At 36.5% G+C, this 144179-nt stretch overlaps 1 protein-coding gene across 3 annotated transcripts; it reads right to left on the minus strand.

Moving 5' to 3' along the window:
- Positions 1-2414: 2414 nt before the first annotated feature.
- Positions 2415-96814, minus strand: AHI1 (Abelson helper integration site 1). 3 transcript variants are annotated; one of them, XM_084283593.1, is made up of 26 exons: positions 96761-96814; positions 94043-94148; positions 93162-93233; positions 92213-92334; positions 85557-86167; positions 84872-85026; positions 83659-83872; positions 82658-82850; positions 81229-81324; positions 79504-79689; positions 78793-78948; positions 76818-76950; positions 75743-75866; positions 73346-73575; positions 71745-71848; positions 71047-71165; positions 67588-67718; positions 66507-66647; positions 63970-64172; positions 48034-48151; positions 27639-27697; positions 22358-22423; positions 19938-20100; positions 18422-18519; positions 7415-7494; positions 2415-3493 (listed from the first exon to the last, which is right to left on the minus strand). In XM_084283593.1, exons 3-26 carry the CDS (start codon positions 93169-93171, stop codon positions 3265-3267), a joined length of 3741 nt encoding a protein of 1246 aa, XP_084139719.1. In that variant the 5' UTR covers positions 93172-93233; positions 94043-94148; positions 96761-96814; the 3' UTR covers positions 2415-3264. The 3 variants fall into 3 exon arrangements, with proteins under 3 accessions (XP_084139719.1, XP_084139718.1, XP_084139720.1); XM_084283592.1 differs by having other exon boundaries at positions 18422-18522; XM_084283594.1 differs by lacking the exons at positions 18422-18519; positions 19938-20100.
- Positions 96815-144179: the final 47365 nt, after the last annotated feature.

A 144179-nucleotide genomic window follows, 5' to 3' on the forward strand; every position in this document is an offset into this window, starting at 1 on the left:
ATAGCTGTCTGCTTTCGCTTGTAATGGGCCATTGTTAACCCTAAATGATCCTGACATTCAATTCTCCGTCAGACAATTGGGTCCAGCCGGCAGATTTAGTTCACTAGTCAACAGAGACTTTCAGTTGTCATGTTCCTCTGTGTTCTCATTAGCCCTTGTTTGACTGCGATCCATCCCCTACTGCCTTCTGAATTAAGTGATGCTACAAATACAATTATTGTGTTTTATGATGTCTGTTCCTCAAATTACTTTAAGGAAAAAAATAAATGCAACCTGATGGCTATGGGGAAACACAGGAAAAATGTGCCATCCCTTCTTTCCCATTTTCCTAATTTATACATTCACTCTTCACAGTACCTCTGACAAATTACAAAAATGTAATAGGAGCTGTACGTAGTAACCACACACACATAAAATCTAAAAACGCCAGAACAATGAAAGACCTACTGTGCTGTTATCACCAGGCAGTTATAAATATCTAATATTTACCCTTTTTTAAACCAGTTTTTATCTGTGTTGTTCTAGCAATGAACTAGTATCACCCTGTAAAAATTCCTCAAACAGATGTTTATAATTCTGGTATTTCAAGTCACGGTTTAGGGAGCAATTTTGCAGGGCACTCATGTTTTAGGGTACTTAATGTAGTTATTAAGCTTAAAAAAAAAAAGAAAATTTTCAGGAGGTAATGTGAATCCTTCTTTAATTCTTTTCTTCTTCTAATTACTTGTACAGTTTTCAGCAAATGTACACAATGTTCATTTGAAGTGATTTGAAAAATATGTAGGTTGCATTGACATAGAAACAAGAAGCATTATATGAAGTTAAATTTCAAAACTTTTTCTAAACTATTATTCTAGTCTGAACTATGTTTCATTCTTTAAAAGAAAAAAAGAATGTTTTTAAAAAGAAAAACTTTAAAATGCCAACACCAACATCTGAAGAATGGTGAATCTCTCAAGAAAAACTGTTTTTACAATGAATATATTAGCCATATTTCTGAACAAAAGGTAAAAACTGTAATTTCTAGTGTGCCCTGTTAATAATTTGTTGAGAAGCAATAATAGTCTGAAGGTTCTAACTTAAATGCTGAAAGAACACTTCAACTTTTTTTAATTGCAGGTCCTTATTTTTGTTCATTTTCTGGTAAATGAATGCAGAAAGCTCTAATACCACAGTGATTTGGTATAAAGCAATAGAAAAATCCAGCCAACCATGTGGTAGGGAGGAAAAAAAATATAAAAACAAAACAAAAGATATTGCAATTACAAGAAAACATTATGAAAAGTTTATTTTCAACTCCCTGCATTTTCATGTTTGGCTCTTATCTGATTTCTTCTGCTTAATTGTTATTTGGAACTGTGCCTTGGAAGACACTACTGCTGCCTCTCCTCTCAATTTGGAAAGTGTGGCAGAGCAGCTCTATTCAGCTTCAGAGCAGTGAACATAATTGGAGCCCTAGTTCGCAAGCATGAAAGGAGGTGCTGTGCCTTTGATTAGAACTACCATCTCTCTGTGGTGTTTATCTGAAGTGTTATTTCTGTCTTCAGCATCCACAATGCCAAATTAACATTTTACAATGCCTTCCGATGAGCTCCCAGATCTTGGCTAATGCTCAGCTCTCCCTGACGTGGAGCCTGATGTCACACTCTGCCCTTCTTTTAAGTGCGACCCCGGACATTTTAAAGAAACCTAAGATGTTGAGATTTTTCTCTTTCCTAAAATGTTTAAATCCCGCATGTCACGCAGAATTGTGAATTTGAATATATTACAAAAGCAGAGGCATAAGAAACAAGGAGCCTTGCTGGAAGCAGGCAGTCCCTGGACTGAGATAATTTTACAGAACCTATGACTGGGAAAGAGATGTTCACAACGTTCCAGCACACGCACGCGTCCCATTTAGGAGAGAACTCCATACACATGCACTAGGCAAAGCAGAGCTGGGACTGCTAGCAAAGAACCATTACCAGTGGGGCCCAAAAGAACATTTGCTGCTCCTTTTTACTCAGAAGAAACAGGTTTACCGATTTGCCTGGTTTAACATGTGCAGGGAAGATATTAGAATATATAGCAACTAGTGCTCTGCATCTGGGTGCATTTCACACATCAGTGCCCAACATTGTTATTTTCACTTCTTTTTTTAATGGAATCAAGTGTCCTGTCTACTAAATAAGGGCTTTCTAATTTTATGTTATTTATTGCTTCAGAGGGGGAGGAGAAAGAATTTCCTAGCAGAGTAAAAATAAACTGGACATCACCAGCCAGAAAAAATACCAGCACTAACTGATAGAAAGTGTTTCATTTAATATAAAACATAAATTATTTAGAATTGTAGATAATTAGTGAAGTTATTAGTAAAAGTTCACAATATAATACTCAAGCAAAAACAAAAAAAAAAGATTAATGACATGTACAGCTGAATAAAGACTACAAGAAAAAGTATAACAAAATACACAGTTTGATAATGAAATATTTAATTCAGAAGAAAGAACACATATTTGGCAAGACTGCTGCCAAAGCAGCCAGGAACTCTGACAAAACTGCAATGCACCTTTATTATATGCATAAAAATCTCATTTGAAAATATAAGTGCCTGGAATTTGCAACACTTATTTGGATTGGAAAGCATGAACAGTCCCGCTGAAGTCTGACTAGTTGCATAGGTAGTTACTCAACAATTTGCTTAAGTGCTGCACAATGTTGTCCAAGTGAATATTTCACGTCAGAAAAAAAAAATAAACAGCTCATGTTTTCAGGTACATTGTAGTGTCAGCATTCCTTTGGAACTTCACCATTCTGAACACTGTTCTATTTTATATACAAATAAATAAAATGCTAATTCAAGAACTTTTGTTGTGGTTGGGGTTGTTTTGTTCTAGATCACACTTTTGGACTCAATTCTCTGCTCACTATAGACTGATCCACAGTCCACAGAAATGCCTGCTTAGCCTAACTTGGGATATAACCAGATGGTTAACATTGTATTTGTTAGTGGGATTCTCATGAAATATGAAAGTGCATTTCAGATTTTACCAGTCCACGGAGGAACTGGACATTCAAGATCTGTTAATTTCAAGGAACCCTGATCAAAATTATTTTGAACAGGCTTACACCACTGTTAAGTCACAACTGCCACCATTTTGTGTATTTTAGTTTTTTTATTGTTTTTTTCTTGTCAATCTTAGAAACAAGATTGAAGTTGCATCATTCAAATACATTTCTGTGTGTATATTGAATGCCACAATGGTATTTGAAATTAAATTATGACTACACGTCATAGCATTCAGGCTCAAAGGCAATATTTGTCTTTCCACTTGTGCTCAAGTTCGAGCCTCTCGCTGCCCTTTTCTTCTTCTTCAATTCCACCCCATGGTCTGTAGGTTCATTTTCAACACCATTAGCTGTAACTGATGATACAGGAGAATCGAGACCCATTAAGTTGGGCTGATTTTCTGTCTCGTTCTTCTGTATCCTTTTCTTCTTTTTCTTTACACCTCTAGGGGAAAGTGGATATAAAAAGAGTAAAAGAAACACAAAGTTAGCTCAAATTTAGAGCTTTTTCCACACACAGCTGATGCGTTAGAGCAATTGTCTGTCTGTCCCCCTTGAGCACAATGCTCAAACAGCTACAAAAACTACCATTCCACTGAAGAACAAAGACAGAAAAAACATGAGGACAAAATATGAGACCACTCTATTAGTCTGCTTTTCAACATGTCATAGCGTTGCTTTAAAAAGAATAAAAAGAACCGCTCATGATCTTAAAAATCAGCAAGTCTTGTTCAACAATCAACACATCATTAAACACACAAATTACCATTCTCCTCCAAGGATAAAATCCATTGCACTTTTCTAAGCTCAAACACCAAAATAATTGCAATTTAAGAGAAATTCATGTTTTATTTATTTAACCATTGTATGGGAGACAGGCAGGAAAAGAGCAAAAGATTATTTTTCCCATTTGAACTTACCTAAACTATGATATGTTCATAGAATTAGTGATTATGTCTATCCATGCTTCTCAGACTTCATACAATGACAAAAGAATTAAAGCAAGCTCCTGTGTTTATACTAGTTAGTGCCTCAAACAAGGGAACCAGGCTGGTCTTGCAGATGTTGCCAGGGACTACGCAGATGTTACACCACTTTTTCCATGCATCCCCATTCTTGACAGAAGCTGTAACTTTATATATACAATACTAATTTAAATGTAATCTATCAAGGGCAGGTACTGTCTTTGTTTAAAATTAGTATTACATGTAGCATAAACTGATCTTTGTTTGTGACCAGAACTATTAATCTTGGATGGTGCTGAAATATGTAAACAAGAAGAGGAATCAAGAATGCAATGAGATGGTGTAGTTTCCCAAAAAACATTGCTGTAAGACCATTACTAATGGTGATATTGTGCTAATGTAATAATTTTTACAGATTAAGATGTTTACATATTGACCTTCCTGATGGAATTAATACTACCTGCCCGTAAGTTTTATTTATTTCTTTTAAGCTAAACTGTTTATTCATGAAAATGTGAATTACTGCAGCTCTAATACCAGAACATCCTGAGGGAAAACGTTCAGGAAGTTAAGACCCTCTGCATTAGGATTCCTAGGACAAGCTGAAAAGTATTGCCACCTGAGGAAACCTGAGATCAGAATCATAATTAGCCAGTAAGCACAATTTTCTACCAAACTGAGTGTTCAGATGGGTTTGATGTGTAATCACTGTAAATTTATGGAGAGAGCACTACCTTGTGCAGATCAAAAAAACTGAAATGGGAATACATCTAGGGAGATAAAAGTCTGTGCTGAGAGATGGTATCTAATCTTTAATATTCAAGGAGTGAGGCTATCATGCATATTTTCGGAATACATCTAATCTGCTCAGATTTTGAGAAGAGGGTTTCATCTTTTTATTATTTGAACATCACATCAGATGCAGTAATGTAACTAACCTTTGAGATACTTCGATAAAAATTTTAGTTGTCTATTATACAGACATTTCTGTTTTTTCTAGAGTCTGCAGAAGACAGGTTAACTGCTTGGCTAAGATAAAAATCCGCTGCTATCCTGGATAAAATTTGTTTTCATGTTGCAAAATGGTATTTTAAATCTGGAAATTCTGAATGATAGATATTCCAGCGGAACTTGCCCTTCAGTTTCTTTTGCAGCAGGTACTGTAGTCATAATGAATAGTGTTCTCTATTAGGCAAAACATCAAACACCCACTTGGAAGCTCAAAGAAAGATATAGTGTGAATTGTGGAGGTCACTTTTCCATAGAGAAACTGCATACTTTGTAATCACAACTGAACTGATTGCTATGAAGTTTAGCTACTGATCAGTTCCTTTTATGTATTAGCATGTGACATGGATGTTAAGTATATTTTCACAGAAAACAGGAAGAAAATTGAAACTTTTAGATCAAATATTTAATTACAGATTGGATTGGATCTCAAGTCACATTGAAATCACTTTTAGATGCTACAATAGAAAACTTTTTCAGTTAGAATCTTAACTCCTGCCTGCGTGTCACCTTCTAGGTATTTCAACAAACCAGCTGCAGTGAACAAGAAAACTACAGTCCTGTCACAGCCTCTGTGGGTCATCGTTTCAGGTACAGAGAAGTGACAGTTTTAATGAAAAATATGCAGCCATGTTTCTGAGATGTTTGACTAACGTGTACTACATGGATAACCTCTAAACAGAAACATGGAGCTGTCTTTCAAAGTAGTGACAAAGAGAAGAATATCCTTTTCCAGCTATTAAAACAGGGCAAGAACTTATAGACTCTTTTGAAAAACAAAAAACAAAACCACATGGTGTTTGCAGTCACTGCTATAATAAAAGACAACTGAATCGCATTTCACTGTGTTCTAGTCCATGGAAAAGCTTGCAAAGTATGTATTTTCAAGGCAGCTAATATATAACAAAGCCTAGAATGCCTGGTCAAAGGGAAGCAAAATACAATACAGCACTGTAGTACTGAAACATCTGTTTTTCTCCTTTTCATATTAGCTCTCTCCTTATAAGGTACAGCATCAAACACTATCTCATGGCATCTTTCACTCTCCCCCACCATCAGTCAGGTATAAATGGCTCAGTGCCTTGAGAGTTTGTGAAAGAGGCTCTGAAACACTGCTCTTTGTCCAGATGAGAGAGCAATGACATGAAGCACAACTTCAGATTGCCATCTCTGTAACATTCCTACTCCAAAGGTTCAGGAGGAGGGAGTACATTCCAGCGACAAAGGCATGCGGGCAGCTTCCCTCAACTTTTTGAAATACAACTGAAGAAGTTTGGGGTCTATTTCTTTAACATGACACTTCAGTCTGACCTCTTCTCAGGGTAGACTTAGCTTCCATTAAAATGAGTATTTCACATTTGACATGACTTGAAATTATTGAATTTCGTTAAATAATTTGCGATTCCACATTTTAAATTGGTGGTCCCGCATTGGTCAGTGGTTGCCTGGGAAAAGGCAGTCAAACAAGTTTTTTGCTGAAGTACTACTAACACTGTTCAGTCATCAAATTTTTGATAATGGCTTCTGACAGATTGTATCAGCTGTCACAGTTGTACTTTTAAGTTGGTACTTTTAAGGCATTTCCTTCCTTAAGTCCTATCAGAATAGTCATGCTCAAAATTCAACCCTGAATTATACCAACTTATTACCAACTTATAGTTTTACCGTCCCTTTCTCATCAAACATGAGTGTTGAACTTTCCATTCACAATTTATATTCAAGTCTAGATACAGGTGGAGAGGTTAAAAAAAAAAAATCATTTAGGATTTACAGATGTTAAAATTACATATGTAACTGCATCTGCAATGTTGAGGGAGGGTTAGAGGACCAGTCTGGAAAATAATCAGTGAAATAACTTTGCTTAGATGACAGATACCTAAAGTGGTAGATAAAATACCTCAAGAAGCATTTTCAGATGTATTTTTCCAGGTACAAATGATTGCAGTAGCTAAATATATTGTAGCAGCTCCTGTTCAAAATGTTGAGATCTTATCTGCTTACAGCACACAACAAATGCACACAATTTTTAAGAAATGCAAGTGTCACAATCAAAGATGGTAGCTTGCACCTTCTCAGTATGTGACCTTTTCCAATTTGTACTACTTTTTAGAAGGTGTAAAAATATTTTTTAATTTGTATCAATAAAGTCTAATACATAATGAAGGAAAGCCACAGGACAATCCCGTGTCCCTTCATTTTTATTCTGATGTACATTATGGTATATATTTGTTTGTACATGCGTATAGAAGTTATTTCCTTCTCATTTTCAAGTGTGAAGCACTCTTTTTGAGTAAGTATCCTAACGTTACCTTCTTGATTTGCTTGCTAAGACAGTTTCCTAACAGTAGTTACAGATGTAACATTGCAAATCATTTCAAAAATTTCTTGCTTACTGTGTCGCAGGTGAGTCTCTATCTGTGTCATGCCCTGAGATACATTTCAGGTCCCCCGTCTTACTGATGACTGGTGACATCTGTAAAAGAAAAAAAAGCAGGAAGGTAAAAAGAAGAAAGACAATGGGGCCAACACATGTACATTGAAAACCCACCAGCTTCCTGAATAAGGAGAGAATATACCTTGTTTGAAAACTAATGTCTATCAGCCATAAAATGTTAACTCCTATGTGGTTACAAACAAGGAAACAGTAGCCTGTTTTTTTTTTTTTTTAAGTAAAAAAAAAACTACTTGCAAATAGAAGACAGTTCAGGTATGTGTAGAAACAAGAAGTTATGAATCTGCTAAGCTTAAAATACAAACAGTCTGTGAAGAGAGTAAGTTATTTCTGCTACTGGAGAATGCTAAAAAGCCATCTCATTGCATAGTTTTAACAAGAGATGTCTAGCCTTTTTTTTAAAAAAAAAAAAGTTTTTTAAAAAAATGTTAAAAAAAACAACAAGCAAACAAAAAAAAAAACCAACTCCAGGTTACTTTACTACTCAGGGCTCAAAAGAAAAAGAAAAAAAGAAAGATGGAACTAACCCTCTGTAAACACTCTTCTAATTCCATCAGGAAGACATCATGTCCTTGCTAGATTTTTTTCAGTTAGTATGAGACCTGAGTTTACCGTCTTCATTGACACCTTATTTTCTCTACTTCCTTCCACCCAGACCATTCACAAATGTCTTTATCTAAACCATACAACTTAATTTTCATGGAGGACAGAAGCCAACACAACTGACAGGCCTGACAGCTCACTCAAAATTTGCTTTTTTGGAACAGGGCATACAAACACATCCAGCCATGGACTACAGGCCTCTAGAGCACCACAACCAAGGAGAACTGTGGAAAGCAGCACAGCACACAATGCTATCAGTGAAAAACTGTTGTGGACTTCAGGTTGACAGGTTTGCTACATTCTGAAAGTGTCTGGTATGGTATGCATGAAAGAAAAACAGGAGTTGTATCCAGGCAGCTGTTGTGACAGTAGCAACCGGTCCCTACAAAGAACCTGGAGAAAAAGGGTCATGTAGTAGAGCCCTAGGCCAGAGAAAGGAGGGACAGATTAGATTTGGTACTTTCCAAAAAGTAATATTTTTCAGGGACTGAAGAGAAGAATGAGCTTGAAACTAACTTGGCCCATACTCATGATTTTTTAGTTCAGCTTCAGATTCATAGCCTGCCTAAAGCAAAACCTACCACATTGTTTCTGAATTTCTCAGATGGCCCTGGTGTTAAAAAGATCAGCCCATTCAATTCTGCCAAGCATAGATGTACTCATCTGCTTGTAAATAAGATGTTTAATGTTCTGGTATCAGCTTGAATTGCTTAAGGAAAGAGTTGGTTATTGATGTTACTGCTCTGGAAAGGCTAGGTAAAATAGGAGCAGTATTAGGAAGGGAGTGCCATTCAGCAACACTAGAGTGCCTGACAACAATACGGCATCTAAATAAGTAGCCACAAAGTCAACAAGATTTTTTGGAAGTAACAGAAAGGATAAAAGATAAAAAAAAGATAGTTCTTGACACTTCGGTCTGCCAACTGTTTATTTCATTTTGTATGACCTCATATGCAAGGTATCACTCTAGTGATAGCCACTCTACGTAGAATGGAAACAGAAAACAATGGGTTGCTTCACAACCTTTTTTCTTTTTCTTTTTTTTTCTTTTTTTTTTTTTTTAATAAATTAAGCATTTGTTTCAGTATGTTGAAACAGAGTGAAAATACCCTGTTTTCAAACACTAAATTTATCCATCACAGATTTCAAAGCCCTAATAAAAAACACTTAAAATTCCACTGTCAAGTGCTATTGTCCAATTTTAATTCTGGGTAAAGTGAGGCACAGATTAAAATTGTCTTGACACATAAATAAAGACTATACTAGAACCAGAGCTCATATTTCCCAAACCTCAGTTTTAGGTCTTGAAGAGTTTAATTACTTTCTTAAACTCAAAATGGAATTAATTAAAATAAAATAAAATCTAGTCAACGCAAGTAGTTTAATGAAATTTGAACTTTTTTGTCTTGGTCCTGATCCCTACTATTATTTTGTTAGTTTAATATTATTTTACTGGTGAGTTAGAAGAAACAGGATCAAGCTCCTATTGACTTACTGAAATCATATAAAGCACACTGCCCACAACAACCATGTGCAAACATTAGTCACTAGAAGTAGTCTGCTGAAATAAATTTGCTAGATTAATTTAGACAAAAATCAAGCTTATTAAAATGTAGGAGTGTAGCATTGGCTGAAGTAGGAAAAAAATCTTCTGTTTCACAGACAAAATTCTTGTTAATACAGAAATAAGCTTCAGATTAAGTCAATGGTAAAATCAAATACAAAAGGAAGAAATATAATGCCATTCATATGAAAATACAAGTGACTGATGTAAAGGGAATGACTCTCAAATAGCTAATACTTCCTACATCATTCATAACCTTGTAGCTCCTTGCCATACACAATAAGGCATTCCCTTTATTTGCAGTCAGAACTGATTTTTTTCCCTGAAAATCCTATGTGAACAATGCTGAACTATTTTTTTTTTTTTTTTAAACACTCCATTTTTAAGTGTATTGTACTAATACTATAATTAAGTGTGGATCTTTCCAAAGCCCATTCTGCTAGAATTCCCTTAAATGACACTACAGAAGACTGACATCTCTTACATTTTTAAATACTTTCAAATACCAAAACACAGAAAATTATACTTGTTTTACAATCAGGAGGTTAAAATACCCACTAAATTAAGCTTCTTAACTGAAAGTTCCTATGATCTGTTTTAAAAACTACTTGTTACATAGGCTTGTCAAGCACAGCATTTCAGCATAGGTACCAAAGAAAGAAAGCACACTATTAGACTACCTTGCAAAACCTGTGTTCAGCTGGCATGGTAATTAATGAGAATTCCTAGGGTACGTAGGGACAGACTCCCAATTCTCCAGAGTACTATTTGAATATGATAGCTTTCTTACCTCATTCCTACAAACTTTCAAGCACGTAATGAGGCAGGAACTGCACAGATACAAGATCTTTTTGAAGCAGATCTCACTGCCACTACCTTCTGTTCTTCCCTATCCCACTTATCTTTGCATCCTTCTTAGCCCAGTCCTCGACCTACATTTCCCATCCCAGCGATGTAAGCAAGCAGTAACAGTACTGAAGGAATAAGTGGGGTGGGGGCAGATGCAAGAAGGCAGCACATTAACTAGATGGTGCAGCAAGAGGATGAAAGCAGGAGGAGGAGCACAGTGAATAAGGCAGTGGAGGGTAGGGGGGCAGGCAGGAGGTATGCAGGTAATGAGGCCGTGGTAACACTTGTGTATGGAGAGTGCACCAGGGGCACGCTGATATAAGGAGCAGGCAACAGAAGTCTTAGAGTATGGAGGGCTGAGGAGACTGCTCATCTCCTTTCCCTATTTCTAAACCTCTCTGACCTCTTATTTTGCATGGGCAGACCTCATGGGATGCTCCAAACACCTCTCCACTGTTGTTAGCGTGTCTGTACTAAGATTCAGCAAACTGCATTGTAACAGATATGGTGTTAGTAAGTTCATCCACAGTGCAGAGCTTAAACATTCAAACCAAATTACTAGGGCTGTGTTTGTTCTAAACAAAAAATACAGTAAATGTGTCAGATAGTTAATATTCATATCTTGAACTTTTCTGTTCACAAGAACAAATACTGAACACAGTACAACATATGAGCTCCTTGTGCAGTGCCACCAGTGGTGTTCTGTTTTGTTGCCTTATTCTAATTCTCCACCCTTTGAAAAATACAGCACACCAGAAAGGCAGGAGACCATCAGAAGTCTCATCCTAACTAGATTTTTGCAGTACTTTCCTCTAGGCTGCGTAGAGTTGTTTCTATAACTGAGGTCTGGAGAGGTAATCTGACATGTTACGAGGCAGATGGACAGGACGGAGCAGTACAGGCAATCTGAATTTATTTTCTTCCTCTATTTAGGTGATGCAAGCCATAAAAGTAAAAGCTCTTGCTCTATAGCCTACTCTGTACAAGTAAACTTTCCCATAGAAGCTGTTTCTACAGAACGTCATCTAATTAAAGATTCATTGGATCACAGACAGCAAGAACAAACATGTCCATGTCATTTAAATTAGTCTTTAGGACATTAAACTCTTTTTGTATTAAGTCTATATTTTGTTTTCTATTGCAGTCCATGGATGAAATGATTTATACTAACATACTTTACCACCTGAGACCTATATTGAAGCCTCCTGTCAAAATTTTTCTAATGAGTCAAGTTTGGGAGAACTGATTGTGACACCACACCACACTCCTTATTCATTTATCCTGTTCTGTACCTCTCCAAAGATTTCCCCATTAAATCAATAATTGACAGGAAGTTTTGCTAGTGGAATTGCATAGATTTATTTTGCCCTGGCCTTCTTATTTAAAATGCAAAAATAGAGAACTTCATATATAAAGTTCTCTAATATTAAGTGCCTGCCTATCTAAATCCATATTGTCACCCCTATGTCTAAAATTATTACCACAGTTACAAGTATCTAGCAGAACTGCAGCTCTGTGTACATCAGACACATTGAAATGAATTTTTCTTTCCCTTGAAAAGCAGCTAGACCACTGAAGTGTTCAGGACTATGCTAACATTCACTAGCTTCCACATCTAGGAATGATAGAGCCACAGGCACAGAGGACTTTGCCTTGTCCAGTCTTTGATACGTGAAATCCTGTGCCTGCTCACGGCTAGGAGAGACCTACAGGAAATCTAGCGGATGAAAATCATAATTTTAAGTGTCACAACTGAATACTGACAAATACCATACCTCTGAAATCAAATCACTGGAAGACTGTTGGAGAGACAGCAAAATAAAAAGGAGGAAGAATGGAGACAAGGTGCTTCAGACTGAAGCACTATGGTTCAGAACAGGTGTTTTCAGCCTTGAAGTCTTGGCCTCTGGGAACTCAACTGTGGTTACAGCTTTGCATTAAAATTTGCATAAAAATAGTTCAATCCTCTTCAGAAAGAGGCTATGAGGACCCGAGGAGAAAACAATGGGGAAGAGAGAAGCTAGCTTGCTTTTGAGACCTATCTTAACAATATAAATGTCGCTCAATAGTATTTTTGGTTCTGCTTCGTCAGTTCAGTGTCTCAGCCTGATTCTTCCTGTCTTTAAATAGACCACAGTCACTTACAGCAAATTACTATGGATGTCATATCATCTTTGACTTTTTCCCAATAGATACTAGTTTGCTTATTAAACAAATAGCTTTTCTTTCAATAGCTCAAGTGACACTGTAGACACAGGCACAAACATTTGTGAGACAGAACTCATAGGAACCACAGAGGTGGTTTTGGACCTGAAAAGGAAAGTGCTACCAGCTGAAGTAGCAAAACACATGCTTAATACTATTCATTCTGAATAGCACAAACTCCATTTTAAAGGGAAAATAGAGTACCTAAAAATAAACTACAGAAATAAAAAGATGAAATATGTTAAGGTCAGATTTTGCTTGAGGAAAATAATCTATTCCTAGTCACAAATTTCTGTAAGAAAGATTTCTTCCAGAACAATCAAAACAGTTACCAGGATCTGCAAAGTTCTATCTATTTTACAATGTCTATTCAATGGCTGCTGAGATAGACCACACAGCAACTTTGCAGACTGATTCTAAAAATGCATGGTATCTTTCAGCCCAGAAGGTGTCAATGCCTTTAGAAGAAGAGATCTGTAATCACATTATGCAAGAATGAAGTCCAGAATTATCAGCTTCACCATTCTAATTCAATTGAATATCACATTTTAGTGGGTCTGCAACCTCTCTGTATCTTCAAAACACACATCTGATGTGTGAAAGTCTTCAGCTCTATTGATTAAAAAAAAATCTACCTTGCTAATTTTTATAAATGTTTCTCAGATTCTCAGCTCTTTCTAGTCCCTCCTTTTCCTAACAGTTGATCAGTCACTGAATTGTTTCCCACTAACCTGAAGAAAGGCACAATTAAACAAAACAGAATCAGAACTATAAAATTAACATTTTTGATGAAACTAGCAAAGTTTCTAGCTAGCATTTTTGGAGATATTGTTGAGTAAGTTTGCTACGCTTTTTAATTTTTAGTTATAATTAATAAATTGCGAGTCCACAAAAACAACCACATTGAAAGAGCTCAAGCCCAGAGAAAAAGCCTCAATAGCTTGGCAGGTTATTTTACAGATGCTAGGCTGTCTTATAACCTACTCTGGGGAAAGAAAGTGAGAACATGAATTATTTATGTGAACACAGGGATAATCTCAAAATTTGTTTAAATATACATAGAGTCAAATTTTGATGATCTCTAGTTAGATTATCCAAACCATGTAATAACAATGTAGTTCTAGGAAGTAAACAATTTCTTTTCATGCTTGTGATCATTATTTTATACCTTGACTTAATTTCTCAAAGATAAATATACTAGGAAGAATATTTTCTTATGATTTTAATGGATATTTTAAATTACTGCTTTGTTTTGTCCATCACTCCTTCTCACTATTCCCACATAACCCAACTGAAATACTTAACATTCAGAATCTTTTTAGAGGCATTTGAAATAAAAAGTGGTAGGCCACCCCAAATTATAAAGCCTAATCACAAAGCTTTTAGACAGCAGTACATTTCTGGGAAAAAAAAAAAAAAAAAAAAAAAAGAGGTACTACATTGAATTTGAAATGTCTCAGACTTGTGAAAATTTTACAAACCCCCAAATTCTAATTTCTAGCACAAAACTATCTGAATTCCTGTCTTTTCTGTATTCAGCTTAAGGCACCTGAAAACAGCAGATTTACTGGACCAGCCAGTTGATAGGTCTGCCCCCATTACTTGGAATTCTTCAACAGCATAGTGAGAGCTTCACTCCATGAAATTTCTATTGGCAGTTTAAATGTATGTTGTAATTAAACATGATTATGACCTAATTTTGTGGCTCGGGAGTTAAGTAACTCATAAGGCAGGAAAACGAGGTTTGCATAAAATTATTATGTTATGAATGCAAAGCTGATGGTAGAAATCATTTTGAAAGCTCTTTGAACTACAACAAAATGGCCTGTATTTGCAAAGATTAATATTGGACCCTAAGTATTACACACTCTTCAAATGTTAATGATTCCACTTAATTCACTCATCGTAATTTCTGATGCTTAGCTAGATAGTTAGGTACTTATAATACCTGCAGTTGGAAAACTGTTTTTAATAAGATTATACGGTATTGTCAGTGATACAAACTACCATATTATTCACCTGCATTTCAGGTGCCCTTTTCAGACTAGTATGGTAGCAAAATCTCATGAGTAGTTGCTATGATGATTTCCACAGTAATCACATTTTTGCAGTCTTAATTAAATATTTAAATATTCCCTAAAAATACACAAAGAACAAGAGATGTATCAAACCTGGATATAACTATTTGGGGAAGTACACTTGTGGGAGAAAAAAAGGCAAAAAAGGAGCATAACAACAAAAAGTATTGGTTATATTTTATAGTCTGTTTTAACAACTTAAGCAACAACTTATTTTTTTAATTCATTTTCTGGATTTTAAAAGAAAATGTGCTTCCTTTTCTGTCAAGATAAAAATAATAGGGTATTACAGAAAAATGATTTTTCATATTTCTTATGTAAAAGAAATCGGCATTTTCTTTCAGCTCTACTAATGAAAAAACCTGAAAGGAATAGGAAGAAAAGTTGCTGTGTCACTGCTGCAACACAGGAACTGCCATAACTGATCAGACCCCCAGTGGTCCTCTGAGCAGTTTTGTCTCAGAAGTATCTGGTATTGCCTAAAGTCAAAGCACTATAGAACTTTCCTTCACTATGACAAACAGCTCAGTGACATTTTTTTTCTTTTATGCAGTACTCAGCAGTTTTTGTAAAACCATTGCACTTGAAGGGATCTCATACTTTCCAGAGAGATTTAATTCATTTGCTGTAACTTCAACTTGGTATCTTTTTGGTGAATTATACAGTGTATATGTGAGTATGTGTAACCTAAAAAAAAAAAAAACAACAAACAAAAACAAAACAGCAGCCAGATTTGTGTTTCCTTCTTAGATGTTTTTGGAATCTCAGCCACTACATCATCCTTAAACTTTTTATTAAAAAAATTAATCCCTGTATGTCTAAATTTTAACAATGTCTTGTAGTAGCTAATTTACCAGATTAACTAAGCATGGCATAAACAAGAATTTCCATCTCTAAATACTAGATGTGTTCCATTTCAGCTTAGTGTTCCCTGTTCTTGTTTAACAACAGGAGAGGGCGAAAAAAGATTGCATCCAATTTACCTCTCTACACCATGTATTATGGTGTACTTTCTTCTTCATTGCTCATTCTTTGATAGTATTTAACTTGTAACCATTATACCAATCTCTTATACCATTTTTTTCCAGCACTTGAAAACATTTTATGACTTTTCTTGACCCCTGGTGATTTTGTGGTGTTGATCAATGCTACACAAGATGAAAAGCAACATATCTGCCTTCTTTCAGACTATTATTGTATACTTTATGCATTTTTATGCATTATGCCATTTGAATATCTGCATGGATTGTATGTGCTTTGCTACAAAATTCAAACTAACGATTAAAGACATGGCAAATTTAATTTGAAGTGCCAGCAGAATCATAATAAAGAAAATGTTGATGAAATATTACTAAAACTGTTACTGGAAGAGCTACTAGTAATATAAAAACAATTGTTAGAATAAAATGTCAACTACAGACACTTTGACAAAATCTAGGACTAATCAAAAATTACTTCTTATAAAGTTGAATAATAAGTATTGGTTGTAACTGACAAATGTAAGTTAGTTCACAAAAATAGTTTTGATCTAGTTAAACTAGATTTCTACTAAACTAAAACAAAAATTAAAAGGTAGGACAAAAATGATCAAGTCTTAATGACAGTAACTACCTCAGCTCTTCTCCTGTTTATAATCTGTGTATGTGTGAAACAGGATGAGTGTAGCAACATATTCCATTTGTGATACCTTTCTTGCCTCCAGCAACATAGATAACAGATAAAAGAAATCCTCCTGCTTTCTAGTAATGAAGTTATTTTTTCTGAATTTGTTCCACTCTGACTTTAGAAGAAAGCATGTATCTGAAAGTAATGTACCCTTTTCTTTCTGGGACAATTATATTTGGCTTTTAGTTTCTCAGCCACGTAGCGGTAACAGATACTTCAGATTAATTATTACTAATCTATGTGGTGATTAATTTCATTTTTAAAGTATAGTTAGAAACATAACACTCATAGCATTCAATTTACAGCAGCTGGCTTCAACAGGACTGCCAAGTGAGTAATCTGTACTAAATAATTTAATAAATGTTACCTCCCTATTCACATATATAAAAACAAAAGTTACACAATGTAGGTTAATAGAAGTGGATTTGAGTGTTTTACCTTTCAACATTACAATATATTACATAGCAAAGATACACCATCTGATAAAAGAAAAAAAGTAACCAAGCCACTCTGCGTACTTTGAGTCCTGTAAGTCAGACAAAGTATTAAATTCAATTTTAGAGAAATACATCGAAAAGTCAAATCACTTAAAAAGAATCTGAACAAAAATCCTGTTTAACTTAGTTATATTAGTAATATTTCACTAAATGAGTAGATGTTGAAAGCATACTTAAGAGGGCTACAAGCATTCCGGAATAAAACAATTCTTAAATTCTAACAGTTACTAAATTCATTTCTATTACTACTTTGCTGTTTTACAGTGTAAGACAATCATCATTATTTCACAGAAGGGGAACATGAGCTACACAGAAAGTTAGTAAGTTTCTGATTCTCTGTCTAGAGAAGTGAAAATTGTTTGGCCTGCTTTGAACAGGGCAGTATCTCAAAAGATCTAGAAAAAAATACCACCTCAATATTTTTTCCGTCACGTACCTTTTCTGTAACGTTACTAAAAACTGACTGCTATTCCTTTGCTGTTTTGTGCATTCCAACTTCTAACTAAAATCACAAACATAGGAATGTTTCTGCATGGAATACAATATGTGATGAATAAACAACAACAATGCTGCAACCCAAAAGCTGTATGCTATGGGAATGGAGAGACTTTATATCTGATCAAGACAAGAGCTTTAACAGTTGGTAAAAACTCTTATTTACTTACTTAAAATGTACTTAGGGATAAAAATAACTAACCAAGGAGACAACCCCTAAAAGCAGTAGTATCTTACATATTACAGCAGGAAATAATTATGCCTAGAATTAAGAAAAAGGGATGGAGTCAGAAAAACCAATATACTGTTCTGTGTAAGGTTTCTTGGTATTTCTTTCCTTTATTCCTCTAAACTATAAAGTCTCCTCCTGAGCAACCTACAGGATGAGAGCAGTCATTCATATCAGAGGATCATCATCAGCTTTTAAATAGAAAGATCCATTGACAAATAAGTAGGTTTGCATGCAGGATATTGCACGGTCTGGTAATGAGGCTTTATGATCATACTGGGTATCTTAATTAGGGAAGTACTACACGGACTGGAAAATGCTTCAGAAAAGATCATAGCTTTTGTTCTTTTAGCAACCTGATAGATATGGAAATCTGATAGCAGAAAATTTGAAGATTCTGTGGGCAGTACATATTCTAAGAATGACAATCAAGTGCCAGACAATATGTCAGCTTTTGACAAATCCATGTTGTTCCTTAAAAACTTACTTCTCTCAAGTAACTGTTAGACACTTCTATCAACCTTGGATTCAATAGCAGATTAGGCACTCATTATAATGGTTCAGGAATAGGTAGAATAATTAATTGACACAAGATATGAACATTAGCCATCTGCTGAAAAAAATAATCTGCTGTACTGGAATGAAGTCTATGCATCAGATTTTTATTTTTTTTTCCAAAAAGAAAGGAAAATGAATATAGTCCACCTGGCATACAATGGATGTACTCTACCACTACTTACAGAACTTTCTTCTCAGTTATTACCTCTTGTAGTGTTGGAGAAGCTTCTTGTGCTTCTGTGGGTCCTTCAGACAGAAGAGGAACAGAATCCGATACTAATCCTGAAGGTTGTTCTTCATATTCTTCTGAAAACAGGATTCATAATTCAGAAGATTCATGAGAGCCATGGAAGAATTATAGAAGCATCTATTTTATGTGAACAACTATGACATTATGATCTAACCAAAAATAGGATGTGTTACTCATGTATCACATTTGTGATACTAATCAAAAATGTTTGAAACTAAACTTGATTGATCAAAAGTTGCCCATTAACTTTATGCTTAGATTTAAATTGGTAGGTAATAAAATAAAAATAATCAAACATTTACATGACTAGGAACAACAGCTATAGCAACAGCAATGAAATTCGTATTTCTTTTGATCCATTATTAATATGGTCAACAACTGAAACAAATTATACACTTCCCTCTGCTCCCAAGTTGGCCAACTACCTCAAAATACATTTGTTAAAACTTTCTCAAGAGCAACAGGACATTATTGAAGACTCTCCATAGAGACTGCTCTCTGGCTTATTTTGCAAGGAAGAGAACAAGGAGAAAACGCAGAGGATGCGTGAGGGGAGGACAAAGGGGAAGGACAGCAGTTCAACTAATTTTAAGTCGCATCATCTAGTTAACACAGTAGTATGTCCAAGCTTTTCTAAGGAATGGGCAGAAACATTAGAGTTCACTTGGAAGACAGTGGGAGGAACTAGAAAACTGGGGGAAAACATCTTGAGAAATGTTTGGTTAAAAGATTTCTAAACACCAGTATAACTGATAGCTAGATAGTTTAGGAAAGCAAATGTATTTCCTGTAGCATGCGACCACACAATATATACATAAATTGAATACTAACAACTGGTAGAATACTGAGCATCTTTACATCAGTTGACTCAGTCAGATGCTTCCTATATTTTCAGTTACATTTAGTTTTTGCTGTATTAGTTGAGTCAAAACCATTTTAATGATGAGGGCCTGGTAGCAAATTCAATGCTCAGACAGGAGATTTAACCATCACCGCTCTTTTATAGCTTCATACTGAAATCCACCTACTTGAGAACAGAGCAATCTGCATTAGAGTTGAGGGGGGATTTTTTTTTTTTAATGGTAACCAGTTAGAGCTAAGTAATATCGCCTATAAAAGCCTCAGATGCCAGCAAAATGCTAAGATGTGACCTAAAACATTGTCAAGGCAGGGCATGAACCAGACGGCTATATGTAAGAAAGACTGAGGAATCAATCCAGTTAACTGATAATCAAGCCAGTACTACATAAGCTGGAACGTTTAAGTGTCAATACCTTTTAAAGTCAGGTTTTCATCTTGCTAAGTGGTTAGCTAACTTGATACAATTTCTGCATTACAGTAAGTCATCATTATGCCATCTGTGTACTACATAAATTCATATCTTCAGAATAATAAGCAGTACAGCATAGTAAAATCTTGGACCATCAGTTAAACCCACATTGGTATACCAGGAAGACAGCAGTAAACTTACTTTCACCAGCCACATAATTAGCTGGAAAATAGCCTTGCTGTCCATTTGCTAAGCTGCCAAACCACCAGTTATCATTATCTTTGTACAACACTTGGATAATGTCACTGCGATGGATGGTTAGCTCATCTGATCGATGCGCTGTGTAGTCATAAAGAGCCACTACCTAAAAGAGAGATAAGAGCACCACAGCTTTATCACAACCATGCCACAGAGAAAAAAGCGCAACATTCACTTCCTCTTGCAGAAAAGCAGCTGAAACCAAAGCTGCACTTTGGTAAAAGCTGAGGCTGTCTCAAGTTTTGCTAATGGGATCAGGGGTGGTGGGAAAGCAGCAGGAGAGGCAAGATAAAGGACTGTGGGATTGTAGAAATGGTTAAGAACATTCAATTCACTAAGATTAGCTTCAAAACAGCAGCTGTTAGTTTTATAAGCAATTTACTTGTGAAGCAAAAGGAAAAAAAACACTTCATACATTCACTTTCTCAGAATTGTTACACCACCTTCAGATCCCACTTTGTGCGCATGAAGCATATGTGTTCAAACAAATACTTCACCAGTGCTACAGTTTTACCAGAAGGAAAATTGTAGTGGAAAAATGTCATTGCAAAGTTTTGCTTTGATCAGTTCCCATTTTTTTTGCTTGTTTAGAAATAGGGATTTGCATATATGATCTTAAAAATATCTGCAAAAAATAGGTATATGTTCCATTCCATATAGGAAAGCCATTTGCCACTGAAAAACACAATACTTTTCAGGATAAAAGTGGTAACAGTGGTCAATACCATGCACACTACATATAATACATTACCTGAAGCCTGCTTTCTACTCTGAATGTGCAGATATCGAATATAATTTCTTATTTATTTCCCCTGTTCTATGAACAAAAATCTGTTCTGACAAATTCGAAGTCAGAGAAAAATGAAAAGAAGTGAACTGAAAGAATAAGGGAATTGCTCACTTCCCTCATCATAAGTGGAAACAAAAATTATGACTTATTTTACACACAGAACACTATTTCCCTACATATAATTCTTACCTCAGATCCCCCTATGAAATCACAAATAAACAGGTCAGAAACAGGGATTATTAGGGAGTGATAGAAAGCGTAGGGGATTAGACAGCAAAGTCATTATGAAAATAGGGATTTGGAGTAAACTTTCTTTTATTACCTACGAATGTGTTTAAATCCTAAAACTGCTGATCTGTACAGTGCTTTTCATATTTGTATTTCTATTTTCAGTATGGTCACCTACAAGTTCTAGGTGTAAAAACTTAACCAATGTCATTTGTATGACATTGTATGAAAATACTTGCATATCACTGATGAATCACTTATGAATGGGAAAAGATGAAAATGTTTCTACCATTGAAAGTTGAATTTGTGAGCTGGTCAGCATCAAAGCATTAATACCAGCTTAGCTGTCAGTGGACAGGAAATACATCTAAATGTGTGTACAGTAATCATGAGCTTACATAAAGGAGCTAAACAATGACCATCCTTTGTCATAATTCTCCTCCCTGCATTAACGAAGCTAATACAACTACAGGTGATGTTGACAGTATAGAAATATGAACTACAGAATAGAACAGAGCCAAATTAAATATGCTACACAGCACCATACGGAAGCAGTGCAGAACTGGAAGCTTAAATGATCATGTCCAGTAAGGGGTGCTATAACAGTGGCCACTTCAGCTCAATGGCGAATTCCTTAGCGATAATACTATGAAAGGTCACGTAAGGTAAAAGGAATTTAGCACTAATTACTTAGCAGAATGAAACCCAATGAAAAGCAGAGTAATAAATACTTTTTGCTGTGCCTTTTTGCAAGGCAGTTTTCGTGTAAATGTTTTGTTGTTTGGAAAAAATTACAAAAATTCAGTAACATGGAAACACTGCCAACAAACAGTTCAAACCAACCAAGCAAGCACCGCAATCTGTCTCCCAGAAATAAAAAATTAAAATACCAATGTGTCCTGTACCACAACTGGTTTAACAAGCCTGACAATTTAAAAGAAATGTGGAAATTGCTGTTATATTCTCTGGAGACAAATGATCAGAAAATGAGCATGAGGGAGAAATGCATCTCAGGACCAAAGAAGAATGTAAAAGCCTCACAATTATGCCCAAAGCAATGGAGTTTCTTCTGATGTGATATTCAGATATGTATTCAATGCTGTCTGGGTCCAAATCAAAAAGAAAAAGTTAAAATCTATATCCATCAACATTTTATGAAATGACTTTTCAGGAGTGATATAAGAACAACAGTAACATGGGTAGTGGTGGTTATGAACATGATGATAAGGATAACCTAGGGTGGAAAAAAAAAATCATTGGGATCATACTAGAAAAGAAGTTTTCAAAAGCACAGATGCTGTGCAACAGGTAATGGAGATAATGCAAAAAATTACATAATACTTACTGTCTCTTGCCTGAGCGGGCAACTGCTTCCTCCTCTTTCCCCCAGTGCAGCTAGGCAGTCGTCATTCTAGAAGAAGAAATGATTTGATAACTTTAACATGAAGTATTTTAATAAACTATAATTTTAAGTATTTTCCATATTTGTTACATCTGCTGCTGCAGCAAAAAAAAATACAATAAAAATACTTTTGTAAAAAAGAAAAAGCAGAAGTGATGTTGAGCAACCATGAGTAATATTGACTATATAGATGTTTAGAATATATTCACTAAGTTTTTCAAGTGTGTACACCCTGCTAAAGACAATATGTGGGAGGACAGGATTGATGATTACACAGTCTAAGCTTGTCTGCACTGAAAATAATACTGTAGATGTTTAAGAAATTGTTGCAGTTAACTTTACCTCTGAACTGGTATGCAAAAGATGTCACTTTCATTTAATGGAGAATTTCAGATTGGTCTTAATAACCAATACTTTCACATTCAGTTCTAATTGCTCCATCTTTGACACTTACTCTTCAGACTTCCAATGAAGTCAATGGAATACTATATATAAAATGTAATAATTAGGATGTGCAAGTAGCTACAAAATTTGATTTCTGTCAAAAAACAGAGCTTTTCATTTGCGAGACAGAAAACAGAAATACAGTGAAAATTAGCAGAAGAGAAATCAGAACAATGGAAGAGATTGAACTTCTTTGCTGGTTGCTTAAATTAACTTTTTCCAATGGCTTATTTTCACAATGTAGAAACCAGTTTCCCCTAGATTTTGCATGCATCAAAGGATACCAACTACATTGTGGAATAGAAATATTACATAGCAATTAAAATATTTTAGAAGAATCAGATGTGAATATTGTGGAGTAAACAACATTTCCAGCTATAACAGATTGTGCCATGTTATAAACATTGATATTTGAGAATTTCTAACATCGTTCTTTTTCATATTTTAGAGACCATTAAACTGTCTTTTGCATTAAGTTTTCTCTTTTTTTAAAAAAAGTACTTAAAACATATTGCTCCCTTTATTATCTATTTATGTTAGGATGATTCAAGAAACATCATTATTGCAATCTTCAGCAGAATAAATGGCATTCTGTAGGACAGAGATTCTTGCCCTTGCACATTGTTTTCTTAACTTAGCTATGCTTATCCCACACAGTAAAGAAATCCTTTACACTCCTGCAAACCAAGGTTTCATCTTGTCTCCAGATTGTTTAGGCAGCATCACAGTAGTTACATACACACACAATGCATACTGATGAATGCAGTACAAAAGTGAACAGTTGCACTCGGTTCTTATAATTTACCGGAACATCTAAGCCTACCACCTAGGGTTCTGAATAATTGTGGGTATACACAGAGGACAAAAACAAAACAAAACAAAAAAGACCCAGCAAAACAAAACAACAACAAAAAACCAAACCCGCCTGATTTGATAAGCAAATTTTGAACAAAGAATAGTGGAAGTGCAGTTCAGAGTAAGAGGCTTGATCAATGGTCTACCAGTAGCTAGCCGTGCCTTCCACGTTTCAGCCAATTCTCATTTTTCACTCTCAAGGTTAAGAGAACTGTGCAGGCAATGTGCTTAGCCTGTGGGATGGGAGTGCCTCCTGTTGCTCAAAAATGATTCATCAGAATTATTAGTAGTATTATTTAGGTATCTAGCTCAGGTACTCACATTGCCCCATTTATTGTGTCTCAATCTGACTTTTTTTTTTTTTTTAATAAAGTATTTATGTGATCTCAAACACTCAATGTAAGAAGATCTTGAAAGGAGCAAGTTGTTTGGAAATAACAAGCTAAAATCCATGAGTCATCCTGAGACTATGCCGAATGTTCTCAGATACTGCATTAAACTTTTAAGGCAACAACAATCCAGAGAATTTCTTCTTAAAGAGGTACACGAAACACAGCATAGGCTGCCCGTACATCCCCCTTCCAGTCCCTGTGGCAGCTGAAACACGAATTGGGGAATTGCCTGCGGCTGCTTACCACAAGTGTGCTAACCCTGAATAGTACCAGAGCCGGCTCTGCCACGCCATGTAATTTATCAAACATCCTAACTACCAGTTGCTCTGGTACCAACCCAGCAAAAACAAGTGGCTTTTCAGCCCAAAAACACTAGATTTTTTAATGTCATATCAAAAGATTAAGCCATATTTTCAGGATTACAAAAAAAAGCAACAGGTGTACTGAAGTGTATAAATACATTGTTCTTAATGTAATGTTACTGTCTTTTTTTAATGCAAGATGGAAGCCAGTTAATCCTTTTCTTACATCCAAACAGACATGGGGTCTATAGTTATGCTCCAAGGAGCTGGTCTTACTGTGAGGCAAACCATCTGTGAGAAAATGGAATAAAATGCTTGTTGAAAAAGCCCACCATGTCACATTGATTTGGCTCAGGCAAAACTGTGAGGAGCTTTTAGCATAAGGAACATCCTCAGATGAAGACAAATGGATCCAGCAGTTGATTCAGAGTTCCACACCATGGAGCATTTTATCGGTTATCCACAACAGGCCCACTTAAAGCTTCGGTTTTACTAACAAAAATGAACAAAAAATGTTTTAATAACTAAGAGAGCACTGCAGGTAAGAGTGACCTGGTAAGTAAGTTGCTGTATCAAGTGTCACTGATTCCTAGTAATAGCACTAATTAAAATATTTATGGCTTCTTCTTAACTGGGCAGTTTCAGTGATTGTGGTAACAGAGGTTTTGCTTTTATATTCAGGCAGATTCAGGTGGCCAACAAGATTTGGGCATCAGAGAACATTCATGACCTTAACAGAAGCAGCACTGAGTAAGAAATGATATGTCTTACCGCCTTTTCTGAAGAATGACAACAGTTCATTTCCAGCACTAAACAAATATACTCCAAGTACCACAAATATCTGCCCTTTTGCTGGCAGAGGGAGAGACTCAGTGACACAAAGGACAAACGTCTCTCTCCTTGATGCTGCACAGTGCCACAGCTTCTCTCCAGTTCCCTTTACCTCTTTCTGCCAGAGTGGAAGGGAAGAGAAACTGGGAGCATGACTTCTGCAGTCACTCCAGCCAGGACACAGGGAATGCATGTTACAGCTTCCCTTGTCTGCCCAACAGATCTGTGCCTCGGTGCTTAACAGCTGAGGTTCTGAGACTAAGGTTTGTTGTTGTTGTTGTTGTTGTTTTGTTTTTTTTTTGGTGGTGGTGGCTTTGCTTTTGCTTGTTTTTAAGGACAGAAAATTAGAAATGAACACACAACACTGGAGAAAAAACAACGTGACTTGCTTAAAATGTGATAATACTGAAAGCATTTTTAAAATTTATGGAATCTGAGCTTCTACAGTTTCTCTGTTGTTTTCATTTTTCCTTATTAAGCCAAGTGTTAGAAATTTACTTAATCCTCTCCTTCCCTGAGTATGTAATCTCTTTACTCCAGGAGCTGAAGTTTTAAATGAAACACAAAATAAGCTGAGAGTTAACATAAAGTAATGTAATATTGTTAGCACTGTCATATTTTTGTTCTTGCTCTCTGGTCCAATTAATTGTCAACACATGCTGAGCTCAGGACACTTAACTGCACAAATTTAGTCTACAGGAAACAGAAGTACAAGGACAGTATTAACAGCTAAATTAAAATGATTCTAAAAGCATTAGCTGCTAGGAATAATGTACTCTTCTTTCGTCTTAATTAATCTGTCTGCTATCATGAAACTAGTGTAAAGGTACTTCCTTAGGCTTCAGATGACTACAATCCTTATTTGATTACAGCCTTTCAATATTTAATGAGCATGGGAATCTATAATCTGCCTAGAGGAAATAAAACAAAAAACAAAAAAACAATAACCTGTGCCAGGCTGCACTTTATTGAAACCTACAATGTACAAACAGAAAACAGAAATGCAAACACAGCTGCTGCAGTAAAGCCCACAGGGATTAAAAAAAAAAAAAAAAAAGAAAGAAAAAAAAAACAGGAAGAAAAAAGAAAAAAAGGGAAAAAAAGATCAATTCAGATGTATGTGGAATACTCCAGCTCCTAAAATTATTCAAAACCTTTTCAACTGTTTTGTCATTTGTTACTATTTTCCTTTCTTGATATGAACAAATCAATTTACCTGCACTAGCAGCATATACATATTTCTGCATATTTATATACCAGAAAATGCAACTAAAAAATTCAAAACCTTAATCTAACCCTCAGGAAAAAATATTTAGTATTTACCAAAACAGCTGATCGTATAAATGCTTATAAAGCTTTCTGTGACAGAGAACACTGACATACTTGTTGAATAATTTATCATTTTTTCTAAAAATTAGACAGTGATGGTTTATAAGTGAAAAATGCGTAAACGAGAACCAATTAGACAAAAAATAAATTTCCATTGCTTTTCCATAGCAATGGAAAACTGAACTTTCAAAATTTTTGGTGAATCCTATGCACCTTACAAGCCTACTGTTAAGAGATTCTGTTAGCAGATAAATGATGCAAGTCCAAAAAAAAAATCCCAAACCTAAAACTGTAAAACAGTTATAAATACTCCATGTTAATTTATGTCATTTTCTAACATTTCTCTGAGAAGTTTCAATTACTATACAATTAACACAGAATGTTAAATGCTGATATTCTGTACATGGGGGCAGGGAGGACTAACATCTGCTGTACAACAGGCCCAGCCTTCTAGAGCTCCCTACACTTTCAATGTCCACTCGCTCTTCCATCATCTGATGAGTCCCTCCATGCTTAATCCAGGTTTATCAAGTGTGTAGTTGGAATTAATGGCATTTACAGATCCTGCTGGATTTTTATTACAGTGATCAGGAAACAAGAAATATAATAAAGGAAAAAATAACATTACTGTATGCTTCCAATCAATACTTACATATAGGCAATTAAATTAACAGAGGATAACTGTGATGTCACTTGTTACAAAAAGATGAAATATAAGTAAACAGTAAAAACAGGATTAAATTTCAAGATACTGTCCCATTTTTCTCCCCCTATCAATGCCTACATTCTTAATAAGAATCAATAATACTGGACTGATTCTGGCTTACTTATTTCTAGACAACAAAATGTAAAACTTGAAAAAAATAAAGCTTTAATTTGCAGATATCTGATCTCTCTACCAGCTAGCAGTGGCAGAACCTTATTTGCCCTTGCAGACAATTTGCTTGAAGATACTTCTTTTGTGAATAAAGACAGGATAAAAAAAACCCTCTCTACAATAAGAACTTGTGAATAATGACATTTTATAGTTAAACATCAATTTTAAAAAAATGCAAAGATAGAATTCCTTACCGTCTGTATTCTACCCAATAGTGTTCCGCTAAGAGGATTTCCTACTGGGCTGAAACACCCTGTGAAAAGAAAAGGCTGTGAATTTTTTGCTTGTTATCCTTTTCCACCGAATAAACCATTTTATTTTAAAATCATTATGTTAGCAGGATATGTTTGACAAAATTCTAATGAAAAGCAGCAGCATCTTTCAGTCGCAACTATGCATCCTTCAGTCAGGAACAGTTGGAGGGTTTATTTAACTAACAGACCTGACACAAGGTTAACTAATCCAATATTTCCATTCAAATGATTTGGAGAAATAGCTCAAGCTATGTCCACATGCCACCTCGTGCTCAGAGCTGACACTATTATCTAGCCTGTATTGCTTTTCTCTTCATTGAATTTCCAAGTAATGCATACAAAGTTTTCCAACAGAAACGATCACAAAAACTCTCAAAGGAATTACTTCCTTATTTTATCTGAAAGAATAACTATGCCTATTCAGTAGTTCCCTTTGATCATCCGAGTTCCTATCACAACACATCTTGCTGTTTATTTTATTCATTCTCAACATAGCGCATTTGAACAAGTACTTGTAAATTCTTTTCTTTCCAAACTATTATGTTAACTACTAAGCCAAGGAAAATCCTTTCATCACTTATGGATTTATCTTTTTGTTACTGGTCTCCTCAGCTGTATACTTAAGAAAGCATCTTAAAAAGATACAAAAATCTGAAAATTGTTGAACACGACAATGAAAAATGCTACTGCTTCGCTGGAGAATGGTTTATTTTTTCTTAAGTATAGTGATGCCAGACAACACAGAGTTAAGCTCACTGGATTTTCTCTGTGAGACACTAGATTTGAAACAAGCTTTGTTTTCGAACACGAGTGAGTTCTGAAAACTCATTTTCATTTACCACTCCAAAAGCCTACTCTTAAGGAGCCCAGTATATGAATAAAGAGGATTTCTGAGATTCAGATTCCCATGTACTGGCACAACTCCATAGGGAAGCTTGCACAATTCCACCTACAGTATACTTTCTAAAGCGTAGTGGTTTAGACTTTCACAGGAGATTTACTCATAAATGTTTAATCATTAAGATACTTAGATATTTCTAAATATAATAAAAGATGCAAGATCAAGCAATCGTAATTAAGCCATGCTCCTGCAGATCATTCGTATGTCAATGTGTTTTTTTTTCTTTTGAGAAATCCTAGATAAGCACAATAATTAATTTTTAAATCTAGTATATGAACTAAAAAAATGTGATTTTAATCATTTCAAAAATGTTTGTATAAATTCTGAAATTCTTCATTTTGAAAAACTTACTTTGATTTTTATTTCATTAATTAATTTCCACTCTGTGGAAGAGGAAAAGAGATGAGAATAGAAACTGCGTTCTGAATTCAACTGACACTCCAAGATGGTAGATCTGAAGCTTACATTTCTTCAAGTATGTTATTTGCCAAAATACATATGGATATACTATTGCATACAGGTGTCATATCAACAATTTGATTAAAAGCAATTCAAACTCAAGACCAATAAAATATCTGCATGACAAAAAAATATTTTTCCCTTTAGATAACTATAGTGTCTGTGCCAGTTCACATAAATCCATTCTAAGGTAAAAGTTGTAAAACACATATCATGAAATCAATTGCTTATTTGAAAAAATATCTTCCTAATAAAAAAAAAGCATTTTTAATTAAAATCAGTAACACTAATTATTTTCCTGTTCTCCTGTGGAAAAAAGATTTATTACCACTAAGTACTTCAGGACTGTATTTATGTACATGTATGTGAGTACTCCTGTGGGTCTCTATGTGCAGCTGCTTGTCAAGTGAAGACTTAATTGAGGGAATATCAGTCTAACCATAAAACCTGAATAAAGGCAGTGCAGACCTCTTCTGCTGCAAGCACAGAAAAGAGACAGATTTGTAACTCAAAGACGTAAGGAGTACTGTACTGAATTCTACCATCTAGCACTGGTTGTGACTTAGCATTTCCTGTTAGCAGAGCCTTCTTTCAAAGCAAGCAGGGAATTCCTATTACTTTGCTTGGGATGTAAATGCTGACCAGAGCACAGCACACTCGGTTTCAAGTGTTCTGTGCTCCACACAGCCAATGCTATTTGTTCATATTGATTGTGATCTGGTTACATCCGACTGTTCTCTAGTGTTATCTATAGTTGTTTTCAGCTATCAAGCATTGCCTTATTAGCCTTCACATTGATGACACTGACATTTAAAAACCACAGTTGAAACCTCCCTCATTCACAAAACAAGGTCCATTCAGCAAGCAAGGGAATCCATCCCTTCTTTCTCAAAGGATGCAGTAGATTTTTAAAGCAATGCTACACAGTTATTGGCTTGACTTGGTTCCACGCTTGATGAAGCATGTAAGTGACACCAAGCAGGTGTGACTAACAGCCTCAGCAGTGCTTGCTTCCATTCTCTCTGACCTAGGCTGGGCAAACATTTCAACTACTGTATTGAGGTATTGAAACTGAGGTCAGGATTGCAGAAGGACATTTCATCCAAAAATGATGTTTACAGAACACCATGACTTGTGGGGGCTTTTACTTAGCCTGATAAAGGTAATAAAATCTCCTGTAGGGTCAAACCTGAAAAAAAAAACATTCCCCTAGGTCATTTTGGACTGCCTTATCTTAATGATGCTTCAGAATCACTACTGGGGAAGCGCTTCTATTGACTCAGAGGATTTATTTGAACTTTCCAACAATCATCTCTGTTAACAGCTTCTGATGTCACCTTCAACGTCCTGTACATCTCGAGAAGCTAATCTGTGAAAGTAATACTGTGAAAGTATTAACATTTGAATTACTGTATTTCCTATTACTCTTCACTGATTCTTCAGAGGTCTCATTCATAAGGAATTTTATATGAGAAGAATAAATCACTTCTAGGAAAACCTACTGCTAATGTCCAAATGTGATGTTAAATGTCTCAAAACAATAGGTGGTATTGCTTTTTCTCATATGACCAGAATTTCCCCGTTGACACAATTTAACAGCAGGACAGCTCTTATTATTTAGTGAGTCCAAGCATGCACTGAGTTTATGAAAATGACAATCAAACTGATAACTTCTGAGAAACAGTATAGCTGGCTTCCTTGATGTGGAGTCTCAAATTGTATTAGTTTCCTGTACAACTTGAAAAGTGGACTGCAAGTGCATCCTTTGTCCCCTGGCCATTTCTGGCAATATACACGTATACTCTCCCAGTATAAGGATAACTAAAGAGAAAAGATAACCAGGTATGTGTCCTCCTACCCAAAAAAGCATGTCCGCATTACCAGATTCCCAGTTTTATTGTGTGCTTTCACTGGAAGAAAAATATTACCCCCTGCTCTAGATAAGCACGTTGCGTGAAGTGATCAAATTCCAAATAGTTGGGCTGAAATACACAGGAAGCAGACGAGTTCAGTTCCACACAGATTAGATTTATACAGAAATTTAAATGAGGAAGTAGCTTCTATTTCACAACAATGATAACAACAGTGCCCCCAAAATAGCACTAGCAATTAATTGAGAACACTTCCTATTAAACAGCAGCATCTTTAGTTATTGCATTTGTTCTAAAGTAATAGCAAGAGAGCCAGGACAGGGACAAAATGTCCTTCTAGGTAGTGACATGATTACACTATTATCATTTTGGGTCACCTATGACAGCCTAATATGAAATGTTTATGTGAAAACATCCTCTTAACAGAGGCTGAGACAGAATTCACTTTTTTTTTTTTTTTATTAACTTTTCAAAAGAATAGTTTTTCTCCCTTCATGAAATTCTTGATAAACTAATTCTGTAAATCAATAAGTGTATTTCTGCATCATAAATCTCCAGTAATTCTAATTTCATGGAATCTACAGTTAGTGAAATCATCCAAAGGTTTAGCATGGAAAGTCCTCAGAAAATCAATGAACAATACCACTGAACAAATAACTAGAAAACAGAAAGAAGGTAATATTCCAGCTCATTTCTGTGATGAACTCCTCTAAAGCATGCAGAGAAAAAAAGAAATCTTTATTCCAGTTTCACATTATTAATACTGTTTTTAAAAAGAAGAAAAAAATAATCCCTGAAAGACATGAAAAAAACTATGCTTCTAAGAAATCATATTTCTTATTGCAGACATACATCTTGTAATTTATATTGTGGCCTCTAGCAACATAGCTTGGTTATAAAATATACCCAAATATACAACAGACACCTCAAAAAAAAAAAAAAAAAAGGCATCTGAAATATAGGATGAATAAGTGTGTATCAGCTCATCCCCTTTTCCAATCATCTTTTGTGGCTTTACAACTATTTTTAGCAAACAATTATGTTTTCAGCAGAGTCACCTAATCAAAAGTATGGATTTTGCGACAAGATCTTGAAGTATGCAGTGTAATCTTTAATTCAGGTTTCAAGACAAAGGTTTTTATTTGTTTTTAAAATAAAAGTTTCCAGAGCAGTATAACTCAGTTCTTTCTGGGACTTTATTTTCCAAGCTAGTTATTGTATACGAGAAAGAAGACCATTTTGTAATGATATAAATACATATTAAACTTCCCTCAAAGGCTTTATCCTCACAACAATTATGCTTTAACAGATCAAACAGAATTCATTAAATAAAAGAATTGTTTATATATTGGATAAGAAACTGTTTTCCTTTACTTAAGCACAAGATCACAAATACTTTCAAAACCTACCACAAACATTTTCAGATGCACTTCACATAAAGCTAAAGGAAAGGATGCACTCATTGAACACACATGTACCTTTTCATTTTACCAGCAAAACAGATGTTATTACTAACATCCAACACTGTAGGGGAGCACTCACATAAAAACTGTTACATATTACTTTGTCTAGCTCCTATGGTTCTCAATGTGTTCTAGACTGAATGGAAAATAGCTAGCACCAAAATGTTTTGAAATTCGTTTAAGTAGAGTTTAATCTGTATCGTAGCTTTTAAAACTAAAACTTTGAAACACATTCAGCTGAAGCTGTGAAGCGTTAAAACATCCTTCAAAAGCTGTTCCTTTTCTTACTCTGAATTGACTATTTTTATCAGTCTTTCTAAGATATTGTTTTATTCTTAACTAGTCTAAGGCCAAAGGAAGTGGTTAATTCTCTTCAGAGCCTGTATCTTCCATACCACTTAAAATGTATATTCTCAAAGCAGACTGTTCTGACATACTATATATTTAAGTGTACATGCAGAGTGCTGTGATGGCATCACTACTGAATGCAGCCTTCTGCAAACACCCACATGGCTCTTGCAAAGCATTCTTCAGACTCACAGAATTCTACCCAATGACAGGTAAACCCACGCTGTTACTAGCCTCATCTTTTCCCTCCTCATCTTTTCCCCACTTGTCTTCTTTCAGAACAATCGATCCATCACCTCAGTTCCGGGATCATTTTCTAAATGGGGTTCCAATTTGTTACCTACATGTATATCTAAAGCACAAAGGACAAATAAAGCACACTTTAAAGCACAAAGGACAAATAAAATCCTTGTTTATTGTCTTATTTTCTACAATATATATATAACTTCATTGATTTTACCTGTTAGATATGAGAACTATTTTCATTTTATATACTTAAAAAATGAGAGAGAGGAAGAGAGAAACTCCAGCTTTACAGCTGCCAGATGTCACTGCTCCAGTTAGACTCATCTAGGTGGCAGTGACAAAAAAAAATCAAGAGCTGTGCTGACGGGCAGGGAAAGGCATAACATTTTTTGTTTCCTTTCCCCATTCCCATTAGTACTATGAGAACTCACAAACCAACAGAAGACACAAAACTTAGAAACATGTCAATAGATCAGACTGTGAATGACGCTCAAAATACTACACTATACAGAAAAATCTGCACAAGAAGATATAAGCTTTCCATCAGAAAGTATGCGGTATTTATCTTTTTACCAACTGTTTACTAAATGCTGGTCTTAAAAACAGTTACCCAGAAAAATAACTTGAGATTTACACAATTCAGTACATTGCAGTTCCAGATACTGCTGCTGCTTCTTCCACACCACCAAGTGATTTTCTGGCAGGTGTGCCAACTCCAGGTATTAGGAGAAAGTTGGCTTCTCACACCAAGAGTTGGTCATGTTCTTCCTCAACCGAGCAAGACAAATGGTCTAATGTGCTTAAACACAGTAACTTTCCTATCCAGGACTGATACCATATCCAAGGACTGGTCTATGGCTACTGCATCTGGTTGCCTCTGATTTCCCAGCCCAAATGACCAAGTACACCCTTGCAGCAGAGCTAAGTGAATGCTACCAGTGGAATGGAGCAAGGCTTGAATTCACACCTGTAGATCCACAAAGAGATATCTTCACTGCAACACCAGCTAATTCCAATCCTCATATAAGAGATCTCAGAATCAGACAGCACCAACATGAAAAACACTGCGCTTCTGGCAGTGCCACATCCCACAATATAATTACACCTACCATCAGCCAAAGGAATGCACAGAGATACTCATGCAAGGTTAGCCATCATTTTAACTCCTGGTTCAAGATGTACATGGATACAAACATGAATGTGTTCTGTATCTTAAAATAATCCTCCAGAAGGAACTACAGGAGACAGTCTGTCACTGGCTTTGAGGAGAAGAGTGTTTCCATATACATACATTCATCCTGTACTTTGGCATAATGAACAGGCAGAATTTGGCCCCTATTTACAAAAGATATAATGAAGTAAAAGCTATTGCATCACAAAAACAATAAAAAAATCTAACTTTTTAATTAGAGATTAAAATCAAATACATTTAGCAGCCTACACACCCACCTAATTATTTCTGAGTAATCTTATCAAATCATCATCTCACATTTTTCTTGCAAATGTTAAGTTTCTACAGTACCATATATAAACAATGCAAGTAGTAGCACGTGTCCCGAGCATTCTTTTGAAGTAAAGAACATATATTGAATCCATGCTAATCAGGAACGTGCTAATTTATAACAACCTTACATCATAATGGCATTAGATACAATTGAAAAATGAACAGGGGTTATAGTACCCAGTTGTTTCTTTCTACAGTGTAGAGAACGGAAAGTGACTGTACAGCAAACATCAATAAGCCTCTATAGATAACATCAGCATTCTGAAATCAGATTGGCAATATTATTTACAAGTTCTAGATAGCAGATAAAAAAGATGCAAGGAAAATGCAGACTGTGACACATACTTTGTATTAATAAGAGTTATTTTTCTTCTAGTGCTGCAGATAGCCTGAGAAAGTAATTACTATTTTTGCTAAGCTCATCAGAACTACTTAAAAGGAAAAAAACAAACAAAACTAAATTCAGTTTGAAAAAGAAACTTGTTTTGTATTATATTAAATAAAGCTTGCAATGTTACCCTGTGGAAAAGCACATCTAAGGAACAGAGCAACTGCAGCACCTACACTTGTGGATGCACATCATTGAAAAAAACCCTTTGCTTTTGTATTTGTAGTATTTTTGCTTCTGTTGGGCTGTATTAATTTACTCTCCTGGAATGAGAGAAAATAGCAGGATATACACCTATCTTTTTCCTAAAACATGTTATGATAGTCACAATCCAGCCACATCTGACTGAAGATAAAATTATTCTTTAATGAAAATTAAGCAAGCAAGAAAAATAAAAGTTATTTACTTTGCGTGGTTCCTCTCACAACTGAAATTCAGCAATGACCGGCTGAATATATCATTCTTTTTTTCTAATATCAGTTAAAATAACTTCTGACTATGGTTTGTACTGCATCTCCAGTAATTCCAAATCTATACAAAAACAGTAACTACTAAGTTTTCATATTCATCAGTAAGAGAAATGACATTATTGAGGTCTGGATATTCAAGGACAGGAAATTCTTCTCCATACCTTACTATGAAAGCATCCCATTTTTATATCTTATGCACTGTGAAAGATACCTGGGTTTCTTTAAAACTGACTTAGCACTGCTAACTAATACACAAACATTTGTTCCTTTGGAAGGACCAAACCACCATAGAAAACACAGAAAACTGTCTACTAGTATTCTAAAAGTTTGGAACTTTGAAAGCATATACCTTAAGATTTTTCACATAAAAGAACAGCTGTTAGATCATCCTAGATGATTTTTGCACATTTGCACATGCCAAGTTATCAGCTCAAGCACTGGTGATACAGACAACTCCAGACACACCTTGTTCTCTTTGCAGAATACTTGGAACTTACCCTGAAAAGGATTTGTTTTGGTATGAAGAAAAGCTGATTTACAGAAAGATCCTTAATTCAAACCACAGTTTCAATCACTGAAGTTCCTTTATGTATATGAGTAAATGAAAATGATAGAACTGTCCCGTATGATTCTCAGCACAAGAAAAACAACTTTCTGATAAAGTACTGCTGTCAAGGTACACATGATGTGGTATATTATAGGCATGCATTATAGGTATGCAATGCACTTCAGATTCTCCAAGAGCTCCACAAATGCATCTTCTCCTGTTCTGTTTTTTTACACAAAAGCAGTAAAATCTGAATCAACAACAGTTAGGCTGTAAAATCTTTTAAGACTGAGTGGATAAACACAGAAGTAGTGGATAAACACAGAAGTGAGAAGCTACCACAAATTGATCTATCTGTAGCTTAAAACAGGCTCTGAATTGATTTCTAGAATGAAAAATTCCAAGAACTTGGTGTGACTTGGAGTCCTTATGAGATAAAAGTTAAGTTGTTTTTAGCTTGAACCTGGTTCGCAATAGGATTTCTTCCAATAGCAACCTGCATCATCAAAAAGTCAGCATTGGTGGTTCAGTGGTAGAATTCTCGCCTGCCACGCGGGAGGCCCGGGTTCGATTCCCGGCCAATGCAATGTTCTTTTGCCCAGGGAGGTGGTGGAGTCACCATCCCTGGAGGTGTTCAAGGAAAAGTTGCACCTGGTGCTTAGAGACATGGTTTAGTGGGTGACACTGGTAGTAGGGGGATGGATGGACCAGATGATCTTGAAGGTCTTTTCCAACCTTAATGATTCCATCATTCTATGGATAGATTCTCCTGAATAAATAGACATGACAGGCCTCACTGCTCAAGACATCCTTAAAAAAAAACTTCAAAGGCAAGACCATAGTATTTTTATTATTATTATGGTGAACTCTTCTTAAATGTGCTTATCCAAAATGAGAATTCAAAGATGCAAAGAGCAGGGAAACACAGCCTATTTACTCTCTTCACCTGCAAAATAATGGAAAACATTACACCTGACAAAGTGAACCTAAGCAGTTACAGTCCTTGCCAGAAAAAAATAAAAGAAAATAGGGGAATTGCTTCTTATGCTCTACTGGTGGATAGGGACAAACAGAAGCTTGGTAAAAGAATTCTCAACACATCTGCTGGTAGGCAATTTATCACAGCAAAAGATATTCAATATACATTAAGTAATCTACAATTTCATGTTTTATTCTTTGGCATATTAGCCGCAGCAGTCTGTTTCCTGTGGCTAGTAAGGCTCTACATGGATTCTGGAAAGACCTGTATCAATATATGTACAACTGCAACAGACCTCAACAACTCTAGAAAAAATAAAAAGCAATGCTAGTAGAGTCAGTTCAAGTAGAGACAGTGTCCCTCTTTTCAAAACAGGAGATATGGACAGGATAGGGAATGGGGATGCCATATGCTACAACCAGCCTCCAGATGAGATATGCTATGTTTTAAATACAGCCTGTTACACAACCTGAATATGAGTCTTCTGCAGAAGGACTGCCTTGCATGTCAGAGCTGGGCCTGAGGTCTACTCAGGAAACACTAAATTGTTTGTTTGAGGAAAAAGGTAAGAAAGGAACCTGTGCAATACGTTCCTTCACTTGAGTGTGCCTTAAGACCGCAAAAAAACTTCCAAATGAAGGAGTGATATGCAGAGTTTTAAGAGTTTCTACCACCTCATTTGAGTCAACAAGCAGATGAGTCACTGTTCCTTAAAACTTCCAGTGAGCAAGAGAGCAAGCTTACAGCGAGGAGGCAGGCTCTACTGAAACTCTGGGTCAAAGCGGCATGTTGAGACCAGCTCTCTAAGTATTACCAGTCACAAAGCTGTGTGACAACACCAATGGGCAATGCATAAGTTATGCACCCATAGACACTTTCAATTATCTGTACATTTTCTTAATGCTTTCCCAGCCAACATCCCCTATCATCAGTTTCTATAGGACCAACATAATCAGTACTAACCTACCATGAGCTACATTGATACCACAGTCGATGAATAAATTGCAAACTGCAGTATAGTCCACAGATTCCCAAAGTTAATTCAAAAGTAATTACTTAAAAAATAAATAAATAAATAAAAATAAAAAACAATTGTGAGGGAAGATGGCTCTCACTGAACCACTGAACTTGGTGCTTCAACAATAAGAATAAAAGAAGTTACACCCAAAGCCATAAAACTTCATTTCTTTCACGCAAATAAAAATACAACTACAAAACTAGCAAAGCAGATTTAGAAAAGTTGAAGAAGTATGTATGCAAAGGATCAAAAATGTATCTTAAAAATAAGGCGATTTTTAAGTGTACTTGTTTTTTGCTCGCTTGCCAAAACACAGATGAAACCAAAGGATCTTGGCGCCCTTGGGGAGGAAAGGGAGATGCCTCCCTCCTGTACACCATGGCTGCCACAGGATCCTTTGCATAGTCCTTGCAGCTGCTCTGGAAATGACTGGAGCAGAAGGACTAGAGCAATACATGTAAGGACGAATTTACTCACCTTATTCCTGCATGCTTATTGCTACACAGAAAGCATCCTTGCTGACCTGAACTTTCTTCTGGACAGAGAGTTGACGTTTTGCTGCACAGCCCTTTGACATAAGAAGTGTTTCCACCTCTAAAAACATCTAGAATTTCATTTAAGCATGCACTTTGTCAATATTTGCTGTCTTGCATTTCCATAGCTCAAAAAAACTACAGACAAGCTCAGACTGAAAACAGTTAACACGAGCTCTCTACTTAGGAATTAATTAGATTTGGTTGGTTTAAGATCCACATAATTGAGAAAGTAAGGGCACACTCAGGCCAAATCACTTTTGGCAGAGTCTCTCCACAGTACTACGTCACACCCTGATTTTGCAATCTATACCCACTGCTGCCAAACAGAGAGTAATGCTTCATTTAATCCACACCCTTGTATAATTTGGCTGAAAGTACTTCCTTTACCCTGAAGGCACAGCAGTAATTACCCTAACATACACCAATTTCAAGTAAATATAAATGGTGTTCTTCTGATAAAGTTTTTGGAATCTTCAAAGATTACTGTTATTGTGCTCTGTATTTAGCGTAATTTTTAGAGAAATATTTTAATTAACTTGCCTAGAAGAAACATGAAAAAGAACATATAATAAAAGAACATGTGTATCTTTGATCTCAGTATAAACAATTCTTGCAAGTTTAACTAGAAAATACAAACTCTTCTGACATTTATAACATCTTATCAATCAGATAGAGGAAACTGGATAACCAACCTTTTAAAATTGAAGAACTAGATTGTCATTAATGTTAATGGTTTTGTCTCTATGTCTTTGCTATTCTGTTGGAACATTTTTGTGGTTAGATGTATCTATTTATACATCTTTTGTTTTCAAATTAAAAAATCATTTTTACTATTCATTTTGTAAATGTAAACACTCAGCTCTTCTACCTTAAAATAAGGTCCTGTATTTGTGCCTTGGGCCAAAACTCTGACATTGGCAACTGATACTGGCAGCAAAGCATGGGGGGGCTGCAGAGCTCTGTGGAAGTTCCTTCCCCACCTGAATTTCCTGAGCAGCCTGTGAGCTATGGTGAAGACACAGCTGTGTCCTGGTACTCTTGATTTTTGTTTACTACCAAAGTCAGTTAAAAAGTAAGGCAAAGTATCCTCAAATTGCTCTAGTGACTGAGAAGAAGCAATAAAATCTAGGAAGTATGTGCAAAGGTTGGCTGCAGGTGACAATTGAGTCTTCATAACCTATTTGCACTTAAGAAACTGAGACACAACATTCAAGTATCTAGCCTTCAAAATGTAAATTGTATAGCAAAATAGCTTATAAAGGAAAGAGAGAGGCATAAGAAGAGTCTTGTGATAGATATGTCTATTATTTAAAGAAGGAAATTAACTTTGACAAAATATTTTAGGTTAAATCTTTCAGTTTTTATTCCTCTGTGAGAAAATAATTAAAAAAATAAGAAAAAAAATTTTTTTCTTACGCTATTCTCTTTACTATTGTCCCTAAGGGAAAGGCTAGAGTTAAGAATACCTTAAAATGAGTGACCATTTTCTCCAGGGGAGTTCCCATTCAAATTAACACAGACATACATAGTAAACATTTTAGACCTAATGTTTTGCTTTTGAAAAAAAAAAATATTTTTACCTGGCTTCACTGTAGGTAAGTCAGCTGACACTGAAGATACAATTTGTGTGTTTAGCTTGCATTTTGTCTCTATTCAGTTCTCTTGTACTCTTTTGAGAACAAAGAAGTTGGCAACTAGCAACTAGATCCCATCATCACAGAATCATTAGAGAATGGTTCCGGTTGGAAAGGACCTTAAAGACCATCCAGTTCTAACCCCGCTGCCATGGGCAGGGACACCTCCCACTAGATCAGGTTGCTCAAAGCCCCATCCAATCTGGCCTTGAACACCTCCAGGGGCACCTACAACTTCTCTTGGCAACCTGTACCAATGCCTCACCACCCTCTAAGTAAAGGATGCTGTCCTTATATCTAATCTAAACCTATTCCCCCCCCCTTTTTTTTTTAACCTTAAAGCCATTACCCCCTGTCCTCTAACTTCTTGCCTTAGCAAGAAGTCCCTCTCCAGCCTTCCTGTAGGCCCCCTTTATGTACTTGAAGGCTGCTATAAGGTCTCCCCCAGAGTCTTTTCTTCTCCAGGCTAAACAACCCCTATTCTCTCAGCCTGTCTTCACAGGAGAGGTTCTCCATCCCTCTGATCATAACCATGGCCCTGCTCTGGACTCGCTCCAATAGATCCATGTCTTACATTGGGGGCCCAAGAGCTGAACGCAGTAGTCCAGGTAAGGTGTCACGAGAGCAGAACAGAGGGAGAGAATCACCTCCTTATACCTGTTGGTCGGATTTCTTTTGATGCAGCCCAGGATACTGTTGGCTTTCTGGGCTGCAAGATGCACTTGCAGCCCAGAAATGCTCACATTGAGCTATTCAACGACCAACAGACCCAGGTCCTTCTCATCAGGGTTGCTCTCAATCCATTCTCCATTTAGCCTGTATTTGTGCTTGGAATTGCCCTGACTCAGGTGCAGGACCCTGCATTTGGTCTTTTGAACTTCACTGGGTTTGCACAGGCCCACCTCTCAAGCCTGTCAAGGTCCCTCTGGATGGCATCCCTTCCCTGCAGTGTGTCAACCATGTGACATAGATTGGTGTTGTCAGCAGACTTGAAGGTGAACTCAATCCCACTGTTCATGCCACTAGCAAAGATGTTAAGCAGCACCAGTCCCAATACTGACCCCTGAGGAACATCACTCATCACTAGTCTCCATTTGGACATTGAACTGTTGACTGCAACTCTGAGTACGACCACTCAGCCAATTCCTTATCCACTGACTGGTCCATCTGTCAAATCCATGTCTCTCCAATTTAGAGACAAGGGGCAGTCATGTGGGACAGTGTCAAATGGTTTACACAGGTCTAGGTTGATGATATCAGTTGTTCTTCCATTATCCACCGACAGTGTAGCCCTGTCATAGAAGGGCACCAAATTTGTCAGGCATGATTTGCCCTCAGTGGAGCCATGTTGGCTGCCGCCAATCACCTCCTCACTTTCTATGTGCCTTAGCACAATTTCCAGGAGGATCTGCTCCATGATCCTTCCAGGCACAGAGGTGAGACAGACTGGCCTGTAGTCCTTCCTTTTTTCCCATTTTAAAAATAGGGGTTGTTTCCCTTTTTCTAGTCAGTGGAAATTTCAAACTGCAAAGACTTCTCAAATAGGATAAACAGTGGCTTAGCAACTTCATCCACCAGTTCCCGCAGGACCCACAGATGCATCACATCAGGTTCCATGGACTTACGCACTAGCACACTAGCATACTTATGAGGGTGAAACTTCCAACAAAATTTCCACAGCATCTCTGCAAAAATGTGAATTTTGTTACTTGATGTACCCTTGTTACCTGCTTCTAAAAACAAACAAACAAACAAAAAACAACACAGAAAACAACAACATGAAGAGTATTTTAAGAGCATTTGGATAATGCAGAAATATTTTTTGATAAATGGTGTAAAAACTTACTTTACAGACTGGTTGAGACAGAAAAGGTACGTTTTGAATAGTCTATCAAATATAATTGAGGACTTAAATGCAAAGTCAATTTTGCTAACATCTTCAGAGAGCAAGAAAGACTTCTTTGAAGCTTTTGCTATATGCCGGTGGAAAACACCTTTGACTTTCAGTTGTGTTAATAGAGAGAAAATTTCTAATTGTTCTCAACCCTGCCAAAGCATTATGTTTTTTGGTTTTGAGACTTTAAGATACAAGAACCATCATGTTTCTAGAACATAACATAATTGATTTTTAAAAGCAAGTTTAATTAACTAGTTTTATTGAAGTCAAAATTTTACTCTAAAGATCTATGTAATATTTGTAGTTGAATTTCAATCTCCCACATAGTTAACAATTAGGGTCACTTCTAATTACAATTACTTATAGCCTAAAGTTTATCTTAGAAAACATACCCTGAACACAGTGGGAGTTACTGAAAAGTCACTGCTGAACAAAGCCTAAAAACACATTTAATTTCTTTCATGGTATGCCACAGATCTGCAAAACCATGTCTATGCGTGCAGGAAGGTGATTTCTCTGTGCAAAGATGTTTAAAATCTTAAGGAGGGAAGGAAATAAACAAAAAAAGGGAGATTTTAATATCACTCAGTAAATGAATAATTGAAAGCTGGAGCTTTTGCTACTTCCTTATTTATTTAAGAAAATAACAACTAGATAATGGCTTATCCTGTAAAAAGGTACAAGGATGAGTACATAAGGAAAAGGCAGGAATTGCACTAGCACACTGTAGTGCTGCAGAGTACCGTTATAAGATAAGTATAATAAAATTAGCACTGAAGCATGAGTGTAAGCGGAACTATACAGCACAAGGAATGTAGAACCTCAATTGTAGATACCAAAGATTTTTAGTCTTAGATTTTTATTTTTTTTTTGTGGAGTAGGTAACAGCTTTGTCAAGAGCGTAAAGGTAAGAACGTGGAGGCCTTGAAGAAGGTTATTTTGGGAGTACCTGCTAGAGACTGCCTGATCAAGAAAAGCAACTGAACAACGCTTTCTTTAAATAGCAGGAAGGGTCACAATCATAGACCCTGCTTCTCACAGAAAATTTTGACCATTTTTGTATCTGCTTAAAAGACAAAAACATAGGCTACAAGCAATTCAGACTTCTCGAAAAACACCTGAAAGACTATGTGGTCAGTGGTCACAGCCAACACGGGCCAAATGTATCCTGGGGTGCATCAGGCATGGCATTGCTAGCCAGTCAAGGGAAGAGATTGTCCCTCTCTTCTCCAGTGCTGCCTCACCTCAAGTGCTGTGTGCATTTCTGGGTGCCTCAGTATAATAACATAAAACTACTAGAAGTTGCCCAAAGGAGGGTTGTGAAGGTGGTGAAGGGTCTAGAGGGCGAGATATATGAATAGTTGCCGAAGTCACTTCTTTTGTTCAGCCCCGAGCAGAGCAGGCTGAGGGGAGGCCCCATGGCGGCCCACAGCTCCCTCACGAGGGGAGCGGAGGGGCAGGCGCTGAGCTCTGCTCTCTGGGGACAGCGACAGGACCCGAGGGAACGGCATGGAGCTGGGACAGGGAGGGGTCAGGCTCCCCAGGGAAGTAGTCACAGCACTGATCAGAATTTAAGCCGTGTTTGGACAACGCTCTCAGACACGTGGGCCTGATTTTTTGGGAGGTCCTGTGTGGAACCAGAGCTGGATTTGATGATCCCTGTGGGTGCCTTCCAACTCAGGATAGTCTATGATTCTATGAATGTGCTGGGGACAACTTTTTGATACAGATGCTAGACAGGCTAAGGTGGGCTGCATCTCTGGCCCTGCTAATAATTAATAAAGCAGAACTGACTGGAGACAAAGGCAGTCCTGCCTCAGTGACCATGAGATAACTGATCTTGGGGGAAATGAGGAAGGCAAGAAGCAGAACAAAACAAGAACTATGGGCTCCATGAAAGCCTACATACAGTGAAAGTGTACACTTGAAGTAAAGCTAAAATATACTACATGTTTGAGAGGGCGCAGAACCCATCTGTTAAATTAGCATGCATGTTTAAAGACACAGTCCTGGATGTTACTTTCGTTTGAAATCCTATGAAATCATTTACAGCTATTTCTACAAATATATCTGGATACAGTAAGATTTAAAACTCAGGAAAGATATGCAGTATTACTGCTATCACTAATAAATCACAAAAGTAGATTCTCAGTCCTTCCACTATTTCTACCTATTGGAAGACATGGACAATTAAATTGTCACTTAAAAGAAGAAAGTGCTGCATGCATCCAGGCTACTACACTGTCCATATCACAAGACATCAACTACAATGTTAAGTTTGTACAGCAAGAACATACACCAGTTACATAGTTAAAAAGATTGCTATTAGGATTACATGCTACCTTCACTGTAATTAAAATTCTGCATTTTGCTTTGAGAATCACAGAATCACAGAATTTCTAGGTTGGAAGAGACCTCAAGGTCATCGAGTCCAACCTCTGACCTAACACTAACAGTCCCCACTAAACCATACCCCTAAGCTCTACATCTAAACGTCTTTTAAAGACTTCCAGGGATGGTGACTCCACCACTTCCCTGGGCAGCCTGTTCCAATGTCTAACAACCCTTTCAGTAAAGAAGTTCTTCCTAAGATCCAACCTAAAACTCCTCTGGCGCAACTTAAGGCCATTCCCCCTCGTCCTGTCACCAGGCACATGGGAGAATAGACCAATCCCCACCTCGCTACAGCCTCCTTTAAGGTATCTGTAAAGAGCAATAAGGTCGCCCCTGAGCCTCCTTTTCTCCAGGCTGAACAAGCCCAGCTCCCTCAGCCGCTCCTCGTAGGACTTGTTCTCCAGGCCCCTCAACAGCTTTGTCGCCCTTCTCTGGACCTGCTCAAGCACCTCGATGTCCTTCTTGTAGCGAGGGGCCCAAAACTGAACACAGTACTCGAGGTGCGGCCTCACCAGAGCTGAGTACAGGGGGACGATCACCTCCCTAGCCCTGCTGGTCACACTGTTCCTGATACAAGCCAGGATGCTGTTGGCCTTCTTGGCCACCTGAGCACACTGCTGGCTCATATTCAGCCGACTATCAACCATCACTCCCAGGTCCTTCTCTGCCTGGCAGCTCTCCAACCACTCATCTCCCAGCCTGTAGCTCTGCTTGGGGTTATTGCGCCCCAGGTGCAGGACCCAGCACTTGGCCTTGTTGAACTTCATGCAGTTGACCTCAGCCCATCAGTGCAGCCTATCCAGATCCTCCTGCAGAGCTTTCCTACCCTCAAGCAGATTGACACACGCGCCTAGCTTGGGGTCATCTGCAAACTTACTGAGGGTGCACTCAATGCCCTCTTCCAGATCATCGATGAAGATATTAAAGAGGACCGGCTCCAGCACCGAGCCCTGGGGAACGCCACTAGTGACTGGCCTCCAACTGGACTTGACTCCATTTACCACGACTCTTTGGGCCCGGCTATCCAGCCAGTTTCTAACCCAATGAAGCGTGCGCCAGTATCTAATGCCAGAAGCATTAGATACACAGCAAAAAGTTGATCAGGGAGCATGAGAAGAAAGACAGAATAACTGCCTACATAGCACTCCGGAACGTGTAACCATCCACCGGTCAAAAATGAAAGATCCTTGTATTAGACACAGTTAATGATGTTGTATTATTTTATGACACAACAGACATATATGGTGTATAAATGAAACCAACATATGAAAAAGTTTTGTGTTTCCAGCAGACTCCATACATGAGTAGATCTGTTTTAGTACAGACTATATAGAATCATAGAATCATAGAATATCCTGAGTTGGAAGGGACCCTTAAGGATCATCAAGTCCAACTCTTGACACCGCACAGGTCTACCCAAAAGTTCAGGCCATGTGCCTAAGTTCACAGTCCAATCTCTTCTTAAATTCAGACAGGCTCGGTGCAGTGACCACTTCCCTGGGGAGCCTGTTCCAGTGTGCAACCACCCTCTCTGTGAAGAACCCCCTCCTGACGTCCAGCCTAAATTTCCCCTGCCTCAGCTTAACCCCGTTCCCGCGGGTCCTGTCACTAGTGTTAATGGAGAAAAGGTCTCCTGCCTCTCGACACCCCCTTACGAGGAAGTTGTAGACCGTGATGAGGTCTCCCCTCAGCCTCCTCTTCTCCAGGCTGAACAGGCCCAGTGACCTCAGCCGTTCCTCGTACGTCTTCCCCTCCAGGCCTTTCACCATCTTCGTAGCCCTCCTCTGGACACTTTCCAACAGTTTCATGTCCTTTTTATACTGTGGTGCCCAGAACTGCACACAGTACTCGAGGTGAGGCCGCACCAGATATATCAGATATATACCAGATATAATATATATAGATTATTATATATAACATATGTTATATATTTGTATATATAGAGAGAAGTATATATATTACAGTTTTTATATTATTCAAAAGTAAAACTAAACTGATAGTTAACAGCTACAAACACAAGCACCTATCTTCACACTTAAGAAATGGGGAAAGATGAACTAAACGAGTAAAGCTTTCTTGTATATTTCAATAAAAACAGTTCTATCACAGCAGCAGAACTTGAAGGATACTTAAAATGACAAAAATCATTTAGGATTTGTTAAGATTTTCTTACAGGAAATTTATTTCAGTTGTGCTCCACTAGACTTTTCATGGTCTTTTTCCCCTAGGAGTCTTCATTTTCTCACTGCTTTCACTGACTGGTGAAAGACCATTAAAATGTACCTCTTTTCACTATACTTCCATAATTAATACCCTATAACTGAGGATTGTGTTAAAGTATTGATCAGTTTTGGAAACAACTATTCTGGAAGCGTGCATAAACGTACGTGCACGCTAATAAACGTGCAAATATCTACGTTTGATCATGCTATTTAAGAAGTTGCCATCAACACATTTATCTGTGCTTCTGCAAGCTTCAAGACACTGGTTTGAGCAATATTACACACTAAGTTGTCAAATGGGTATAATGTTAATGTCCTTCAAGTGGCTAGTCCACTTATTTTAACCACTTATTCTATCTATCCTATTCAAAATATGTAGAAAATAGAATATGTATTCTCTTTCTATAACATTTTCATATGCTGGAAACAATAATATCTATTTCACAGCAGATGCTTATGATGCTTGTTACAGATTTTTTCTTAAAAAATGAAAAATGGTAGAAAAATGGAAACGCACAAGTTCATTGGTAGCTGACCATTTGTGCTGTGGCTGAGAATGATTGTGAAACTAGTGGTCCATGCTAAGGACTCATTCTTAAAAAAAAATACAAAAAGTAATCATAACATGATTTACCAATAAAAATCATGTTCCATTATGAGATAATTCTATATAATTAGAGACTATCCCTTTCTGTACTATCAACATTTTAAATCTCTATTACCTGTTTCTAGTTCACTATGTATTCCCTTCTTCCCCTAGAATTCTTTTTACTTTTCTGAAGGATACAAAACAAAAAATAAACACTTGGAAACTAAGGTTACAATTTCCTGTCTTCATAGGTTCCCAAAAAAAGAAAAAAGCATATGGAATTATCTATTTTGTTGTTAAACAAAATGATTAGCAATGATTATGATTAGCAATGCAACAAGATATTATCAAAGTAATTACATAGCACAAAAATGTGGAGGTTGATTGCTTACCCTTTTTCTCAAAATCTTTGAACACAATGTTTTAGGAAAAATTAAATATAAGTTAAATACTACTGTAAACAGACTACTGAGCACTACTGCTCCTAGGTAAAATGCTTAAATGCTTTTCTTATTATTGTTTTCCTCTATTAATACACACGCTTTTTAAAAATATGATTTCAGTGCTTTGCAGTGTCTGTGTTCAAGATACTTCAAAACAAAATGTTAAATTAAGAAAAACTGGCAATCACACACTGTTCTGGGAACTTACAGCACTAATAAGTGTACATATAAAAGAAAATGAACATTATGAAGGAACAAGTATAAGTATGGGACAGTATCACACTGCACTTTATAATAAACAATATCACATAACCTGGCCACGCCCTGAAAGAGCTACAAAGCAAAGTTTATCCAGACAGAAGAAAAATCCTAGCAGAAGTTATTACTCATTCACTAGAGAGAGTGATCAAATAAAGAAAAACATACCGCTTTTAGCTGTGAAAGCATACAGAGGATTCAGTGGAGTGCTCAGTGTGCTTGTCAGTCTTAGCTTGGAGTGTGGTGACAGTGATGATGGCGCAGGAAGCAAGAGATTTGAGCTTGCCTGTAATAGGAAAGACAAATCAGAAAATGAAGTGTAATTTCCTGGGTTACTTGCTGATGCAACAGCTAAGACAGAAATAATTACTTATTTCAAATAACTATTAAATTTTAGGAAAAAATTAAGACAAGTGGATGGAAAATATCAATTTAGATGGACAGTTTTTTGTTGTTTTTCTTCTTAACATTTGTAGAGAGAGTTGTGGAAGAATTAGTGACTGAGCTACAAACTGAACTGCATGTTTTTATATGGGCACAAACTCTCAAGCAGTGAGAAGTGTAAAGAACTGCTTGAATTAGCATCTTGTTGCATCTTAGTATATAAAAATAAGATGTCATTTATATATGGTTGTGAACTGCGATATATAAAATAACTTCCCATTTTTGAGTAGTCAAACCATGCTAAATCTAAGAAGAGATTACTCAATATTAGTCTGAGAGAAATAAAAAATAAAAATCTTAAACCAGTCCTAACTTCAAACCTATTTCTGCAAGCCAATACAGTACACTTAGTGCAAAACACCAGGCACTTCCTTTATGTAAGCTATACAAAAAAATACCTGCAGCCATAATTTCCATAATAACAAAGATAATGTAGTTAAAATTTGATTTGCTGTGGAGTTTCTTGGCATACATGCTTCTAGTACAAAGCGTAAATGTTTCCCAAACTTTACTCTTGATATCTTATCCCAAAGAGCCTATATAAAAAATATGAAATTCTGAGTTTTTCACATAATCAAATTGAACATTTTATTATTTGTTAACTGCTTTCATTGTCTGCTTTTGGTAAAATGGCCAAAAGGGAGGGAAAATAGACCTTAAATAAAAGATTGGTAAATTTCTTCAAAGTAGATATGAATGCTATTTTTTTTGAGAGAGCTATTTACATAAAACACTTTTTAACCCATTCAAATCAAGGCTCTTACACAATGCAGAACAATGTGCATAGTCACTTATTCTAACTAAAAGCCTCCTCTCACTTCCTTGCACTTCAGCAAAGTTCAATCAGACCCTTAAACTTCACTCAGGGGCCAAAACATAACAATGACATTTTTCAAATGTTCAATTTACTGGCTTATTTTATTTAAAGAAACAAAGGCAGCTAAAACAAAGAGAGGTTTATTCCCAGAACTCATAATTTATATAAATACTATTTCTGTCATATAATAAATATTAAATATTTATTAAATCTTTTATTAAATATTTATTTATTTAACAGGTTTTATTAAAGCAGAGTATTTGGGCATTGGCTGATGTCCTGGGATGAAGGCAATACAGAACTAAAAATGCGCATTGAGTAACCTGACTGGGGTATGGAGGACATCTGCTATCATCTCTTTATTACTCCACTAGACCTTCATCGTACTGTAAACTCATCTACTGAAAGAAGAATATGTTAAAAAACTGCCTTTTTACTAGTGGAGTACTCTCTTAGCAACTAATTGTGATTGTTATGACCATATTCCAAAACTGAACAGAAAGAAAAGCAAGACAAAATCAGATCAGCCAGGGAACATGATATAAAAAGCTGTAAAGCATCTAGATTTTAGTGCTTTGAATTTTTGAATTTGACTGAATGTTAATAAATACCCACTTGTGAAATGCAAGCATGTTGGCAAGGCTTGGTTTTGTGAACAACACAATCAATCTGCTTTTGGTACATTTACATATGGAAGCAGCTAAGTTTCATTAATATAAAGTTTTCTGTGATACACACAAATATAGAAAGTCATTAACTTATGTGTTTATTCAAACACAGAAAGGTAATCTTGTTACGCAAACATGTCGAGCCCAGTTTCCTGGTGCTTCATCTCCTTTTATTGACTGTTCACTCTAACGGGAGCCCTTCTGCAGGAAGACTGCAATTAGATCCCTCCTCTGCATGTATTTTGTGCTGGGTGCACACTACTGGCTTCTTCCTCACAACCAATGAAACAAATGCATGTTCTGCAGTCAGGTATGCTCATGAAACGTTTTGGAATCATCTTTCAAATTTGACAGCAAACAACTGGATTCCAACCCTACTAGGGAATAAAGACAGGTTTGAATGTATCACTCTTTGGAAATCTAACTAAACACAGTAGAGCAAACTATTCAAAACTACCTCTTACAGACACTTCTCTGGCTCATTTTTTGGGGAAAGAGGGAGAGCAAAACAGCAGAAGAAACTTTTTTTTTTTAAATCACGATGCTTGAATGAAATGATGAGAGAAATGTTTACAGAGTTTGTAAATATTCCTGTACAGTATTTAATTCACTTATTTTCCTGCTGTTACCCAAATACTTTCATTAAACATGCCACATAGCATGCTTTGAAATCAAATGCACTAGACACATACATTAGAAGTGAACATGCTCCTGAAGATTTAAGAAAATCAGGCATTTAAAAATGCAAAGTCAGTTCTATCTTACAACTCTTCCTCGCCAAGTCCTTAAAAGCAAGATAAAAACAAAATAAAAACAAAGAAAAAACAACAAACCCACAACCCCCATGCTTTCATAAAAGAGAGATTTAAAAGACAGTGATAAATTTAAGAAGTCTGCCAAGCCTGCCATTCATTCCTTCCCTTAAGAGCAGGGAAGCTCAGTGCAGGTGGGCTATACAAGTCTGCCCGTCTGAAGTAAATGTAGCATCAGTTTTATGACCTTTGTGCCACTAGTTCCCAAGTACTACTTAAATCTCTTAAAAGGCCCAAGGGGAGGACAGCAAAAACAACACACCACCACCACTATAGGAGAGGAGGGAACTATTCAGATATGAGGACTAATGATTCAACAGAATTGTTTCCAGGTAAAGTTTAGTGTTCTATTAAGAGTAATTAATTTTCCTACAACAGACATCAGGCTACCTACAGAATAGAGTGAAGCAATCTTTTTTTTTTTTTTTTTTTTTTTTGAAATGCATGCTGTGGGAAGGCATTGCTAAATACCTTTACAACAACGAGCAAAGTTGGCTAAGATAACCAACCATCAATCTAGTTATTTTTCACAACAGGCTTCGCTTGCTTCATGCAAAAACCACAGCTTTATCAAAGACACAGTTTACTATCCTGAATTGAGTAAAACTAAGTTATAACATTCATGTAGTTTTTGTAGCAATAAAAATATACCTACATATTTTTTGCCAAGTTTAAACAAACATGATTTGCATTTTCTTTTTTGTTAGGGCAGCTCTATGCAAATTATGCAAATATACATTTTCAGTGGAACTAGTTTTCACATTAAAAGTGAACTGCATGAGACAAAAAACAGAAGACTGCAAGACTTGACAGGCTGACAACTGCCATTTCTTTTTCTTTTTTTTTTTTCCTGAGAATGGAATTTTATGACCTTTGCAACCAATATAATCAGCATTTCCATATGTACTTGCAAGTCAAATCAAGCTGTCCAGCTCTATACTGCCTCTTACTCTTTTAGTTTTAGTCTTCCCTTTTGAAACTTCAGGCCTCTAGGACACTGTTTTTAAAGACAATTTAAAAAAATGTTAAATTCCTTAAGATTGTGGTTTAAATAAGAGCTAACATCTGAATCTGATACAAAACCAAAACAAATTCTATTCTTCTAGCACAGAGAAAAATACATAAGTGATAATGTTTAAATAGTACAATACAACTTTTAAATTTGCAATGTAAGTGTGAATCAAGTTTATATCTAGGTAAAAATGTATTTATTTCTATCACAATAGTTTTAGAAAGTATCCAGCAAAGGCTGGAATTTTGGTGTGGCAGGCATACCGCTATCATCCAGACAAATCTATTCTGCTCATAAGTAACTTCTAGTCTAAATGTCAAATACCAAAAAACGTAAGTTATCATCCTCTTACACATAGATAAAATTGAAACACACTGGCTTTGTCAGAAGTAAGCTTGTTCCCCTGATGTTCCCTGCAGTCTTCCTACTCCGATTATTCCGATCAAGAACTCATCTAGATTATAACATAGTTCCCCTGTGATTTCTGTGCATTATATTTTTTCCACATGGAAGCCCAGAAATGATTAGGGCATGCATGTGGAAACTGAAGCTAGAAGGTGCTCAATCATACAGTTTAGAGATAGCCATTGTACAGTGTAGATACAGCCATTGCCAACAGCTGACATACCTCAGCATACAATAATTATATATATATATATTTTCAGTTTCTCATTTCTGCTAGAGTTCCTGCATTTCAATTACAGGCTTACCACAAAAATTTTTAATTTTAAGACTTTTTTTATTGTTAAGAATTACACATTTGAAGTACTAGTTTATTGTTTAAGCCACAAAGGAAACGAAATTCTTTGTACAAAGCACAGGTGTAGGTTACACTACACAGACTTTCTCAATTGTGAAGCACTGAGATTATGACCTTTCCTGGACTGGACAAAACTGGCATTTCGGCACGAGAACATGCCTGGATATACAAGTTAACAGAATTGGCTAATGTCATTAGCTATAGCAGTGTAAGCTAGGTTCATTAACTTAATAAAAGCTATATGTAAACTGTGGACTCTTCCAAGGTTGGTTTTGAATCTTGATATCAAAGATGGTATGACCAGGAAAAAAAAAAAAAACAAAAAACAAAAAACAAAACAAAACAAAACAAAAACAAAAACAAAAAAAAAACAAACATGACTTCTCTTTACCAGTTACAGGAAAAAAAAAAAAAAAAGTATAATTTTCTTGGAAATGGAGATGGATTTAACTTGTGTCCCATTCAAAACACACCTAAAGATTGAGTTACAATTTTACTTCTCTTCCTTTTAAGAAAAATAGACAGCAGAAACTCTTGACTCACAGCTGCTCAAATAAATACAGAAACCTATTCCTCTGCATCTGGTGATAAAAACACATTAGGACATAACTGTAAATACAGCATGCAGTTTCAGGTAATCGTGTAAATACTCAGACATCTGTAAGCCCCCTCCCCCTTTATTCACCTCAACTCAAGCATCTGAATATACTATAGGCTTTCCCAAGCATGTATAAAATCCATTTTAGGTAGACTTTTCTGATTTGTTTTTCCATGATGTTCAAAAGGTGTATTTTCTGTGAAAACATCATTATCATTCCTATTATTCTAAATAACAAAAAAGTAACTTCCTGTAAGCCAGCTTGAATTTCACTTCTAAAGCTATGTATTTTAAACAAAAAATGTAATCTAATTTCTTAAATTGACAAGCCCTCATTTGCTTGTTCCAGAGATTGTAATGTAACTATAATGAGAGAAAGCAAAAAAAAAAAAAAGCAACCTGACAGATTTCCTCATATTAAAGCAGCACTTTTGAATGCAAATTTATAGTTATTTTAAACTATTTTGTTTGAATGAGAAGCAAATTGCTTACTCCAACTAAGCGAATATAAAAGGAATTTGTGAAACTTCATTAAAAATCCTTTGAGGCTTATTCATCTATAACTTTTTTTTTTTTTTTTTTTTTTTTTTTTTTTTTTTTTACTGTTGATTTACAGTATCTCAGTATCTGGGCCACAAGTAGTGTTCTTTCTCACCTAACAAGTTGCAAGAAATTATCTCCACCCAAAAAATACACTAATAAAAAAAAATGGACAACAATTAAGTGAATTAAATCACTTAATTATATATCACTTAATACATAAAGTACCATCTTTATGGTACTTTCTTGCATAAAATATCCTTGTTAACAAGAACTGCTTTCTGCACACCTTGGTGACAATAAGCCAGCTGGCATGAGCAGATATAATCTTTTCTCTTTTACCAGTATGAGCGAGCCCAGCTTTCTTTGCTCTAAATATGATTTGAATATACATAACACTGCTCAGATACCCCCATTTACTTTGTTCAGCAAGGAGAAAACAAACAGTGACTAACTTTTCTTTAATACTGTACAAACATTCGTGGCAAGAAAACTAAGGTGACAAAACTGGAAATAAAATTAAAGGACCAATCAGTAAAACCCATGTAAAAAGATATAAACATATTGTTAATGCTAAATAAAAGCTTAGAGAGAGGAAAAAGCCCTCAATATAACTAACTTAGGTATTCAGGGAACTCGGGAAGACTTCACAATTCTGGTACCAGATCTTACTGGAGATCTGACTTTGGAGGAAGCTCACACTGCACAAAGACAAGCTGGAATGCCTATTTAATGAGAATTACTCATTTCTAAGGTAGCTACCCAGAGAATGACATCTATTTGAAGATAAAATATCTTGCTTTTACCAATTTTCTTTTATTTACTGCACAAGTGTGGAAAGTAGCAACTTGAGTAGCAATTACTGCAGAGTAGCTGTAAATAAGTAGAGTAACTGGTAAATCCATACAAAGTAGTATGAAGACAGGGTGTCTGTAACTACTCATCACATGCCAAATTTCCTTTATTTACAAAATACAGTCAATAGCTTCCTTTCTTTCACATAATCTGCCTGCATTATTTTAAATTTCATTTCATATTTACTGAAAAAAAGAAGAATGCGTAGAAAAAAATGTTTCTAAGAAAAGAATATTCTAACATAAGGAAATAATATAGATTTTAAGGATCTGGCCTGCTTTTTCTGGCATTTTCACAGAAGAAAGCTAGGGGAAAAAAGTTTTGTTCAACTTCTCCTAACACAAGCAACATAGTCTAAAAGCAATTTATAATTGTGTCCAACTGTCTTAGAATTAAAACCGACAAATTGAATGAATTAGCATAAAAAATGTTTCACAACAATTTCCAAAACCATATTTTATAATAAAATATTAAGATATATGAAGGTAAATTACAGCAAAATAATCATTTGCTATTAAGTATTTACCTATATAAATCCTCTAATAATACCTGAGTCATTTCATACTAATGTTTGCTTTGCTATCACAACTATTCAACAATATCTGCTTGACTAATGAGGAAAAAAAAAGTTTGTATCCACTAACTAAAATGCATAAGGTTATAGGATTTCAGACCCCAAAAATGGTTTCACCATGCCTTAATAAAGCACATCCTTATAAGTGTGCAGCTTGGAGTAGCTACATTTAAAGTAATAACTGCAACAATTTCCTAGAGCAAGAAAACTAGAACAAGAAAAAACATTTCTTAGCTTCTGAAAAGGAATATTGGGGGAGGGGGTAAGAGAAATATAAAGAAAAAAGAATACAGTAGTCTTCAGAATCTCCTATTTCATTTAAGAGAGCTTATTCTAATGGAGCGTATTGTACAGGTCGTCAGAAAAATGATTGTCTCTGCCTACGTTATAGCATCATGTTTTCCATTAATATGATAATTAAACAACTGTAACCCAAACCTACTATCATGCAGCAGGCCACATTGATGTGACTTGAGTTAGCTATAGAAGTAATTTTGAGAACAGTAACCTTGGTAAACATTTTAAAATCCAACTTCTGTGGATTTTTAAAATTATTTACTAATCTGATGAAAAAAACATTAGTAACTGTTCTGGAGAATTACCACACAACCCACTGGCAAATAACATGATAATGCCACACATTTAACAGTATAACTCACATTTTTATATTCACACACACACACATACACATTATTCATGATTTTATGTATTTCTATCACAACTTCCCTCTCACTCATCTCCACCTGATCCCCTAGCAAAGCTGAGGGAAGCTCTAGTCAGTTTAGTCATTCCATGCAAACTCTTCCATATCTCTTAGCAGTTGTTTTACTCATGCTTGAGCTTCTGGTAATTTTTCTATATTCTTTTACAGCAGGGGTATCCAGAACAAATTTAAGTATACAATACATTGGCTCACTGAAGATTTCTTAAGTAAAAACAAAAAAAAAAAAACTCCTTTCCATATTCATTTTGGAATTGGATAGATCTTTAAATTTTTAAGGCTTCCCATAAAAAATAAAAAAAATAAAATAACCGACTATTCAGCCATGGTTTCGCTTCTAATAAGAAAGAAAACTATTTTTTTTTTCCAAGCATAGGATGCACAACAGGGGGAAAAAATGGCTTCTTATCCATTTACAAGTTCTGTTTGGGAGAAACTTAAAATAATTATATGAACTTACTGAGAGTAAAAAAGAGGTTTTAAAAATACTGCCTATTTCTTATACATATGATATATAAGATTACAGAATGTCAGTAGTTCCTCTGACAACTTGTAGAAAAAATGTCGTAGTGCAGGCAAGATCAATTAAAAAAAAAACTATTTCAGCCAGCACAGCCATTATGGCTTCTTCCTGTACTCAGCCAAATACATTCAAATAACTGGCAATATTTTAAAATGAATCCTCATTACTTACTGTATTGCGACCTTCTGGTTTTCCATCTTCAGGTAGAAGCTAAGTTACTGTAAGAGTACTTCTCTTCCTGACCTACGCTAAAACCCAGAAGTCAGGCATGGTATCTTGGAATCTTTCAAATACAGGACAACCTGGAAGGCAGATTCTGACAACAGCAGCATAAAAAGAGACACCATTTCAGCATCTGGCTCTAGGTCTTTGTTGCAGACAAGATGACAAGTTTCCACCTTCTTCCACCTGATGGCTTAGATGGCATCAGTGTCGTGTTTGTGTATTTACTACGAAGTCTATATATCTTTTCTGAAAAGCAGTGGCTTTAAATTCTATAGATGAGTTTTGTTTTGCGTTTCAACTAAATTCTAAAAGGAAACCATCACAGAGAACTACATATCATAGGATTTGACATATACTGTATTAAAGCATCATATATGACAATGTAGTCATACAGCTTAATGATCAACGTGCACTACATTCAGTGCAATCTGAGGTAGAAAGCTTCTGGATGCTCTCCCAGTACCTACTCTCTTAATGAATTCTGGTGTAGTAATACACTCAAGGAACAAAAAAAAAACAACATTTGTAGGTAGTTCTGTGTATAAGGAAGAATTCTTCTACATTCTACTCATGTAACATCATACTGAAAACCCTCTGAGTAACAGAATTTTGGTAATCTCTTCAATAACCTTTTAATATTTTTCTTGTTTTGTTTCAGGAATATGCCATGAAGATGACTGGAAAAAGCCAAGCGTTTTTAATTAATTTAGAATTATTCACATATTCAAAGAGAAGGCAGCCAATATATAATTGATTCTAGCAATCTGCAGAGCATAAATAGATGCTGTCCTTAAGTTTTTTTCTCTTTCAAGTTATAGCATGAAAAGTTCTGACATTAAAAAAATCACAATTTCACAGCTAGGATATTATACCTTTAAAAGAAGTCCTTCTTTCCATATCTACTTAACATGTATTACCCTGTTGCTTTGCAAAGTTATAAACAGGTATTTTGATTGCTAGATGGAAGTGAAATTTTAAGGACGTACGTAGTAACACTGAAATAAATGCATTTGAGTTCTTTTAATGACTAGAGATGGATTAAGTGTTTTCCTACCAAAAACTTCTGTGAATAGAGACATACATTAGCATTAGTTCCCTAAGGCACAGATAATTGCTGCCAAGATTCACTACACTGCAATTTCCTTGTGAGGTAAAGAAGCCAGCTCCGCGTTCTGGATTTATAAAGAAATTCATACTTACATGTCCAATTGAAATGGATACAGAAATATTTTTATCACACATGCTTTAATGTTGTAGCAAAACAATCTAGCTTTTGTGAATTCCTAAATCCTTGTAGTCCAATATACAACTCTTGGTTGTAATGACATGTTTTCTGGGCTAACAAGGATGGTAATGGTGTAGAGGAGAAGGAAAGAAACTTCTATCATTCATTAAGGTTCACGTTTAGGTACTGAAGAAGAAAAACAACCAAAAACATTGATCTATAGGGACTAGAAAGGAGGTACTTATCACAATACCAAAAACACAACTCATACAGGATCAGAATTTTTTCAATTTCTGTCTAGCTTAAACTGAATTTTCACATATTCATATTACATCTCCCAGTCATACAGCTAAGTTGCAGACCTCTAAACTCTGCATTTACAAATTAATTTTATGTCCATCAGTTACTGCTGTTACGTACTTGCAGGTGTCACCCAGAAATCTCTGGGCTGACACATCTGTTATCTGGAATCTCCAACTTTGTCTCATAAAGCATGACCCCAAGCCTGATCTCAGGTCAGGTATGCTGCCAACAAGGCATGCCACTAACATGCTTTTTCCAACATGGTACTCCCTAGATGTGACAAGGCACTGGTGTGCAAACATGACCTATAGAACCATAGTTTCCAGTCCTACATAGCATCAGACAAATACATAAAAGATAATATCTGCATTCGCATTTGGATTTTCACATTCCAACCCCACCATACAGCAGTCTGCCACCATACGCATGGCTTAATAGACTCCCGTCTCCATTTTCGGCAGACCGACCATCTTGTACCCAGGCACTTGGACATATTTTCTCATGTAATCAGCTGAGATGAAGCTTTTATTAGGCTTACTCTGACTAACACCTTAGCAAAGCATTGGTGGGAGTACATACTTTAGCAAAGGCTCCAGAAAAACCTACATTTACTTTTATGCAAGCATCATTTTTCACGTGAGAAAGAGGGCTGCACATGTGTATATGTATATACATCCAAAGCTATAAAGTATCAAATAATTTGCAATCTGGATTTAAGTTTTAATATTAACATATTACCAGGATTTATGTAAATTCTGCCAGTTAGTCATGGATGTTATCACGTCATGTAGAACACAAGCCCATAAAACTATGTAAAACTGCTGCTCATGGGTTAATAAGCATTATTTCACATTGAAATATATAATACGGCAAAGTTAAATGAATGATAACTACTAAATTGAAATAAGTCAAGAGAAATTAAAACTTCTATCTGGAACTATTATTTTATATATATATTTTAAAATAACTTATTTTTAAAATTAGATGCTTTAATTGGAAAAAATGAAAGATGAAACTATTTCATAAAGAACAGCAAACATATTTTGAAATAGTATTTGTGATGCAAGCTGCTAGTGTCTTCACAGACAAGTAATAATAAGAAAGCATGTCAAACACATAACTTATCAACAGGTTAAGGCGAAAAACTATACTTGCAATGCTTAGTAAAATTGATTCTGAAATAAGTAACATTGATGGCTATATATATATACACACACATGTATATAGGTCTGCAATTACTTCACAGTCAACATTCATCCCAGCTTTCCTAATAAAAAAATAGGCTTATCTACCTAGATTGATAATCAGTCCATCAGCTTCTTAATTCCCTGCAAATTTTAAACCTCCTCCAATCAAATTTTAGTCAAACTGAACAGAGGAATAGAGGTCTCGGAAATACTACGTCCTTAAAGTTTGATTAAAGGTAGACCAGAAAACAAAACCCCAAATAAGTCTGTACATTAACAGAAAGGTTGGCAAAACCATACATTATCAAACGCTATAAAATCCACACAGGAAAGAGACAAATGAAAATCATAGGAAACCATGCTTCATGTATTGTGCTACTCAAAGGAACTACGTGGTTTACCTTGTTTCTTACACCAGTTTCATAATCTGAGTGGTGCTGTTGCACCACTGTCTAAAGATACCACCACAGTAGCTGTGCAGCTCTTGAAAAGCAACAGCCATTTCATTATTCTTGCTTAACTACTCCAAGTTGTGCAGAGTGGACTACTTTAACTAAACTGTAAGTGGAAGATCAATTACTAGAAACTGTAAAGCCATCTACTGCAATGACATAGCAAACCTTTCATGAAATTTCACTGAAAAAGAAAGATGTTACATCTATTTTGTGCTTGCAAGGCAGGGCAGAAGCATCAACTGTGATTCACTCAAAAGTCATACAAAATGTTCCCACCTATAGCAGAACTGGGCAGTCCTTTAATTCACGTGCATAGCCGCAAGGCATTACCCTTTCTAGGAATGTGAAACTAAGACTGCGTCCACATAAGTATTTTTAACTTGAAGACATAGCACACCTGAGTGTCTCCCAGAGTCGCTCTCACCTACTGTGCACTGCTCCACATTGTAGTGTGGTTCTGGTCTGCAGGAACAGGATTTGTCTTGCTTATTATCCCTTTTTCCTCTTTACAAGTCCTATATCCTGTTGACTTCCCCCATGCTAAGGCTATTCCTTCTTGTACTACTCTTTCCTAACTGCTGTTCCACCTAGTGGCAACATATTTCTTCAGTCACCCAGTGTCATGCTACACAAGACCAGCAGGAAACAACACTACTCAACAAATCATGCTGAGCAGCTAGAGCTCCTCTGGCAGCAGGACAATCTTATGGCAGTGGTATTGGGAAACTGCTGATGTCATGACTGTCACTGTATATAAGGGGATCAATGATCAGTGTTGCATGAAGTTCAAAAGATGAAGGCTTTCTTTTGAAGATTTAGGCAGACAGCTAGCTGTTTGTGGCAGCACAACAGCTGTGTCCTCACTACAAAGGTTCTGTGTTGCTGTAAAGATCCTGTTCTTATGACTTAAAAAGACCCCTGTAAGGGCACATCAGCATTCACAGACTTCTCGTCTGCATGCTTGCAGCTGCAACCCTTACGAAGAACTCCCTGTGACAGTACTCATGATTTCAACTAAAGTAAGCATACTGCCCTCTTACAGGGAAGAGGTGAGCTTACAAAACTTCAGGTGGAACCACAGAATTGGTCCCTGGTCTGCAAAGAGGTACTGAACTTCTTTGGTTTGACCACAAGCGCTACTAATGACTTCAATAATACTGCAAAGACCAATGGTATGGCAACAGCACCATGTAAAACAAGTTAAGATTGTATTCAGAGTCCCAAGAACACTAGTGCTGGCAAGTACTGGTTGGAGTGATGCCTACTTATTTGAGACTTCAGCATTAAAAGGCTGATGCTGTTCGTCATAGTGGTGATCTCCCCACCTCTGCATTCTATCGAGCATAAAACACTGCAGAAGCTACAGGCTTCCCTGCCTGCCATCAGCCACTGTCGGTGAATGCTGACTGCACACTCCTAACCCTTCAGTCTTGAACCTTTCTCCACTGAGAGCCTACAGAGCATCACAGTCAGTTTGGCTTTGGGGAGGAAAGGTCTTACAGGAAGAACGCGAGGTACAGAGTTCCTTTTATTGCTTGTTTCAGTGGATCAATACAGAGGATATTAGTTGTGGGCAACGTACCCCACAGGGAAGAAAGAAAAGGACACTCTGGTACATCTGTCAGCATGGGATGAGTCTACAGCACATATGGTGAACAGTGTCAGATAAGAGACACTGTGGGACAGTGATAAGAGACACATCACTGTGGGAGATGCTATATGCTATTTTTTTTCCTATAATAAAATATTTATTATCTCAGTCTTCTTCTGTAGACAAAAAGACATCCAGAAGAGAAAGAATAATTTCTCCTAGAACATCTTCCTTAAAAAAAATTGTCCCAGATTCAAGGCTACATGCTCCATTCCCTCCATACTATATGCATCTCTTTGGCCCATAATCAACTTCAAGGCACCAGGGCTCACTTGTAGATGAGGAGGTACATAATGAGAAGAAACAAACAAACAAACAAAAAGGCTTCCTTTCTTATGTGAGCCATACATAATGGTACAGGCAGCAGCAACATGCTACCATTTCACTCAGAGAGTGGTGAGGCACTGGAACAGATTGCCCAGAGAAATGGTGGATGCCCCATCCCTGGAGGTGTTCAAGGCCAGGCTGGATGGGGCCTTGGCCAATCTGATCTGGTGGGTGGCATCCCTGCCTATGGCAGGGGGGTTGGAACTACATGATCTGAGGTCCCTTCCAACCCAAGCCATTCTAAGATTCTACAATTACCCATTGTCGTGGTTTAACCCGGCCGGCAGCTAAACACCACACAGCCGTTCGCTCACCCTCCCCCTCCCTCTCTGGGACGGGGGAGAGAAATGGAAAGTGAAGCCCGTGAGTTGAGATAAAGACAGTTTAATAAGACAGGAAAATAATAATAACAAAAGTAATAATAACAATAATAATAATAATAATACAATGGTGATAATAGGAAAATAATAATAATATGTACAAACAAGTGATGCACAATGCAATTGCTCACCACCCGCTGACCGATGCCCAGCCTAACCCCGAGCAGTCCAGCCCCCTCCCCCCGCTAGCCACCCCTATATATTGTTTAGCATGACGTCGGATGGTATGGAATACCCCTTTGGCTAGTTTGGGTCACCTGTCCTGGGTCTGTCCCCTCCCAGCTCTTACTGCACCCCCAGCCTGCCTGTTGGCAGGACAGAGCAAAAGGCTGAGATGTCCTTGGCTTGGTATAAGCACTGCTCTGCAACAATTAAAACATCGGGGTGTTATCAGCACTCTTCTCATCCTAAGCCAAAACACAGCATTCCACCAGCTACTAGGAAGAAAATTAATTCTAACTGAAACCAGGACACCCATGCAAGCTATAGTATGGTATATTATAAAGGGGTCCACTAGAAGCTCACAGTCCAGAAGGCAGAAGGCTGTGGGATAGCTTTTCTTCAGGTAGTTTCAAAGTACAGGCATAACGGGAATGTAGGGAATCAGACTAGACCTAAACCAAATCAAAACCCCTAAAACTTGCGGAGGGTAGCTACAGTATCCTCAGCAATAAGTACTTTCATCTAATCGTCTGCATCTTTTGTGCTTCACTAATTAATGCAGACAAAGCTGAAAGCTACATAAAATCAATATGCACTCAAAAAATACTTAAAATGAAAAACATGCAAAACCAAACGCGGATCATGTCACTGTGAACAGCAATCATAACTGCACAGTTCTGGAATATTCTGCATTCTTGTCACAAGCAAAATAGTCTCAAGTCTTTACTTAACTTTAAAACCTTTTGTGATTGGCAATAATTACTGATTCAAATACTGAGAAATAAGCAAGACAAACAGTCAAAAAACTCAGAAATACCTTTCCTCCCTCTTTGACTGCCTCAACTTTACTCCGAACACCTCTTCTTTCCCCTTCCAAGTCTCTAGTCCCTTTGCTTTTGCTACTGCATTATACATAGTCCCTTTGGTAAAGCAATGGGTGGTGCAGAAGACTGGGATTAGCACACAGTGGTTCCTTCTTTTGGCCTCTCCTGGTTTCTTACTCTTTTTCATCTGCTTTAGTGTGAGTCCTCCACAGACTGAAGTCCCCCTTCAGGGGCTGTATCTTCTCCAGCATGGATTCCTCCATGGGTTGCAGTTGTTTCAGAGGCATACCTCCTCTGTCTTTTCCTTTGTGTCCCCTCACACATCTCCTCCTGTGTTTCCTTTTGTGCCTTTTCCATCGTCTCCCTCTTTATTTCCACTTGTATAATTCCATGTCTCCTCCATTTCTCAAACCCTCCCTCCTGTATCTCCAATTGTGCCTCCTCACGTGCTTCCCTTTGCCTCCCATTCACTCTGGTGTCTCCTGAACCTCGCAGACATACCCTTCCTTAAATATGTTTTTGCAGAGGTACCATATGCTCTTCTGATTATTTCCAATTGCAGTGTTCAGTGGATTGATACTGTCCTTTACAGAGCTTGCTGGAAATGTCTGTGTCCAGCATAGGTTAGTTCACCTCCTGTCACACAGGCCAGCCCTGCAGCCCCCCACTATGAAACTTCTGCCACTTCTGCCAAATACAATTGTAGAGGTGAATAAACAACTTCAACCACCTTTAACAACCTTTCTAAAGCTCAGCCATAATGATCGTATTGATCCAGGGAGTAAATTGTATGAATGGCAATGGGCATTAACAAAAAGCATTCCTTGTCATCAATGCTTAATAAACAAGAGTAACCAAGCTTTACACGATTAATCTCTTCCGAAGAGATACTTACAGATGCATTAGAATCAGTGATATGTATTCATTTCTGATGGGATTCAAAGACTACATAAGTATGTTTTGTTACATACACCATTCACAGAATATGAACTTTGCCTGAGGAAACTATATATTCCTGGAAAGTAATGAAAGTTGACTTACCGTAACAGAATCAAGTTTTTGTTTCAGCTTTTGCATTCTCATTGATGTTCTTGCAACGCTGACAAAATGATCTGCTGGAGACATCACTGAACTTTTTTGCATAGGATTTTCAGAAAAACTACTAAAAATTTGTGGTCCTCTTGGTGCAGCTGAGGTAAGCGATGAGCTGAGATCTTTTACAAGTTCAGCTTCCTGTTGTGCAACTATAGAAACAGTCAATATTAACATATCAGGTGAAGCCTTACATTATCATAGGAGAAAAAATTTCAACGACCACTAGCATTTTACCAGCCATGTCCTCAGTGAAACACCGTAATATTTTGTGAATAGTGCAATGAGGAAAACCTCAAAGAGAAATGAAGTTTTCCGCACAGTCCCCTACTTTTCCCTGAAGCCTCCTGATCACAATGGCTCCCCTTCTATTATTTGTGTTCAGTAGCCTCTCACGCTAAGCTGGTATTATGGTATTATTATGGTATTAATGATAGAGTGGTGTTCTCCATGAAGAAATATTGGGGAGGTGCGGGGGAGAAGGAAAGATTTTCAAAGGCTAGGAAGCATATAGCTTGCCATGAGTTCAAGTCAGCTATTTTACTGTGTATATCTCCTCAAGGCTTTTTCAAACTAGTTCAAGTGAGCTTATTATACTTGAGGAAAAATTCAGAAGCTGATGGACACGTATATGAGCATAGGTGTCATTCTTAGGAGGTAAAAGACTCTTCTAGAACAGGACACTTTCATTAAAAGTTATGCTCATTCATTTAAACACATCATTTGACTTTTGTCATTTTTATACTGAGCTCTCAAGCCAACAAAGGTTAACAGAATTCTTCATGCAACTTCTGTCCAGGATATTTATAAAAGTTCTTGTGCATGTAAAACACCTACTGTTGGAGTCTGAAAAACTGTGTCAGTGACTAAAATTAGTATTACTATATGATTAACTCTTTCAGTACTAAAGCAGCAAGACTATCTTCTGAAAGCAAGCTGTATGCTTTCAACCAAAAAAGGAACAAAAAGTTACTAACAGACCAAGTAGAAAATGCCACAATCTATGCAAAATCTTACTGTCACCAGTGACTTAGTTAAACAGTCAGATGATACAAATAACTACCAGTGTGATATCAGCGTGATCTCTAAATATACACACATTAAACTACCTTATTAGCTTTTTAAAGACTGTCTACTAAACAGTCAATTTTTTTTTTTTCAACTGACAATTTTTCCATTCTCTAGAATGCAGATATCTTACTAGGTTGAAGTTTACTACTGAATACTGATTGTAAAGTCATTCCACTTTATTTTCCTGTAAAAGTCAACCAGTTCAATAGACAAATAACCTGAGCTGTGAGATTTGATATGAGTAATCTCATTAGTACATGCTATTTAAAAAGTAAATGTATAAAGACAGGATTAGCTTTATAAACCTATGTTCACTGCAAATATAATTCAAACAAAAATCTGTTAAAGATATGCAAAAATTAATGCATAATGCACATTAACATTAACTACTGTCAAGATGTAACATGACATCTGAAACTATGTGCTTAATTGAAACAATGACACTGCTAAAGCTAACCACAAAAACACAAAACCAGAGAAGACTGCAAAAGACAGTCTGGATTTTGTTTTGCAGATCACAAATTCAAAGCTAGCATTTCTCACCAAATTCTCTTTAACATGCAGATAACATGGAGAATAAACATATCTGCCACAGATACTTAACGCTCATTAATAAAACAATCTATACACTCTTATATGAATTCACTTCTGTAGAGCTCTTCAACATTACTTTTTAACATAACACAAAATACAGAGTTTTTTTAAGCTGTTCAGTAATTTTCGGAATGATGGTATTTTCTGGCTTCATAATCCACCCTGATTCTGAAATGAAGATTCTAAATATTTACGTGATGCTTCCTATGTGCCATAAAGTGCTGACAGACTCATGCAGAACAACACAGTAATACATCTAAAACTGAAGCAGCAAAGACCTGTAGTTATTGCCAAGTTCAACCACCCTGTTCAGAGTAAAGTCCAGTCATGTTTTCATAGAATGGTTTGGATTGGAAGGGACCTTAAAGACCACCTAACTCCAGCCCTCCTGCCATTAGCAGGGACACCTCCCACCAGACCAGGATGCCCAAAACCCCATCCAGCCTGGCCTTGAACACCTCCACGGATGGGGCATCCACAGCTTCTCTGGGCAATCTGTTCCAGCACCTCAGAACCCTCCAAGTGTAGAATTTCTCCCTTGTATCTAACCTAAATCTACCCTTTTTTAGTTTAAAGCCATTACTCTTTGTCCTCTCACTACACTCCCTGACAGAGTCCCTCTCCAGCTTTCTTGTAGGCCCCTTTTGGTACTGGAAGGCTGCAATGTCGTCTCCCCGAAGCCTCTCAGTATCTCCCAGGATATAGATACATACTATCACCAAACACAGTTTTCTTTTTCCTTCAAAAGCACTAACACAAGCAAATCACTTTGAAAAACAGAACATTTACAAGCATATGTATGAAGAGATTTTGTACTGTACCTTTGTAATCATAAATATATACAAGTATGGGTTGGTTTTGACCAAAGGCACAAAATGACACCATGTGTTCATGTGGATGAAAGGCAACATCACGAAGTGGAGATGTGAAGGAGAGTTCAGAATATATTGCCACCTGATCTCCTACAAAAGTGAAATATGGTTATCAGTACCATGGAAACGTATTTGATACAGTTGACTAACCGCAGTATTTTGTAAGGTGCCAAAGCACTGTCTTTGTTTAGCTTTCTGAAGTAGTCAATGATTCTGAAGCTATAAACTAATTCATTTTTACACTATTAAGATAAAGAGGTTCTCATCTTAAAAAGCTAAACACAGCTTAACAACTTAAATGATATATTACTGTAGTATGGCATATGCAAGTACTTCGCATATCAGAGTTGTTTAAAGCCTGTATTACTGCAAAGTAGTGACTGCCACTGTAAATATTATTCGGACATTTTCCTCATTGAAAAACATTACTTGGCATAAGAGTGTTTTGTTTTTTTTTTTTTTTTAAGTTTTTAAATTATTCAAGACATCGGAAAACAGCTACAGCTGTGTAGCTACAGGAAACCTCAGAGGATGCATCAGGTTAGCTGAGTTGTGTTTTTCTGATAAGCAAGTTCTGGAAAGGCGGCGTTCCACAGTATTTGTTTGTGCTTGCATTTCACTAGAGATAGCTATCTTAGCGGTGGATTTCAATTATTTAATATTGACAGCGGGAGTGAAAGTTGACCAAAACACACAGACACAGAAAAAAAGTTGACTTAAAACACTGTTGTGCATTTTGTTTTAATACATTCATCTGCATATTGTGGAATTGCAGCTGAGTTTAAGGTGCTCCATTCCTGCTAAATACCACAAATGCAACCTCTCCTTAGTTATTTTCTTTAAAGGATTAGATCTTGAAAATCAGTAACAGCTATTTAAAAAGTAGAGCTAAGGCTTCAAGATTGAAGCCTTATTGATTCATCTTACTGAATCAAGATTGATTCATCTTACTGAAGTTTTATTTCATACCAAAAGGGTGTTTCAATAAAGCTTAAATCTTGACAAACTGGCTTAAAAGCCATAAAATTACCTGTTTCTGGATTCCAGACATATGCCTTCCCATCTTCACTTCCAGAAAAAAGGAACGTGCCACATGGTGTTAAGGTGCTGTGAATCTTTTCTCTGTAATTTGTGGCACCTATGTATTTCTTTGTAGCCAAACTGAAGATAAAGAACAGTTTGTAAACATAGCAGATACTTCCACATTAATAAACCCACTTCTTGCTGAGTGTAGTGTTTACCTTTTATTTTCCCTATTTTTTAATGAACCTGAAATTATAGATAATTTAGTAGTATATCTTTGTCTTTCATCACAGAAAGCACATATTCAGATCTAGAGAATGAATATAGCTATAGCTATTTGAGTTTTCTTGATTCTGGAATTCAAAGAAAATGGGGAAGTTAGCACTATTATTCCAAGCTCTGCCAATATTTTCATTGTGCTTCCCGAGTTTGATTACATCCCAGTAGAGCCTGCATTTATCCAGCAGCTCTCCTTAAACTTTTCAGGCTGTCTCACTGGCTACAGAAACAGCAGGAAAAATCAACAAATTTCAAACATCAACATTAATTATTTTACTATTAATAGTTTTAATGTCATTTTGCTACTTAAGTATCCATTTGTTTTCAGTAAGACACTGCTGGTCAGCATAGTTATAATGACCTACTAATTAACTACTGTTAAATAGTTCGCTAACATCACGTAATAGAGAATTTGCGAAAGCATTTAAAGAAGCATAACCCAGCTTGTAAGAGGTTATCTCAAACATGAGGTACAGCTAGGAAAGAGGTATGGAAGTTCAAAGTGGAGACTAATATACAGGAAATACTGTGATACTGATTTTGAGGCAAGAACGGGAGTAGACCATGACAGCGCTCAAAGAATGAAGACATTAATATTTAAAACTTGTTACTGCAGAGACAATGGACATATGCTGGGAAAAGTGTAATACAATTAATATGACCAGATGGCAGGATTACTTTTAACAATATTCTGGATAAATATACCTGAGATACAATTCTATTTGACAAGAAGGGGAAAAGTATGCTATAATGATCACAGTGCAAGACCATATTCGCCCAAACAAGGGCTTCTGGTGTGTGAACAGAAAGACAATCTCTCAGATGTAGAATAGCTCTGCAAAATATGAAACTAACCTTCAGAAGAAAGAAACCCCAAGGTCTGAACCAAAACCCTGATCACATACCTGAGTGACAGGACAGTAGCATTATCCAATAAGATAAAAAAAAGTTGAAAGAGGACAGTTCAGAACAACTATCTGTCAAAGTGAATTGTGTTGATCTGTGACCTCCACCCCCTCTTTTCTCATACAGGGAATGAACAGTTAATGATGACGTGTAAAATTATCACTACTGGGTATCTGACCCTGTGGTTTATTGATAGACTTAAGCCAATGTAACTTTGGGTTGTGGTCAAAGCAGCAGTCCTGCTGCTACCCTCTCCACCCTTATTTTCCCAGGCTCTCCCTCACTTCTCTAGTTTTTTGGCAGCTATTGGATGAGTTAGATCAGATAGTTGATTAAAATGAAAATTAATCATTTGTTTTTTTGTAGGCTGATTTTAGTCGGATCAGTTCACTGATCTGACTTAGCCTGAATCCAAAGATCTGTAGAGCTGATACAGAGAAAATGCTAGGAATACATGGCCAAAGGTGTGGGAGACAGGGGGAGATGCTGTATCCTACTGATAAATTGACTTAAAGTATTTGTGCAATTGCATACCATGTTAACCCTTTCTAAGAGGTTTAATATGCACATCTAATTTTCTTTCTTAAACTATAACTCTCTACAATTTTCTGGAATGGTATTGATAGGAGATCACCACCAGTTTAAATAAACTCTACAAGTTACCTCAGTTAATCTACTGATTTCATGCTTTCATTACATGGATAGTTTAGCCTTCTAGCATGGTCATTATAGTTTATCATTTACAGTTACAAATAAAGAGAGACACTTTAAAATTGGAAAGTCTTCAGCTAGCTCAAACAGCCAATCCAATATTATTAAAGAGTGAGATTTCCAGGAGGTGGGGCGGGTACTTCCCTCAGGTAATTTCATGTAGAACACCAGAGACCTTTGATTTTCTGCATGGTGAGGGTCACCCTTTGGCTCCTTTCATCGAAAGGGAGCCCATGAAATTAAAGATGAGATGAATCATTTACAAAGAGCATTCACATCTGTAATGTGACTTTCCAGAAGAGAACGTTCAGGTGCATCTTATCAATGTGTGCAACTGATGAGAGTGAGACTCTTCTCAGCTTTGCATAGTTAAAGGATAAGAAGCAATGGGAACCAACCATAATACAGGATATTCCAATTAAACTTATGAAGAATCACAGAATCACAGAATCACAGAATTTTCTAGGTTGGAAGAGACCTCAAGGTCATCAAGTCCAACCTCCAACCTAACGCTAACAGTCCCCACTAAACCATATCCCTAAGCTCTACATCTAAACGTCTTTTGAAGACTTCCAGGGATGGTGACTCGACCACTTCCCTGGGCAGCCTGTTCCAGTGCCTCACAACCCTTTCAGTGAAGAAGTTCTTCCTAACATCTAACCTAAAACTCCCCTGGCTCAACTTAAGCCCATTCCCCCTCGTCCTGTCACCAGGCACGTGGGAGAACAGGCCAACCCCCACCTCGCTACAGCCTCCCTTGAGGTACCTATAAAGAGCGATAAGGTTACTTTGAGGGTGAACAAACACTAGACAATATTGCTCACAGAAGTTGTGGAGTCTTCATCCTTGGAGACATTCAGCTGGACAAAGCTCTGAGCAACCCACTCTCACCTAGTCTTAGAAGGGGGTGGACAAAACACTCTCCAGAGGTTGCATTCAACCACAACTTGAGTGATTCTATCAACCCCTTGTTTTCTACTGTAATTTATTCTTATTTACTTATTAAATTATTACTTATTAAATTTACTGCCATTTATTATTAAAGCATTATTTTCACAATTAGTAAAAGTAAGAAAATAAAAAATTGGGTTAAAATATTTTACCACTTGCTCAATATAACCATTATATACATTATTCTGTACACATGATTATGATCTCCATTCTATTTTTATCATAAAAACACTCTTCCACAGTCTTTCTAATGCAAAACTAAGGCACAAATATATGAATATTATAATTTTAAAGTTAGTCTCAGGCCTAGATTCCATTTTTAAAAGTGAATGCAATCTTTAGGAGATTAGGGTAGTTTCTTTCATGTTGCCTTCAGTTCCCAAGTAATCCAGTCATTTTTAGATACTCTGTTCTAAAAGACTTACCCAACATCACATAAAAGGTATGCAACACAACAGTGTTTTGAAACCATTTCCTAGCCCTATTATTGCTATCCTTAGTTATTAGGACATCTGTTCTTCTTCACAGCTATAATATATTTAGTAGCTTATGGCGCCTTATTACCTAAATAAGCTTTAAAAACAAAGGGAAATATGTACTAATATCAAAATCTACTTACATTCTGAGATCCATAACTCTCAGGGTACTGTCTTTGGCATGTATTAATAAACGCCTTCCATTTGGATGCACCTCCAAATGATTTATTGGAGTTCCTCTAATATCATTTTCTTTTATCTCCTACAGAAAAAGGTGTTTTAAAACTCATGTTTGTAATCATTATTATTCATTTTTCTCTTGCATTACTCTTTTCGTGCTCTCTTCACTCTGTTCAAGTACTGAAAATGTCTGTTCCTAGATTAAGGCCCTGTATCCCAGGCAATCAGCTTTTCACAACCAAAAAAACATTCTATCGTGACTCTAAACTTCTGAAACACAGTTGATGACAGAAATGCTGATAGAACACTACACCTCAGAAGTATGAACAAAGTTGATTTGTAAAACCTGTGGTCAATTTTATTGTTGCCTTTAGAGAATAAGTTTAATAAATTAGCATCTATCTGTTAATAACATTATTAAACTTCAAGCATTTTCATGTTATATACATATAAAATTAAAAATGCAAAGTAATTCTGAAGTGCTAAGTCAATGAAACATAGCATGTTCTATCAGTTGTTTCGTTGTTAACAAGTTGTTTAAAGAAAATACACCTTTCCAGTTAAACAAATGTTAACGTATTAAAAAAAAGAATTCAAATCAAATGACTAGATTTGGAACAGTTCACAAATATTACAATGCTAGTTTAAGAAATCAGTATACCTTATTAATTCTCCAATTTTGAAATAGGTGTTGAGAACTTCCTTTCACAGATGTATCCCAAACTATTATCAGTCCTGAACTATCTCCTGAGAACATGTGGAGCCCTGTGAAATAAAGGCTTCAAGTAAGAATACCATGCAAAAGAACAAATAAAGAAAAGGATTTATGAACAATCAACAACTTTTTCTATTGTTGTTGTGAACAGGCAAACACCAGTGCTTCCCTCTCTTTTGTTATGATTACTCAGTGCAAATACATTGACATAGTTTAATGGTGGACTTGGCAGTGCTAGGTTAAAGGTTGAACTAGATCATCTTAGAGGTCTTTTCCAACCTAAAGGATTCTGTGGTTCTGCTCACACTTGCATGCTGGAAGCTGAAACCACAAATACGCATTTAGCAAATAAGTCAGATGCAGGGATGCTGAAAATGTTATTAAATGTATTCATTTTCTACTCATATTCCAGGGAGCCATCAAAAAAAAGAACATTTATAGCTTAATGAGTGTTACATGATCATCTACTGTTTACCTATACATTCTCTGGAAACACCTTGAACAAATTCCAATAGTTATTCTTAAGCACATTTTATTTTATTTATTTATTTTTACAGAAATGCATCTTTCCTCTTCTTAGTACCTACTCCCATGAATATCTCCAAAAATGAAACACAAAGCTACTAATGATGTCACTAATACCAGAAGTCAAACGCTTTCAAGAATCTTATTCATTCATCTATCTTCAACTCTTCCCATCATCTAGTAGTACGTCAGTAAATCTCTCACACCCACTTTCAGCTATTAATCTACCTGCTAACATTCCTCACAATGTCATAACTAATCTGTCCTTCTCTCACTTTTCAGCATTAGCAGAGAAAGTGGAACAGTTCACCACCTTTCCACTTCTTCAGTGTAGCATTAAAATTCTCATAATCTAATTACTGCTACTTTATTTTCCTCTATCCTTGTATTTAGTTGACAGCTTTGAACAATACAGAGAAGCTGTCTTCACTACTGTTCTGATGTACTGATCATGAAATCTTCTGAAGTGCTAGGATAGCTCTCTAGAAGCTGGTTTCAAATACCTACTTCTGCTTTTAAGTTACCACATAATTCTTCCACTTACTTCTTTATCCCAACTTACTTTTTCGAACTTACCTCTCTACGCTAGCTATGAGGCTTTCCATCTGCATCCTGATGCATTTGCATCCTCTGAATAGCAGCTTCTGTGCTCTATTTTCTGCTAATTTTTGCTGCGATACAACAAATCATTAACTAACAACAGCTAGCTACAGGAACAAAGCAAACTAAACTACTATAAAAAATTTGCCCTGTCATGATTGCTGGATATATTTGTTTGCTTGTCTTTTCTATGCTTTCCTTTTCTGATTATTCTTCAGTGATATCAGAGACTACACATCCCTTTGTGTTTGCCCAAAATAGTACCAAATAATGCACAGTACTGATACATTAATTGCTAACACTGCTAAAATGATTCTATTTTAGCAACATTTCATATTGCTGCTATGAAATGAAGCTCAAGTAACACTCAAACTGATCTTCGATTGAAATGAGCAATATCTGAAGTAATACTATGTATATACCTTCTGCATCAAAACAAAGTGTGTTGATGAAACTTTTGTGACCATCAAGCTCCTGTAGCAGTTGCCCATGGATTTCTTTCACATTTGCATTCCAGATTCTAATCACAGAGTCATAACATCCTGTCACCACCAAAGACTCAGCAACTGGGTGGTACTTTGCAGTGTAAACAAATGAAGGATGAGGGAAAACTCTCACTGCAGATGCAGCCTGTGTTTCAATTTTCCACATTCTAAAAGGAAAGGATATCTACTGAATAAAGCAATCAGACACACATATAATTAACGTATTTTGTGCTAGTGGTTCTGAAATCAAATGCTTGCAAATACTTAACAGCATTTGTTTATCTTACAAATTTGTTCCACCTATATTTAATACTTCAATAGCATTTTCTCAAACAAGATATGTTTAATACCTCACAAAGTACTCCATCTTCCAGGTAACTTCATGACTACACACTCATTTAATGGATATTTTGCACATTTTTGAATACACAATGCAATGCATGGAATACTTTGGTTTCTTTTTCTTTCAAGAATTATAAACACATTATTTTAGATGTTTTAACGTTAATGGGGAAAAAAAGTAGAATGACCAAAAAAAAAAAAAAACAAGCAACCAAACGCCAAAAAAAACAAACAAAAAAAAAAAACAACCCACAAACAAATATTCAGGACCACTAAATATAACTAGAACTCTAGAAAATTTTAAAAACAACAATTACTTACCACACCATAATGATCATGATTCTCAAGGACACTTTCTTCACATAAACTCAGTTTTTACTATGGATTTATTTCCTATCCTTACAGCTGTAAGATTTCTTAGGATTCTTTCTTAGGATTTTTTTTTTTTGTGTGTGCACACCTATATTGAGCCTTCTCCCAAGATGAGGTTAAAGAATGGAATAGTACCTTAACCATAAAATACAAGTGGGTAGCATTTTCAGAAAGCACAGTTAAAACAGAATTTAATTGAGCGCTATCCTATCCTTTCAGGTTTTGTTTCTGGTGACTGCTGAAGAATTCTAAGCTTACTGTGAGGTAAGTACATTACAAAATTACAATCTTTAGGAGTACACTGTTTAACTTGCAACTTACCATGCAAAGGTCACAAACCTATCTTTTAAAATGGCTTTACTCTTAACAACAGAAAAGTTTATTTATTGCTCAGAAATAATGAGGGACTAAAGCCTGCGTATCCTCAGGAGAAGCACTGCTAATATGAAGCACTATATAAAGAAGGATTCACCTAAGTTCTCAAACTTCCCTTTAAGATGCCTTAGAACTCAGTCTGAGAGTTATGATCCAGGTAATAAACAGCTATGACTTTACAACAACAGTGTATCTTTTGGTCTTCATCCTTTAATTCTACCATGTTTCTCAGGCCAGATGTTCCCAACATGAAAGCAAAAAAGAAGAAACTCCTTTCCTAAACTGAGGCACTTTTAAGGAGCTTATGGCAACGGTCAATAAATACAGGAAATAACTCATACAGTGACTGTGTAGTATACAGAAAAGAAGGCAGAAGACTAGTTTCATCATGCTGCCAGAAATTCAAGAATTGAGGAACAGCTGGACTGTTTAAATATAAATGACTGAAATCAATATTTACTTTAATACCAGAAATTCTTCTTTAATATGCATCCAAACAAAAAAAAAAGAAAGAAAAACATGGAACAAGTACTCAAAATATTCTCTTTATTCCTACACAGAAAAGGGGTGAGGAGGTAGGTGGGGAGGGGGCAAAAAGGCTCCACATATACAATGTATCGTTTAACAATTCTTCTGGCATTTTAATTATGCAACTCCCTGTAGCATTACCAAGTTGCACAACAGAAACAACAGATAGGAATCTGAAGAGCTTAAAAACCCCCAAAAATGTCCATGAAAACCTATGAAGTTGCTTGTAGTAAAATTCTGCAGTGTCATAGCCATATTTTCAAGTTCTTTCTGTAATTTTGAGTTTTGCTTTGAAATCTCAAACAGACTAGAATTTTAATGTTAACACTGCACTAAAGTACAGTTTTTAATTGTTGAGGAAAATGTTTTCACCTTCAGACTCAGAAATATCAAATTATAACTACAGTAATTAAAGTTAAATACTTCAACCAAATCTCCAAAACCTCAGAAGTTTATATATGTGCAACATGGCAAATGTAAATTTCCTGCCTCAAGTTCAAATTTCCAAGCTTAATACTGTATTCCGAATATGACAATTCTCTAAGGATAGAATACTCCAATTGCCTCACTGATTTCTTGAAATGTAACACTTTTTTCTGCTGTACATTTAGATACTACATTTTTTTGCAAAAGCTTTGCTCTCAAATTTATATACACAAAATTGCACCACTCTCACACTTTTGAAGCTGTCTGCCAGAACATTTCTGTCACACGTACCTGACAGTACCATCAGAGGATGCAGTAAGAAGGTATTCATTGTCCTTTGACCAACAAAGATCATACACAATGTTAAGGTGACCATAAAATTCTCTCAGGAACTGTCCAGAAGGAATTTCATACACTAATGGAAGTTCAAATAGGAAAATAAAATTTTTGTAAGTGTTTACAATCCATTATACACAATTACTAGTGCAAAGTTTAGTCTAGTCTCATACTGAGTTTTTGCTAGCATACGTCAATTCATTTTCTTTACCTTCTCATTTTCAGAAAACAGTATCAAATAGTTGCTAGGTATACATAAACAGCAAGCGTATACTTCCATCTAGTGGTTCACAGATGTCACAAATGCCTTAATGCTTAAGAGATTGGGCTCGCCAGGTTTACATAATTAGAACCACATTAGGATTATTATTTATTTTTTTAATTTCTGAAACTGTGACTGCAGATGACCAATGTTAGATAAATATTAAGATAGAGATCATTTTCTGCAGGTGTACAATAAAGGAACCTAGACTTACAGTTCCTTGCATTTAAACATTTACTTTGTACACTTAAAATGCTACTCTTTGTAAATCTAAAAATTCTTATGCAGAACAGTACTATGCAGTTTGATGCTTGTGAACAAGCATCCCGAAGTCTGAGTAATAAGGAATATTTGTAGTTCCAGCTGAACTGGACTACGGAAGACGGCAGCCTCCAGTGTGGAGATGACAATTTTCCAGACGTGATGATAGATTAGAGGGGAAAAAAAAGTGGGGGGTGAGAATTTAAAAAGTTATTTCACCTAAAACCTTATTATCAGATAACATGTTCTTTATGTAAACTGATTTAGTACTTCCACTAGGATTCTATGCAGAAATACTGTTATTTCATGTCACTGACTCGTACATATATTACCATGTATGAAAAGCCAGTTCCAGGCCTATTAACAGACAGATCATTTCCACAAGTCTTTAATGTACGGAAAATTTACAAGACACACTATAAAACAAAACCTCTTGAAAAAATTAAAAATACACATTTTCCATTAATGCCAAACTACTTCGATGATAGAGAAAAAAAATTAACTTACAAGCAATGGGGTATCCATTCCTTCCAGCACATGCTGCTGCCAGGGTCTTCCCATCATGCGAGAAACGAATACAGAAACAGCCCATATCTCCACCTCGCAGTGAAAAGAGATGTTTGTTCGGTATGCGACAAGCCTAGCTTTTCAGGCAAGAATTAGGATTACAGAGTTACAAATATCAACTAATCAACACTTAAAAAGACATTCTCAGCTATGCCATGCTATTAATATCTTATCTTCAAAAGCTATTAATATCCAAAGTGAATTTAAAAGAAAAAATCAACCTTATAAAGAGACACAGTTCTGCAGCATAACTTAGATCACATTTACTTTGTATGTTCATTTCTGCACATTATAACAGACAAAAAGTCCTTAAAACCCAAGAAAATCTATAAGTAACATTTCATTCATTTTAAAATATGCTTAATCATGACTATCCTCAGTAATATAAGCTATGAAATTAGTAAGTCAAACTTGTTTAAGGAGTTTAAGCATAACCTTTACTAACTTAACAGTTATGGCATGGACTTATAAGAGTAACTACGGAAACTCAAAAGTTTGGTCTACCAAATTGCCTTCATCATTCCTCATCTGTATTTGAATTTTCCATTTTTTATTTTTATTTTTATTTTTTCAGAGTCTAACTGGAAATGACATATTTCAAAAAATTATACAGGTAGCATAGCATCTTTTTCTCTCAAAATATTTCCTCTGTTTTATCCATGGGCTTTTTCTCCAGAACTAAATTAAAAAATTAAGGGAAATTAAAATATCCACAGTAGTTATAAGAAATTTAACCTAAACTTGATTTTTAAGAGTGACAAACGTGCATGAGCAGATTCCTATGCATTTAAAATAAATGAATAAATCAGGTTATTATATAATTACGTATTCACTCTTCACTTGAGAATAAAGGTAAACACATTTTTTTAGAAACTGAACATGTGTTTTAATGCTTTTTAACCTCTCTAAAATAAATCATTAAAATGTTGAATATAAATTTCAGCTTAGAGCAAACTTCTTAAAGTTCATGAAGCTGCAATTCACACAAAATTTATTTCATAAGTGATTCATAATTACATGGAGGATTTTTAAAAGTAACATCACCTATCAGTCTGTATCTCTGGAGACAGATACAAATATACCGTGGTTCTTTAAAAAGGTAATTTTGCTTTAAAGATAAGAGTTATTTTTATGTATATAAAGGAAATAATAATTTGGAGTGATTATTTCTTTTAAAAGAAATATCTGCTTTATTATTCTTTGGAGCAAAGACATGCAGCATCATGATAATCTTACTGAAACTCTTTCACAAGACACCACATCATAAAAGAGATGATCACTGCTAATAAGGTTCTTCATTATGTATATGGACTGGTCTAAGAATAAAAGAACTGCCTTGTTTGTTTGTTTTTGGATGTCAAGCAAATATTCTTAGGATTATATTTCACTTGGTTTTGAATACAGTTATTTGCAGAATTGCAATTTTCTGCAATTAACATTATCATAAATACGCATTTTATGTTTCCTGCTATTTGTAGTAGGAAAATTTGCATTGTAAAACAGACTCGACTATTCTTTACTATTATAATTAGCAAACGTTATTGGGAAATAAAATGAAGTTCAGGTGTATTTAAGTCCTTTGAAAGGACTTGTACAACTGAGATGAAATCTAGAAACTGTCTTACTTCCACTACCTGAATAGCCCTACTCTTTCAGATCCTTGAGAATTCTGGAGATTAAGAACACCTGACTGTTCTGGGAAAAAATAATTATATCAACCATATTTGGTTAGATGTTATGCCTCTGCTACTATTTCGAGTTCCTTGTGTTTTGTATTTCGCTTAGTAGTTTTCTTGTTATTGTTTTAATGTTTCAGTGAATGATTTGCTTCATAACACATCATAAAAATAAAACTATTAAAAGGTAGTAGAACTTTAAACTATTTTTCTTCAAAAAGCAAAGAAAAATACTTCACCTGTCCAGGCAATCTTGTCCATTTAAGTTGCTCCTTTTTCTTCTCCGGAGAAGTGATTTCACATGATTTTTTAGATCCCTCTCTCTGGAGCTCACACAGTGTTGCACTACTTTGTTCCTGCTGAACAGCCACCATAGAACGGAAAGAAGGAGCAACCTTAAGGCAAACAAATTATCAGGAAAAATGTTTTAAAATGAACAGTGTGTATTCTAAAAGATCAGAAAGTACTTTTAACTTTAAATGCATTACATTTTTACATCTGAAAAATGAAGAGACTGGAAGAAACCTCATACATGATTATCGCATAGCAAATATTTAAAGCAATTCAGAGTTAAGTGACTTATGGTCCTTCTCACTTACAGAATTTACACACCTGCATAAGCCCCGTGACTCAAAATAGTGTTTCTCGTAATGAGAAGGAATACCAGATTCCAGAACATGCCCTGAAAGTTTTCTGTCAATGGCAGAACATGCAAAGTTGCACACAGGAGAGAACGTCTGTTTTTTAAAGATAGCTGTGAAGTCCTGAGTTTGGAACATGAATCTTAAGATGCAAAGTTCTTGCTATAACTAGTTACATACTAACCATTTCATATCCTACATGTAAGTACAGCTTTTATATGAATGCATACAGATGCATCATCAACACACGCCAGTTAGTTACTAACTCCTACAGAAAAGTCTGTGTATCTGTAAATATATTTAACTCACATGATCTGGAAGTTTTATGCCTCTTATGGTTACATATAAAGTTGATGGGTAACGATTTCTAGGACATCTTGCCCACCAGTCATAAACCTCAACAACATTTGAATGTGACCTGGTCTTTGGAGGTGGGTAATACAATTGCAGACGGAGTTTTCCATCAATGTTTAGAATTCCATTTGCACCAACAAGCTGGGAGAGCAATTAAAAAGAAAAGAAGTGTTACATTAACACAAAATTAATAGAAGTCTTGGATTTTAGAGTTTATCTTCTGGTTGTTTACTATATTAGAAATAATCTACTTCCCATCGGGGAAGCTTATTCCTAAAAGCTATAATGAAATAAGCATGTATTAAATAACCCCTTCATCAAATCACTAAGATTAAAGCTTAGTTCTTAAATATACTTCACGTGCACAGTGACAACATCCAGTAGGTGGGATGCCCTCTGCAGTCCCACTGACTTTTTTGTTTTAAGTACCACTTGCTGGAATCACCCAAATCTCAAATGACTGTAAATCCACAAAAAGCCTCTTCCTGCCTCCTCACCCACGTAAGTTTGAATTCTACAGCAAAGGGCATAGGTAAGGCTTTGACTCAGAGCAGACTTTCTTCCCCTTCTGTCTCATGGCCTCAGAACAGAAGATACGTGAAAGCATTAACTCTTCCGAGAGAAGAGTTCTCTTTATTGATCTAAATAGAGTTAGAAAAATGAATTCCTGTTACTGATTAAAAATCAATACATGCTGTTAGAAAAAGTCAGAAATTAATGCTTGTGTTTTTCTTTTTGTGTACCTACTACTGCCATTAACATTGACCACTGTTTATCCAGGAACTTCTACTTTGACTGATAGATGAAAGGATAGATATAATAAAGAATAAGTAATGAAGAACAGGTCATAATTTTATTTGTATTTATGAGCTTGAAATTCATCCTTCCATTTGCTCAGAAGTAGGCTGTGTTGAATGCCCAGACATACACCCAGACAGGGAATACCACACCCCTGATTTCTGCAGATTCATGTTGGGAAGTGTCGAGAAGATGATCAGTACAGAATGACCTGGAGGTCCCTGTGCTTTCTCCTAAGCTTGCAGTGCATTTATCCTCTCCTATATGTCTCATGCTGTGGACTGTCAAGATCTACCATCCAAAGGGGTAGGTCAAAATGTACAATCCTCAGGCAAGTTAGAGCACATACCACCTTGTTAGCTCTCACAAGTCCAATTTGGCACACTCAAGTCTCTCTAAAAAGGAGAAAAAGGTACGTGATGTGTGGGCTAAACTACCTGTATCTCATTTCAAGCTTTGCATCTAAAAATGACAGTGATTTTATTATCAGGTTAGGGAGTCTTTCCAAAGACCAGACAACTAAAAATGCCATTACAATACAGCACAGCCGAGGTACATAAATCAGTAGATTTGTTTTTTCCTTTGCAAAGACAGCTCATGAAATTTTTAAAAAAATAAATCTACTCTTAATAAGCAAAATTCTCACACATCCTATACTTTTTTGAAAAAAATATTTTACTGACAAATGTATTCCTATGGATTTTATGTGGGGAAAGGAGAGGGAAAAGAGGGAACAGACAGGCAAGAAAAAATTTGATTTTCATCTCTGTTGTCTGGAAATATTCAGAATTGTTTCAGTAATTCATAAAAAGCTAGTTTTTTTAAATAATTTGATAAGAAATATTTATATTTTTTGTTTCTTCCTTGAAATATTTACAATACCTTTAGAAATGCCCAACAGATTTTTCGGAAACCACCTTCCTGAATTTGTGCATCAGAGTTGGCTCTCACTTCATCCATACTTGGGAAATCAAGGATCTGCAAACATTAGCAGGAATATAAGTGTACTTCTGATGAATATATACTTAGTATTAATAGAAAACACTGATAAAAATATGCTAGAGGTGATTCATTAAATTAAAGAGATTTCAATTTTAGGCAAGTACAAAAACAGTACTTCTTCCACACAAGTACACCATTAGTAGTAACAGAACCTTTTGCATTTGCCTGATGACTATATATGACGTATTTTAAAAAAGAACATAAATCTGATCTTAAAAAAAATTTTTCTTCCTTTCTGTCTCATTAGAAAAAGTTCATGTGTAATTTTCATAAATCCTATGTAGTTCATAAATCATACATATAGATAATAAATCCTACAGCCAGAACCAGCTGTAAACTAATCTAGCTGAAAATGGTTGGTCAAAAATGGTTAGGTCCTTTCCTAACTTCATCAGTTGTGTCCACAAGATTCTTCATTTTTCTGGTCAGGCCACAATCTTCTCATATTTCCTGTAATTCTTCCAGTATATCATTCTATCTTGAAATTTTAACTTCAAAAACTACACTGAAATCAAACAGGAGGCTTTCAGTGTAGTCATACTTTGGCTCTCCATTGTTAATGTGATTCCCATGACGAACCTTTACATTCAACTGTAATTACTTTTGTGCTAAGTAACCAGGGACTCTTAATTCTATAAGTGTGTTCATTTATGAGCATCAGAGAACACAAAGAAACATAAGGTGATATTGTATATACAATGTATATGAAATATACATGATATATACATTCTTATAAATACTGTAATACTTGAGCTGAAAATTGTGTTGAATATATACTCCATTTTTTTCCTATAAACACAACCATATTGGGGGTGAACTAATAATTAATTTATGAAGAATGAGAGAGAAGCAGATGTCTAAAAAATTAATGGAAAACAAGGCAACAGCTTGTTCATTGGTACAAGAGGAAAGAGGTGTTGCTACAAGCAGACAGACTCCTTTTTTGAGTTTCTGATAAACTGTTTTGAATTTCAAGAATATGGGAAAGAAACTGATAGCCTCTTTATGTGGTGCCATCCCGCCTGATCTAGAACAATCTTACAAATCTTTTCAAGTTCATAAGTTTCATGAATTCATAAGAAAGCTTTCTTCCCCTTACTGCTTACAGAACAGGTTTTTTAGCTTATAAATAATAGCAATCACCAATACTGCTTTTTGATATCTCCACTTAATGCTGTATCTTAAAGCTCTGCTATTAATTCAGTATAACTGAAATAAGACATCTGAATAAGCTAAATTTATACTGTTGAAGAAACACAAATGTAACACAAAATCATAACAAGCAAAAATTTTAAATATTTAATCTTACCTCAAAAAACAGAATTACCCGAGGGCTTTCTTCAGTATTTTGAATAAAATAACTAAAGCGCTCATTAAATATTACTTGCTCCTCCCATTCTGGAACTGTTGATTTAAACCGTCTGAAGTCATATGGTTGCGTCATAATAGGAAGAATGTGCTCTATTTGTTCTTCTTCATAATAAGATGAAACTTTCCTCTCACTGTTTGAAAATTTCCAAACAGTTATAATTGTTGTAATTCCTTAAATAAAACGAATCTCAAACAAAACAGTAATTTAAATTAGTGAAAGCAAATACAAGATACCATTTATTTGGTTTGAGAAAAAAATCTAAAGCCATACAAAGCTTAAGGCAAATGAACGTAGAAATGCAACAGGCTGAATTGCAAAACCCTAGCAATCAAATTATTATGACCAACTTTATTCCACAGACTCTTCCAGGATCACTATGCATAAGCAGGGTTGAAATCTGTTTTTGGGATTCGTATGGATAATGAAAATGGAAAGAGGCAACCGAAGTGATTAGAAATACAGTATTGTATTTCTAATACAATTAGAAATACAATAACGACCTTGCAAGCTTCATGCTCTGGGGTGGCCACATTGTGGCTTTTCAGTACTTAAAGAGGACTTATAAAAAGATGGGGAGAGACTCTTTACTCAATCAGATAATGACAGGACAAGGGGGAAGAGTTTTAACCTAAAGGAGGGGAGATTTAGATTACAAGTTAGGAGGAAATTCTTCACTCGGAGGGAGGTGAGGCAGTGGAACAGGTTGCCCAGAGAGGTTGTGGATGCCCCATCCCTGGAGGTGTTCAAGATCAGGTTGCATGAAGCCCTGGGCAACCTGATCTAGTGGGTGGCATCCCTGCCCATGGATGCCCATCTTTAAGGTCCCTTCCAATCCGAGCCATTCTATGGTTATTTCCGTATTACATTTTCTAGAGATTAAAAAAAAAGCATTTATAACAATCACAGACAACAGATAGTTTATTAAAAAAAAAAGTCACCTATGATCCTTCTTGACATATAAGCCACTTCTTTGATCAACGATATGAATTTTAACCATAGGATGAGATACCAGGAGATCAGTTTTAAGTCGATCAGAACGATGGATATAAACTCCCAATACAACATCATCATCAAAACCAAATTTAGACTGAACTGAAACTTCTGAATCCTTCATTTCCTCATTGTTTTCTGCAGTAAATCCTGTGTTATCTTCTAGAAATAGTAACAAACAAGAACAAAACAATAACCACCAGAAGTTACTATGTTCTGCTAGTGGCAGTTCAAAGGAACAAAAACACTTTGTATTCCTTTAGCAATTAATGGTAAAGTACTTCATATGTTCTTTTTTTAATAGGTTAAAATAAAATAATAAAATTTGAATGATTGAATGCATAGTATATATGCATTATATGCCTCATACAACCTATTCCTATTAACAAACATTTTTATTTAAAGGCGGAGGTCTTTCTCTTAATCAACAGAAGTTCTTTGCCAGAAAGACTTAAAATTCATGCAGTTCAGTATCCTGCTCTGGACTACAGCCTATGGCTATAGCTTTTTTAAAGAGAGAAAAAAAAAAAGCCTGTATCTATCAAGCATTGGCTAAAGAACATCCTGATTTAGAAGTTAAAATAAGACTACCATGCTTAATAGTTATCAAAAGACCTATTCCTCATGAATTTGTGTAACATCCCTTTAAAAAAAAGTCATTTCTTATTTTGGTCTCTGCACCATCTGAAGAAATGAGTTCTCCAATTCTCTAGTATATGTTGTGTGAAAAAGTATTTCTTACGTTTAAATTGAGCACCGCATTAAAACAGTGGTGATACAGCCTTTACAATGTAAATAAGAAGTTAAAAGTGATGAAATAACAAAAAGGCAATTAGAATATGCACTTAAGTAATGAACTGTGAAGTTGGTAGATAAATAAAATATTATTCTTAAAAGACACTTGTAACCACAATTCTAAAGTTATCTCCGGTAAAAGAATTATCAAGATTTTGGATAGATACATCAAATTAACTTCTGTTAAAAATAAAAAAAGTATTAGAATTGGAAGCACAAAAATACAACTAAATAAACTTTAATAACTTCAACATCAGTCTCAGTCACTTTCATTAGTACCACATGCAAAATATTTAAAAAAAAAACACAAACAAAAACAGAGGCTAAGATAAAGCAGCACACCATTCTAACATTTTGCTGGCATACCTTTTTTAGTTTTCTTTTTAACCTTCTTTGCTTTTGTTTTCTGTTTTTCCATGCTTTCCTCCACATTCTGTCCTTCTGATACAAATTGCCTTTCCAATGAATGATTTTCATTGCTATCTTCTGGGTGATGCTGTAGCTCAGAAAGGGACATTGCACTGAAACGTAATGGATTACTGTCAGCAATTGCAATCTACTGCAAATATGAATACAACTGTTTGTTAACATCATTAATACACCTGAAACTTCATCTTCAGTTCTCTAACTTATCATCTGTGTATCTTGAAAATACACACAAACACAGCTCCCTGGAATTAGTCTTTTTGCAATCCAAACACTTTCCTGTGTGCATGCAGAACTATTCATTTGAATAAAGCTAAGTATATAGTTTTTTGCTGGATTGGGGCCATCACTCATTACCAAGAGAACATACTAAATGGTTGAGTGGCTTCCACATAAAACAGACATAAAATGATATTTTTTAAAAAGTTATACAAAATCTGTAAGTTTTAATATTACTCTCTGCGTTATGAAACACTATTTAGTAATTATTTCCATAACAGAATTATCCATTTGTTCATCATTTAGAAAAATTGTACAGGCAAAAGCTCTCTGATAAACTATACTATGTGTGTATGAATTTTCAGCAAAGGTTTTCATATTGTTTTAAGGTAGTTTATCATAGTACCTTGTTTCAGCTTCACAAAATCCTGTGATTTCTTTTTTCTTTTTCTTCTTTTTGTCAACTTCATCATTCAGTGCAGCTTCATGGCTTTGAACAGTGGAGGTAAATTCAGACATCTGTTCTTTAAGTTTCATTCTTATTTTCTTTTTAATTGCATTTACCTCTTCCTCAGCCACATGCAGCTGATAGGCTTGAATTAGTTCTTCTTCCTCTTCTAATTCAGTTACATTTCTCACTTCAGTCAAGGAATTTTTAATCTTTCTATCACCTTCTTGATGAGGTACATCTGTTTGTGATTTACTTTTTGTTTTTTTCTTTGGAAAATCATTTATCTTTTTTTCAAAACTCTCCAGTTTAGCTTCATATAAATTGTCCTCCTCATTAAGTTGTTCTTGTAACAGTGATTTCTTTTTCTTCTTGTTAGACTTTGGTTGCTTGTTTGCCTCTCCACTAACAATATCATTATTTATCTTCTCTGCAATTGATGCTTTCTCTCTCAGTTTATTTTTTGTAAATCGGGGACTCTCTTCTTCAGGTTTATATGTGTTGTTTATAATTGCTTCATCATTCCCACTTTCTTTAGTTAGATCAATATTAGTTCTAAAGGTGTCAAGCTATGAAGGAAAAGAATATAAAACATACTTGTAATAAAAATTACGTTCTAAGGATGAACATGCTACTTTTTTTTTTAAGCAACACTACACAAAGCAAAAAGCAAAATGAAATCAAGGGTCTAATAGTTTTCTTACTTAAAATTAAGAAGTGAGAGATTGAAAGACAAGATAATTTGCACTGAAAATAAAACAAACAGAAAATTCTGTTTGGGCACTTCACCTTCAGTTTATTTTCACTATGTTTTTAAATGACTTATGTACATCCATGAAAAAAATCCACAAGTCCACTCCATAAGTATACTGAATGCTTTACACCATGAAACCCTTGAAGAAAATGCATAGCATGAAAACCTTTGTTTAAATGTTTAAGAACATTTAAAGTACAAGCTAGAGACAAACGTTTTGATAATTAAATTATATTAGAAAGAGTTAAAACCAAAAAACTGATTCCAAAAATATATATAAAGATAAAAAAACACGTTAATCTTAGTTAAATGACAAATAATCTAAAAAACAGCCTAGTAAAACTAGCAGAGATTAACCTCAGTTAATACATTTGTCTTTGTACTCCCTGTGACTACTTTTAGTGTTTTTTAGAGAACATGTAGTAAACTTTCCTTCCTCCTTCAGGTGCCTTTTCCTGGTTTACTAACCAGCATAATTACAAACAACACAGCAAGTAACTTATGCCCAGATCCATAAAAAGCTTGATGCACAGATTGCTGTTCCTTGATGGAGCTTCTAAAAGTCACCATGGTTCATTTACTGTATTCTTTAAAAAAAAAAAAAAAAAAAAAAAAACCACACAACTCTGGAGTTTCCATATGAAACATTACAAAAGGACTTTAAAACACAAAGAATGTGCATACATACACATAGAATGTATACAATCTTTTCTTTGCCGAGACCTTCTTCCTTCAATAAACATAGCCAGCTTCTGCTTCGAGCTAGGATTCTCTCAGTTACAAAATCACATTTGTCTCAAACATTTTTAGAAAGGGATAGTATGCGTACAAGAATGTATGATCACCAAAATGTACAAACTTACAAGAAGAGAAGAGAATACTTGACGTGGACAGAGAGTGAAGTTGCAGCAGCAATCACATTTTGGAGGATTGTGACTTTAAAATGCTAGCCTCTGAATAATATTCTGTGACTAGGAAGAGTATACTCATTATGCAAGTCAACTGCCTCCACACTGTACAACCAGAATTATGTGAGCCTGTAAACCTTCATTACTATCTTGTTTTTACTCACATCTGACATTCAAAGAGATAGCATGGAGAGCAAGGAAAGTATTGTAACTATTGACAAATGAATAAGCAGAAGAAAGAAAAAGTTGGAATTACATGAGTAAAAACACAGAAGGGAAAAATCACAGAAGTTTATTATTTGTACAGGAAAACCGTCAAATAGAGTGACAAAAAAAAAAAAAGTTTAACAGCTGAAGTCTGAAACTAGGAAGTTGTAAAATGCCCTAACTAGAATTACTCAGTCTACATATTAAACAACACTATCCTAATAAAATATAAAGAGACAACAGGCACAAACTGAAACACGGGAAGTTCCATGGAGAAACATTTCTTTACTGTGAGGATTACAGAGCACTGGAACAGGTTGCCCAGAGAGGTTGTGGAGTCTCCTTCTTTGGAGATATTCAAAACCCGCCTGAGTGTGATCCTGGGCAATGTGCCTAGGAGGCAAGATGATCCTGCTCTGCAGGGGGGTTGGCCGTGATGATCTTCAGAGGTCCCTTCCAACCTCAACCATTCTCTGATTCTGTGAAATGAGTAAGTGTCTAGAACCTAATTTAAGCATACTTATCAAATATATCAGAAAAATCAAAACCCATTCATGTAACTTTTCAGTAGGTGTCTTTATTTTTAGCTCCCCACATCTAAAAATAGTTTAAATTATCTCAATATGAAATCATGAAAAGGCCTGTCTTGTACCATCACCTACCATCGCCTTTTTTTTTTTTCTGAAATAGACCACTAACATCCTTTTTATTCATAAATCAATGATTTATGTGGAAGAACACATATAAATAACTTGAAATAGAGAATGAAGTAAGGGAAAGAAAATAGTATTTAAAGCAATGAGCTCTGCAAAACCTGAAAAAAATAAAGTAACGTTAATAAATTATCCACCTCCTCTTCCAATAGGCTTTAACTGCAGAGCATTTGGAATCTAGGTTAAAACACACCAATAGTTGTTAAGACAAATCAGCAACCATAACTAAGGTTATGTTTTTTTTTTTTTTTATCATTAATGCATTAAGCCCTGTACTGGGCTTACATGGCAAGGTTTTGGTAGCAGGAGGGCTCTGTGAGGGGAGGGGACTCTGCAGAGGTGGCCTCTGTGAGAAGAGCCCAACAGCCGCCCCATGTCAAATCAGAGCCAACTCCAGCCAGCTCCAAAAGAGACATGCTGCTGGCCAGAGTCAAGCCAGGGAGCAATGCTAGGTGGGCCTCTCAGAGAGCAGATTTAAGGAAGGGAATAAACTGCTGCACAACAGCAGCTAGGAGAGAGGAGTGAGAAAATGTTGGAGAACCAGCTCTACCTGCAGACCCCCAGGTCAGCGCAGGAGGTGCTCCAGGCAGGCAGCAGCAGTTCCCCTGTGGCCTGTGCAGAGGCCCCTGGTGGAGCAGGCTGTCTCCCTGAAGCCCATGGGTCCCACATGGAGCAGATCTCCACGCTGCAGCCCCCCCATGGGTGGAGGAGCCCCCGGTGGAGCAGGTGGATGTGGCCTGGAGGAGGCTGCGGCCCATGGAGAGCCCCCGCAGGAGCAGGCCCCGGGCCGGAGCTGCAGCCCACACAGGAGCAGGGGTCTGTGGGGAGCTGCCCCCACCCATGCTGGAGCAGTTTGCTCCTGACCCGTGCTGGAACAGTTTGCTCCTGACAGACCCCATGTCACGGACCCACATTGGAGCCATTCTTGAAGAGCTGCTGCCTGTGGGCAGCCTCCGCAGGCTCAGTTCGGGAAGGACGGCATCCATGGGAGGGACCCCATGGGGAGCAGGGGCAGGGAGGGACCGTGAGGGAGCGGTGGAGACAAAACATTAGGGAGCCCTCATTTCCCTGTGCCTCTTGGTGGGTGGGAAGTAAAAGAGGGTTGCAGTTGTTTGTAGTTTGCTTTTGGTTCTCACTGCTCTAAGTCTGTTATCAGTTAGCAATAAATTACATTAGTCTCCCTAAACTGAGTCTGTTTTGTCTGTGACGGTAATTCATGAATTATGTCCTTGTCCTCATCTGAACCCACAAGCTTTTTTTTTTTTCTCCTATTGTATTTTTCTCCCCATCCTGTTGAGGAGGGGCAGTGAGAGAGCATCTGTGTGGTGACTGGCTACCTATTGGTGTTAAACTACAAGCCACATAAAGTGGAATTCATTGAGAAACCCCAAACAAACAATAACAAACTCATACCTGACCTGCTTGAGAGTTTCTAAAATAACTTTGGCATGCAAGAATCATTTCCTAAAACAAATCTAGTTGTTGCAAAATCCTGCTTGAAATATTTACCAGAACCTTTTATTTATGATGCCTACAAACAAAAATATTTGTCCACAAAAATACAGTACACAGTCACTTGATTATAGGAAATTTACTTTTCAGAACAAAAAAAAACACCAACAAACAAAAAACAGAATCTCCTCATAATGAAGGAAAATACAATCACAAACTGCTGCAAATTCCAGGAACATTAAAAGATGCAAGCAACACAAAGCTGTTTCAGGACTGTAGTTGAAACTAATTTTTCAGACACAGCCTGTGTGATCTTAATTCAGACCACGTTTTCTATGCATACCATTTAATTAAATATAATAATTAAAACATTATTTGCATCAGATTGTCTTAGGTGGAGACATGGATACTGGTATAGATCCTCCATCTGAAATGAAGGGCAAAAGAACTAAAAGCAATCACCTGTTCGTAACACACTTGAACTGAAAAAACAGTTAGAAAAAACAGTTCAGCTGCAAAAGCTGAATGACAAGGCAGACCTTTCACTGACCATAGCTGACATCTCCATCTCCATTCCTATCCCTTCATACCTATCAGTTGTGGCTTGGAACCCATCCTGCCCTACTGTCATGGCTTTTCCCCTTCCAGTCATTCTGCTTCTTTTCTCTCCAGACAATGGGCACACAGAGCATAGCAGGCAAGAGGTCTCTTTACCCTCACTTCTGACATTTAAAATCACAGCAGCCTCCTGCAGTTCCAAACTCAGGTTTCAAGGAAACAGTGGCCTATGACAGGAAGTTTTATTACTTCAAGAAAAGCAAGGTTTAGTAAGGACAAAAGCAACAGCCTGGAACATTTCCATTGGAAACACACTCTCAGCCATGACCTGTTTCTGGTCAAACCCGGGAAAACATTTATGGCAATTATGTGACACAAAGACAACCACTGCTGAAAATTCCATGTTATTTCAAGACATGAAACACTACACAATTAAGTTACATGAAGTGAACAAAACTGTAACAGAACCAAACAACCCCCTCCATCTCCTCTTCTCCCACACACATTTATTGCTTACTAAGAAAGCTGAAGCTTTTACAGAAATTTCTACCAGAATGCAACCAGCATGGAAAATATCAACCTGAGCTCTTACATCTTTGCCAGACATTAAGGAAATACTCAAAATGGTCTTTGCAATATTTCAATACAGGTTCTTCTCAAGTTCTTAGTGCTTCAGTACTTTGGCAGGTTTAAGTTTACAGCTTCACCAAAACCATAAAGTTAGGCTTTCACACTGATACTAAAAATGCTTCTTAATTTGCTTGTGTGCCACCAGCTTTTGCTTCAGCTCACCATGACTATACTGCAAGTGTTTCTGGCCAACTCCAAGACAGTAGTGTTTTACATGAGAATCTTCAGGAATAAAAACCAGTTTTAAAACCAAAGTAAGCTTAAAATATGAGAGTAATACATAGTTACATTCTGTATTATAACTCTAAGTTTTGTATACAAGTATATTCAGAGTAGTTACATTGTAAATACATGTACAATTTTGATATTCTAGAAAATATCATTTCTATGTCTTAACTAAGTTATAAAAGAATGAACATTCACTTCCAACATGTGGTATGGATGCAATTGCAAGAAAAAAGATTGACAACAAAGTCTAACAGGAAAAAAAATTTAAAAAAAGGAACATTTGCCTTTTAATCAATTTTCTTTCTTTTGAAATTCCAAACATTACAAGTCAATAATTGGGATATATAAGACACAAACATTTATTTTTCTACTCAGAAAAAAAGTTACAACATGAACCATAATTTAGAGGAATCTCACAGGCTCTTTTAATGGAAAATATGCCACAAAGATGTCATCTAACCATGAAGACAGGTTGATAAATGCATTCCTAACCTTCAAGTCACAAGCTAAGGCAAATATCTTAAAAACAGGTGAACTCCTTAATACACATGTAAAGAAAGAAAGTTCAGCACATGTAGAAATATGCTGATTACAGAGATCAAAATGAAAAAACACATTTCAAATGTTGTTATTTAATATTTTTTGTAGATACTTATACCATTAACTTTAGGGAATGTAATGAAGTTGATTACCTAAACTCTCATTGGTTCTCAATTCACAGATGTATTATTACTCTCAAAAGCAAATACTGCTATGGCCATGATCCTAGAAGTCCATCATTCAAACTCGCACTGAAGTCAATACTGAATTTGAAAATCTTAAATCTTTTCCGAAAAACTGGAAGAAAAAGTATTGACAGACTTCAAATGAGTCCATACCTGTGTACACCACTTACTCTTTACCAATGTTACACTCCAAATAATTTTGGCATATCTCTGAATTACAAGGATCAATTTGTGGTACATAAACAATAAATAAAAGCCACATCAAAACCAAAAGATACAGGCAGAAATACACTTTATACTTTTAAAAAATTATAATTAAATATATATATATATATATATATATATATATCTGTTTATATCTCCTTTCTACAATACATTTTCGTGGTCTTTTTCCACTAAGGAAGGCAACCAAACAAAGCTTGGCTGTGTTCAAACTTACCACAATATTCTCCTGAGAGTGGAACTTCTTTTTCTTTGATTTCTTGTTGTCTGTTAGGCCAGCATGACGTCGGAAGATTTCCTCAAAGCGAACTTTGGTTTTTGCCTTTGCTTCACTTTCAACTGAAAAAAAGAAAATTGGATTATGATTCAATAATCACCATCGGTATAAGACTGCCTAATTGTGCTTCACAATTTCAGCAGAGAGGAATTATTTTAATCAGGAAAAATTTACCAAGAAATTTGCTTAGTATTCAGTTAAAAATTTCCACTGACTATAAACTGCAGGAGGGTAACTCAGCAACATTGTACAAACAAGCCACACTGCTACTTGTTGCTGAAACTGGCACTGTTTACAGTTTCAAGAAGAAAGGAGATTTTTGAACAGTACACACATGGAGATCAAGTGGCAAGCAAACCTTGGGTCAGCCAAAGCAGATGACACTGACAATGGAGGTGACGAACTGTCCCCAGGAGAAGGGGCAGCTCTGGGCTCTTACTGAGCCTGGAAGCCAGAAGAGCACCACCTGCAAGAGGCAGGAGCGCCCATGGATTTGAAATCAGCTATAGCCCTGATAGCCCCTGACTTCTATGACAGTGCTATCACCAGCATCTCAATCCTTGAAGTGGTAGGTGTTCTAGCCCTCTGCCCTCCCACCTAAGTAATGCTTAACCTGCAATGAAAGTATTAAAAAGGCATTGTGTCACACCATGAAAAAAGGCTACTGAATCCTCAGCTATAGCATATTTGTCATTGTAACTAAGACATTTACAGAAGCCTCCATGTAAAACAAAAAATAGTAACAAAAACAATGCTTTGAAAATCAGCTCTAAGTATGGACTCAAAATAGAAACAATGCAAGATAAAAAATTTATGGACAGAAGTAACTCATATTATATTATTCTGACTATAAAATACACATTAGAAATGAAACACAAAGGGTTCTTACCTGCTGGCATTTTCAGTCCTTGGTTAAAAGCAGCTCAGCACACCAGCTGCTTCTTCCTCAGAATTCACCATTCTGTTTAAAGTAATTAACAACTTTAATTAACGTAACTTGTCCATAGACTTGAAGCTACAAATTGAATGCACACTAATTGATATCAAGAATGAGTAAAGGCCTTTTACACAAATGGTCTAGAAATAAGTATTTCTCTAAATTATGAGAAGTTCTCTCAGATCTCAGCGTATGAGAAACTTAACTACCTGAGAGCAAGTAAAAGAACTGCTAAACCGCTATGGCAATAAAAATAGGTATCTTTCTAGATAATAGCCAATATTTCAGTACTGCAGTTCTCCAATCTTAAAAAATCAAACAACACCACCACAAACACAAAAACAATAACTGTACAGTGTATTTAAATAGCGAACTATGCAGCCATTTATATTGAAGCTTTTCTAATCAGTTTCCTCTCTGATAGCATCATAAACGAAGTCACATTTTAGCCAAGTGATAGCCTACAATGAAAAGGTTCATAGCTGCCAGCTAACCTAACTTTATTGCAATTCCCTAAATATTTACATTTACATAAAGCAGTTGTATTTTACATAAAGCAGACAAGCAATCACATGAAACTCATTCCTTTAAAGAAAAAATGTTAGGCCCTCCTGGTTGTGAAGAAAATCTTACAAATGTAATTCAAACCAAAGCTGGAAGGCAAATAAAACTATTACACAGCTTTATCTTTTCATCAAAAAAAATCATAATGTTTCACAAAAAAACTTTAACAGAAAAAGCTGTTTTGTAAATAGTGGAACTAATGAAACATAGCTTTCTATGAATATGTTATGTTCCCCTGAGCCTTCCATGCAGCACAGTACCATACCCACCTGCCCTTCCAACAGCACATCAGGCAGCAGCTCCAAGTCCTCCCTGCAGAACACCTTCTGTTAGACGCCACTCGCACATTCACCGGATACCCAGACTACACCAGTCCTAGTAAATTAAGACATACCAGTAAATATTGTTAAATCAGCCTTGGCACAGCTTTGGTGCAACCCATCTAGCACTCCTCCAACAACTCCCACAATACAGTTTAGGAGTTAGTATGGATGATAGATTGTTATTAACAGGCAGTTGGCAAGTGGACACTGATTTGGAGCTAGGAAACTTTAACAGCATGAAAGTAGGCCATGCACACCACTTGCCTCAATACTATAAATCACTCCTGGGCAAACGTATTTTAGAAGTACATGCTTATGTGCCCCAGCATCTGCACTACAGTACCCTCAGATCCCTCTCATTTCTCTTTCACAGTGTTATTTGCTTCTTCTTTGTCCTCCCACAGGCTACAAACTTTCAGGTCATTTCATATTTCTTACTTACAGTAGTTTGGCCTGCCTGCTTGCAAAACCAAACCAAATTAAAAATAAACAACAAACAAACAAAAAAAAAAAGCAAAGCACAAGGGTTGGTTTGGGATTAAAGAAGTGCTGCTTAGTCAGTTTCCAGGTGTCATTAGTTTATTTTGTGTACTAAGCAAAGCATTTATACTAAGTATCCAACAGCGCCTCGGGATGTTTGAAATTTACAAGGATGACCAGAAGTGACTTCACAGGAAATGTTTTGTTGTGTAATTTCATGCTTTCACCCACAGGGTAGGAATATTTTCCCTTACTAAAAAATGTTTTGACTGGTAAAGCAAAGCTTTACTGTCACAACTGAACAATAACTGTTAAAAATAACACAAATGCCTAATTCTTACAGGAAATGAAGAACAGAAAATATTACTGAAAGTAAATCTACCCTTGAAATTTAGCCTATTATGCAAAAGGACCATTTTAAAAGTAATAGTCATTAAGTGCTGCTTTTCAAGTAGTTGATTCACAATCAGCTAAAAAATATTTGTAATTTGAAGGAGTTGAAAACAAGATAAAAAACAGCACATTTAATCACTTTATTCATTCGTGGTGAATGACAAGAACACACAAGATTCTGTTATGATTAGTTCAGTGACTTCAACCACCTCTCCAAAAAAAATAATTATAAACAACAAATGAAATGATTAAGTGCTCTCAAGTTTAAAAACAAAAGTAAGGGGTTATGCATAACAAAACAGCACAACTACTGAAGTGCATACATGTTTCAACTACTGAAATAATTTTATAACCAAAGGATAAATGAACCATACCACAAAAACAAACAAACAAACCTGCAGCTAAATTAATTTTGAAGATCCTTGTGATTGTAATGGAACAAACACATTTCCAAAGGCTTGATTCATCTTATATGTACCAGTGCTCTCTGTAAAATGCATAGATTCACCAAGTTCACCAGTGACTGCATCATTTTCTATTTACCTCTATGTATTCGGTAAATAATCTATCCTCTTGCAACAATAAAAATGAGGTGAACTCCTATAATGATCATCCTTTTATTTCATATACACTTGCAATTTAGAATTACATGACATTTGACATGGTGCATTAAAGCAACTATTAGCCTTGTGTAAATATAAATCCTTAATCAACAGGGTAAGAACAAGAGCGTTTACTCAGTCTAATCTCACCTTAAAATAGGAGAGATTTAATCTTACACTGGAGTTCAGCAACCACAGAGCCCCAATCTGTATAAACCCTGTTATCATCGAGATTAAACTGGCAAGATGCACTTTTGCCTGACTATATTTGATCTTTTCCATGTTAGTTAACAAAAAGCAATCCAGGAATGACAAAAAATGTGTATTTGGGAACAGAGGTATATTCCAGGCAACAGAAATAGCTAGGAAAACTAAATCATGAAAACTTCCAGGAATTACTAGACACCTCCCTGAAACTGATTTAACTTTTTCTCCTCTAATATCTCCCCCGTGTTTCTAAACAAATCTACATCAAACTTCTGTTTATTTTCACGGTGTTTTACGACAGAGTAAGTCTCTGTATTCCGCATCTGCAAAATAGGTGTTCTCAATGCAAAGCACGTCATGAGCCGCACCTTTCAGGAAAGGACTTTTATTAATCACCATAACAATTAGACGGTCTCAGAAGCAATTTATGTTATAATGAAGCAGAATAGAGGCCATTTTCACTGTTTATATTTACTTTTTATATTTCCCACACAGGGAACTGACAAGTTCCCTACCCCACTCGGACCGCTTTGGAAGCTGAGCTGACAGAACATAACTGCACGTTGGAGGATTTCCATGAACTAAAAAACACTTTTCTTTTTATTTTTTATTTATTTATTTTTTTAACTACTGCAGCAAGCGAGTGCCACCTAGGGAGGCTGGAAACGCGCAGAGCACCAGGCTTTGTTTATTTTTATTCCTTTCGATAAAACCAGCCGCCTGGTAGCCGAACCCCTCGGATTTACGAATCAGGGATTTTTTAACGTGCCTTACAACATCTATTTTTTATTTTTATTTTTAAGAAACGGGCGTTCGCGCTATCTTTGAATCTAACTTTATTACAATCACCCCGTAAGCGCCCCGGGGACGCCTGAGGCGCAGCGGGGGCCGCCAGGCAGAGCCCCCGCCCCAGCGGGGCCCGGCCCCAACGGCCGCGGGGCGCAGCGCTCCCCCCTCCCCCCGCCCCCCGGCCCCGACTCACGTGCCGCTGCCGCCAGTACCGGTACTGCTGCTGCTGCGGCCGCCCCCGCCCCACTCCTCCAATGGTCTCGCCCTCGCTCCCCTCCCCCCCCCGCAGCGCCACGCAGGTGGTTCAGCCGAAAACAACCCCAGCTGCCAGGGAAACGGCGCGCGTGCGCCCAGCAACCCGCCCGCTAGCGCCTGCGCCGCGCGCACGCGCGCGCTTCGCGGCCCCGTTTAAATAGGGCAGCCGCCGGTGGTTTCCCGCCACGAAGGCGCGCGTGCGCGTTAAGCCGCGGCAGCGGGCGGGGGGGGTGGGGCACGAGGCGGGCCCACGCGCATGCGCAGTGCCTCCCCCCTGTGGCTCGTTCGTTCCTGCCCGCTGTAGGCTGAGGCGTGGCGGGGCCGGAGGCGGACCGCTGAGGAACAGGCGTTTTTCGGAATTTGCCCTTTTTTAAATTAAAAGTTTGAAAGTAAAACTTGTGAAAAGCTTCAGTAACAAAGATCCATGTACATCATCCACTTCAAAAAACGTCCGGGGTAGCTCTGTTGAGCTCCGCCCAGCGATGAAAGCTGCTCGCAGAGGAATGAAGCACCTGGGGGGTGCGCTTAGTTGAACTCTATGAGCTGCTTGCTGTGAGCTGTAGGGCACAGACATCAGCTTTGAAAATAGCAGTAGGGAAAGATGGTCTGAAGCAGTGCAGACACTGCAGAACCTTTAATGTCCTGTGTGGATGTAGTGGGTAACTTACGCAATGGTTCGTTCTCCAGCAGTAAGGAGTGGTCCATTGTTATTGTCAAGGAAGAACTGTTTGTTCATTTGCAATTTGTTAATAATAAAAAAGTAAATAAATTGTTTATGTCCAAGTTATTTCAAACAGTGGGAGGGTCACTTTTTAGACCCAGAAATGCATGTAGGTTTGGGGCGAGCATGGCCATACCTGTTCAGAAGTGAAGTCAAGTACAATTAGCTTTCAGCTGCCTATGTGCCATTGGTACAACCTAGAGGTGGGTTAATGCTTGGGATAGATACCATAGAGTCATCGAATCATTAAGGTCAGAAAAGACCTTCAAGATCATCTAGTCCAACCATCACCATGCTACCAATGTAACCCACTAAACCATGTCCCTAAGCACCAGTCCAACCTTACCATGATAATGACGTACAGTTCCCAAGAGTACTATGCCTAGAGTTCTGTCAAAGAGTTAGACCTTCTGTCAGAATATACATACTGAAATCATTTGCTTGTTTCTCAAGTATTATGTCAGATGCTGTTTTCTTCTCCCACTAATTACCTGCTCTGCCCATCCTCAAATGCTTATGTGCACCTAACTGATTGTTAGGGAATGAGATACCAGTGGAAAAACTATTGCCTGTAAACAAGTGCATTTTTCATATTCCTAATTACTAATGTGCAGGAATCTTTGCAATACGAGGCTTGTTGCTGACAATGTATTGCAGTTTTCCTCACGGTTAAAGTTAAAATGATGCAAACCCCACTAAATTAGAAGTCCAAATATAGAAGCTAGTGCTTTCTATATCTAGAGTTGTGAGAAACTGGTTCTTTGAAATTCTTTTTCAAAAAATAATAATTCTTTTTCAAAAAAATAAATTGCCTGAAGGGACTGCAGCTGTGGGTGAGCCAACATTGGATCGGGTACACCCCAAAAAGGACTACAGTCTGCAGAGGACCCACACTGGAGCATACTAAAGGAGTGAAAAGGAAGGAACAGCAGAGAGAAACCTTTATGTATTGACCTCAGAGAGAGTGGTTGTGGTGGAGCTCAGCTGCCCACCTGAGTAAAACCAACACAGAGAGGTGTTTGAGGTGAAATGAGCCTGACAGTGAAGATGAGCCTGGGAAAGGTGGAGGACAGATATTCTAAATTTGTCTATTATTTTGTTTTGTTTTGTTTTGTTTCCCAAGACATGAATCAGTCATTAAATATTTATGTTAATTGCCAAGAAATTAAGTTAAATTCCCCAAGTTAAGTCTGCTACCCTATTTGCATGTTACATCATGGGATTCTTGATGGCTGGGGAGATTGTTTACTTGTGTTCTTATCTGAATGGCTTCCCCAGGGACCTTCAATTGTAGAAGAACATGCCTGTGGTAGGGATATTCCTCTGGTAAAAGGCTACACAAACTTAGGTCATTGAGAATCTGTAGGACTGAAAGGTAAACTAGGATGTATTACCAAGGACAACAGATGTTGTCCCTTCACATTTGACAGTAACTGCTGCTTTATTGGCTATTTTTCTAGGCAGAACTAAATAAAACAGCCTGAAATCCATTCTTTGGCTCAGACCAACAGACCCAGGCCAACTGGCATGGCACGGCTTCCATAAAGATAAACTCTGTTACCCACCAATGCCTGCTTGGAATAATATATGACTTTAGCTAACTCCTGGCTAACCACAGTGTTGTTACGTGAGTGCTTCTTGGCACAGTTCGAAACTGCGTCAAGAACCATGCTATCTGGGCTGTTAATATACCAGATGTCAGACTCATGCCCTGACCCCATTTAGTTTATTGGCATCCTTGTAGCTATTAATCACAATGTGTGATTAGAGAATTAGCTTATGGGGTCTACATCCTCCAAATTCCTTAAAGTACCTCTGCTTCTGCCCATTAGACTTAAGGTTCTGGAATACTGCAATATGATTCCCTTAATTTTTGGAACATTATTGTTCCTCCTGACCAGTTTTGAAACATATCAAATAATTGTTCTGTCATCCCTATAAAGTTTTAGATATCTCAGTTGCTATTATCTCAGAATCTCTCCTTGGGATCAGTGTAGGTGTCTGATGCTATTTAAAATAACCCTTGATACCCTGATTGACTTCCAGATTCACAAAGATCTGTGAGACCTCCAGAAGAACACAGATAAGCCACATCTGTCTATATGTCTTAAACACCTTAGGGCCATTTCAAATGGCAAAGGAGACTTGTGCTAACAACTCTAGTCAGTACAGCATGGAGAGCAACTGCATTCATTACCCGCTATATGCCTACTTTAGGATGGGCAGAATCGCTGTTAACTGCCTTTGAGTCTGTCTTTAGTACTGTCATGGAAGTTTCACTCTCTGCATGTAGGGCTCTCTGGGGAAGACTCATAGCTAATTAAATGGGTTATGGAGTTCTCTTTACTGTATTAATGCTTTTAGATTATGATTAAAGTTCTCCTAATAGGTGGAATGGAACAAACTATAGTATACATTGCTGGGTTTGGCAAATGAACAGGCCTGTGATAATTGAGACAGGTTGAAATGAAAAGTGATTAATCTTTTATGGTGAACACTGAAGGGTGCTGTCAGTCTTGAATTTATGCTTCCTGTAAAGATTAGGGTTGAGGTTAAATGAGAGCCTGAGTGGCTCAGAGGTCTAAGGTGAGGATTGGTGCCTTCCATGTAAAGTCCCTTCCAGGATATGCAGGGGTGTCATTTGTAGAATGGTAGCTGCTGGGGCTTTTGCCAGATAGATCTTCTTACAGCAAGACTGAAGATCTTTCTTTTCAAATATGTTGAACAGCAAGATCATGCAAAGCCCCAGGGCTTGGATGAAAGCTGGGCCTGGCAGAGTGAGTGACATATGAAAGTTAGGAGGCTTGGTTGTGCTTAAATCAAGAACAGTCATTTTTAATCTTTGACATTGAAGCCAGATTTGATTTTGTCAAAGATTTGGCTTGTCAGCAGTAAAAATGGACTACAGGGTCTTCTAAATAAGCTCTCACCAGACATCAACAAGTTTTCCTATTAGTAATACAAATTTGGACATTCTCCAGTAATAATTATTTTATAAAAGCATCTTATAGATTTCTGTGGCCATTACATCTCTGAAAGACCACAAGTATTTCTGCAGTCTGAGTGGTCCTGCGGTCTGCAGTCAGCTAAACAAAAAGCTGTTAAGACAGTTTTCCATGTTGGAGGAAAATGCCATCACACCTCTTCAGTTGACTTGTTTAGTCAGATGTTTTTTGGGAATAGGCAGAAAGAAACACCACAGCTCTTAGTAACAGTGATAAAGAACAGATGTAGTGTATTCTGTGATAAAGCCAAGAATATATGTTATATGTATATAATATATGTTGAATTTGGTACCTTCAACCTGGGATGGTTAGAAATCTCTATTCTGACATTAAGAATATTCCAGGTACAAATCTATTGTAAGCCAATTGACATGCTGATCTAAAGAAGGTTTTTTTCCATGTTTCTTCCAATGAAGAAACAGACCTATATCTTGTAGTTCTTCCTATGTACTTTTCATAGTGCATAGCATGATCTGCTAATATTAAGTAGTTCTTAAGGTTACAAGTGACACTTGCACTGCAGCTCAGAATGTTGCAATGTGTTTTCCAAAGGCAGGGTCACAAATATCCTTTTTCCATTTCCTGACAGTTTGCATTTTCCATTTTCTGACAGTGAAATGTGTTTGGAATACATTGCAAAGGCAATGGAAATCAGGGGCAACATCTAAGAGATCCAGCCTGGGAAGCTCATCAGCCCAAAAAATCATGGGATGATTTTTGTCTGTACTTTGGTGACCACACCAAAGAAAAGTATGTATATCCCAAACAAAATGCATCCTGCCCAAAAGCATACACAAGTAAACAAATCTTGTTCTGCTGTACAGAGAAGAAGAAGACTCTTGAGAAACAGAAGTTACATGGCTGTATGGAATTTTATTCTTCAATGAACTTTATTCTTCAATGAACTGTAAAACCTGTGCTCACTTTATTCGCTCTTTAGGTGAAGGGGCTTGTATTTAGAGAGCTTCACATTACTTACCTTCCATTTGCTGTGTGGGAAAATAGAAAGGAACATGCACAGTGATGATGTATTGTAGTTGTAGTCTAGTCTACGATAAAGTTTGCAGATATCATGGGTATTCCCAAAATCTTGCAGAAATTCTAGGATGATGTAGAACGGAGCAAGCTTCTTGTCAGAGCCAAACTCAAAAAAAAAAAAAAAAAAAAAAAGTAAAATTGGTCACATTCAGGGAACAACCTCTAGGTGTCACTTGAAGGTATAAAATAGAAACGGGAGTTGAGCTGGGTAATTCACACAGCTGAAGAGATGCGGTGGTATTTTAGCACGTGTTGTTTAACTGATTAGTGGGTTATTTTCTCTTGATAGTGAAATACAAATTAGTTTCTATTATTGGGTATCCTGAGCAAACGATCTGACGGTTTCACATAAATTGAAGCTAGTGTAATTTACGGGGCAACTCTTAGCAGAATTTTAATGATATTGATAAGAAAAAGAAATGTCACAGAAATGGCTAATGTTAATTACCAACTTCTTTAATAAACTTAGAAACCGGTTGTGCAAGATGCTTAGTATTCTGAGCTCAGTATATCTTACATGCCAAATTTCTAGTGCTTTGAAAGCAATTCGTAAGGTCTTAACTATTTTGGAAATCTGATTTTCACTAAATGTGCAGATACTGGCACTATAAATGTCTGTACATGCCTATTTGACAGTGTAGATGTCTATGGCCTTTTCTCAGAGCTTCAGCTCTTTGAGGTGAAATGTTTTCATCTCAGTCTTAAAGATGTTGAATGTAAAGATCTCAAATCTTTAGTTCAATCCTTGATACATCCCCTATTCCTCAAGTTTGTGTCAGGGGGATACAGAAGCATGTAATGTACTCAGTCCATTCTTAGAAAAGAGTTTTTGCATGTGCTTAAGAATGTCATTTACCCCCATCTGCTTGTTCAGCTGTAATTATCATCTTAAATATAAGTATTTGCCTAAGTAAGGACAAGAAAAATAGGTGTTTGCAATAGGTGTTTGTTTGTTTGTTTGTTTTCTCTTCCATTTTATCACCTTATTGGTGGTGAGAATTCTCCCAAAGCTCAGATTTCTGTAATGCAGAAGATTTACTTCACACTTTACTACATTTTTCACTTGTAGATTGATAACAGGAAATTCACATATTAAGATTCAGAGAAACATCTAAATAAATCTACTTTTGTCTATTTGAAGATGTCTTCAGTTTAGGAATATTTTAAATATTATAAGAATGTCCAACCTTAATTGTCATATGAATAGAGAGACTTGGACCAAAGCTGAAACTAAAAGGTAGCATGGTCTTAGGATCTGGTATTAAAGGGAAATAAATGTAAGATTTATTGTTATAACAGGAGGAAAAGAATGAAATAAACTCATTTTGTTTAAGAACCAGAAAACTAGGATTCAGACAGAAGCCACATACATGTATTCAAATTGTCTTTCCAGAGCATGAGGTCATGAGCCTTGTGCAGCAAAATTTTGATACCAATTTCAGTAGGGTTAATGTTTCTCCAGCACTATCTCCTGAAGTGTAGCTAAATCTCTACTGATTTTGTTCACGTCTTCAGAATAAGAATGTTTAGGTAGTCCTGTCTTCCTGAAAGCGAGTTATCGAGAACACTATGTTCACATAAAGCTGCAGGTACCTTGCCACAGGATGGCAGTATAACAGCAAGTGTCATTAAATCTGATTTTTCTGAAGTATTTTGAAAACACTGTTCATTGGAGCTAAAATTTGCCTACAACTAAGTGCAGCATTATCTCTTTTTTACTTTTCAATATGTCATTGTTTCCTTTGTATGGTTACTGCATCTCTGCACACATTTTAATTACATTGTTTTTCTTTTGGGCTGTTTTCAGCCATACAATATGCTTTAATTAAGAATGATTATGAGAGCTTGGCTCTCCTGGGTTTTCCTATTGTGCCCTATGATTAACAGTTTTCTATTTGTATACTACTTGTCACCATCACTTTTGAGAAAAGTAATTTATTCTTTAAAATGTATTTCTTGATTTGTTTCATCTGATATCTTTTATTTCCTTTATTTGTTTTTGGTTTTTTTTTGTTTGTTTGTTTGTTTTTTCCCCCAATTAAAACTGTCTTCGTTGCAGTTTTGCAAGACTTATTGACTTATTTATCAAAAACACTATTGTTGCCTGCGCTTTCTGGCTTTTATATCAAAACTGGTAAAACTTTTCATCCTTTTGTTATTAGAAACGGGATAATGAAATTCTGAACTTATTAAAGTCTGAATTTCTAGGTAGACCTAGTCTACCCAGGCTGCAATCCTGTTGCCTGTGTTGCACACGGCCTATACACATGAAAGACCTGCTTTTGGTAGAGAGCAGATGGGGCTTGAACATGTCTAAATCGCAGTCACAAGTGAGATTTCTTGCAGTGTCTTTTCAACTTAATCCAACTCCAGGAAAGATTGGATAAGTTTTGACCGGGTTTTACTTTGTTATGCAGTGATCTGGGACCAAATCTGATGAGAAGTCTCATAACTTTGTACTGAAATTCTGCATTCAGCCAAATGTGCAGTTTATTTCTGCAGTGATGGGCACTGAGTAGCTAGGTAACTTTGCCCTTATTAGGGTGGTGCACTGATACTATGGTGTAGTCCGATTTTGGTATCTGAACAGAAAAAGTGAAAAATTTACCTTTAATTTGTCTTTCTTAAAGACACCATTCAGTCCAAGTCAAATATGAGGATAAAGATACTTTAGAAATCAGTCCAAGTTGACATTTCAAATTTATTTTGAAGTAAAAGGTTTTCAGAATGAAAGTTGGTGAAGAAAATGATTAATTGAACATCAAAATGATGTTCAAATGATATCTTGATGATAGAGCATAGAAATGAACACTTTTTTTTTTTTTTTTTTTCATGGAATATTCCTCCTTAAATAATGTGCAAAGCAATAGCAAAAAATTCTTGTAAAGATGCTTGTAGTTTAAAAAAAAAAATCAGTAAGCACAGACATGATCTAAACCTCAGTTGTCTCATTTCTGCATTTTCTGTTGAGCTAGAAACTGAAAACTGATTGAAGATGCTTTTCTGTCTTCTCACTTTTCAGTGTTGACTAGGTCTACATCGTTCTTTCCCCATCTCTAGAGATCTTTAAGAATCTGCAGTTGGCAGGCTTCTTTATATATCTTTATCCTGTTACAACTCATAATGAAAATATATTTTAGCCATTATCTATTTAGCTAATACGAACATATTAGCAATTCTTCATTTTTTAAATCCCACTTATATGCCCATCTTGATTCTGTTATCTCCTGAGCACAGGCATAACTTCATTTAGACTGAAGTTATTACCAAAAAGTGTTTTGTTTTGTTTTGTTATTTTCCCTGTATCTGATTTCAATACACTTTTATTAACTAAGTTCCTAACTTTTGCTTCTAAATCCAGAAATCTAGGAATTGCCCTTGATCCTCTCTGATCCTCTGTCTTATCCTTCTAGAAGCCTTTTTTTGTTGTTTGTTTTGTTTTGTCTTTTATAATGCTGTTTGTGCTTAACATGGTATTGCCAACTCTTTCTGTGCTTGTGCCATTTTTTTCCTTGACTCATACAGCTTCTTGTGTTATCGTCTTTCTATATCCTCTTTCTGTCAAACTAGATAATCTAAAGACAGCTGTTATTTCTTGTTGCTGCAAGAGGATAGTAGTAAGTCCTCTTTTTCTTCAGGAAGTAGGATACCCATGTGTTTTTTTCCACAGGTTTCAAGTCTTGTAAAACAAGGACGTAGGAACCTGACCACATCAGAAGCAAAGCCATCACACACATGTACACAGATCAAACGGAAAACCTACCTTGTATAAAACCAATGTATTGGAAAATAACAGTAACCATGTTCATTTGTTTCCTCCTGAAATATTTTTTAGATATGTTTACTGCTTGCATCTCCTTGGTGTTTTGATGGGCAAAATTTCTCTCTATGCATTTTTACAATTTTTGCAAGCTCTGTTTCTTGCCCACAGTCATTTTCTACTAGCAGTCTTTTCCTAAGATTTCAGACACTCAGATTCTGCTTATCAGATACAGTAATTTTTCATCATTCTCCATTTCAGAATTATACCTCTGGGTTCAATCACTTTGCTTTTACATGTCTCTGGTCTCTTTATCATTTCTCTGACTCGGGCCTGCAGATCCCCATAGGATTAAAAGATTATTTTTGAACTACACCAACTCTCTGAAGATTTCACATAGTGCTTATTGAATTACCTTCTCTTGTCTAAATGGTTTTGCTTTTCCATTTCCACAGTACAGCCCAGTACTTCTCTGCATTATTGGATAAAGCTGAAAAACATTTCAATCCTAATTCCTATGTAATATATAAGTTCAGCTACTAGTGAATGGATATGAAATGGTTTTCATAACTCACTATGCTTTTTGTGTACTTTGATTTACTATGCATTTTCCATGTCACATAGCTCTCACTTTTTGTTTGTGTTGTCTGAACGCAAATATTTTATGACTTGGTAGAGCCTGTCTATCCCAGGCTAGTTCACTGAATTACCTCTACTTCCTAGTTTTAGCAGTTGCAATGACCAGAAATGATATCAGAAATACCAATCAAATGAGTTGGGGAGAGAAGAGACTGATATACTTGCCCTCAAAACATAGAATACAGAACTCCGAAAGAGACCTGCAGTATATTTGTCCTTTTTAAGGCAAGGAGAACTATACCCATATCATTGCAGGCAATTCTTAAAATCTTCCAGAGATGGAGATTCCACAGCCTCTTCACCCATGGGGTTTTGAGGAGCTGTTACCCATTCTCTTAGGAAGTTATTCTCCCTTTTTCTACCATTTAGGTCTATTAATCCTGTTCACCACAGAGCGACTAGATTATTGCCTTTGTGTCAGTGAAGGGGAGCTCTCTCCTCTGGAACTGGTCCAAACATTTTTTAAACTGTGGTGCCTACATGAAAGGCAGTACTACAGCTAGTGTCTTAGTGTTGAAAATGCAAAATAAGTGCTTTACAGGTCTTTTGGATTGTAGTCATAAATGCTTTTTCCAATGACATTGGTATTATTGACTCACTTACAACTCTTTTGATCCCTGCAGTTTTGGATCCTGTTCAGCAGAACTGCTAGCTAAACATTTGCCAAGCTGTATACATGCTTATTGTTTTGCATGTTGTCCTGCGCATGTCCTTACTGAATTGCATTCTCTTTCTTTCAGATTTATTTCCTGTTTGTCAAGATTACTTTGAATTATAGCACTCTTGTCTAAAATGCTTGCAGTTCCTCACAGATTGGTGTAACTGCCAGTTTAAAAATCTTCCTCTTTATTATACCATCCAGTTAATAGCTAGTACATCAAACAGTATCAGACCCAGGGCAGACTCCTGCAAATCTCATCGATACAGCCTTCCATTTTGACAGTGAATTAATGATAGCTACTTCTGAATTGTTTTTCAACCATTTTTATATCATACATACACTTATTTTCTCAATGCTAGGTATCTTATGACTTGCTTATGCAAGTCTTATGTGAGGCTACCAAAAATTTACAAAAGATGGACGTATGCCAACTTTTGTCTTTATCTAATATCCAAAGCTTTTTACCCTCTCACAGAAAGTTTTGTATAATCTGAAACAATTTATTTTCAACACAGCCATGATGGTTGTTATTTCAGTCATTTAGGGGGTTGATTATTCATTTCATTACTTTTTTTTTTTTTTTTTTTTAATAGAAACTGCTGCTAAACTGATTGTTATATAATTTCCTGTGTATAACCTTTACTCTTTTCTCTGCTCTTCAATAGGTGCCCTTATTCAGCTTTTGAAGTTCTTAGAGACAGTACAGAGAAGGATTACAAAACCAGATCTGTAAAAGTATTACAGTGTAGGACTAATTCTCTTTATTAGAATGAAAAGTGAGGTGACTCAACTGAGGTGACTGTCTTGAGGTACTTAGGAATGGAAGGTGCATCTGAAAGGGAGAGAAACTAGGGGGCTATGACAAGTCATGGTCACTATGGAAAATTTGCCTCTGAAAATCCATTCTTGGATTCATCCTTCTTGGACATTCTAGGGAGAAAATTGTAATTACATTATCTGCAGCACACTCTTAATAGTTGCAACTGTGCATCACCAGTTATTCCACTTCAGTTATTATGCTGAAGATGTGCCTGCAGAGTTCAGAATACAAAGATTAGTACTCAACAAAATGTTATATTTTTCCCTCCAATCTGCCTGTGAAGTATCAGACTTAAGCATTATTAGACATCAAAATAGCTTTGAGGTGGAGCAGATTTTTTTTGTTGCTAAATCAGAGATTTTGTTCTTTTTCTCAGGCTCATATTAATCCTTATCTTTGGATGTGGGAACATTTTCTCTGGCTTGTTTGGCAGATCTTTTTATTCTTTCAGTAGCTTCAGGTATGGTTTGCTTGCTAATATTCATCTCAGCTTAGCCAGTGTGGTAACTGTTGAGAGCCAAACCATTGTCTTTGCTTGGGTCATACAGCTTAATCTTCAAGGAACAGAAACATTTTACAAGAGTTCCAACCCACCTGCCATGGGCAGGGACACCTACTGCTAGACCCTGTTGCTCAAAGCCCCATCCAACTTGGCCTTGAACTTCTCCAGGGATGGGGCATCCACAACTGATATGAAAACTTTCAGATAACAAGACCCCTGTTAAAGGCAAATAATTTAGATTGATTTCTGCTGCTTCAAGTCAACTGAGAGACTTTCTTGCTTGTTTTAGAGAATTAGTTTTATATTTTGTCTTCTTTCTATTTAAACAAACAAACAAAAAGATTCAGTGCATATTTAACATATCACTGTGTCTCAGCCAGAAAGTAGGACCAAGTTGTCCTCTAGTATGTACCATTGTTCCCATGAGTCACATAAGAGGTAGAAGTTTTTCATCACTCAAGTTGCTTGCAGCTGACATTTGCTTGTTTCAGGATTAAGTTTTTGATTTAAAAAAAAAAAAAAAAAAGACTCGAGTAAATGCACTGCCTACTTTTTTTAGTAATACAAAAAATATGGAGTAGTAGGCTTTTTTTTTTCTTTTTTTTTTTTTTTTTTTTTTTTTGCACTGAGAATTACCTTCTTTTTTTAGACTTTGTATGTTTACATATTAAGATCTTTTCAATTAAGACTTTAAAGAATGTCTTTCTTATGCTTTTCAAGTTTTACTCAACTACAATATAAGGCAATTTGATAACAAAGACACTGATGTCTTGTATCCTTGTATCCAGACTGCTTTAAATGGTAACCTTGCATTCGGTCAGGCATTTCTGAGGCTGTTGAGCTTGATGATTCAAGCTTCACACTGACACAAAGCTAGACAGAGATAGCACTTTAACCTAAAGTCATCTACACTGACAACTGTCATGATACTTTCATGAATTAGTAGATTTTAGCTGGAATTGTAGTTACAATTGCAGTCTTACAGGGCTGCTTGAAAGACTGTCCTTAGTTCCCCAATAGCCTTCTCTTGGCCATCTCTGTGGTAGCAGAACTGTCCTGGGAGACAGGCCATGCTTTGTCCTTAGGATTTCAGGAGTCTGGATTGTTCTCAGAGCCAGAAAGGGAGAAGAAGAAAGTCCAGCTGCTTGAGGGAATTCTGCTTTTTTTTTTTTTTTTTTTTTTTTTTTTAAACTCGTGACTGTCAGAGTAATTCTCTTCATATTCCTTTACTTTTGCATCTTTGTGTAGGCGTTGGAAGTGCTCTGAGTTGGTGGCTTAGAAAAAACAAATGAGTTCATTTTGTTCTTCTCAGTCTCATGGGACAAGTTTGGTTTGGAGGCCAGGGATCTGATAAATGCAGAATTGTGAACTCTTGTAGCAGAAGATGAAGTTCTCGTCTTTGCTATGGTGACATGTTTCAATGGAGACTAGCTGTGATTCAGATGCACCTGATAAAAGCATACCATTATCTCTGTCATTTTCTCATTAATGATCATGTGTCATTGTTACAAAGAGCTGACAGAAAACTGAATAAATTATCATGGAATTATATAATAATTGGCCCTCAAATGTATATTTTATAGAAAAATTAAGTAGTCAGATGAGCTTGTGTGCACAAGTCCAAAAAAAAAAAAAATTATCTACCACACTAAGTTTACACTTAAAAGCCAGTATAAAAATGTGTTTTTGTTGATAAATGAAGCTCTCTACATCCATCCAGCAAGTGACTACTTTTTAGGCAACAAACTACATTTCATTAGCAGAGAAGTTAAAATTTGTTATCGCTATTGAAATAGCTGCCAAGATTAAAGATCATAGGAAATATGCAAGGGTATGTTTATACTCCAGGAGGTTTCCTTACTCCTACTCCAAATGGTAGTTCTTAACTCTGGGAGGCTGTGCCTGGGGGTGCAGTCCTTCCAAGAACTGGGTCACATTTCTAGCCATTGCAAAAATTTTCCACTATTTTCAATTCTTAGTTCTGCCAACCATGCAAAAGAAGAGACATTCCAAACAAAGTATCCAACAGACAGTATGTATGTTTTTTTGACATTTCTATTTTTCTCCAGATGTAGTAATATGTTCTTTGTAATGTAACTTTTGTACTATATTGAAATAAACTCATTTTTACTTTTCTCCTACATCTTTTCTGCTAGGAAGTTCAGTTTCATGGAGGCAAATAATAGATGTTCCATTCCCCTGTGGGTGAGAACACTTCCTGACTCCTCTTGGAGTGTCATGCCATTATAGATTGGGAAGTACCAAAGAATCTGGTGGGAACATCTCAACTAAATTGAAATGGCTTTGGCTTGCAGCTTGGATGCCAGATTTGGGGAAAGAAAGAAGCCTCTTTTAAGGAGCATTAGTAAAAGTCTTTCTCTATGGGGAGAGGATCTGCTGGTTGGGGATTGCCTTGAATTGTCCTATTCATACTCCAGGCAAAGCTGGCAAGTTAACAAACTGTTACATACATACATTCTTCAGGGATGAGAAAACTGAGAAAAAATAATAATCAAAGACAGATCCAAAAATCAGAACACTAGATGTTCTTTATAAAAAACAAACAAACAAACAAACAAAACTTATTCTTAGAATATTGTAACATTTCTACATTAAGTAAGCTTTTGAAAACATTCTTGGTGAAAATAATGATCGTGGCCAAATCATCAAGAACCATTTATGTATCTGGCTAACATATATAAAAGATTGAGACTGCTTACTTGATAGACTTGATATACGTGCTTTTTCTTGGGAATGATGACAGTTTAGAGAGTGGAAAATAAGACTTTCCCAAGCAAACAGGGAAGGAATCATTACTTTCTGAAAGGAAGAGTCAGGGTATGTAGATTTGAGACTAGGAAAGGTCTAGAAATTAGCCGTGTGCGTGTTATAGCTGCATTATATTTGTTTGAGAATCTCAGGATCTCCTTAAGATCTAAGAGAGGACTAATAAATGGAAGAATAATTTTCATTTGGCACTAGTTTCAGTGTCCATCTGGAACTGAAGAGAAAGGGAGTTTCTTCCTGAACCCTCATAATATCTCCTTATTTAAGGTGTGTTTTTTTTCTATTCTGAAGGATATTTTGCTGATAGTTCACTGTCCCTCTATACATGAGGATCACTCAGACTTAAATCTTTCACCTGTTTTGCAGAAACTTTGCTTTTCAGATTTGTCACAAAGCAAACATAAGGATGTAAACTGGGTTGTACATTCATAAAAAATATTAAAGACGTAAAGATACCAAGTTCCCTCTTGGGTGAGAAAAATACAAAGCCAACATTTATGTCATTTGCATTCAAAACTAACAGTTTTGAACAGAAACCGAATGAGATATGCTTACGTTTATGTTTGTAGAGCTTTGTTCTCACCTCTACTTTGTCTTGTCTGTGTATTATTTTCCTTAGGGGAATGAAGTCAAATGCAGTTTTATTTCGACTTTGACAGGTTCGTACAACTCTATCCAGTACTGAAATAAGTGATGCACTGGTAAAATAGCATATCTATTTTAAAACAAACAGATTATCTCATTGTTATACTCTAAATGGAAGCTAAAAGTCTCAAAAGTAAGGTTCCTTTTCAAAAGGAATATGGAATAGTCTAAGTTAAGAAAACAACTTTGCCTCTCATGTACCTAGAGTACTGTATAAGCAAAGCTTAAAAAAAGAAGTTAGCAGAGGTATTACAAGGAGATGAAAGCCAGCTGATTTTCTGGTTCCCACTCCACTCTGTGGTTTTGCTTTTTTCTTTTTCCTGAGGAAACCCAAGGAAACCTAGCAAGTTGGGGAAAGCATTGTGTTGTGTTTTGTTTGTTTGTTTGGTTTTTTAAACAGATCAAATATTTTCAGTTTAAAAATAGTCACAACTGTTTCTGTACATTTTGAATATTGAATATGAAGTGGCATCGTGTCTTAATTGATACTGAAGACTAATGAGCAGTGTTAAATCAATCCAATATCATCCTACCTGCTGCAAATATTCATTAGATTTATATCATTTTTGTCACTTTGTTTGTTTTTGTTTTTGTTTTAAAGTGGTCACATGCAAGGTCATAGTTTATGAGAAGCTGCTGAGGAATTTAAACTTTCTGTAAGCTTACTTATTTAACAGAGGTAATTATTATATAAATTATATAAATAATTATATAAAGAACATTTGAAGTTTGCAATCCCTGTTAAGTATCTTATGAGGTTTATTAAAAAAGTTTCAATTTCATGCTGAAATTTTCCACATTACAGTGAAAAGTACTCTTGGCACACTAATAAATTCACTATTAATTGCTTTGCTATACAACTAGTTATCTAAGTTAAATTCATGGTAGATTGTTAAAGAGTACATCCTCAGATGTATTAGTGGTGCTCAAGCTTGAGGACCATGGGAGCAAATACAACTTAATAGTCCTACTGACTGAAAGATTAAAACTCCTTTTTTTTTTTTTCTTTTTTTTTTTCTTTTCTTTATTCAAAGAAAACAGGAGAACTACAGAGACTTAAAATCATTTTTTGATTAAGATATGAAATATTTAGTATTTTCTTAGATCAATAATACTACACCTCTTGCATGTAAACAGAAAACTATCCTCTGAAACGTCATCTTGCAATAGCAGTTTTGTGTTCTAAATTAGAAAAAAAGGGAAATGATGCCATAATATTTGTCTGGCTTCATCAAGCACTTTTTCCCCCAGGGTGTGTTAGATATTACAAGAAAAAAGACATTAATAATTAGATGGCAATATTAGTATCTGGACACACTGATTAAAGACATGAAATAATCTACATGGGATTAACATGTACCATAGTGTTTTGCCACTCAAAGCTCAATGCCATAGAAAGATGGCCTTCTGTATTATCTTACAGATGTTAACTGACTTCTTGAAGCCATTCAGATTCTGAGATAAAAGATAGGAAGTTGGGGAGGAGGACAGTGATGGCACAATTACTGTGTGCTTTATACCAACATTTAAGTGGAAAAATTTATAATTCATTGTCACCACCAGACCAAACGTGTGTCAAACATGATTACTGTAACATATTTTTATGCTAGAATCCCTTAACACATTTCTCCTAGTTAGTAATAGCCAAATAGTCCATAATTGCCCTAACATAAGCTATTGTTTCACCCAGCATTAGCTATTTTCTACTGCTTTAAGTCTTGCAGAATCAGCACTAAAGCTGAATACTTTCCCAACGTAAGTGCACACAAATGACATCTCCCTGTGAGAGAGGAATGAGACCCCAGTACACAACACTGTTTAAAATTCACTTCTAGTTTTAGAATTGACCACAGCTGCAAGATCCACACTTCCGTAGAAGCCTCCATAAGCAACTCAGCATTTCCAACATTTCCAGCATCAGATGTCACTCTAGGCCATAGAGGATCCATCGTTAAATCTAACTTTCAGCCCATATTCTACCAAGCCATAACCTTAAACCTATTTCAAAGCAGTTATAGTCCCTGCCAAGTGACTGATGCAACACTTAGCTGGTCCCACTCACCCTTGCCACTATTCTTATACTACGTATGTTAACTGCGGCAGCAAAGCAAAATCTTACAGCCCTGGTGTCATAAGTCCAAAGCATAATACTAATCTTAGGTAACTACAGTCCAGTGACCACCAGATGCCCAATCATCTGCCATGAATCTTTCTTTGCTGCTTGCATCAGCACCAGTCTTGGCAGTTTCTGGGATAAATATGTCTTCAGTCTTGACTGTCCTAAATTCAAAATCTGACACAATCAGACCTGAACCCTGGCCTTAACTGCAGGCCAACAACCCCAGCACAATGCCAAATGAACTATGAGACAAATACCATTTGTCGGGCCCAGCCTCCTTGTCTGCTTTGCAGGCCTTACAATATCTAACAGCAAGCCTCGTTCTTTGGCCCTGAGTTTCACTGGGAGCCATGTCTAAAAAGTCAGATTTAGAACATGGCTGAAAATGTTGTTTTCTTGTAATGTCTGAGAGTTGTTGTTCCCCAGGACTTATCTACTGATTTGGGTGAGCAGTTCAACCAACTCTTAACATTTCCAAAATACAATTGACATTTTAAGGAACTTTCTATCCACTTTTTCTCTAAGTAAGATAAAGCACTTTTCAACAACTGAAGCATCCAAGAAGAAGTACTGGAATAAAAGAGTAGTTAAAAAGGAGCAGTATGTAAGCCCTAAAACTCTCTGCCCAAGGTTTCTGAAGAATTTAACAATGAAGTGTCTGAGATGCTAACAAAACCAGGTAGTTTCTTCAAAACCAACTGCTATTGGAAGGTAGAAAATGTGAACCTGTTCCCACAATCAGGTGATGACTTCTCCAGGAATGTCATTGGCAATACCTGTGGCAGCAGCACATGGTGGTAACCACAGTCATGAGCTAAGTGAGTCCCACTCAGAGGGCATTGAGGCAGTCTCATAGTCTCCTGAAAAGACATTGTTGTGAGGTGATCTTGACAAGGTGCAGAAGATGCCTGTGGTGTGTTTCCAGTTGTTGTGGAGGTGATGCAGCTGTGTGGTGATAGCCTTCACAAGCGACAAGTGCTTTAGGGGTGTTCTGGCAGGTTCACAGTCCTGCAAGAAGGAAAGCAGCTGGTGAGGTAGAGGGGAGACTCTTATCCTGGAGCGGCCATCACCTTTGCCAGGCTTCCAGCTGCTGTGATGGCAGTGCAGGCAGTGGTATCGAGCAAACTGAATCACTGCCAGGAGGTTTTCAGGTGGGTTTGTAGTCTCATGAGAAGGGGCCCAGTGGTGGTGGAAGAGTCCACCTAATCCTGGAGCAGGAGAGGTGCCTGTGATGGGCTTTCAGCTACTATTTTATTGGCCATTATGGAACACAATCTTTAGGAGCTGCAAAGAGGGACTTGGCAATCAGAGTGGTCATTCATGGGGTCAGGCACATGCCGGGGAACAGCAGTGCTCATTGGGCTGATGTTCCTTGTCAGTGCTTGTCATTTGCTGAGCAGTTCTGGGCTTTGCTTCTAGATCTTCTGAGAGCTTTTCTGTCATTCCCAGATTCAGCCTTTGCTGTTGGAAAAGGAGAAGCTTGGTTAAGGAGAGTCAACACTAGTTCAGCTAGTGTTAGGGGATTCAGCTAGTGTTAGGAGACAGCCACATAATTGGTAGTCCCAGAGCATATGTCCCAACGTACAGCTCTTAGAAGCAGCTCTTTGCCCAGAAGGGCACACAGAAAGGAGCCAGAAGTTAGCTGAAGACCATATGGGACTCGTTAACAATAGTGTTGCACCACTGGGCACAGTTCCCAGCACCAAATGGAGCAACTACCCCAGGCACAGCAGAGGCCTCTAGTCAAGTCACAGCTCCTGTGGGAAGACAAAGCACCCCAGATTTCAGGGAGTGCCTGGTGCCTCTCCCAGAGTCTAGAGCCGGGGAAAATGGTGCACTTGCCTGCAGAAGGTGTGTGACAGAGGTATTTTGCCAAGGTGAGGAGCTGTGAGAGCAAGAGAAAATACTGCATAGCATAACAGGAGCAAGAGCCTGAATATCTAGCTGCAAAGAGGGAAGGGCAGCCAGAGACTATGGTCAGCTGTGTATTAAATAGAGGGCTCCAGGCTGGGAAGGGCAGGAAGCTTGTGGCTTCGGCAAGAGGAGGATGACTTCCCAACTGGCAAATCTGAAGTTGCAGCACTGGTTCAGTGTGCTGGTAGCAGAAAAAGGGAAGAAAGCCATCCCTAGAGATGCATCATAGCCACTTTATGAACTACACATTAGCACCAAGAGGAGGCCCAGAACTGATAGCAGTGGGGGATTCCCTTCTGCAAGGTACAGATGCCCCAGTTTGCTGACCTAACTTCCTGTCTAGGGAGATCTGTTGCTTGCTGGGAACTCGGATCTAGCATGTTGCAATGAAACTGCCAAGGCTTGTCTGGCCTTTGTACTATTTTTCTTGCTGCTGAATTACATTGGCAGCATTAATGCTTTTGGGAGGACCTTGGGCACATCAAGAATGACTAGACAGCTTTGGGAGTAAGGGTCAAAGGCACAGAGGCCCAGGTAGTGTTCTCTTCGATCTTGTTGGTGCAGAGGAAAGTCAGACAGGAGAGGAGAGGAGACAGATTCTGTGGATAAACATCTGGTTACATGGCTGATGTTGTTGACAGGAATTTGGCTTTTATGAGCACAGGATTCATTTTGTGCATTAAGGACTGTTAGAGAGAGACAGTGAAAGGGCCCTGAAGAAAAGGGCAAGGGAGTCTTGGCAGGCAGCAAGCTGAACATGAGCCAGCAGCATGCCCTGGCAGCAAAGAAAGCCAACAGCATCCTGATCTATACTAACAGGAGCACAGCCAGTAGGTGAAGGGAAGGAATTATCCCCCTTTATCAAGCACTCAGAAGATCCCTACTCATGAAACAATATCAGGAATGCTGTATCCAGTGTAAAGCCCCTCCAGTTTAGGAGAGACATTGATAAACCTGGGTAAGTTCCACGGGGGACAACCAAGGTGATCAAGGCCTGGAGTACTTGCTTTGTGAGAGAAGGCTGAAGAACTGGTCTTGTACAACCTGGAAGAGAGAAAACTTTGGGGAGACTTAACAGCAGTCTTGTCCTATCCACGAGGAAGTTAAAAAGAAAATGGAACCAGACTTTTCATAACACTGTATGGTAGAGGACAAGAGACAGCATTTATGAAGCAAGATGTACATATATACATATCTCATACCTGACTGTCCATAAAGAAAAACTTGTTTACCATGGGAACAATCAACCACTGGAAAAATTTGCCTAGTGGATCTGTATGTTTTCCATACTTGCAGTTTTTTGTGATGTGGATAGATTAAGCCTTGAGCAACCTTGACTGACCCCACAGGTGACCCCGCTTTGAGCAGAAGGTTGGAGTAGAAATCTCTAGAGTTCTATTCTAGCCTGCATTATCCTGTGATAGAATGAATATGATCCAATTAATTTTAAAAATGATGAACCAGTAAACTCTCTCATGAGTAACAGAGTATTTACATCTTGTGCCTTAGCTGTACTGCCTGTTTTCCCTAACTTCTTGTTTCCAGATTCACGAAACAAGACATAAAGGCTTCTCAGTTTCAGTCTGGAGTCTTGGCTTTAACAACAGGGAAAGGGAACTTGCTCTGATCTGGTGGATTGCACACTTTATTAGTTGAAAATTGCATGCCTGTTCCAATTTACCAATTCCGCTAGGTTTCCAGCAGGGGTGGATGAAGGGGTTAGCATCTTAATGGCCTGTTCTAACTGCATTTCTGTTAGACCCCTTCCTTCTGTGTGAGGGAAACTACTTTAAAAGAAGATTAAATTGAGAAACACAGAATACTTGAAAAATAATGATAGGGGAGAGCAGCCTCACTTTGCGTCATTCAGGTGTTTACAAAAGTTACCAGAAAGACAGCTGTGGTAATTTACAATAATCTATTCATTAAATTAAGAAATTGGGTTAAAATACTTATATGTTTACACAAAAATAATGAGGTCTATAATATTAACATGCCAAGCAGTACATTCAAATGAACATACACAGGTAATGACACTTGAATAATTTCTAGTGCTTTGATCAGTTACTTCAGAAATGATTTGCTAGGAGTTACAAGTATTATGCTGTATTTAATTTGTAGAGAATTGTGGCACAGTGAAGTGATTTGTTGAAGGTCACTTGGCAGACTCTGGAAAAGAATTCTGCTCTTGTCTCCAAAACGTGTGTTCTGTTAAACTGTAGGGAAAATTAGCCTGAATCTTTGTCCTGAAGTGGTCACAAAGCCAGTAGTTGGATATTGTAATATATTAAGCTGTTTTCATTTTCTGATACTGGCACCACTTAAACGTATAAGTTGAGCAATAACTACATTACGGCTTTATACTTTGTCTTAAAATGAGTTATCCATTCATATGATGAGTGTCATACTGACTTGTTTACATATTTCTCATATAACTATATTTTCCCTGATATACAACAGCTTAAAAAATAATGAAATTTTGGACAAAAATCCCTAAAGAAAACCAGGTCTTTGGCAGGCCATTTTACAAAACCGTATTTTCCTTCATATTCTCCCTCACATATCTACATTCACACTGTCTCTGTATATACGGCCAAACATTTGCCACGAGAAAGCTTACTGTTTGATAAGCCATGCCCACAAGCTGTTCCCCACTTTCCACTCTAGAGCAAAGGTGCATATACTCCATATTTTTGACTGCCCTAAACCTTTTAAATCTGCATTGTTTTAGGTGAAAGTTTTGTGAGTCCTCTTTGAAGTTATCTGATTCCTTTCTACTATTTGGCCTCAAGAATCTCTTCTGAACAGTACCTGATATTCTTTGTTGTGGACAACCCACATGTCTGTATCCACTGAAGTGGCTTTCAAGTATTGTCAGAGCAGCTTTCACTAGTGCCAAGCCCAAAGTTTCTTGGGCCCAGAATGACTTTCTCCTGTGTTTCCGTAACTGGCTCTGTGCTTCCATTTGTCATGGTAGGGCAAAGCTCCACAGAAACTGTGCTTCCTGAGTCTGAAATACTCTTGCTTGAGCATGATTTACATTACAGAAACATCACCAAAGAACTCAGTCTTGGCAATGCACTTGTTGGCATCAGTCTAATGCTCTTGATTCTTCTTGTTGGCATTGGTGTAGCTATGCTTTATCATCTGGCATTTTTTATGAGGATGCAGCTGTACAAATTTCAACAAGATATTATTTTGCTGTTGGCAAAGGCTGTCCTGCTCAACACTTAGAACTTCATTGAACATTTCAGTGAAGTGTTTGAAGTGATGCTTGGAAGCATCTCTTGGCTTCAACCTTTGGACTTTCCTGGACAGGTTCAGGAAGCTTCACTATGAGGGGAGAGACCTCACTGTGAGAGCAGTTTCTTATTTTTTCTTTCAACTGTTGATGATGGCAACTGCCAAAGGCCTCAGTAAGGTATGCTGTCCCTCATGCAGATCTCTATTATATATTTTTCAGGACAAAGGCACAGTTCAGACCCATTCTGAGTTTCTTCCTGAGGTTGTGTTCAATTCCACTTAAGTCAGAACTTTAATCACAGTAATTATTTTCTAAACCACAGATTGTCATCACCAAGATTTTCCTCTATAACTTGGTTGATAGGCAAGCTGTCAATGTTTTATGTTGATTGGCCAAGACTTTTACAAAGTATCTCACCTCTTCTTTTCAGTGACAAAAAGACAGGATAGGTGTATCAACACAAAAACGTATTGGTGAGTAGTTAATTGTATTATAGTATGCCTGCAAATATCAAGGCCTTGGACTTGAAGTGACATCAGGGACCTTTCTGCAAAATGCCTCCATCCCTGAGTTTTGCATCCCTGAGTTTTGCATAGGCACCTTCTGAGCACTGGTTGCTTTACAGAAGTCCTTTTCTGTCTTTGTTTTTGGATGACATACTGTTCAGCTTCAGAGTCCAAGATCATTCTCCAAGTCAATAATTTTTTAGGTGTTTTTCATGTAGTCATGAAAGTAGTGCTGTGTAAAAATGCATATAAGCAAGTACTCAAAAGAGAAAAATGGCCATCTGTGGTTCTCCTTTAAGATATTTTGTCTATGTGTACATTCACAAATACCCTTCTCCCTTTGTTTCTTTGGAATTTTTCTACTTCTGAGGCTGAGAAACACAGCAGGTACCTCTTCTGTTTATACCAGCTCCTACAGCATGCTGGGAAGGTCAGGTTGCCTGCACACATTATGAATAGTGTTGAGGAAAAAAAACTGATCTTGGAAGTAGATGTGTATATTTATTGATATACAAATCTGTAACTGAGCAAGATATTTTTAAGAGGAATAATTTCAGTTCAATACCGTGTCTATCACTTTATCTAACTGTGGTAACTGTCTCACCCATGCTATTATTCTTATCATGTCAGTTACACAAAATTAAGTTGGAGTGTGAAAGACTAAGTGAAAATACTCACAGTGTTATGTACTTTTCAATTCACAGCTGTTAATTTCTAAAGTGGTTTCTTTAATTTAAACAAATCATATATACTTTCTACATACAATAAAACAATAATCTCCCAATACTGAAATGGCTGAAGAAATAAAATGTAAGTATTACAGCCAAAATTACACATTCTTATGATCTCAGCTAGAGAGTATTGTTGGACTAAAGGACTGACTTTACTTATTTTCCAACTTTGCTTACATCAAAGTGACTAACAGTCAGAATTGACAATAGGCAGTTAGTCGAACCTCTGCGCTAAACTGAAGTAGTTCATGCTGTCAGCAAAGCACCAGAGAGTCATCCTCCTGTATTTTTTATCCAATTAGTACATGCTTAAACAAATTGGGGAAGAAAAAAGGATTGCAAAGCTATAAAGACTGTGAAGACTTGTGCTTTTGACATAACTTTTCAGTTGTCATTTCAGGACATGTTGATTTTCTGTTTCATTGTGGATTGACTTAGAAGCTTTGGTTTCAAGTTTCTCCCTTGGTCACTTAGTGCAGTTTCTCTGAAGACAGGCAGAAGGGAGTTCACATAGTAAATATTTTTGCAAACTCTCCTTTCCAAGTTTCTCTGACTGTCATAATGGCATACTTCAGGGCCCTTCAGCTATTTTTAAGGAGGCCTGAAAGGACAGAATTTGTGAACCAGAGAAACTCTCTGAGATGGCTTAATGAGGTACAAAAGGGACCTGAGAAAATAGGAACTTTACAACTCCTGATTCAGTGTAGCAGTGGAGAAAAGAGGATCTCCCTAGAGATGTAGCTCCCACTTGGATGAGACAAGGGTGCTCTTTGGCAAGTAGATCCAATGGGAATGCCACTGGATACCACTGCTCATCCTTCCTCTATTCTTCTTCCCATCTTCCCCATACTGGAGGTGGACACCCAGGGGGTGCTGGTACAGTCTACATGGCTTGAACTACAGTCAAACTGCTCTTTAGTGTTCCTCTGTACCTCAGTCCTTCCCTCCTAATGCTCGAGCTAGCAGAGTCAGGATACCTTAAAGCTTAGGGTATGTGCCACAGCCCTGAAACCACAGAGCTACTCCAGCTCAGTTTTCTGGCTCACTTGTACTCACCAGATCCTCAATGTGCCTCTTCCAGCTGTGTGGCAGACCCCACCAGCTGTGTTAACACTTCATGATGTTTTCAGAAGCTCCCAGTTCCAGGGCTGAGGAGTCCTGAGAGAGTGACAGAGATGGAAACTTCTACAATAGATGTTGACTGAAATCAAGACTGCTTTGTTTTTCACAATTATGCTTTAACAGGGATTATAATTATAATAATAATAGTCTAATATTTTTATTAAACTTTTGCATTTCTGAAAGATTAAATCATAACCTCCCTGCACAGAATCTGGTGTTTTACTTTAAAAGGCAGATCAAACATAGTGAACTGTGTCAAGTGATATGTTTCTCTTTGATCCACATGATCTAATGGAACCAGTCTTAGAATACTCTTGAAACCAGCCTTATATACTCTTTAAAGTATACCTTTCAATCAGGTTGACATACAATGCTTTGAATTAATACTAACACATGGGAGATAGTACAAGGAGGGAAGGCTCTTGGCATGAGAAGGAGCATTGTATGTTTGGACAGATACAGAGGTCAGTTTTTTTGGTTCACTGGGGTGATACTGCATACCCCCTGTGATGTTATGGTCACTGCTAAAGGAGTCACTCCTGCATTGTAGGATCTTTTCATATGTGTCAAGTTGATATTGCAGCTCTCTTGACCTTCCTTTCCATTTTCTGTTCAGGCAACAGCATCATATCTGTTTGTCCTCATGAGGAACAATGAAAGATAATGAAGATGCAGGTAAGCAGTTATCACATTCTGCTGGAAGGGACCATACTACCAAAAAATAGATCTAGAGAATATGACTATAACATGCTTTTTGCTGGATGGACATGTTACTTAGAAGTTGGATTATTGTTTTTTGACAGTTTTTGCTTTGATAGGCGTTCCTGGACTCATTGCATGATGTCTAGAATTTCAGCTCCCACTTCTGAAATATAGTATATTATCAGAACAACCTCAAGGATAATCATTCTACTTTACTAAAGAATTTGAGATTTCAAAATCTGACTTCATTTCAAATTGGGTAACAGCCAAATAATTTTAAAATTCTCGGGGAAAAAAAAAAAAAGTAAAATAGATTGATCAAAACATTTTAGCTGTAACGTTTACCTTGAATGACTTTTTAATATTTTAACACAAATTTGGTCAACTTTATAATTTCTAAGGAAAAAAAAAGTTTTATTTCACAAACATTTTAATGTTTAAGGCCATTGGAACTATTTTCGTTTTTTCTTAATGGAAGTTCACTTAAAGCAAATGTGATTTTGAAAGCATACTATTTCCTCTTATATCTCTGTTAAGATTTCAGTCATTTATTCTCTTTGTTTATTTGCTAGGCCTGCTATGAACCATCACAAAACTTTAAAAAATTATAAGGCTTAGTTGTTTAAATTTGGACAGAAAATGTGCCACAAACTGTTATTAGCTTAGTTGAAGTCTGCCCTCAGATTTGCAGTAGTTCCTGTTTGGCCCTTTCAGGTATGAAAGAACAGGTATAGCAAGAAGCTTCATGCACTACCCTTTTCCTCATTTCTAAAGTGCCCAATTAGATAGGCATTTTCATTAGCTAGTTATGTATGTGTATGCAATGTATGTAATAAAATGCAATGTTGATTTCTGCTGTATATGCACTCCAGACACTAGAAATATATTATAAAGTGTGTGTGCTTTAAACAGAGCATCTAAAGTATCTCGTGCTTAGTATTGGAAATAACCAGATCAAACACTCAAACTTATTCAGGAGGTTCAACTTTTTTTCTGCCTTTTTTTTTTTTTCATTTTTCATTTCCAAGTAGCTAATTTAAGCCATAACTAAAATAATCTTTTACATCTTAAAGTCAAAATTTTCCTGCACACCACAGGGAATATGCAGTGGATCAAGATGCTTTTATTAAAAAAATCAGAGGAAGTGAAGGGATGCAAGGTATCTTGATTCCTAGAAATACAAACACTTTTACAAATGTATATACAACTTTTTGGAACCCTTAAAAATATTTGGCATGCACTTTTTTTTTTTTTTTTTTTTTTTTTTTTGTGCTACATGGACATTTTCCTCATTATCTGAATTTAAAGCTGGTTTGCATCAAACTGATAATCTGCCTCTCTTAGCTGCCTCCAGTAATTTTTTTTCATCGAGTTGTGTGTGGTGTGTGTGCTTAAGAAAACAACGTTAGGTTGTGCTATCTGATCTTAACATGCTGTACTGTTGTGGTGAATTTCTTAATGCACCAGGGTGTCCATCAGGCCCCAGATACAACCACAAAGCCAAGCCAGTGACGCAAATCAGCAGCTGATATAAACAAGTTGACACAAACCAGAAACTAAGCTAGCAGTGAACCTCCGGAGATGCTTCTTTTTTTATTTTATTTTACTTTTTTTTTGTATTTTTTTTCTTTTTCTTTCTCTCTCTCTCTTTTTTTTTTTTTTAAATAAGGAGAAACATTTCTCAGCAACTGAAATGCTTTTGCATTTCAAGTCATCGCCTCCAACTTCCCAATTAACTGAAATTTTTCTCTGCAATGTGCAATTTTGGGATGAGAAAATGTGACACTTAGTCTGTTTATAAGTACCGTGGACACAGAGACTGTGTGCCCTAGACCTGGCATGTTTGTTTATCATTGAAAGTGCCCTGTTGACCTTTTCCTATTTATCTGCCATTTAATAATCCATAGGAATACTTGACAGAAGACACTGTAATGCTTTACTGAACTGCTGTAATTTTTTCTTCATCTCTTCACTATTACGTGATCAGTGGATATAATCACATTTTCTAAAGGTCTTATATTTTACTTATTTCCAGGTTTTGGTTTGTCTTTCAAAGACAAGCAGAACAAGAGATACAACCTGATCCTAAAACTTGACAGTATTTTAAGTTATGGCAGCATCAGATACATAAAGAATCCCCAGTCTATTTCTGACTGACACTCCGTTTTAAATCATGTTGGTTTATTTGATTAACCTTTGCTTACAAACTAGAATAAATGTATTTACAAAAAAGGCTATACATAGATCAAGTAGCTAACTTTCCTTAACAAAAATGCTTTTGAAGAGTAGAAACAGTAGCTGTTACATATGTATTTGCAGGAGAAAATAGTATTTGTCTTTTGCTAGGGAAATACATGTATCACCATACTCATCCTCCTTCTCATCATGCTACAAATCTGTTTCTATTGCAGAGATAACAAATAGGATGTAAAAGCCCTGTTCCTCAGGACATTCATACCATGCATCTAGGCCTGCTAGAAAATACAAGAAGAGTTATCAGTCAGGGCACCTTGAAGCTAATGTTTTCTTTTTAATAGTCCATATAATACCATAACAAGAAATTACTTCCATACATATGTGAAATTGTATGAAGAAATGTACGTGTTATGAAGAGCAGGACATTTTTTTGTATCTACAAATAGAGAAATGTCATCTACTGGATATTGTAATTAACTGAAGAGTAGATTAGTTAGGAAATGCTAGCAGTTGTTGCAATTATGACCTTTTGCAAAAATGCTTTTAATGCACTTTCCACAAAGCCTAGCTTTCTGACAGAAAGTGGGCTGATAATACAAGATAAGGAAACTGCAGGTCATATGACACTTTTTTTTCTGATTATCTTTTATCCACCAAATAAAATGCAGATAGTATTGCCTGCTAAATTATAGACTATAAAGTAGACTATAGTCTTCTGTCGTTACCATCCCCCATCTCAATGCAGTATAGAAGATGATGATAAATAGGTATTTTTAGAGGCATGTTGAGAGGTCAGTAGAGTGAAACTGATATTTTTCTTTCCCATCCAACTTATATTGTTTTGTTATCAACTTTAAAACAAAACAAAACAAACAAACAAGGGCCACTATACTTAGTTTTAGGAAAGGTTTCCAGGGATTAAAGTTCAGTTTTGAAGATTATGTATTTAAGTTCCAGAGCCTACTTTATTACTGCCTAGGCACATATTCTACCCACTGCTTATTTCAATGCAGTATTAATGATACACAATGCAGTACCATCTATGTAAAGCATAAAATAAAATTGTTATCCTCCTTATCTTGTTGCTCTCAGCTCTAGATTATACATTTTATTCTCTGTAGAAATACTGCTGCAATTTGGGGAACTACCATACATGTGCAAGGGAACATTTCCATGTGTATGGAGTCAGACAGATGTTGCCAAGCTTCTGTGTCCAATGTAGACAGCATGGGATCACTGGGCTTCGGTCCCTCTCACGCAGATGGGAGGACCATGAAGCTATCTGGATATCAGCATGGTCACACAAGGGTTGGTGCCTGCAGAGAGACAGAGAAAAGTGGGCAAATCTCGTCTTTAAATAAGACAGAAAAGGATTCTTTTCTTCTTCAGTTGCAATGCAGCTCCAAAACTGTGCTGCTTGTACCCTGCTGTTACCATCAGCAGGGCAGTTCTTGTAGACAAGGTTTTCAGTGAGCATCTCAAGTAAAATCCATATTAATGAATGCTGGCAGCCCTGCTATGTGCTGGCTCAGCCCTGTTCTGCACAGTCTCCATGTGCAGTCCTTGCAGCTGAAAGGAGAGGTTGTGTGGCCAGTGGACTAACAGAGGGGTGACTGGGTGGGGTATGGAGCACAGGGCAGTTTCTCTGCCACCTCTGTGTTTGATTTTGCCTACAGCAATAAAAAAACTTGAGTGGGCCCAATTTATATCAAAGAGATAGATATATCGTTCATGAAGTTGGTTTTCTCCAACAGCTCTGCTGGAGATGGTGGTTTGAATGTGGAAATCCTCCAGAAAGGAAGACAAAGAAATGACAGCCTAATGCTGAGTTTTAAAAAACACACTTCTGGCAAGTTTCAGGAGATGGGTGGAGGGAAGACTAAAAGGTTATATCTGTGCTATCTTATGACAGTTGCCCTCAAGACAGTATGTTTGGACATATTAACGATGGCAGCCCTGCATATACTATCCTAAATTCAGTAGAGGTATAGGAGGTACTAGAAGTCTTCCTGTATTAACTGGCACAACCAACATACCACCTGCAAGCACCTGTGTCAGGATGTAGACAGGCTTCAGAGTATATCATGCCTTAGGCCATAATTGCAGAGGCAACACTTGGTATTGACTTGTCCAGTGAAGCTCTAAGTCAGGAAGCTTTGGACAGAGAGAAAAACAGACAGTATTTTTATTATAACAAGGACTGGTTCCATTGTGGAGCCAGCCAAGAAAAAGGAAAGCATGCTGCACGGACAACAGATCTCGTGATTTGGAGGAGAAGCCCTTGGCAGAATGTGGGATGGGTTTGGACTGGATTTCTTGTTTCCTGAGAGTCCTATGACCTCACCTGAAAGAATGCCCGAAATTTATTTTAAACCAGGCAGATGCATGCAAACAATGCCTCAGTCCTGCATGTTCTTCAGGGATGACTTGTAATCCCTGAGCCCCCAGAGGGTGAAGGGAGGATGGGAGTAGAGTCAGCCCTTGTCTGGAAGGCCCAGGAAAACAGACCTGGGGGCCATTAGAAAATCTATATACAGGAAACACTGTAGAGCAGGCAGGGAAAGCCTGCTATAGCAGCCTGCCTCAGCAGCCTGCTGGGGCCAGGGAAAATATGACAGCTTGCAGGCCTAGTGTGGTTATGTCTAAATACAGTCTGAATGGTCTCTAGCTGGAAAGGCCTTATCGGGAGTGTCTGATGGGATTTGTTACAGGCCGCAATGCACTCTGCTGCGGTCTTGCACCAGGGTCAGTATTATGATGACAAATGAAGCTATTAAAATGGGAGCCTGTAACAGTGTTATAAAAAGGCTTTTACAGTTGTATTTTTATCTAGTACTTTTACAAAATGAGAGAAAAAAGTATGTCGTAAAAATCTGAATGCATGCTTGTGGAGTGAAAACAATGTCAGACATGAACATGAACAAGAGAGAAATGAAAGTGGACCGGTAAGAGGGTACAGAGAAGAGGAAAGGTACTAAAGGGAAACAGAGGCGAATATTTTGGATATCTAATTTGAAAGTCATCCAGAGTTTATATTTTTCTAAATCTGGTCAAAAATATCTGAAACTGTGGACCCTAAAACCTCAAGGTAGAAGTGTTTAGATGCCTTCTTGTAATCTGTACTTGTTAGAACTTCCGGGGAATACAAGTTGCTGTAGAACAACCTTTCTGCTGTATTGACTTTGCTTGTTCTATGAAATATATAATAATTGATTTAAATTTAGGGTGAATAATCATTAGATTTAAGACAAGTTTAGATAAAAAGTTGTGAGATAATTATATATTTGCTTATCTTCTCTCACAATACAAACCCTAGGCTATGCTAATGGAATTTTAAGATAATACATTTAAAATAGATTTAAAATAATTACACAATTGATATTTAATATGTGAAATGGATCTTCCACAGGACAGAAGAGTCTAGAAATAATGAGGATTCAATGTGAGATGAGAGTATTGCCCCCAAAAAACACAATCCCAAACTAGATGAGATTTAGAAAGTTAAGAACAGATATAATTTTGTACTTCATTATAATCTTTAACTGAATCTGTAGTACATCTACTGAGATCTACTGCAAATATGATAGTAATCACAGATCCTAGTCTGACCACCCTCTCTGATTCAGTTTTTCAGTTCCTGTGTTTTATGTTCCTCCTCTAGAACATCTCAATGGCTGAAAAAAAATAATAAAATTCAAATTGCTTGAACATTGGGCACGATGACAAAGCTCTTAAAATCTTTCAGGAGCTACCCCAGCTAAAGTTTGTATGTACCTGGCAGGGCTGTACATCCTTAGCTATTCTTTTTCTTTCAGAGGGATGTAGACAGGACAGAAGCTTTTGCAGGTACTTGCTACTTCCCCATAGTTGTCCACAGCTTCTTTAGTCAGTGATTCAAGCTCAGCTTAGTCTTTTTCTCAGATACATGCAATTCTCTTAAGAACTAGCCTGGCCGCTTTTGTCAGAGATTTCATGTTCATATTTTAGCCTTGGAACTCAGTTTAACTGATTTGCTGTAAGAAATCCAGTCTCTAGCATAGCTGCAATCAGGCAGCAATGCAGTTCCCTAGAATACTACAGGTATCTGTAGTCCACATGAAAACTGTACGATATATATAGTATCATGTTACAGCCAGTCTCAAATATTGCAGTTCCTATAAAGAGCCAGCAGCATGTGGATGAGGGTGGTCTAGAGAATAATGCATTCTTGGATTTCCAAAAAACTTTTCACAAAGGCCTTCACAATGATTTCTGGAGACCAAACTTTTGCTGGAGAAAATAAAAAAATATCTTTTCAAGGATAAATTACTGGTTAAAAGATGGGTAAGTTCTCACAGTGGTGGGAGGTTTCCATTGGAGTCTCATGAGGTTATGTGCTGGGAAATGTGCTGTTCAGCTATTCATAAGGAGGCGGAAAAAAGTGGTGGAACAAGGATATGAGGAAATTTTCCAATAATCAAAAATTGTTCAGGATGGCCAAAACTGGGGCTAGCTACAAATGGATTTTGTAATTTTTACTAACTGGGTAAAAAGAGTCTTGAGTCTTAGAATACTGATAATGTAAAGGGAGGGTGAGGGAATGATATTTAATTATGTCTACAAAGCAATGGACTTTAAATGAGTTATGAGCTGTTACTTTTAAGGAAAGACATCTTATACTCTCTGGGTAGGCCTTTGAAAACATCAGCTGACACATTACCAGTGAAAAACATGAAAAGAATGAGGAAAGGTAGAGAGAAAAATAAACAGTGTCATTACACCACTAAATAATCCAGGATATGCCCACATATTGAATATTAAGTGCAGTTCTGGTTGCCTAGTTCCAGAAAGTAAATATTAAGATATAAAGAAGTATGGGGAAAAAAATGGTCAGGAGTATGGCACAGGGGGAATTAATAGATTATGAAAGACCCTTTTGGTGTGGAAAAAGAGCAGAGATAGTCTGAAAGTCAAAAGCATAATAAAATCATAGAGAAGGTAAGGAATGATTATGCAATTCATAACACAGGAACCGTAAAAGCAGCTTAAAAGCAAAACAAAGGAAGTACTTTTCGACACAGTGCATAATTAAATTGTTGGATTCATTGTCCCAAGATTTTGAGGCCAAAAGTATGATGGTTTTCAAAATGAAGTTAAAACAAACAAGCAACTACAAAAAGAAACAAACACAACATACGATATATTCACATTGCCAGATTGACAGTAAACATAATGGCCCAGATATGCCTTCCGTCTAAGGCATGTAAGACACTCTGTATGCTCTACTTTTGTACTCCATCTCCAAGCATCTGCTCTTGGCTGTCATCAGCATTACTTTTAGGACCAGTGTAGCCATTCTGTGTGCGTACTCACTTGTTGTTCATCAAAATTGAAAACTTTTGGGTTTGACTCTTAAAACATGTTATCAACAATTTCAAAACTACAGTTCAGAGTGGCTGAGGTTTTGTGTACTTAGTGTTAAATCTTGAAGGATTATACTCATCAGAAAAAGTGACCAGCACCCTGTAAAAATCCAGTCCCTTTAAGCTATCACAAAGACAGGAACCTTTGTTTGAAAATACTTGCTTTCATCTGTTTGTTAAAGGAGGTTTTAAATGTAGAGATCCCTGCTTAGAGTTGGCAAGGTTTCCAATTCAATATTTATCAAGAGTTAATTCTTTTTGTAGAGATGTCAGACAAACAGTATTGTTTCACCTCATATTTATGGGTGTCTTCAAATGATGAGGCTACTACATTCTGCTATGCTTTTTGTATCCCACTTAGGCCAATTTCAGAAGATTTTCAGGCTCAGATGGATTTGTGTAATCATCCTAATTTGAGCTGGAGATCTTCAGAAAACAGGCATTCTCATGAGACTGCTGGTATTTCCTGTTTCTCATCAGAGCTGAAATACAGTAGCAGTGGAAGAGATTTTCTCTCATACTGTATGGTATCTGTGTTTCTGGCTGAAGCCAGGGAGTGCCAGGGTGCATAGAAATGAAAGAAAACAAAGCAACTTTTGTGTAATCTTTTCAAACTCCAGAAAATGTTCATATTTGGCTTGAGTTCTGACAGCAGCAGTTCACTCTTCCCTAGTGTTGTGATATATTTTTGTTCAGAAATAAACACTGATATGCCATTTTTTTTTAATTTACATACATGCTTTTTGTATTTTTTTTTTTTTCTTTAAAGGTCTGATGTATGCATTTTACATTTTAAAGAAATAAGTATTGTACAATGGTACCCAACAAACTATCCAAACTAACCATGAAGTTAGGACTAAGTTAGGACATTTTAGGACTAAGAAAAGAATACTTGTCTAGTATCTCTTAATGAGATACGTAGTAAATTACAGCAGGATCTTGCTGTTTTTCTTGACAACTATCTAGTGATTGCTTTTATAAAATTTACAGTTCTGGATGAAGTAAATATATATGTAGGTTGCAAACCCAAAAGGTCAGACATCAACTTCAGACAGTTACAAAGCAAACAAGATAGAACCAGGACAGAAGACTTCTATTGACATAGAGGATTACAACAACACAGAGTGATGACATTGTGTATGTGTCCTCCCAGTATGAATGTGGTCATTTTATAAAAATTTTAAAAATTCACATAAAAGTTGGTGGTACTCTCTTTTTGTAAAGTTGTATATTTTAATGTTATGTTTGTACGTGTAGATATTATTTATATATATGTGATATAACACAATAAAATGCAAGTGTATATATATATATGTGTGTTTGTATAAGAAATGCTGAGGAGTAGATAGTTTGAGCTTTTTAGATTTCATGTGTATTCCAGCAGCATCAGGCTTTGGCTGTTATTTTCACCCTGCTGATCACATGATTTTGTTGTGGTGAATGTTTGCGTAAGTGAGGTTTTTCTTGTGGATTTCCTGCAGATACTGGGGAGCAGCAGATTACGTGCAGGTAGCAAGACAGTTTACTATTCCGGATGTTAAGACATGCGGACTGCTTCTGAAAAGTTTTTTTAAAATATTCCTCTTCTGGTACATTAGAGGAAAACCTAATGTGAGTGCCCCAAACACAGTACCTAATTATCCTGTCTGTGGTGTGTTGCTATGCTGTAAAGCCATTTCCTGTGAATAAACCAGTAACAGAATCAAACTGATACCGCTGCTGCTAATTGGAGAAATTTTAGAAACTCCACTCAAACTCTTTTCCTGAAGAAAAATTTAGTGATACATATATATATATATATAAATATATATACACACATATATATGCACATCCCCAAACATACGCGTCCCCAATTTTCTAATAGCTTTCAGTAGTGTTACAAGATGAGATTTTTTTTCCACTTTGTGGCTACAATTGTTACTGGGAAGATTTTCAAATTGGTGTGAAGCAGATTCTTCCCAATCACAGCAGAGTTGTCAGACAGAAAAGGAAAGTTTGTCATACTTAGCAAAGCTACGCTTGGTTTTGAAAATGGTAAAAAAAAATTCTGGCTCATAGAAGCTAATTCAATGAGGGAAGTAAGGTTACAAGGATTGCTTAGTGAATCTAGGGAGCTTTGAGACACTTCATGACCTGGAAGTAGTACCAACCTTCTTTTAAGCTATTTCCTTGGTAAACACAGAATCTGCAGTGGCCCAGGTTAGGTCTGTCTGCAACGTAACCTTTTTCAGTCCATTTCTCCTGGTGAATTCAGAACACCAAATCAGCATCCTGGATGCTTCTACAGCACTTCTGAGAATGAAGTGCATCAAAATGAGATTCAAAACTTGAAGCACCTGGAGAATCTGGCTGCCTAAAATCAACCGGCAGCTGCCTTAAACTAACGATATGGTGGAAATGCTAGAAAGGAAGCTGCTGAGGGTAGACACACATCTTGAATGTTTCCCCTTTCTGAAGCCCAGAGATGATCTGCTCTGAACTTTAAAAATTATTTCTTTACTTAGGTGAAAAACTCAGAGAGCATTTCTAAACTCTGGGTTAAAAAACAGTCTCTAAGTTCAAAAACAGCTTGGCAGGGCTCCTTCCATTAAGTTATATCTGGAGACACACGTGGTGGTCCCCATCTTTTGTAAAATAGATTACTACTCATAGCATTTGCTCTCAAAGTACAAGAGTTTGGTCAGTAACTTTCTCTGATTAAAGGCTTTTAGACCCACAACTTTCACCACCCATAATAAGATCCTAATCAGAGACTAGAGAATATTAAAGGAGAGATAACATTTTTCATTGTATTAATTGAAAGTATACAGGAATTCAAGAATTATTTGGTCAGGAAGAAAATCTCTGACAAATCAGGAATCTTTGGAAGATAATCTATGAGGAATCAGGAATCTCTTGTATTTTACTACTTACTACCTTTTTCTAGGAGAAAAATCTCATGGTCTTTAATCCCTGTTTTAAGCATCATTCTTGAGTTTCATGTGGAGGAATTATTTAGTAAAACACAAAAGCAATCTGAGGTGGTGTTTGGGGTGGTTCTAAATGGAAGACGATAAGGTGAGTGTCCTGGCTTATAGGATATAGTATAGAAAACCACTTTGCTACCGCATTTATAGGGGTCTCAAAGTTTCAGGTGTATTTTATGAATTTATTTCACTGAGATATGGATGATTCTCATCATCCTCAGAAGTACACGGAGGACCCTAATAGAAAACATGAAAAGGGGAGTGTGTCTGATTTAAACGCTTGATACATAATGCATCTAAGTCTGAGGTGCACATTAGGCACCTGAGCTGTCTGCTGCATCTGGCCCACAAAGCTATTTCGACTTGTACTTTTATTTATCTATTTATTTATTTTCCTTCAGGGTCTGTTCAGTTCTACCTCTTTTCTTTTCATTTCTGATGGAATACGGCAAAGACTTAAGAAAATCCTTAGATCTGTGAACACAATTCAAGTCATTGTTTGAAATCAAAGATGTGCATATGGTCCTGCAGAACTAGGCCTCAACACTGTAATGATTTTACTTCATTACTTCAAAATTATCAGTTAGAGTATGTGCTGTTGGTTAAGTTGCTGTATCAACATATCATGACTGATATTTTTTACAAGATATTATTTTAAAATTTTCTCAACCCTGATCAATAGTTCTAGCCTAGAGATTACAGTTTTAAACACATATATCCTGGGATACATGCATAGATAGATTACTCCTTCATTTCTAATGTTCCTTACCATGAGTTTTATGGGAAGAAGCCTTACAATGATCTTCTGAAATGATTCTCCAGTGTTCTTCCATCTGAGTTTATGTCTGGTGCTAGTAAGAAAGGTTGCAACATCTATCTAGACTGCATCAGCTAGTCTTAAAATCTCCTCAGTGTGTAAGGGTTTGCTTTTTATGCCGTGCCTGCGCTCTTCACCCCTCCTCTTTGTAGACATCCAAAGAGAGACTGGCCATCATAGGAGGTAATACTAATCCAAGCATGTGGGCAAAGCCAAATGTGGTTCCTAGAGGAAAATACAGGTGTTTGTATATGTTGAAGACAGTAATTAGACAAGACCAGATGAGGGAATTCTTTAAGTGTGGGCAGTGGGTTTTGTGCATTTATGTGGGAAAGAGAGAATTGGAGTGAAAAAGGCCAACGCAGAGAGGGAAGAAAAAATATCAAGTCACTGGTGAAACTAAAAACACAGGATGAGTGATATTTTTAGTATTTTTAGAAGAGTTTTCTCCAAGATCATCAGTTTGCAGCATAAGAAAAACCTTGGTAAGGTCAGCAAGCTGTACCCACACCCAGCTCATCCACCTCTGGAGACTGTGATTGAATAGAAGGATTTCCTGGAATGAAACATGGAGAAATGTTGACCAAAACATTAATAAATGACTGCCATGTACTTATCAAACCTACATCAGTTGTCAAAATCATCATGAGCCCTGTAAGCCAATTAAAATGATTAGTATAATTTTTTTTTATTTTATTTTTTATTTTTTATTTTTTTTTTGAGAATGAGGAGACAGTAATCCGGTAAAAGAAAGAAGTGCCAGAGTAAAGTCTAGAGTTCAAACAAAATACTTCAGTCTGAGAGTCTGTTAGCTTCAGCTTGTTCTGCAATAGTGCTGAAGAGATTTCTAAATAAACAAATCCATCCACAACAAGATGAAAAGGAAAAACAGGAAGGAGGAGAAGAAGTCTAGTACAGGGCAGGGATATTGGAAATCTGGCTTCTGTTCCCTTCTCTCTCAATAGCTTTGGGTTGACAATAATGACTGCCAAGTAAAGAGATTTTCCCATTTTTCCTACTTGTATTTTTGTACCCACAATTTACAATTGTGTCCACGAAAATGTCCAAAAATGTCCAAAATATACCAAAATGACTACAGTTCATGTCTTCCTAATCCACACCTCAAATTACATGTTTAGGTCTTCATGAAGAGGTAGCACAGGCTTCATTTTTGGGTGTTCCTTCAAATAACCCCAAGTTTGCTCAGTGGTCGGTACTAAAAAGTGTGCAAGGCAAGACTGTAAATGAACACAGGTCCAGACCTTTGCTGGAGGTGGAGTTCAGATGTAGCTATACTGACCAGCAAAACAGGGGCAGGTAGGCAGAGTGTCTGTAACTACTGAATAATATGCTGCGTAATAGCATTTCTATCAGTACACAACTTTCTTTTATTTTCTTTTAAAGGAGTAAGACAATGAACTCTGTTTTCTACATTGTCATATTGCTTTTTAGATACTTATTTTAAAATATTTTTAAACTCCTAAATTTCCAGGAAATGGTTACTTCATTATTACAGAGTTACTAGCTGTTATTGCACATCTTGGCCTGTTTCCACAAAAATAGCAAAATAACTTTACCAGATGCTGATGACTCTTTTCTACAGTGGGAGCAAGTCTAGCTGAAATAATGAAATGACATGAAGAATTATGCCATCAAAAAGTGCTTCCTTAAGAAAACACTGAGATTCTTCCTTAGGGTCCAAAACTTGAGCATTCATTTTTCCACTTCAGTTCTGTGAAGGGAATCCTCTGTTCAGACAAGCTCTTTGTAATGTTTAAAAGTTCACTTACAGATAATCAAACATGAACTAAATTATTTTTATTGTTGCAGAGTATGTTTTACTTTTCTTCTTTGTTTTCTTTCCTTTCTACATGCAGTTTTTCCAAGAAAAATTAGCTTTTCATATTTTTTTTCTGGAAGAGGTAAAATGGCAACAACAATTCCACTACTGATACTTAAAGATTTTCAAAACTTGCACGAAATAATATTGGATTCAGAGAATTAATTCAATTCACTGATTGAATTAACAATCAGTGAGATTTTACAACTGTATTTCAATGAATGGACATAATTATGTAACATGGTGGAATTGTACACTCTTTGTACAACTACTATTTTATTCTGTCTATGTAATTTGTGGTGATAAATTTAAATAAGAAGGACTGTATCAGACCTTAGTACTATTAACTCTTCAAAGGAGATTTTTGTTTTCAGTTTGTTTGTTTTTTTTTTTGCTACAATCATTTGAAACTACTTTTTTTCAAAAGTGTAGTTTAAATGATTGGAGTAGCAATGGAAGTTATAGTGAGCAAAATATTGTAGCTGTCCTACAGTGGAAAAAATAGAAGAAAACAGGAGAGAAAAGAATCACAGTGAATTGACATTGCATATAATCTTGACTTCTCTAACTTCCTAGAATCATAGCATCATAGAATGGCTTGAGTTGGAGGGGACTTCTAAAGATCATCTAGTTATAGTCCCACTAACATGGGCAGGGACACCATAGATCAGGGATGCTCAAATTGCCTAAACTGGTTTCTGAACATCTCTGAAAGTTGCCAGTCTCTAGGCAGAGTGATGTTACTATTGCAAATCCATCCTAAGCATATATACAAGTGGTATGTTAGCATATCGAGCCCAGCTCCTTGAGATAATTGGAATCAGCTTGCAAAAAAAGCCACCGTCAGTGGAAAAGGAAGTTATTCTAATGCACATCTTAAGTGCCACTGCTACTTAATAAACACATAATTAGAAACACTATAAATAGAGTACACAAGTTGGTCTTCTGGTTGCTTCAGCTGTAGCAAAAACCTTTACAGTATGTGATTGTGTAAGGCTCTTTTTTCACAGCAATATGATGAAGGAAAGGGTTGGACATGACCTATTCATCAGAATGCTGACATTTGCATCGCGGGGTTAGGGTAACGTGAGATGGATAATAACTTACGTAATGAATTTCTGAAAACCTTTCTGGAAATGCTACCAAGAGGTTGGTTTATTTGTTTTGGACAATCTGAGGTTGGGTCTGTTGGGGAATTTGACCACACATCCCAAATATGTTCCTCAATCCTCTTGCAGAAGAGCACCGCAGGAAAAGAGTCGGAAGATGAGAGTGTGACAGTAGGAAATCTTTGGAAGATGAATAACTGACCATGGAAAAAGAGGCCTGGAGACTCATTTCTTGGAGGATCATTTCTCCCCTCCTCCTGAGAAATATTTCCCATGACCATCAACATTAATCATGACCATCAACATTAATCATGAGCTATGATGCCTTTGTGTTTCATCAAAACCTTGGACATTTAGTTTTAAACTGCATTATTAGTAAACAGACTAATTCAATTATTTGGCAGATTCAGATTTGTACTATTCAGATTCAGATTTGTACTATTTCTAGTACAAAATAGATTAAAAGAATCAAATAAATAAATCTTGGGAGATACCATGAGATAGAACCTCCTTCTGTTTCACTGCACAGGATGTTTTTTTCTTTTTTCTGACTTGTTTTAAAGCATTTTTCCTTTCTGTTTTTAATCCACAATTTATACTGTACAAATCAGAATGTATTTCTAAAGACCTTTATCTTTCTCAGTGTAGCCACACACAGTCATAAACACATTATAATCTGCTAAACTATTTGCTAAACATAGTTAACAACCTAGTTGTTAGAATACACTAATTTACACACAAATTTCCTTTCTTTAAATGATCAATAGTTGAATATAGCAGAGTTACAATATAAAACATCTGAATAATAAACTGAGATCTAAATTAGTGAACTAAATTATACAAAAACATGGGAACATCTGTCTCCCATTGTATAAAGCATACTTGCTTTGAAAAAAGAGACATCAAATCTTACAATTGTAGTTTTGGATACAGTTTATTTATTGTTCACAGAATAGATCAGTTAATTGAAATATTACACATTTTTTCTGAGTAAGAATCCCTTTTGCTTTCAATTAAACTTTTGATTACTGATCCTGTAATCGTAGTTGAAGCTCATTTACCTTTAAATTGCAGGATTTCCTGCAATGCTAAAAGCTGCATTCTTGTCTCCTCTTCTCCTGAACAGTCCCAACTCTCTCAGCCTCTCCTCATAGGAGGCTGTGAGAGAACAGGTCAAGACCCAGTTTTAAAGTTTTAAAGATATTTTTAAAGTTTTAAAACTTATGTGCTTGTCCTTGAAAAGCACCTTCTTCATAATTTTTTTCTGAAAATTTCCCAAAGTTTTGAGCATTGAATAGATAAATTACTGTCTTAAAGCAAGATTAAATTCATCTTTACAATAGAATTTATTTTATCCACTCTTATAATAGGATAAAAAATGTAATAAGTATTGAGTAGGAATAAATATAGAGAAAAGTAATGTCTCTTAATTAATCTTAAAAATATTAGGGCAAGGAGTTACATCCCCATTAATTGAAGTTGATGCCAAAAGAAGAGTACATTAAAATTAACAGAATCAGAATCTGGACTTAAAGGTGGAGGAGCCCTGAGAATAAAAACTGTTTAATTGTTACATAATTTATTTACATGTAACGAGCATGTAAGTGTTCAAGAAATTGTATGGAAAGCTTGAAAGGTTAATAATTGAGTTTCAGCATCTCAAAAATATGTCAGTGAAAGAGAAAAAAAAAATCTCTGAAGAAATAAACCGTTGTGTTACCTGTCTCCATGCTTTCCTGCATTGCTTTTAGTATCTCTGCCAACACTTATGTAAAACCAAGCTGAACATATTCTCTTTTCTAAAAGTACCTTAAATCATACAAAGAATAGCTCTGCATGTGGAAAGAATTAACAAGCATGGGGGTTTTTAGATGTGGGAGTTCCTCCTTAACACTCATCAGTGTTGCATGTAAGCTTCAAAACAACTTTTTAATGACTACTCTCTGTGGAAATGTGTAAATAATTCTGGCTTTATTTTTTAGTTAGTTATTTTCTTTAAAGAGTTTTGCAAATAAATGTTTTGATTGTATTTAGTAACCTCAGCTTTTTGTAATGAAAGCCATTTGTTAGAAAATAATACTATATATAAGCTTATCATGTATTGAATTTGTTGATAGAGACCAAGTTTTTACACAGTTGATTTTTTTAATTTTTAGACTCCCTAACAAAAACATATATATGTTCCTTCTGTATAAATGATGGAGCTTTGTACATGTGGAGTAGAAAAAAAGTTGCCTCATCATTTAAACCTTTACATAAGCTGGAACTGACAGTAGAATCTTTTAACACTATGACAGCGTGACGGAAGGAAGATATGGCACATATAAGCTATAACAGCTAAATCTCACTCTTCCCTATATTGTATCATTTTCTATTAATATAACAAAAGTCAGTGTTCCATGAGCACAATGTTTCAGAGAAAGCCTCTTTATACATGAGTGCTGTGAGTGCCTAATGTCACAAATACATAAAGCTTGAGATTGGTCGTATATGATGTTTTCTTCTAATTACACCTGCATTTCCACAAGATGTCAGTCTGTAAGAACAGTATTACACCAGGCAGTAACAGCAGCTAATAATCCATTTTATCATTGTCTAATCTTCAACAATGCAATGTGGCTAAAGACCAACAGTGATGCTCTATGAAGAAGGCTCAAAGCCCCAAAAAAATCTATAGATTTACGAAGAAATGCAAATAGAGACAAGTCTCTATTTTTAGAGACTAGTTTTTAAGCTTTAAATCTTGACGTCGATTGTTTTGGAACTGAATCAAGTAATTTCAGTAACAGTTTGGTTTATGGCATGTAAAGTGCAATAAAATAATTTGAATGGATAGCTGGTTAATACTGGCAGTTTTCAGTGTAATAACTGAAAAGACAAAATCAAACAAAATAGTTTCAGATCAGTAGGTATCTCAATTATCTTTAGTTAATTCACTAATAACATAAGCTACCCAGCCAGCTAACACAGATAACAGCGATTTTTCATTACTGTGAATGGACAAAAGAAATTTGAGTTAACATGCTGGTGAGAGAGGATTTAAGAAAGCAACGGGGATTTACCTTCTTCACTTCCATTTATTCCCTTCATATTATTTGCAGGACCAAGGTCAACCCCAGAATAAGAGTCTCCTTTTCCAGTAAACCAACTTTATACTTACGTTTTTAGATTTGTTTATGTTCCTGTATTTTGTAGGGTATAATAAAATTACTCTTTAGCTCTTCCCCTGAGGGGAAAGCAACAATGTTTACAAGCTGTGGGAATTATCCGGAGATATAACTGAGGTTATTATCTACACCCATCACATTGTTTGCAATTAAGAGGTCACCTTGGACTTTCTCCTGCTTTTAAGTAACTCATCTGCAAGTAGTGATTACTAATGGTATTTATTTCATGGCTTTTATTGTTGTTTATTTTAGTCCATTCATAAGCAAGAAATTGCCACCTATTGTTTTAGTCAAAGACTTTTCCCCAGCTTTTCAAGATCCTCCATGTTACTGCAACATTGAGGTTTATATTACGACTAAAGATGAAACAGTAATTTTACTGGTGTAGAGTGTGATGGTTGGCTTGCTAAATCATACAGAAAATGTGTTTTTCTTTATCAATAGCAGCTGCATACACCAATAGCGTATGACTTCATCCCTTCTGCAGTAAATAATAGATTACCATAACTTAAGAATAGGTTCACTTAACAATTATGCTTTCACTTTTGAAGGCAAAATTTTACTTTACTTAAGTAATGGTTGTTTTATATCTGTGCCTCTGTTAACATTAGCTATCAGTATTTCTGGTACATTTGTATTTCAAAAATTTTGCCCCCCAAAGTTTAGGTGGTTTAGCTTCTGTCAGCTTCAGAGAACATCCTTTCCACTGTAGTATATGATAGCAATTATGATAAATGGAAGTACTTAAATGTACTCTCATTTACAGAAGGGCTTTGTAAATTCACTGCCTTCACATCGGTAATCTACTTCTCACTGTCATCTTCAGGTGTCTCTAACAGAGCTTTGATCTATTCACCTCTAGGACTAGCTGAAAAACTTCTTTCTGAGTTTGTGATGTGGTATTTGGAGAGTCTTTTATTTATAGAGAAGCAGATTGGTACTGATTTAATTTTGTTTTATAAGTCAGTGGTAAATAATGTAGGGGGCAGAAGCCTTTAATAGACAATTTTAAAGATGAATGTGACTGACTTGTGCTGCAGTTGCACTTCATCCTCACTGAATATTAAGAATAGAAGTAAGAAAATTTAATTCTGAGGGCTTGTCAGATTTAGGAATATCTCTATACAGTACAGTGGAGCATAGAACAGAGATGTCTGTACTTTCTCATGACTACACTATTTCTGAAACTCAGTTGACCACTACCAGACAGAATCAGGCAGAGCTAAGGTACTGAAATAATGTCATGTGGATGAGTTAGGTCAGGTTGGTGCCAGCACTGACAGGCCTCCATCACATGGCAGAGACACCCTTTTAATCCTTTTCCAGTTGCTATATCACTAAGCATACATTATGCAACATAAAAATTTTACTGTCTTGTCACTTTTAATGTGCTACTCCAAACACCTCTCTTTAAGTTGCCTAAGACTTTGTTCAAAACTGCTTTGCACTGGTCAGTCATATATAAAATCTGAATGGTAAGGGGTTACTGGTGACAGAATAATAGCAAATACTCCTTTAAGTAGGAATTTAAACTAAATATATATATATATTTAAAAAAAAAATACAGTAAGAGTGCCTAGTCTCCTATACAAAGCCTTGAGCGTTATTAGTCGGTCCACATAATTAGATTTCTGCTGCACTAGAGCAATATTTTTTAGGCTACGGGGTATTTTCTTTAGAAAGACAGATTTATTTATTTTTTATTCCATGTTGTTGTCACCTCTACAGATTATGCAGTTAATGTTTATATTACCTTTGATGGGGAAATGCCTATTGTTTGAAAGATACCCTGAAGAGTAGCCAAGCATTTCATCTGACAGTATCCATAAATCATCCTTTGTATCAGAGTGTATTGACCAGCAAATCCCTCCATCCTGGAGAAGAAAAGCCCTAAAGATTATGTAATGTCATCCCTACAAAGTAACAGGAATAATGGAGGGGTAATATAGATATATATGTGACTGGTGGATCATAAAATCACCCTAACAGGTGCTGGGCTGGTTACCAGTGAATTAATCTGATCAGCAGCTGATGCATTCCTATTTTAAGGTCACACTGTGCTACTTTTCAGCAAGGTCCTCCCACTATGGTGTTTCTCAGGAAATTAAAGAGGTTTATAGGTTAATGATGGACTGAACTGCATTACTGTTACTGGTGTTTGAGGACAATATGGCAGCTCAGTTTTCCACATTTCAGTGTCTCATCCTTTTAGACAGGATGCTGGGATCTCTTGAACAACTCTACTTTTTTGAATGCTTTATTCTTTATATTCTAGACACAAAAGGATAAGCAACTTTATCAGACATAATTACTCAGATGTGGAGATTAGTTCCTTAATAGTTTTTCTTGTATGTTGGAGCTGAGAAGAGGCAGGGTGTCTTTCCTTAGAACTTTTAGGAAAATACACAGGCCTGAAACACTGTGAAACATCTTGCATTACCCATCACCTCTCTGTGCAAGCTTGCTCTTCTGGTCTGCAAATGAAGCAAGGTTGTGAAATATTTTTAATGTAGAGAGATTGAAACTATTTTTAATGCTACATATAATTACATAAGAAATAAAGTTATCAGTAGCTTCTTAGCATATAGTAATACATTTTAGCTGTCCCCGGGAGGTATAAGTAGTGTTATGCTTTACACTTTATTCATGTATCTATTTTTCCAACAAAACAATGACTACTAGGCCAGTCTGAATCATTCTTAAAGGGAGTTTATTTTGCATTACTTGTTTGAGATTTTGCTTTATAAAATCAAATGAAACCTCCCATAACATTATTCACTGAAACAAAATGACTAAAATATTTTCTTTGCTAGTTAAATGATAATTCTTTAAACTGACATGATACATCTTTAGGGCATGTTATTCTCTGAAGCTTTTTTTTTTTTTTTACTTTATTATAAAACTGTGGTATATAGTTTGCCACTCAGTGTAGAAGTCTTTGGAGTGATTGATAGTATTTTATCCCTTATTCTTTTTCCAAGTACTTTATCAGAGTCTCTGTAGGGATTGCTTCCATCATATAAAATACTTGACAATATTGATGCTTAGTAGGCCAAAATCATGTCTCCCTTTATTTCTTGGGCAGCCTCTAACACAGGGGTACTAATTCTCTAAGTCTCCAAAACATTAACATCAGAATAATATATACTTCTGAATGAGATTGCCCACTCTAGCTATGAAGAAATTACTATATATAACTGCTGCTGTATTTGAGAGTTCTTTGTCAGTATGCAGTAGAGCTTTCAGTATAGCTTGGACTATTATCTTTGTAATGTGCCACATATATAGCTTTATACCGAAGAACAGATGTTAGAGCAAACAAAATCAGAATAAAAATGTAAATATATGTCTTTTATTTTTTAAAAACTAAACAGCATTTTCTATAATGTGCAATTCTATTTCAGACTCTATCCTGATACTTCACAGTAACAGAAATTGTGAAACACCAGTATTTTTTTCTTATTTTTTAATTATTTTTAATTATTTTTTTTTCCAGGCATCTCCTTTCTTATCTCAATTTTCTAAGTTGTTAGTTCCATTGGAATTCTCAAACTTGAACAATTCAAAGTAAAAGGGTTCAGTAAAACCTGTCTGCCCCCTTTACTGTAAATTAATAGCACTATTGAGGGCTTTTAATTTACTGAGGCAGTAATTATAGTTAAAACTTTTTATAAAGTTATACCTAATGAATGATTTAGAAGTTTGAAGAGTGAATGGCTTTGTTGTTCTAATATCCGTTATTTCTATCCTTTTTTTCATATCCATTATTGACTTTTAAAAGGCTGCCCCTTTCAGATAAGCAAAAGTCTGAAGGAAAAACAAAGAACTATCTTCTTTAGCCTGTACTCTTACATAATCTTGATCTTGTGAAATGGATTTATCCATATTCTGTATATATCTTAGTTACAATAAGTGCAGAGACAGTGAAAGAAAGGAGTGTCTATGTTTTATCTGTAGCATGGGATGTTCAATCCATCTTTTCTCAACACTTTGAAAATAAACACTTCCCACTGAAACCACAACAATCTTCCTGACTTTTCACTTCTTACATTTTTTACTCAAACTTCTAAAGAAGCAATTTTTCAATTATAACACAGTTCTCTAACTTGTGTTTGTGCTTTGGAAGTCTGATAGGGAACACTTGACCTTGAGAGCTGGGAGGAGAGGGAGAGTAGAGAAATAGGATTTCTAACTAGTTTCTTTATATAATACTCTTCAGAATGAGATTTTCCATGTCTTACAAGTCTCATCTTTGCCTTTCTTGACACCCTACAGATGAAAACCCTGTGAATGAGATAATTCTTTATTTCATGTTGCCTCTCTGCTTTTAGTCTTCCATCAAACTTAATTCCTTGCATGTTTGCTTCTGAAATACCCATTTCATTTTTTTCTTAGGCTTTTTTAGCACAGCTCCTCTTGATGTTTTCCCTAGAAGCTTTTTTATCTAGAAGCTTTAATGGGGAATCTAATTCAAATGGTACTGCCAGGTGCTACTATTCTTGTTTTACAGAGACTCACAGAGAGTGCATTGCATCTTTGAAGATCAATTTCAGGCCTATTTCTTGTTACTTCTCTTCAAGATACTCAGCTAATCTGCTTCTTTTAGGTCTATTGCCATAAGGAAGGAAAATCCTATCTGTGCCAATACAGTGAAGCATTATGTTGTAACACATGATGATTCGGAAGTACCAGGAACAGTTACAGGCAGAGCAGGAGACGTGGAAGACTAATCTGTCCGTCTTGAAGGGAAGACTGATACTCTGTGCAAGGCCAGATGGACACCCTCTGACAGGAGACACAGTAATGAAACAGTACAGTATGGCCCTCTGAGACTCAGAGAATGGCTGGAGGTTTTGGAAGGTGTTGACAGAGGGCTCGGTCTCACTATCTCTTGGTTGTTCAGAACATCCATCATGGGCTTTGCTAATATCACATGACACATTC

Source organism: Netta rufina (assembly GCF_964035555.1).
Source record: "Netta rufina genome assembly, chromosome: 3".
Classification (NCBI taxonomy): Eukaryota; Metazoa; Chordata; class Aves; order Anseriformes; family Anatidae; genus Netta; species Netta rufina.

What these genes read in the sequence shown, in the direction of transcription:
- AHI1 (XM_084283592.1), bottom strand. An exon ending in TTTTGTGAAGCTGAAACAAG is followed by an intron (nt 85,027 to 85,556) that starts GTACTATGATAA and finishes ATTACGTTTCAG; the next exon opens with TGCAATGTCCCTTTCTGAGC. An exon ending in GCATAAAACTTCCAGATCAT is followed by an intron (nt 78,949 to 79,503) that starts GTGAGTTAAATA and finishes GTTTGCCTTAAG; the next exon opens with GTTGCTCCTTCTTTCCGTTC.